The sequence below is a fragment of the Pholcus phalangioides genome, unplaced genomic scaffold (genome assembly GCF_987345545.1).
Source record: "Pholcus phalangioides strain wild (caught in Gottingen) unplaced genomic scaffold, Ppha-v1.0 ptg000024l_1, whole genome shotgun sequence".
Taxonomy (NCBI): Eukaryota; Metazoa; Arthropoda; class Arachnida; order Araneae; family Pholcidae; genus Pholcus; species Pholcus phalangioides.
The window spans coordinates 16,409,695-16,531,542 of record NW_028301616.1 but is presented as its reverse complement, the minus strand read 5'-3'; the positions used below and the strand labels follow the sequence as shown (position 1 = coordinate 16,531,542).

At 41.0% G+C, this 121,848-nt stretch overlaps 1 protein-coding gene across 1 annotated transcript; it reads left to right on the top strand.

The window, feature by feature from the left end:
* The first annotated feature begins 28,217 nt into the window (after positions 1 to 28,217).
* LOC149068854 (adenosine receptor A1-like) lies at positions 28,218 to 106,126 on the top strand. Its single transcript, XM_089251105.1, has 2 exons — positions 28,218 to 28,975; positions 104,502 to 106,126. Exons 1-2 carry the CDS (start codon positions 28,397 to 28,399, stop codon positions 105,027 to 105,029), a joined length of 1,107 nt encoding a protein of 368 aa, XP_089107231.1. The 5' UTR covers positions 28,218 to 28,396; the 3' UTR covers positions 105,030 to 106,126.
* The last annotated feature ends 15,722 nt before the right edge of the window (positions 106,127 to 121,848 follow it).

The following is a 121,848-nucleotide window of genomic DNA, read 5'->3' as shown; positions in this document are numbered from 1 at the left end:
GCAAAGTGATGTTCTGGGGCTCCTATCTAGCTACCACTACTAAATCATACATTGCACCTTGTAAAAATTCCTTCCAATTGAAACCAACCGATATGTATGTTTTGTGCGTAGGCTATAATGTGTGGCTCTAATGTATTTATAATCCAAGGCAGTGGTTTTCAAAATGTGCCTCGGGAAGAGTTCGACATATGCCTGTGTAGAGAAATGATTTACTTTTAGACCATTCTAGGAAGCTATGTATAAGCAATGGCAAAGCCATGGGTGTCGCATATTGTCCATAACCAATAAACGGGTGAAAGTAAAATTTTAGAAACAAAAGTATGCTTTTTAGAAAACATTGAAAATAACTATAGACACACACACACACACACACAGTACAGTCTTCCTAGTACGATAAATAAACATCATTAAGGGGTCACATACCCCTTAAAGCTGTGGTTCCCAAACTGTGGGTCAATGAACTAGGAAGACGGGGTCGCGAGAGATTTTCTGAAATAAAAACATCCCAATAAGAAATTATTTTAAAAATATGTCAAAACTAAAAAAAAATCCCTTTACTCAACTGGGCCAATTACCATGTATCATACAATGTTATTTTATCCAATTTTTCTTGTACAATAATCAATAGATCATGTTAATACTGGGTGATTCTGAGAGAATCAATTTTCAAAATTGTATATTTCTTATAAAAACTGAAAACACAGAATGATAAGTAATATATGTGAATATAAGAAGGGGTAATATTACCCCTCTGTGTGTGTACGTTTTATGAACGATTTCTTTGTAAATGATTGATTTTGACTGTAGAATCATTTTAAAATCGGATTATTCTTTCTTAATCACCACCTATGTACGAAAATCAAGGACCATACATGTCGCTACACTTCCGTCAAGCATGTGTAGGGTGACCATACGTCCCGTATTTTCCGAGATTTTATAAATTTTTATTAATTTGGAATTTATTTAATTTTTGCAATATTTAGCAACTTTGTTCGGTTTTGGCATCATTTTTGGCGATAATTGGCGATGTCCCGTAGTTGGAATCCAAATTTCCCGTACTTTTCGAAGAAATATGGTCAGCCTAAGCATAAGGAAAAACAAGTGCAGGGGTCATTCAATTATTACGTCAGCATCGATGGATGGGGGAGGGGGTTTGGATGATGATTACGTCATTAACCACCCTTTATAAAATATGAAATATTCTTAATGGCATCTTACTCTGTGCGCTGAAAACGGGAAAAACCTTTCGATAGTTTGTGGGCACCTGAGCTAACATTCTCCCTATTGAGTCCTCTACAGAGCCACTTAAGTGATCTCCAAATGTTCCGCGGATCCTTGCAAGTGATCTGGAAATGTGTCTCAGCCGCTCAAGTACTATACAAATGTCTCGCAGACCGCATGAATGGTTGCTCTGGAACTGTTCCGCGCGTCACTCAAATTATCGGTAATTATGCCACGGATCATTTAAGTAATCTGGGAATGGGCCGCAGGTAACTTGAGATGTAGAACCGCACTGGGTGCCACTTAAGTGCTCTAAAACTGTGCCATATGTCACTCAAGTGAAATAAATGTGCTACGGATCGCTTAAGTGTTCTGCAACTGGGTCACAAGTGACCCGTAAATGTGCCCCGGGCCTATTGGAGTGATCTGAAAATGTGTCACGGGCCACTTAAGTGATCTGTAAATGTGTTATCATTCTTTGAACTACATCAGAATTCGATTTGAGATGTATAGAAAACGCCAGGTTGTGGTCCAGTGTTTCAATTGTCAGGCCTGGCGACATACATCGAAGTCATGTCATAATGATCCACGCTGTGTCAAGTGTCCAGGGGAACATCACTCCTCTGAATGCAGTCTGAAGCGGGGTGAGCAAGACCCGATATGCACCAACTGTGGAGGAAAACACAATGCAAATTACAGAGGCTGTTTATCGTGCCCCACTAGCAAAGGCATAATGACCAGAAATGAAAACATGACAAGACGTCCAGATATACCAAGAAACAGACCAAATATTGGTATGCATAATCGTGAAAATGATAGACAATCCGACAAGTTGAGACCAAGTCACAAATCTCAATATAAATCTCAAGATGACCATGATGATGACTGCTCAAGCGTCAGTTCAGCTAGAGGCTGGCCCAAAGGAAGGAAGGGAAGGTTCAACGAACCTAAAAGGACTTCTACTGCACCAACGGCCGAGGCAGTGCCAACTCATGATGACGAGAGTGTCGTGGTTCAGCGGGCTACTGACGAGATGGTACCTTTTGCCAAAATACTGAGGTCCCCTCCTCGACGAAGTGAATCACCGGCAACAGCTGTTAGAGACGTACGGGGTCTCCAAAGCAGCTTCCAATAGCAGTAAAGTAAACTGCAATGTGGTGAAACCAACAGCTTCGAATCAACGATCTGACATGTGTGGTGGCAACCGTGTGGAAAAAGAACCCACGAAAATAGCAAATAACGATATCAATATAAACTCTAATAGCATAATTTTCCCGATTCAACAACTAATATCTATTACGAAGGACTGCTTTCTGAAAATCCTCAGAGCTACTTCAAACGAGGAGAAAATAGAAATCTTCTTCAACTGTTTTCTAACTGCAGCTGAACACTTATTTGCTTCAACACTCACAAATGTCTAGTACACCAAATGTTGTGTTGCATAACATGAAGATCATGGCTTGGAATGCCCAAAGCTTGGTCTCTAGCATGACTGAGTTCAGGGACATCCTTGACACTGAGGGTGTTCACTTGGCACTGGTGGGGGAAACTTGGCTTCGTCCTTATCACACTGTTAAAGTAGCAAATTATGACTGTATCAGACAGGATAAGGATAGAAGCTTTGGTCCAGGAGGAGGAGTAGCTATATATGTAAAGCGACACATTAATTATGATATTATTCAGCTACCTCCCTCGACACAATGTGAGGTAATAGCAATAGAGATCTACGTAAACAATCAAAAAATTAGGATAGGAGTGTGCTATAAACCTCCGAGAAATACCATAGACATTCCACTTTTTAACGAATTTTTCAATTGTCAGTACCCAGTGATAATGTGTGGCGACATGAATGCTAAATCCTTTCTGTGGAACTCGTACTCTACAAACACCCAAGGCAGGGTGCTCGAAAATTTTTGTATCAGAAAGAGCATTCAACCTTATGCGCCATACACTCCAACTCATTTTCCTGAACAGGCTGGCCAGTCACCAGATATTCTTGACATAGCGCTTGCTAAGAACCTTACATTTGCTATGTCGGTTCACGTTCAACCTGTCACGGATTCTGATCACAACCCTATATTTCTGGTAGCGGATTTCAATATTCCTTTTATATGTAAACCAAAGAAAATAGTGATATGGCCATTATTTAAGCGAAAGCTGGCCAGAATCACCTTGCCTTCCTTCACGGGTGGCAATATTGATCAAATTGAATCTGACTTATTGTTTCTCACAGAAACCATCACTAACACTGCTAAGGAATCCACCCGAGATGCTCCCACTAATAATCCACTGGGTATTCCCCGCTGGATTAAGGAACGCATCAAATTAAAAAACAAATTTAGGAGGAAATGGCAAAGAACGTTAAATCCGTACTACCAAGATAGATACAGATCTATAAAAAGAGAAGTATCTAGAGAAATCAAAGAATTTATGAGTGAGCGTTACTTCAGCTTTTTACGTGAGGCAAATTGTGTTGATGGCACGTTATACAAAGTGTATAAAACATGTAAGCCCATTTATTCGAGGATTCCTCCGATTGTCGGCACAAGCGGAACAGTATATAGTGACAGTGATAAAGCGGAAATATTTGCTGACACATATGAGAGACAGTTCTCTCCATGTGATAACACTCCTCCTCAGCTTATTGCCAGTGTTGACAGAGAAGTTCAAGTATTCTTTAGGGATATTCCCCCAGAACAACCCTCTGCTTTATTTCCTACGAACACTGAAGAAGTAACAAACATTATCAAAAACCTCAAAAAGAAAAAAGCACCTGGTCAGGACACCATCACCAACAGCACTATCAACAATCTCCCCGAAAATATGGTTCGCCAGCTGGTCAACATATTCAACGAATTACTTCATACAAACCACTTTCCAGCAGAATGGAAACTCGCTAAAGTTAAGGTCATCCCCAAAGCTGGACATGACCTACACTATCCACAGAATTGGCGCCCAATCTCACTTCTCAGTTCATTACGGAAACTTTTTGAGAGAGTGGTAGCCATCAGACTACACAAATTTGTAGAGGACAATAACATTATCGGTCCAGAGCAGCACGGTTTCCGCAGCAAGCACTCGACCACCACTCAATTATTGCGGTTCGTAGAACGAATTCAAGAAGCCAAAATTTATAAAGACACTGCAGCAGTAGCCTTTTTCGATTTAAAGAAATCTTTTGATAAAGTTTGGCACAATGGGCTGCTGTTTAAGATGATTCGCATGGGAATGCCGTATAACATCATATCAAATTTGTGAGCAATTATCTCGACTCGCGCTCTTTCCGAGTACAGATAAATGACTCAATATCTAATTCTAGACAGATTCGTTCATCAATAGCTCAGGGAAGTGTGTTAGGTCCTATCCTACACAATTTTCATATGAATGACTTCCCAGTTGCCCCTAAGGGTTTCACCGCTCTTTATGCCGACGATAGTGCCCTTTGTTGCACAGATAGGGACCCTGGCAAGGCCCTTTCAAACTTGCAAGAAATGGTAAGATTGGTCGAGCGCTGGTGTGTGCGAACCCGTGTTGAACTGAATGCAGATAAAACCAAATTCACGTGGTTCACTAACAAGTCCTCATTACCACAACAAGCACACATAGAGGTACAAGGAGTTATAATCAACCCAGTCATTCACAATAAATATTTGGGGGTGATAATGGACAAGAGATTCAGTTTCTCCCGGCAGTGTGTTGATGCCATCCGTAGGGCGACCGTGGCCTCGGTCATGCTCAACAGACTAAGCCACAGGCACTCAAGTCTTTCAATTCGAAATAAAATTATTCTGTATAAGATGGCAATTAGACCGATTCTTCTGTATGCTGCGCCTGTCTGGTTGTTCTCGAAGAAAATGAATATCATCGCTCTGGAGAGATTTCAGAACAAGACTCTGAGGAGATACACCGGACTACCTTGGTACGTTAGAAACGTTAATATCAGACGTGATTCCGGAGTAGCTGATGTAACGTCATATGCAAAGAAACTGGCAAAGAACTTATTTGATAAATTGAACGATTCTGAATTTCCACACCTTGCGGAGATTTCATCATACGACAGTAGACACAAAGCACGATTAAAAAGACCAAAAAATTTTCTACACATGCCTCGACCTGTGTTGCCAGGTCTATGAAGATTTGAAAACTTTTGAAAGAAAAAAAAACAAAAAAAAAACCCTTGGGTCTCAGGTGAACCTACGTCTTCACCCACCTTATTAGAATCTAACTATCATTGCAAAGCGCACTACTGCACAGGAATTGGCAGAGTCATGATGAAGGGGGTTTGATGGATTATAACTATCCATTGGAACCCCGTTTCACCAATTACGGTTTTCGGTTTCTGTTATCATTAGAGTTGAAGAGAATCAAGAGATCTTTGGCTCCATCCTACTCTGCGGGGCTCATAGGTGGAGACAGACATTAGATCTGCCAACTCCGCTTTTGACGCTGGGGCGGGGGCTTTACTTGTGTTAATTTATAACACAAAAGCAACAACCTTTCCGAGGCAAATTAAATAATTTAATTAATAGTATTGCATAATAAATATTGATATCATACTATATTGGTTTTTGTTTTCGATGCGACACATCAATAGAAAACTGGGCTTTAATTTCAATCGAAGAGTTATAATAGTTGTATTTTTGTTTGATAGGTGGCAGCAGAAGTTGTAGTTCGACGATGTATCTTGTAATAGAATACTGCGTGTATTTCCTGGTTCAGGAACTTTCAACATTTCAGACCTTGCGGGTCAAATTCAAACTTCCCACGGGCAATCATGAGGCCCATAAATAGGTTGACGCCACAAAAAATTTACAATTATGTTGTATATTTCTTGGAAATGCTGACAGTTTCTTGTTTCAAATAATCTACAAAATGCGAGGAGGGGGAACAACCCCCCCTCCTTTTTCTGAGCGTAATCCTTTCGGGGGAATCCTTAAGAAAGTTTTCCCGGGACCCCGAGAAGGCACGCCATGACCCCAGCCAATAAGTTCTTGCCCCCCATACATAGGCCAGATTTTTCACGGGCCTCCCTATAGAGAATTTATAGTGTGAAAAGAACAAAAAAGGATAAAAGAATCATCTTGGGACCCGGGATGGAGCCCCCAGCAACCCCACCCTTGTACGGCTATGACCAAGTTATACTACCGCACAGTATTTAAAATTGCAAGATAGCAGCATCCAGATTCACCAGGACTTCATATACAGTCCTGATGAATCTGGACGCCCTCTTACAATGTACAGTGGTGAATGTGCCAACAAGGAGGATAGATCTGTCCCTGGTCCAGACCAGAATACGATCTTCTTCCGGTTCCTGACTTTGTCATCAGGAGGCTTAAGAAGTGGCCGTTGAGGCCCTGTGCAGTTCATCCTTGGTTAATTGATGGCAACCTGACGTTTAGTACTTGAGAAAGCATTGAAGTAGAAATTACCAACAAAATTCCTAAACTTGGACATGAGGACGCATGTGCACAGATCCTCGGCTATGTACCTTACATATGTTTACAACAGATGATCATTTATTATTATCGGGATTTCGGATAATGTTGTCAACTTCAACTTTTTTTTTGCGCATTCTGAAGTTAAGGTTTGACCAAAGCTATTTTTTATCCTGTGAGTTATCATTATCAGGCTGCAAGACTGTAGGATTCGCTGTGATCCATATACGTGGGAAGCTGCTTTATCAATGGCCTTCCTATAGTGAAAGCAAATTGCATGACGCCAAAAAGCCCTCCCTTCAGTTCTTGATCAGATTATTTCAGTTGACCGGATTCAAATTTCTTCAAATATCTTTATATCTGACAAACTTTCTCAAGGGACTTATGACACGTATTGCTCATTAAAAAAAATATCGTAGTTCGTTGCTCACATTAGACAAGGGGTGCACAACTTCCGACCCGTGGGTCAAATGCGGCCCACCAATGGGGTTCCATCCGGTCCGCGAAAGATGCTCCTGTAGAAAAGTATCAATACACAGTACCCTACAAATACCTAGAATGAACATACCTCCTTCATGAAAATACGGGAAATTGGAATCCACATGGGACATTATAAATTTCTGCCAAAAGCAAGTAAAATTGCCGATTACAGCCAGTAGCATATTTACAAGGGGACTTGGTGTCTATAACTCGGGGCTGCAAATTTTAGGAATGAGTGTCTAAGAGAATTAGTACATAATGGAAGAATGGCGGCAAAATTTTATAACTACGGATCCGCCTCTGCCCATGGAATGAGAGACTAGGTCAGTGAGTGACCTAGAGCCTGTAAGCATGTGAGTAAGCAAAAGAGTGAGTGACCTAGAGCGTACAAACATGTGAAGACCAAAACAGTGTTCAAGTATGTAGGTGACTGAAACAGTGTGCAAGCGTGCAAATAGTCGAAAGAGTGACCTAGAGAGTGCATGAGCATGGGAATGACTTGGAGAGTGTGTGAGCATGGAAGTGACAAAAAGAGCACGCCAGCATAGGGGTCATTTAAGTATTACGTTAGCAAAGTTTTTGTCATTTTTGACACCCCTCCCCCCTTGTCAGCAAAAGTAAGCAAAACTCTGACCCCCCCCCCCTCCTTGTCAGCAAAATTTCGTCAGCACTGCCCCCTACCTCCTAACACATATGGTGGGGATCAGAAACCTACGCGGGAGGGGGGGGGGCGGCTCGTGTGCTTCCCCCCAGACGAAAAAATATATTTTTTAATGTAAAAAATATTTCTTATAAAAAAATTAAAATTTTGGAAGAAAAATGCCTTTATATGTTATTATAATCTATTTCTGTTAATATCAATGCTATTTGAAGGGCAAGAACTCAAAATTTCTCTTTAAGAAATTCAGTGCGACCCACCCTTTAAGCCATATAACTCTTGACTCGCGGACCAAATGTGGCCCTGAAGGTTATGTGATGTGGCTTGCCCCCTCAAACTCAATTTCGTAAAAATGAACTAAGCGGCTCATTTGCAGATTGAGTAAATGACCCGTGGCACAATTGCAGAGCATTTAAGTGGCCGGTGGCACATTTTCATACCAGTGAAGTAGGCCCGTGGCACATTCAAAGATCACTTCAGTAACCTGACACAGTTCCAGAACACTTAAACGATCCGTGGCACATGTAGAGATCCCTTGAGTGACATGTGACAAAATTTTAGAGCGCTTAAGCGCCCCCCAAGCCACCCGGTGTGGTTCTACATCACTCAAGTTACCCGAAACATTCCCAGATTGCTTAAGTGATCCCCGGCATAATTACGGGTCATTTGAGTGATGCGTGGCACATGTCCAGAGCACTTAAGCGGCCCGGAAACTTTTCCAGAGCACTTGAAGGATCCGTGAAACATTTAGAGATCACTAAAGTGGCTCTGTAGGGGACTTATCAATAGGGGGAATGCTAGTTCAGGTGCCCAATAACTATCGAAAGGTTTTTATTTTTCGTTTCTGGCGCACCGAATAAGATGCCATTAAGAATATTTCATATTTTCATAAAGGATGGTTGATGACGTAAGCATCATCCAAACCCCCCACCGCCCTGTCATAAAAAGTCTGCAAATCGGAAACCCCCTCCCCCTATCGATGCTGACGTAATACTTGAATGACCCCATATGAGTGACCAAAAGAAGGACTTAAACACACGGGGTGAGGGGGCTAAGTGGGTTATAGCACAGGGCGGCGAATTCGAGGAATGAGTGGTCAAAGAAATTAAGGGGTTGGTGGACGCAAATTTTCCAAAAAACACCAATTTTTCAATTTTTAAATACTATGAAATTTTCTGCGTCCAACTGTGTTGAAGTTTCTTTGTTCTACCTGTACTAAAAATATTTTAATCTAAACTGCTGGGCAGGCGTTACACATGATAATGTTTCCTACTAAAATGCTTTTTTTCCTCAAAACTAAGTTTTTTGTTAGATAAGGAACACTCATTCGAACACCACTCATTCAAAATGTCTTGAAACTTTGTGTGTGTCTCAATACTATGGTGTTACGTACTTTAACGTGAGGAATTTTCATTAAAATTATTTAAAAAATTTTTATGGCACAAAATATGGGTAAATTTTGGTGATTTTTGAAAAAGTTGCATGTTGTTGGAGTTGAAATTCGATTAAAAAAAAATAACCAAGACTTGAAATCCTGAAAGCTCGTGTTAAAGCATGTAACACCATAGTGTTGAGAGACATAAAAAGTTTCAAGACATTTTTGAATGAGTGGTGTTCGAATAAATGTTACTTATCCAACAAAAAACTTAGTGTTTGAGAAAAAAATCATTTTAGTGAAAAACATTAGCATGTGTAACGCCTGCCAGCAGCTTATGTTAAAATATTTTAAAAATATTTTTAGTTTACAGGTAAAACGAAAACTCACACAGTTAAAGACGCAAAAAATTTCATAGCATTTAAAAATAGGAAAATTTGTGTGTTTTTGCGAAATTTGCATGCACCAACCACTTTAAAATAGAATGAGGGAAGGACGGTGAAATTCAGGTAGCCCACAGGCAGCAAAACCGTAAATACGCCTCTGATTACAGCCCAAAAAATTTGTGAAAGGCAAATTAAGTCGGCAAAGGCAACTAAAGTTGCCAATACAGATCATATGCTCATCCTATGTATACAAGTTTCGGGAAATGTATACAAATACGGGAAATGAAGCATTACACTACGAATTGCAGTGGATTAAAATGACTTCCACGAAAAAAAAAAGTTCAAGACAATTGTGGGAGATTAATACTCTTATTTATAGTTGTACGTGTAATTATCATAATATAAATTATGAGTTGAAAAATAATTTCGATCTTTGATTTCAATAAAGAATAAAAATTCAAGTAGGCTTCGCGTAAAAAACGGGAAAGACCTTAGAGGAGAAATAGGGTTATATTTATTCTCAATGGGAAAAACCGGGACGGCCAGAAAAACAAGAATACCGGGAAATACGGGACTTATGGTCACCCTACCTTTTACCATACTTCATACTACCATACTTGGTCACCGTACTACCACTAAACCACACACCTCGTCCATATTCCTCTGCGGAATTTCTAACGAACTGGTACATGTTGGAATGTGCGGGTCCGTGTTGTGATGAACCTAACGTAACGATTGTTTCTATTCCACGCAACGCTTGTTATATGTCTAGCGCTGCCATCAATTATTCTAACTATGAGTGAATGGTAGTGATTGATGATTTTACAGTTGTAGGCCTGTTGCTCTCTGTGGTGAAACTTTTTAACGGGGAAGATCAGCTCACATTTGTGCCTCGAAGTTGGGAACCACAGAAGACCAACTTCAGCCGAGGGGTGCTCGTACTTTCGCGAACAGGACTTTTTTTCATTGATATAATTATCATTTGGCTATTGTTATTAGAAATCTGATGTGATCAAATTAAAAGCGACGCGGACTGTATTTAAAATTTTCGAATTCACTTCCGAAAGGGACGTTAAAAAGAGTGTGTGTGTGCGAATGCCCTTGTCGCGTGAGTTATATTTGTGTGTATATTTCGCATTCCCCGCTTCCAACCAAAAGGCATCCGTTGTGTTAAGGACGATACTGGAGATCAATTACGTTCTTTCGCCTCCCATCAGTCGTTAGAAGCGAATCTGGACGCGTGCCCTTGTTATTTTTACACTTTCTCATAGCCTAGGAGAGAAAAAAAAAGCGTCACTTTTTTGGCTTAAAAAATGTTTCTGCAACCTTAACACTTTCCACCCGAGGAAAGAAATAAGTGTCAAAAATCTCACACTCCTATAAATTGATATTCTGTTATGCTGAGAGAGAGAGAGAGAGAGAGTTACTGGTGTGCTAGTCAATGAATCGACTGTGTACTACAGTAGAACCTCTAGATAACGGACACCCAACGGACCAAAACATTTTGTCCGCTAATGGGAATGTATGGTGTACAGTGGAACTTCGCTTGTACGACTTTCACATTTATATGACGTTTGTCTTCGGTCGCAATTGAATTTATACACCCACCCTCCGGGAACGCTTCGATATCTCTATGAGATGGGAAGCGGGGTGTGTCCGGTCTTCAAAGGTCGCAATTGAAGTTATAAATTATATTACTTGTGAAAAGTGATGCGACCGGTGGATATACATAATCACACCAATCGTCTCGATAAAGAAAGCTTGATTTGTGAAATTTCACTGCATTTATCACTTTTACGTGCGATTACGCATAATTCCCAAATAAAAATGGGAAGTTTGATAAATATGAGAAAATTATAATCTTTCTTCCCTTCATTAAACCAGTTAATTATTTTTACTCGTATATGTGATACGTGTCCTAAACACATATTTTACAACAAAAGTTAAAGTGAAATAAACGGGTGAAGAGAAGATAAAACCATATAAAAACCATTATTAGTCTTGTAATGTTGGCTTTCTTCACACGCATCGACAAACAAGACCAACTTTCGGAATCACCGTTTTGAACAGTGGCGGATTAAAGTCGGCCCTGGGCGCAAAAGAAAATATTGGGTCCCTTAAATTAAAAAACAAAGTGTGAAGTTTTGATTTTTCGGGGCCACGGGCGCGCTCCCGTTGCGCCAGCCGTTAAATCCGCCTGATCTTGAACCGTAGTTATGTTCTGTTAATCAAGTACTAATTGAGGATTATCATATTTACCAATACGAGCTTGGAATTATACATAATCACCGTTGAATATCATGAATTCCCGATTTATGAACAAAAATTAATGAATTAGAGTTTGGAAAAAAAAATTAAATCTTGCCTGATTTCCCAGTTCGGTATCGAGAGTGTCCGCTAACGGGGAGTGAAATACAATAAAGCCCTACTCCACGGGACCGGGGATCAGAAAAGTGTTCATTAGCAGGAGATGCCCGTTAATATGGGGAGTGTCCGTTAGGGGAAGTTTCACTAACATAAATTAGTAAATTTTACTTAGTGTTGAATGTTGCAAATTTTCTTCATAAACATACGGGAAAAAATCATGATCATTGTGGGGCAGTACCAATTATTGCAAAAAAAAAAATGCTGTCAAAGGCAAGTAAAGTTATTAAATGTCGCTAAAATTGCTGAAAAATCGCCAATGGCGAGAAATAGACGGCAATTGCAATCTGCAATGGATTTAAATGTAATTCACAACAAAAAAAAACCAAAAAAAACGGACGTTTGACAAATATGTGAGATGAGCATATATGTGACTATATAGGGCTAGGCATCACAAGGAGAGATAGAAAACGAATCACTTGGATAAGGAACCACACAAAGGTATATGATATCACGGAAGGAATTAAACGTTTGAAATGGAAATGGACTGGACATAGCAGAGAACTTGTATTTTTTACAACCAATCACGGACCTTTTCCATATTACCTGCACCGCTTCAAAAAACGAGGAACAGATAGATCATTGCCTTTGTGGTGAAATCGGCCATTCATTACTTGACAACATGTAAATTAACTGCACATCTAAAGCACATGGCTATGTACTCAATGTACTCATGTACTCAATGTACGTATATATACATTTGTATATATATATATATATATACCATTTTTAGTGTATTTTCGAAAGCCGGGGGGGGGGCCCTCCCCTGCCCCCTTAAATGACGGGCCTGTCCACGACCACCTAGATAACTTAGGTTATATAGGAGGTCGTGGCCTGTCCCGTGGTGTTAAACGTCCCCAAGCAAGATGGATTGATGAGATCAGGAAAGTGGTTGGAGTCAACTGGATGGCTAAAGCATCAGACAGAGCAGAATGGAAGAACTTAGAGGAGACCTTCATCCAGCAATGGATTGAAAAGGGTTGATGATGATGATGATATAGGAGATCCCGTTTGTAACGTTTTTCGAAAAAAAACGACTTGAAAAAACGTTGCAAACGGGAAAACGCTTCAAACGGGAAATTTCGACGAATCTTAGTAGAAGTTGGAACCACGGAATTAAGTCGTACTAAGTGGAAAACTTTTTGCGTAAGGGAACATTATAAGCGGGATCAACTGCAATTAATTATAATTTGCCCGTAATTTATCATAATGTAACATATAAGATATCAAAGTAGTCTGAGTCCTTGATTTTAGTGAAAAATAAAAATTATTCACGTGAGCTACATGTGAAAGCTCGTTGAAAATACGGGACTTTTTATCCGGGGCGAATTTATACAACTTTGAAAAAATAACGGGACGACAAAAATTACTGGAAGCATACCGTAAAATACGGGTGATATGGTCACCTTAGATACTCTATATACTCCACTGTTTGGCTCGCAAGCTGCAAAAAATACCGCATATCTGACCCGCGGACTGAAAAGATTGTGCACTCCTGTTTGAAAAATTCATAAAAATTTAAGGAATTGGTATATTTTCAATGTGGTGTTTGTGCGGGAGAAAGTTATTCTCACAAAGGTTTTTTTTGATACAGGAAAAAATATAGTTCAAACTTTTTTCGATAGAGAGCGCTGCACGAAAGCAATCTCACAATGGTATGCGGCATGTGTTGAATAAAGGTGACGCTGAACCCCAGTCCAGTTATGTTCTGGGGGCCCTCCTATAGGATTGATAGTACCAGAATGCCTTCAATTTACATAAATTGGATATGAAGTTATCGGAAATTAGATAATTTCCCAATTTCATATTTCTACACTCAATTGTTTTCGCAATCATTGAAAAAATACTGAAAAAAAAAATAGCAGTTCTGTATTTGTTATAAAACCATTATAGTTACGCCACCTGTTGGTAACAGATGTGAGTACAACCGAGAAGGCGTGAGCGTGCGTCCTCACTTTAGATTTTCCGGATCTGGTAACCCAGTGAGTGTAATGAGACATGATGTTTTTCAACCCGTTTCTATTTTTTTACGTTTCCCACAAAACCGCTTTTTGGTGCTTACAAAATGTAGATTGTTTCCGGAGGTTTCATGTTATTTTGCTTCAAACATAAAAGCGTAGTAACCAGCATTGTATGGCACACGAGATTTACACTGGTATTTAACATATATATAATGATAAAAATGAACGATATACGGTATTAAACCCCTTCCCCCCCCCCACACATCGCTCATTTTTATGCCACACACCGGTTTAAGACCAACAGTCAATTTTACTGGAGAAATTATACCAAATATTTTTGTTTTTATTCGATAGGTGGCAGCAGGGTAAAAAATAAATACACAAAAAGTCAGAAGGTTGGTAAATTTTCCTCCAATTATTATTTTCTTTCCGAACATTCGCAAATTATTTCTCCAATTTATGCCGGCCGGTCTGCGGGGAATCACTCACTTAATAACCGCTCACCTTAAGGAGAAAAAGGTCGAAGAACACAGATCTGAATCACTACTCTCAGATGAATGCAAGTCGAGGACAGAATAAGGTTGTCTGAATCACGAAAGTTTCATAAAGTTCCCAAAATTGCTTCTCTTTATGCCAATGTACAATTAAGGTCGTTAAGTCCTAATCTGTGCACATTAGGGAGGAGAGAAGATAATCTCTCACAAAGTAAAGTGTACGTAGTAACTGATGCACACGCACACATTAGTCTCGTGCCTATCCAGTAACAGATTTCTGCCGACCCTTGATGATCATACATACTCATCCCCTTTTGAAAATGTGCCCTCCGAAAGCAATGGTAGTAGAGATTGCTTTCTTATTACTCCTTCCTCATTCTTAAAATTGCTGTATTTTAGCTGAACAGGATGTAACCTTGATGGTCAGATGAAAAAAAAAAATAGTCCTTCGAACTCCATTGAATTCTCAGAACTATTAGTTCAGCTTCGGTATTATGGGTATATTGGTAAACGAATCACGTTCCTCTAAAAGCCTCCTTTAAAATTGTTCGAGGGCCTCTATTGTATAAGTTGCTAAAAGCATGGGCCGAAAAGCGTCTGTTGAATAAGTTGAATCCCAACATAAGTTCAATCAATAATACGTTTTTTGCCAACAATGCACTGCTACATTTACTTCTAAAACCATTCATATACAGGGTGGGAAAAAAGTCCGTAGAAACTTTAAAAATGAATAGATATAAACCGAAATAAAAAACAGTTTGCAGGGTTAGCATCGCTAAAAAAGAGGTCACGGGAATTTTTTCACAAAAAAAAAACTAAAAAAAACAGCCGATAGGTAGCGCTGGTACGAGCTACTTCGGTGGAAATATGCAAATGAAACGGTTATAAGAACTTGCGCTCCTAATGCACAATCAGTTCACCGTTGTAAACCGTGTATGTAGACCTGCTGCACTCTGCCGTTGACTGCAATGTGTTATCCCTGTGGTGGTGGTCATGTGGAATACATACTGCTGTTATAAACGATTTGGAGGCATTGTGTTCGTTATTTGCGTATCTTATCTTTGACTTGTGCACGCCAGCGCCACTTATCGGCTGTTTTTTGAATTACCTTTTTTTCCTGTCAAAAAATTCCCGTGACCTAGCGATACTAACCCTGCAAACCGTTTCATATTTCGGTGATTTTTTTTTCCGGTTTTTATGAATTGTTAAACTTTTTGCCCACCCTGTATTATATTACATGTGAAACATAACTGCACTGGAAATACTGCTGTCACCTATCAAATAAAAAATAAAACTGTTGTGATTCTTTGATTGAATTGGATGAGCGATTTTGGATTTTAGTGTAATGCATTGAAAAAAATCAGTACTGAATAAAATTGACAAATATTTTTTGAGCAATAACATTCACTGAATTAGAAATTTGCTTCAAAGTTTTAACAGTTGCTGTTTGTGTACGGTAAATTAATATTAGTAACATGCTGAATGCACAGTTGCCACATCTTTTACACAAAGTAACCTACCCATAATGCCTAGCGAGCTCTTCCCTGATACAGACAACGTTCCCACAATGCCCTCTGATGCTCAAAGTCAACAACAACCATCAGCACCAACATCAGACCCAACCAGCCAATCAGAGCGCAGATCGACTGACGAGGCCTCCTCCCCCTCCAATAATGTAAACAATATCAGAAACGTAAACATTGACGAAACGCCCACTGCTGGAGACATCGAAGATGACGATTTAGAAGGTTTCTCTACGGTTTCCTACAAAAAGAAAAATAGAAACATTCCCCCGATAGTACTCTCAGAATGGGGACCCAGATGGCTTAAAGATTACGCCGAAATAAGGAAACTATGCGAATTCCCCCCAGACGCAAAAACAACACCAACAACGGTATCGATCAAACTTTACTCCGAAAGCGACTACAGAAAGGTGACTAGATTCTGCAATGAAAAGAATTTTAGGTTCTATACCTATCAACTGGAAAACGACAAAAATCTAAAGGTAGTTATCAGGGGTCTCCCCGTGAATGTTCCCCCAGACGACATTGCGGATGACATATTATCGCAAGGGCATGAAGTAATCAAGGTTTCCCGTATGAAGAACTACCGTACAGGTTTCGATTACCCGCTCTATCTCGTCGAGTTTGCCCTTAAAGATAAGGGCATATTTAATATCACAGAGATAGCAAGTATTCCTGTTGAAATAGAGCGGTACAAAGGCAACCGCAATACATTGCAATGTCGTAATTGTCTCCGCCTCGGACACAGCTCTATATCCTGCCGAGAACGCCCCCGCTGTGCCTTCTGCGCTCAGCTACACAGCGGTCGTGACTGCCCAAACAAAGGCAACATAAATCTCAAAAAATGTTTTTTGTGTAATGGGAGGCATTGCGCAACATATGGAGCCTGTCCAGTAAAACTGAAAAGACAGTCGCAAGAATCAGGAAGACTAATTATCCCTTCGCTGCCAGCGATAGTAAGAAATGATCCAGAAATACAAAGAAACACAAACTTACGAACATTCGCTGACATAATCAGACGCACACCCCCATGCCAGCAAACCCAAACAAATGAGGAAGAGGGAAACGCCCCCATGGAGGTCTCCCCTCCCCCTACACTAGCAAGACGCAACTCGTTCACGCCCCTTACTGGAAGGCCCAACTCTCTTGCTTTCACAAAAATCTCCAATTATTACACCAAGAAAGGACCACACCCTCTCTTCAAGGGATACTCCCTAAAACAGCATGAGTACGCAACTGAACTTGAAAAATCTATCGAAAAACAAAACAAAAAGGAAGTGGAAAAGGTACTACATGAAGTGATAGCCAAGGTAGAGAAAAATCTCGTGAGGGAAGAACCCAACCTACATAATGTAAACACTAACCTGGCTCCGCCCTCCTTTACCGAGCCAGAAGTCGCGGAACCAATCCCGTCTCTTGAATTTGTCCCACACGAAACAAATGTAAATTATGAAATCAAATCAATACTTCTCTCAACACAAAAAATCACTAATCTTGTCAAACCTCCCATAGAGGTAGAAAACAAACTTTCGGAAATCTTCCGAAGCCTAACTGAAGTGCTAGACTTCCTATCAAAAAACAACAACAATTAGTAATCAAAACCGAAACACGGATCTTACGCCTCCAAGACCTTTAACAATTTTTTCTTGGAACGCAACCAGCTTAAAACCAAGTATTGGAGAACTAACAGAAACCCTCTTTGAACATAATGTGGATGTTTTTCTCTGCCAAGAGACCTGGTTGATCCCAAGCACAAAGATAAAAATTCCTGGTTATCAATGCATAAGGCGTGACCGATTGCACAATCGTGGAGGGGGCGTGGCTGCGTTCATCCGCAATAATATACCATTTAATCCCCTGGATCTTATTGACTCTAATTCTACGGAAGCGGTAGGGATAACTATTCATGTTAATAACACTAATATTAACCTCGTTTCCATTTACAAGCCTCCGAATAACAATCTTGATCTTAATCTCCTCTCCCACATATTTAATACAAACACTCCCACAATAATTGCTGGTGACTGGAATCTGCATCATAAGGCATGGAACTGCAGATATAATCAAACTAAAGGCACTGCACTCTACCACTTCTGCCAAAATAATGTTGTTGATATCATTGCTACTAAAAAAGCCACCCACTTTCCTTCCTTTTCTTTGCATCTTTCCTCTGTCATCGATTTTGCTCTTGCAAAAAACATCGATTCTGCCATCTCTATTTCCTCCCCTGAGCTTGTCGACTCTTCTCATAACCCTATACTAATTAAGATAGATTTCCTTATCTCAAGAAAAATCCCTTTTATTTACAAAACTGATTGGGTTAATTTTTCTAATGAACTCACAGAGTTTCCTGAAATATCGATTAATGATCCGTCAGTAGCCATCATCGATGAGAGCATCTCGCTTATCACAGAAACAGTCAACAACGCCATCTACCGCTGTACGAACAAAATAAAGGTAAGCGAACACCAGTACGGCCTCTCCAGAGAGTTGCTCACTAAAATTAGGGAAAAAAACAAAGTCAGAAAAAAGTGGCAGCGATTCAGACAGAGAGACGATAAAATCAGATTGACCCAGATGGAGAGAGAAATCAGGGCAGAAATAAGAGCATACAACCACGAAAGGTTCAATTACTTCATGGAGGAAGTGAACATAGCAGACGGGTCCCTGTGGAAGGCCCTAAAAATTTGCAAACCAAGGGGAAATATTATCAACCGTATTCACGGGCAAAATGGGAGAATTGTTTTCACCCCCCCGGAAATTGCAGAATCTTTTGCGGACACATTCGAGCAACAGTTTGCTCCAAACGGACTACAAGACGACGAAACACAAGAAAACATTCGTGATACAATTAATGAATTCATGAGAAATAATCCCCCTCCCCTTTCCGAGACACATGATGTTCCGCTCACGTCAATCACCGAATTAAACGAGATCATAAAACTCCTGAAAACAAAAAAAGCCCCAGGGCACGATAAAATTTCTAATCTTGCAATAAAAGCTCTCCCCGTTTCAATCAGAAATTCATTGGTCAACATCTTCAATGCCATGATCAAAATTAACTACTTCCCAAGCTGCTGGAAAACAGCAATAATAAAAGCAATTCACAAACCTAACTCTGATCCCCTTTTCCCCCAAAATTTTCGCCCGATCAGCCTTCTTTCGAACCTGAGCAAATTATTTGAAAGAATTTACATTAAAAGATTAAATAATTTCTGCAACAATAATTCAGTGATTCGTGCGGAGCAGCATGGATTTCGAAAGGAACACTCTTGTATTACGCAGCTCCTACGTACGACAGAATTTCTAATGGATTCCGTAAACTACAAAGAATACGTCTGTTCATTGGCTCTCGATTTCTCGCGGGCGTTTGATCGGACCAATCACAGCACGCTCCTGTTCAAACTAATCAATATGAATTTCCCACCAAAATTTTTCTATTTCATCAAAAATTACCTTAATGAACGTCACTTCAGAGTCCAGATTGGGGATGCATTGTCTACTTTAAAACCAGTTCGAGCGTCTGTCCCGCAGGGAAGCGTTCTGGGCCCCCAACTCTTCTCTCTGTACGTGAATGATTTCCCCTCGCCTCAACGGGGCATCATCAGTCAGTACGCCGACGATGTGCTAATTTCAACTAACTGCAGAGACCCTCAAAAAGCTTTTGAAAATCTTCAAGAGACAGTGGACGAGATAGAGAAATATTGCATAGACTCCGATATTGCCCTCAACCATGAAAAATGCAACTTCATATGTTTTCACAAGAGACACAACCCACCAACGGGACCTAATCACCTTATTGTCCTAGGAAACGCCAGACTTGCACCGAAGCCCCAGATCAAATATCTTGGGGTATTCTTTGATAGAAAACTGAATTTTAAAGCACACACTGAGTATGTCCGTATGAAAGCAACGAAGAACCTAGGCATGCTCAATAAAATCTTTTTTCCCAAGAGCGGCCTCTCACTGAAAAACAAAATGTACTTGTACAACTCAGTAATTAGGCCTATTATCACCTATGCTGCCCCAGTTTGGGCATTCGCCACAAAGAAAAATGTTCACACACTTCAAATCTTCGAAAACAAAAGCTATCGAAAATTTACAAGAGCCCGTTGGTTCATGAGGAACGCAGATTTGAGAAGGGATCTATGCACGAATACGTATCTTGATCACGTAAGGAAACTCGCTGAGTCTCAATATGAAATCATCAGAAATTCAGAGTATCGACATCTATCTGAAATTGTGGATTATAATCCAGCGGTCATCCTCAGATATGGACGGCCGCAGAATGTTCTCTTTCGCCCGTGGTAAATGTACAAATTGTATATATTGTAAATAGTGTAAATACACGTTTCATTATTCATTTATTACTCCTTCCAATTTTTTCGTTTTAAACTGCATTTAATATAAAAACCATGGCGAAGAAACATACTACCCTTTCATGCTGAGGAAACTGGCCCCCAAACCGGCCATACTGACCCTGTCCACCGGATCTCGCTCCCGGCTCATTTGGTGAAGCGTCTACGGAAACCACAGAACATGTTCAAGTGCCAACTGCCAAAAACAACCGAGAAATTACTGTTGAAAAACAATACAAACAACTGGAAAATGAAATATAGGAAGACTTGCCATCGCCTGGTGGAGGCCTAAGCGTTGTGGAGTCAAAATTCCTACTGATACTGAGTACCGCAATCAAGTAGAGCCTTGCACTTGGTCAATGGAGATTGCATCATTGCCGGGCTCCTTATTGTGAGGAAAAGGAAGTGAAATAAAATCAGCGTCAATGAAATGACACTGATCTGAAATGCGAAAAAAGAACAAATATTCTCTGAGAACTCAAAGAGAACAAATATCTTTCGAGTACCGCTAGGGAGGCGGCATAGAAACCTCCCAGCGAAGAAACTAAATTGCACAAAGGCAGGCACAGGAACCGTTCCCCATGGGGGAAAATGGACAAACGTGCTAACGCTCAATATCTGTGGACACAGTGAACAACAAACACACATGAACTGTGCTGGCTGCGTTGAAAAACTGTGTCAACGCAAGAATAAAATGTGCCTGGACCGAGACCACCTCACGAAACTATATATACATACATATATATATATATATATATATATATATATATATATATATATATATATATATATATATATATATATATATATATATATATATATATGTATATATATAAACACCCTCTCCCCCCCAAATCAGCCCAACAAATGGCGCTGACACCTACCTTCTCTGAGGAAAAGCATGACCATTTATAGTGCATAATTATAGTGACTCATGGTAATTCTCTTTCAGTTGTGGATATGGCATTTTGCCTGAAGTAATCTGTTAAACGAGCTTAGAGTCCCGATTTTGACTTAAATTTCTACACATACAGCTACACACACTATTCATCACACACACTTTTACACAACAAAATAGGCCAAGTACTTCTTGTGCCCACTGCTAAGACCGGTAGAACGGCCATCAAAAATTGTGCCGCGGGACCGGCGAATCAAGTTCCATTCAGCTCAGCTCAGCTCAGCAAAAGAATTTCTGATTCTTTCATCTGCTTTCATGTGGTATAATCAGGGTGACCATACGTCTCGTATTTTCCCGTATTTTACACGACGCTTACTTGAATTTTTATTCTTTATTGAAGTCAAAGATTGAAATTATTTTTCAACTAATAAACTATATTATGATAATTACAACTATAAATGAGAATATTTATCTCCCACATTTGTCTTGGTGAACGTTTTTTTCGTGAAATTCATTTTAATCCACTGCAATTTGCAGTAACGTTTCATTTCCCGCCATTGTGATTTTACCGTAATTTTAACAATATTTCGCAACTTTGCTCGGTTTTGGCGTCATATTTGGCGATAATTGGCGATGTCCCGTATTTGGAATCTCAATGTCCCGTATTTCTCTCGAGGAAATATGGTCAGCCTAAGTGTAATCGCAAAAAAAACACATTCCTGGAGAGTGTGTTTTGTGGCTTTCGGCAACGTCTTGGTGATATAATATTATTTAGAAAAGATTTCTTTACAGAGAGTGGACCAATCATGATGTCCGCGGACCAATTAAGTTCTCGTATTTTTATTTTTCAAGTCTAACGCTGAATATCATACCATGTTGACTTTTTCTATGCGGCGCATTAATAAGAAATCGGTCATTAATTTCAATCGAAGAATCACAACAATTGTGTTTTTTTTTATTTGATAGGTGACAGCAATGGTTCCAGTTCAATGATGTTTCTAACATATAATGCATATACAGGGTGATTACTTAATTCCCCTTGCAGCATTTCACTGGCGAATCGTTGGTCCTAGAGAAGCATACTTCCAACTAGAAAAAGTATCCAAATAACGTGTACAACTAAGATACGGAAACGTAATTAATATGTTGCAAGGGATTGTTTAGTTATTAAAATTAAAAAAAATATATATATATTTCTTTTCTCATACGGACACCATGTCCTCGTGGTTATAGTGACGGACTCGCGATGCGAGGATCCGGGTTCGAACCCCACAGTGGTGGTCGGCTGAAGTTGGTTTTCTGTGGTTCCCAACTTCAAGGCGCAAATGCGAGCCGATCTCCCCGTTAAAAAGTCTCGCCACAGAGAGCAACAGTCCTACAACGAAAAATCATTCAATCATAACACTTCACTCATAGTTAGAAAAACTGGTGGCAGATGGCAGCACTACACATAATATTACAAAGAAAGAAAAAAAACTTCACATCAGGTTTCACTACACGTACATGCACATTCCCGAATGTACCGATTCGTTGGGGGTTCCACGGGGGGTTGTGGGCGGGGTGCATGTGTGGTGTAGCAGTAGTAGGTAGGGCTCGTAGGTAGGGTAAAAAAGGGATCGGGGATCCATGATGTTCTTAAGTCAGCCACCTCGTTGGGCAATTTGCCTGTTGTGGTGTTGTATTTGTATATTTGTATTTGTATTTGTAAAATGCAATTAGAAAGTTGTTTCCCTGTCTCTCCCGAGGCCAAAAAAAGGGGAAAAAATCCATGTTTCTAATTCCCACAAATTTCAAAAATCGGATAAAAAATGGGGGGGGGGGGAAACAACAAAAACTAACGGACAACGCTTTTCTTTTCTGATTTATGCTGTTCTTTCCCGACTATTCTCAGATTTTTGAATTCAAATATCTAAGCGAATATTGCACTTAGAAACGTGGAATTTTTTTTTTTGCCAACAGAAGAGACAGGGCACAGCGTGTCCGTACAAAAAAGTTAACTACTTTAAAAACTAATAACTACACAAATCCTTGCAACACGAATAATGCATCTGAGTTCTACACGTTATTCGGATACTTTTTCTAATTGGAAGTATGCCTAGCCCTTGAGGTTCGCCAGTGAAATGCGGTGCGTGCTGGTAGCTATGCACCTATGTCAGGGTGGCCGAGCGGTCTAAGGCGCCAGACTCAAGGTAGCTATGCACCCTCCCTGTATATTCGGATCGAGGCAAATCCGGCGATTAGAGTACGAATTTCTAATCGGATTGAGGGAAGTTCGATGAATAGCGTATCATCTTCGTCGGTTATTTGAAAATTAATTATATTGTTTTATAAGGATTAAATTCCTCAAATATTTCAAAAATTACTGAATTTTCTATACTATAATCAATACATATATTTTTAATATTTTAAGAAAGTAAAATATTTATCCATTACTAATAAATACTTATAAATAAATCGTTATGATAATCACCTAATTATAAATCAAGGTATTAGACCATAATTTTTGTTTATCGAATTTTTTTTCAACTTTTAAACACTTCATAAATAATTATTAAGAAATTATGTGTACCCCGAAAATCTCATTGACTTCATTGATTTTCTGCGAACTTGAGAAATTGATGAGAAAATATAACAAATCACTCTGAAAAAATTGTTTAATGGCAGATTATAATAATATTACGCAAATAACCATTATAATATTAGTAATAGTCATTATATTGAGGAGCTTTATTTTCAAAAGGGAACATTTTTCCCACCTTTTTCAAATACACTTTGGTATTTTTCATCTCTAGATAATGGACACCGATGGGACCGAAAATTTTGTCGTTAACGTGGAGTGTCCGTTGATGTATATTGAGATACATTGAGTCCCGTCGATGTAGTTTGAAATTGTGTCCGTCAGTGAAGGTATCCGCTAACGGGAGTGTGTCCGTTATGGGAGGTTTTACTGTAGAATGATCGTGTTTCTTATGTTGATGACGAAAGGACAGTAAGGGTACCTTCCTGGGCTGGAATCAACAGGTGACGTAGAGATTTCCAATTTATCAGACTTTGACCAGCTTACATTTTTACATCAAAAGGTAACATTTCCACTAATTTTCTTTTAAAACGGAACATTTCCAAATATGGATAACTCCCTTGAATGTTGATCAAGAAAAACAGCACGTATTTAAATATTCTTCTACCATTCCTACGTGCTACCTGTTGGGCTCTATTTTATATATATATATATACACTGCTGGCCACCCAAATTGCAACACCAAGAAAGACAAGAGATATCGCAACAATATTTATTTTGTAGATAACATGTTGACCAAGCATCAAATGATTAAATTTATAGACTTCTGTGAAGTGTGGTTCCTGCCAAAATCAGTAGCCCGAGTAGCCGCCATTGTTGGAGATCACCGCTGCCACACGCCTCGGCATTGATTCAAAGAGACTTTGGATGTGTTCTTGAGGTACAGCAGACCAAGCAGCTTCCACGCGTTGCCAAAGTTGATCTGGTGTGGCAGCTGGGGATGTAATCTGGGTAAATCGTTGAGCAACCATGGACCACATGTTTTCTATCAACGAAAGATCCGGAGAGCGAGCTGGCCAGGGAAGCAATTCAATCTGGCGATTGACGAAGAACCTTTGGACAATGCGTGCCACGTGTGGTCGCGCATTATCCTGTTGAAATATGGCTGTGGGCAAGCCCTGAAGGTAAGGAAAGACAACTGGCTCCAACACCTCGGAGATGTAGCGCTGGCTTTTTAAAGTACCGGCAATGCGTACTAGAGGAGTGCGAGAGTGATATCCAATACCGCCCCATACCATAATACCCGGTGCAAGACCAGTGTGGCGGTGCATAACGCAGCTGTTCAGCATCCTCTCTCCACGGTGTCTCCAGACTCGAATCCGACCATCGCGGTGTTGCAGACAGAAGCGTAACTCGTCAGTAAAGACAATTTCATTCCATTGTGCCGTCCACATCCTTCTTTCATCGCACCATTGGCGGCGGAGACGTCTGTGGTTCTGCGTCAAGGGTAGACGAAGCAATGGACGTCTTGCGGACAGACCACTCTGCTGTAAACGGCGTCGAATGGTACGCGCAGACACTGGATGATGCGGTTCTACTGTAAATTCAGCGATTTACAGTAGAAGTAAATCGGGAAGAGAAGTGGAAATGTTCCTTTTTGAAAATAACCTCCTCGTTAGAGTTCGTCTCAAAAGTTTGGACACTATAAAATTTTAACTGCGTCAAGGATATCATTTCAAATTTTGATTACATTTTTTTCTTTTTTTGCTTGTGATCAGAATGAAAAAAAAAAACATATACTTTAAACTTCTGTGATTGTCGAGAAAAATAGGTTTTGGAATTTTTGTAAACTCAAAATTTTGGAAAAATAGCTGTGTCTCAAAAAATCAGAAAAATTTCCGATTATATGCAAATTACGAAGATTGTGTCCATATGGCGTATTAGATAGTAGTTTAAAGTGGAAAGCTATCAGATTGGTTTTAATTTTTAAAAAAATTGCCGAAGTCGTAGCATATTTTGTACGATGAAATCTTTCGAAAGCAAAAAGGCTGTGAAAGGCATTGCTATTGCTTCGAGCAGGTCGAAATGAAGTGTCTGACGTGTATTGACCCAACGGTTGTCCCAAAAGAAAAAAACCTGGTTGCGGAAGGCAACGCGGTACAAGTTTACGCAAAAACAAAAACCGTTGAAGATTGGCTTCAGTGCAAGAAAATGGCCTCGCATGGAATTATGAAAGATCATGGAGTGAAAATTTCAACAGATACAGTTCATAGACAAATCAGAGAAGCTTGTATTTAGTTCATAAAAGAGAATTAGGAAATTGCTTGTCACGAGGAAGCACCAAAGAGAGGTGGAGAAGAGAGACCGAAATTGTCACGAAATCAAATGCTTTATGGAGACAAATAGCTTGGTATCATATTTAGTGGTGCAAAAAAATTGGAACTCGCATGTTCCAGCAGACAGTAAGGTGAAGCTTCGATGATGGTATGAGCAGCATTTGCTTCTGATGGTCAGGCTCCCTTAACTTTTGAAATTTGCTCGTCAAAACTCTGATGCTCAAAGGATATCCTCGAGAACAATTTGCTACTGACTGGGGCAGAGATTTAAGAGGACCAAACTTGATGTTTCAACTTTATAACGTGTCTATTCAAAGATGTGCTGCCAAAAGAGAGAGAGAGAGAGAGCTCTTTAATTGTGCGAAAATGTGTCGGTTTTAGACTGGCCATCGACGAGTCTTGAATTGAATCCTATTAGGGCGGTATTCACCAACATATAATTGTGACTATAGTCACAATTTTTTGATAAGAGATCCACATGGATTGGTTAAATTCAGGTTTTTAACCAATCTATGTTGATCTCTTATCCAAAAATTGTGACTATAGTTTAAACCAGTGTTTCTCAACCGCCGGGCCGCGCCCCAGTACCGGGCCCTGACCTTATTCATACCGGGCCGCGAATGATCAGCTGTTTAATTTTTTCCTCATTCATTTGCCGTTGGTCTTGTGTTTAACTGGCCCTTCTACTCACAAAAATGAATGAAACTGGGCCGTGAACTTGCCAAGGTTGAGAACCACTGGTTTAAACCATGTCGGTGGACACGGCCCTTAGGAATGTATGGGGCATACTTACGATAAATGTGTTTGCAAATGAAATACAGTATTCGACTATTGATGACTTGAGCTCTATCAGGAGAGCATTGGTACAATTTTGAGAATTTAATTAGATCCATAGAGGATTATGTGTTTGAAGTCGTTAGAAAAAAATGAAATGTCTATTAGCTATTAAAAAAGCCTGTAATTTTTGTAATTTCTGAATTTTCTCTAACCTTTTGAGACAGTCATTTTTTGTATTTTTCGATACTATAAATACTCTAAATGTTCTTTCGTAGAAAATTCTTTTTCCCCAAATGTAGAAATTCTTCAGGTATTTATTATCCATTAAAAGGTAGTAATTTTACACTCTGTATTTTTCTTGTTATAGTATTAAGAAAAGTGCATTATCTCAACTTTTAAGACGGACTGTATATAATAATATTTATAATTTTTTATGGTTAAATAATTTTTTTTTTATGTATAACTTTCTTTTAATTTCCTTTAAAGCCGACAAATATTATTTATTATTTGTTTAAACTGTATTTTTTAAACAATATTTTAATTGATATAAAATTACAAATAAATAAAAAAATTTATAAATACTTTTTTTCATAATAATAATTATACAAATTATTTTTTTTTTGAGCTCTCGATAATTTTTTCCCGTTTCAATGACAAACGGTTTGAACTCAAATCAGAGACAAGACTTATCACTAGAGTCCGGATTATATGCACTTAAAAAGTGGCAAAATATGCACTTGAAAAGGCTAAAATATGAATTTAAAAAGGCTAAAATATGCATTTAAAAAGGCTAAAATATGCATTTAAAAAGGCTAAAATATGCATTTAAAAAGGCTAAAATATGCATTTAAAAAGGCTAAAATATGCACTTAAAAATGACAAAATATGCATTTAAAAATGCCCAAATATATACTATATTTACACACATCATATCTTTTATGGGTATCTTTTTTCTGCCACCTCGTTAGGCAATTCGCCTGTTGTGTCCTTTGTGTTTGAAAAGTTAAAAATTCGAAAATATGTATCAAAAATGAAAAAATATGCGTTAACGTCACCATGCAAAAAAAAAACATGTTTTTAAAATGCATATTTTCTATTTGTTAGTTCATATGCATTTGCATATAATCCGAGCTCTACCTATCACATGAGCTAGCATTGCTTCGTTCAAGAGAGATGACAAACGCCATCATTGACTGATCCTCGATATCTTATTGACAGAAGCGAAGGGAATAACGAGAAGCGAAGAAGGGATCTTTCAGAAACTTTTCAGGGTCCTTAGGGATTTTTATCCCCGACGTAGGGATTTTCGCACGTGGCCGTGGCATTGAGCGGGACGATGAAAGGATCTGTCTGTAATAAGGGGAAGGACACGCACAGACAGTAAGGCAGTGCCAAAAGAGTTAGATCGTTGTTAGCATCTCTCTCTCTCTCTCTCTCTCTTCTCTACGAGTTTGTTTACAGTCTTGTCGTCCAAGAGTTGTCCAAATAATCCATCAGTATTGTTTTTGTTGTTATTTTTATCCGTGACTAGGTGCCCTCGAATATGTGAGGAATGGGCGAATTGCCCCTCGCTTATACAGTAAGCGAAATAGCCGTCGCAATCGTGGCCGTGGCCGGCAACTCTCTGGTCCTGGTGGCGTTTTTCCTGGAGAGGAGATTGCGTCGAGTCACCAACTTGTACATACTCAGCCTGGCCATGTCGGACTTGCTGGTCGGCTTGCTGGGCATACCGTCGGCGTTGCTGACCCGGGCCGGGATGCCCAGGCACGCGTTCAAGACCTGCGTGCTCATGCTGTCCGTGCTCGTCCTGCTGTGCACCGTGTCCATACTGAACCTCGTCGCCGTGACTCTGGACAGGTACTGGGCTATCCTGCACCCGTTCTCGTACAAGCGCGTGGTCAGCGGCCGGTCGGCCGGGGTGGCCATCCTCGGTTGCTGGCTGCTGGGCTCGCTGCTGGGACTCATGCCGTTGTTCGGGTGGAACAACGGGCCGGAGAAACAAGGGCAGTGCCTGTTCATCCCCGTCATGCACTATAATTTCTTGCTACTCATATTCTTCGCGACGATCGTCTATCCGGCCTTGCTCATGGCGTTCTGTTATTGTCGCATCTACTTAGTGGTCATCAAGCAAGTGAGTGTTTTTTCTTCCTTACTGTCATTTTTTCCATCTAACTGAAAGAATTTGTATTGTGGATATCGTCTTTTACAAGATTTAGGCAATATTTAGCCTGTAGAGAAGTGGTTCTTAACTTGGGGGTCTACACAACCCTTGGGGTATCCTCTTGTAAAAATGCTTATCTTCATTTTTAGATGACATGAAAAATATTTAGTCAAAAACAGCTTGTACAGCAGTGTATAGTACCCACTCTACACATATAACAAGCATTGCATAGAAACAATCTTCACGTTTATGTAACGAACAATCTTCACGTTGCAACCCGTACACGCGCATTCCAACATGTACTAATTCGTTAGAAGTTCCGCAGAAGTATGTAGGCAAGGTGCAATGTGGGGTTTAGTAGTAGTAGTTCTAGTAGTTCTTAACCACGGGTGCACGGAACCCTTGGGATATCATCCTGTAAAAGTCCTTACCTTTATTTTGAGATGATATGGGGAATATTTAGTCAAAATATGTCCTGTAGAGCAGAAGTTCCACATCATATCAAAACATTCTTGTTTTTCCGGAGATGCCCGGGTACCCCTTGGTGGGGGGGCGAAATGCTTAGGTTGTTTCTTGCGACAGAGGCAGGGTGTCTCGTGGTTTCTCTTGTATCTCCAAGGTTCTTAACCGGGGGGGGGGGGCACGGAACCCTTGTGACTTTTTGGCGAGTTCTCAAAGGTTTCTTGAACTTGGGTTTCCGACCTTCGTCTTATTGGTATAAAGGGTCCATGGAACACAAAAGGTGTAGAACTCCCTGCTGTAGAGCAAACATCACTGACCCGTTGCTCGCGAGCAGCGAGTAGGGCCTGATCAAACCCTCGCGAGGTCTTGATCAACGCATTCATGAATAACTCGTTGAATTCGCATTATGCTGATTTGAGTTTGAGCATATTAGTCGGAGTTGCTTAATGGGTGCTCTCCTTGTAGTGGTGGTAATGAGTACAGTGCTCTTGACTCGGGGGGGAAAAAAGGTTTAATATCCCTGCAAACGTTCTTTCAATAGCGAGAAATCGCAATGGCTTAATTTAGTGAGAGATAATTATAATAACGGCTCACTCAGGGGTTACAGAAGTTTGTTTTACATCCGTGGCACCCTTGGAAATTTTTGACATTTTGCTGTACCTTAGAGTAGTGTTTCTTAACTTCTGTCACCCACTGCTACTTTGTTATAGTCAGCGTTCATAACGGCTCTCCAGAACAGTCTAAAACCGAACCATTTCAAAGCACCGAACTGACACACAGGAATATCGCCAGTTCACCGCGACGCCCCTGACAATAGTTGGCGATGTACACTTTGTGAACCATTTCTCTGGAATGTTGGAAAACACTGATTGGCAATCACGGCTCTGCAACTACATTGTATGTGTGTAGTATAATAGGGCAATTTTATCTCAAAAATATTTCGTGACTACCGGCAGATTTCATGGCATCCTAGGGTGCTACGACACACCCCATAGGAATTCCTGCTCTACAAACTATAGTAGAATTGCCACAACTCCTTTGCCCTAACGCCATCTCTTAGGAAAAAAATTTTCCCTCAGTGCTTCTCTCTTGAGTGAATTCAGATAATCCTTTGTACCCGTGACTTGTTCCCATAGCTCCACCGGACTGCACCAGTATCCCACTTCAGAGGGTGATATCACCCAGAAATAATTTGAGGACCAACAAACACCTAATATAACTAGTCACTGGGGAGGACAGATGGCTCTGGTAACCCTGGCACTGGATCAAGAAAGGTACCGAGTTCATTCATTGCTTTTCCGTTAGAAATTACGAGAACGGGAGCGCCATTATGAACCCTGGGCCTATGGTGTCACAGTAAATTTTAGTTTCTAATTGCGGGCACTGGTTAAGAGCCTGTAACTAGAAACAAAAATGGGATCAGTCGGCCCGGACAAGTGTGCATTTCAACGTTCCCTCTTCGCGATTTTGCATAAACAAAGAGTAAACTTAGTTCCCTTCCTGGTCCAGCGCAAGGGGCATCAGATCCCCCCCCCGCCCTCCCTCTCCTAGTTGCGGCCCTGATTAAGAGCAAAGAGAGTGACTATGGCCTATTTCAAGGTAGTCCTTGGATCTTTCGATATTCGACCAATGAACCCGCCCATAAATATCAATTGGAAAACGTTACCTGCTATACGTTTCCAACAAGTGGTCCGTGGAAAAACGGAACCACGCGAGATTTTATAGGTTTCCATGGGTATCCGAAGCTGTGAAATTCTTCATCGATGTCGCATCGATATCATCTGAATTAAAGAAGCATTCGTGTTCGTTCGTAGTCCCCGTAACAGTCTTGTAACTATTACCACCTAAAAGGCAGCGGTCTTCAACCCTTTTCTAGTCGCGAGCACTGCCTGTACCCACCATCAAAAGAAGAGCACCCTTTCCGCCAAGTTCGAAATGCCAATGCAGAATTCCCAGAACGCAATTTGTACAAGGTATTTAATTGGGACGTTGATCAAGAGTGCTCGCGAGTAACGGGTTGAAGATGCCTGACCTAAGGTCTCCGCGCAAACTAGAACATATTACACTAGATATACTAATATATACTAGAAAATATTATTTCACGGGTTCCCTAGTATGTGGATATTATTCCGTGCGAATCGAAAGCCTTCGCTTGTAGATGAATAATTCCCCCCGGCACACACCATCCGATGGAGATAATTATCATTAAAACTGGTTTTCGGGTCTTCGGCAGCTCTTCGAGAAAAAAAATGCAGCGCCCAGCTGCTGCGTACAAACACCATAAATCTCAACCGTCAGACAATCTGTTGATAATTGATAATCGATCTTTTATTCATTTATTTCGCCCAAAGTCAGCTTTCGAGATTGTTTTTCCTCACACACAGTCTCTGCGTTATCGCTCTATAGTTAATGTTGAATTTTTAAAAAAATACATGATATAATAATTTCAAAAACTGAATTATGCATTTATTAATTCGGTAATAAAAAAAAATAATTTCTCATAATTTGAATAATAGGATTACGCAATGCCGTCTGCGGCCTTATTTTCCAGCACTGGTTACGCCTACGGGAGGGAATTTAGTTCATTCCCTCAGAAGTGATGAATAAGATTGTTAGGCTATATTCCTGTTTTATATATTTTTTTAACGATGAAGTTTTGCAATTTTTGGCGATATATCTACAAGTTGAATGTGTTTATCGTCGAGGACCATAAAAATCGTTGCCAAATTGACAAATGAATGAATATTCTAAAGTGTGTGCGATTAACTTTTCTCAAAGTATGAGGTGGATAGTATTTGTCGTCAGCAGGCCTATGAAATGCTATTTCTGCCGCCCTCGAGGGCGGAAACTTGTATATAAAGGCTGGACTAATGATTCATATTTTAAAGGATATTCCTGTAATTTTGTCCTGCCGTCCCAACTTTTTTACAAAATTCCCCGTTTCCACCCCTATTTTCAACGAAGCTTAGTTGAAAATAGCCAGTTGAAATCAATAATAATCAATTTCAAAGCAAATCAATAATTACGATTATTTTCATGGCTTATGAATTATATTATGATAATTATGACTCTAATCATAATTAGTCATAGAATTGTATTTATTTCACTTATTTTTGCCAAACGTTTAACGTTTTTTTTGGTGAATTACGTTTTGACTTGTACCCACATCATTTTCCGCGATTGGCGATGTCTCCATGATTTTAGTGATATTTGCAGACTTTACTTGCCTTCGACAATTTTTCCGGTGTTGCTGGCAACTTCACTTGGCTTGGCAACTTTTTCGGCGATATTCCTTATTTTTATGAAAGAAGTATGGTCAGCGCCTGTGTAAGCATTTATCGTGTTGTGTGGATTGATATTTTTCTACTGGTACAACTTTCGGGGCAGTATGAAACCCAATGACGGGCCACATTTGGCCCGCGTGGAGGAGGGGGGGGAGATTCGCTCTAAATGCGGAAAAACTGTTTTTCCGCATTTAGAGATTTTTTTTCCCCAACTTTTCTCCATTTTTCGAGAATTCGAATATCTCAGTGGATATACATATTGCATTTAGAAACATGGAAATTTTTGTTAGCGGCCTCAGAAGTGACAGAGCGACAACTTTCTGATTGGGTTTTTGAGCACACGTGGACTGTATAAAAAAATTAGTTCCTTTATTTTTTCATGTATACGACCCCTCAAACAAATTTTGAAATTTCAAGCAACAGCACGTCATTCGAAAACTTTTTGTAATTGAACGTATTTTTCGAAATTCAGCGGCTACAGAGATATCCGCTGTGCAAACAATTTGGGACAGTCCGTATATGTATGCACCCCCTCCCCCCTCCCCTATCGGACCAGCATAATGCGCTCCCTATCGGGCAATTTACTAATTTTTTAATTGCCAAATCGCTTGGCGCATTTTTTTTTGATTAGTATTCTTATTTTGGTATCAGTCCTATCAAAGCTGCAGAATGTTCCGAATTGGCCAAGTTGTTTTATCCATACCTTATACATTAAAAGAAAATTATGTGCGGAATCTAAAATTTGCGTTCTTAGTGCAATACAATACTGTCGTCATTACAAATGTCAGTACTGAAATAATAATCCAAAGAGCGATATTTTCCGAATTTTGTTTTGCACTTTCTTTGCCGTTTTTTCGATTAATACAACAACTTGTCACAGAAACTGATGGAGTCCATCCGTTTCCCGTTATGTGACGCCCTAAAAATGAAATAAAAAAGTTTCCCATATAGAAAGAATGTTTACACACAGCAACAGATTTGTAAGAGAATCTCTCTCTCTCTTTTCCCGAGATTCGCAGAAAATAGAATTAGTCATATTCGGTTGTTTTTACCCCCTTCTGTAATGACTCCCGGATCTAATTACAGTGTAGAATGTTGTGTTATATGTAGAATCGATCCTTTTTACGAGAGAAGCCTCTTTGTACAGGTTGCATAGGTAACAGCACGCACGCATGGCCTTTTACTGGCGAAACGTTGATCCCAGACGCATACTTCCAATTAGAAAAAAGTATCCGAATAACGTGTAGCACTCAGATACGTCATTTATGTCGCGAGGGGTTGTGTAGTTATCAAAATAAGAAAAACAAATACGCTTTTTATGTAAACACCCCTTGTTCAAAGTCCCAATTAAAAAGTTGTTTCCCTGTCTCTCCTGATGCCAAAAAAACAAAAAATGTACGTTGCTAACTGGGAAAGAGTCCGTAGGTGACGTCTTCAAAAAGTTCCGAAAAAATACCACTGATCCTACGCATTTTTAAATACGCACAAATATACGAAAAAAAATCTGGTGGAATTATGGGTCGCTCAAAAAAAATGTTAATACTAATATTTTGAGACCCCAATAAAAGTCAAGAGTGAATTTAAAAACCCGCAACACCCTAGTGTTAGAGTGACGTCATTCAATCAAGTCAGCAAAGAAAAAGAGAGAAAAAACTATGTAGTTTCAAAATAGAGAAGATGGAGGAAAGAAAGAAAAAGAAAGTGAAAATAAGTTTTTTTATACATAGCTATCGCCAAGAAGAGCGAGGGGCGATGAGTAGCCAACTGTTGTCATTTTTAATCATTTTTCCCGGCTTTAATAATCGCATCCCGCCGCTAATTTTTTGAGTTTTTGTTGAGATGATTGTACTTAATTTATTTTTAAATTTTTTTTGAGGATTACGGTTTGGGACCCTTTCCTTTTAAGTGCAATATTCGCTGAGATATTCAAATTCGAAAATCGAGAGGAAAAAAACAGCATTTGCTTGTAAAACGGTTTAAGTATTTCTCTTTTACTCTTTTACTCTTTTTAACTATTAAAATTTAATCTTAATTTCTCTTTTTACTCTTAACAACATTATCAGTATTGCAATGTTGTCTTTCTTCACATGTAGCAACATGTGCAAGTAAAACCAATGTTAATATTCATAATAAGCGTCCTGGACAATAATTACGTTCAGTTAATCAATTAATTAATTGACGGATTATCATATTTACCAATACGAGCTTGGGATTATACATAATCATCATTGTATATCATAAATTCTCGATTTATGAACAGAAATTAATGAATTAGTTTGGGAAAAAAATTAGTTTGCCTGATTTTGGCAGTACAGTCCATTATCGAGAGTGTTCGTAAAACGGGGAGTAAAATATATTAAAGCCCTATTCCGCGGGACCCGGGATCAGAAAAGTGTCCGTTAAGGGAGATTCCACTGTAGCAGTTTGAGTAATTTTCGTCTCGTGACCACATTCTTTTTGAATTTTCTTGTGGCCAGGCCAGGTCCTGGACCACGCGTCGGCTTGTTGGCTCGGGTGAGCCCTCCGCCGTCAAAGCTATATTTACAGTAAAACCTCCCGTATAACGGGCACCCATGGGACCGAAGATTTTGTCCGCTAACGAAGAGTGTCCGTTGATGGGAAATGCATTGAGGACCGTTTGACGCAATTCAAAAAAAGTGCCAGTTAACGAGGAGTATTTGCAGGGCTTCGAAACTAGGGAGGACCAGGTGGACAGGGGGGGGGGGCGCAAATTTCACCCCGAAACCATAGGCGGAAATAGACTTGGAAGTCTGGGGGGGGGCACGATGATGATGATGCCAATTCATATATGCATATATACATTAGATCAGTCAACTTCACCTTTTGACGCTGAGGGGTGGGGCAATGCCCCCCACGCCCCCCTCGTATCTCCGCCCATGCCCTAAACCCAACGATGCTCAACCTTTTGAAGAATGCGGGCCACTTCATTGTTTTAGAAACATGTCGCGGGGACACTTGAGTTATCTGGAAATGTGCCTCGAGCCACTCAGGTGATCTAGAAATGTGCCGCGGGCCACTTGAATCATATGGCAATGTGCCGGGAGTCACCTAGGTGATCCGAAAATCTGCAGCGTGCCTCTTGAGTGATCTGGAAACAGGTCGTGGGCAATTTCAATGCTCTGGAAATGGGTCGCGAGCACTTTAAGTGATTTGGAAATATGCCGCGAGTCACTCTGGTGGTTGCGATTGCGAGTCACTCTGCAGCCACTCTGGTGGTTGCGATTGCGTGTCACTGAGGTTGTTTCATCGAGAGTGTGCTGCGGGCCATTTCAGTCATCTGGGATTGTTCCATGATTCACTCAGATGATTTGATAGTGTGGCGCTTGAGTGATCTGAAAAGGTGTCGCGAGCCACTTGAGTCATCTGGAAATGTGCCGGGAGTTACCCAGGTGATCTAAAAGGCTGCAGCTGGCCCAGACCCGTCATTTCAACTTTTTCCGAGGGGAGGGGGGAAAGAACACACTCAATGTATGTATATACAGTAAAACCCCTCTTAACGGACACCCCTCAGATGCGGTCACCCTTCTTTTACGGCCAAATAACAATTTTCCCCTTGTATAATAAAAGTATGCCTTTCCAAACCCTGATTAACGGTCACCCCGTTTTATAGACGAATTTTTTTGTTCCGCAACAGAGGGTTTTACTGTGTGTATACTCATTTGTATATATACATATCTAGTGCACATTTTTAAAGCCGGAGGGGGGGGGGGGCGATTGCCCTCTCTGACGCTCAAATGACGGGCCTGAGCGGGCCTCTCTAGTAATTTGGAAATAGGCCGCGAGCAATTCAGGTGATCTGGAAATGATGGCGGCAAATTTAAATGATCCGCAAATGTACCACCAGCCACTTAAGTGAACTGGAGGCGTGACGCGGGTCACTCACATAATTTGAAAATGTGTTTGGGGTCTCTCAAGTTATCTGGATGTGTGCCGTTAGCAGCTTTAATGATCTAGAAATGTGCCGCGAGCTACCGAAGTAATCTGTAAATGCGCCACGGGAGCCTTAAGTGATCGTATAATCTTTCGTGGGCCACACTTCACTGGTTTGGTTATTTATCGCGTGTCACATCAGATCACTTCGAGGGCCTCGGGTCTTGAGCATGTATGATTCAACCTCTCATTCGACGTTGCAAAGGGGCACTAAAATGTACACTTGCCCCGGCTAACCAAGCATCTAGTTGCGGCCCTGAATGTCCGTTATGGGAGGGTTCGCTGTACCCCCCTTTTACGAACATTCGATTTGTATCGAACAGCACGGGCATTGGATTTTGCCCGATTATTTGTTTGTGGTGGAGCCTTGGCAGATGGTTTGGATCCGGATTTATCAAATAACGCAATGAGGGGAACAACATCGCGATGCTCTTCTCCGTAGATAAGAAAAAACTCGGCCCGCGCGGAAATAGCAGTTTCCTATCTTATCTTCTCCATTATCGAAGGAATAAATGCGTCTTCTATCGGGTATTTCGGAGACAGCATGGGTTTTTCTTGTAGGACTGACTCACTATATGTACAGTGTGAGACATAATTCTAAGGCCCAAACCAGTTATCAGTTAAACGTGTATGAAAACCACGTCGGCGAAAACATTTTAGCGAAATTTTTCAACTTTTACGTCCGGAGGTCTTTTTAGAAATTTGGAGGACGTACGACAACGTTCCTTCTGAGCTGCGCGGTCGAGTACAAAGAATTTATGCAGAAGAAATTCATTACATCGTACGCAGAGAAGCGTAGTATCGTTTTTTTTCATTCAGCTCGGATCTCGGAATTTTCCCACGCAGAGGAACAAAAGGTCCGCGCAGGTAAAGAGAAATTAGAAAGCACGTTGATGTACATCCGTTGGTAAGAAAATTGGTGGAAAAAATATGAAATACAGTGGAATTTCGGTTAACGAGCTTAATTCGTTCCACCAACGTGCTCGTTATTCGAATCAAACTTCCCCATAGGAAATAATAGAAATTCAGGTAATTCGTTCCACAGTTATTCCTTCACATAAAAATGACTAATAAAAACGGCATTTAATCAATGACTAAACACAATAACAATAATTTTAATACAATAAAATATACATGATATAAATAACGCCATAAATAAACATACAGTACGGTAATGTTTACTAACATTAACTTACTCTAAACGACGAGAGGAGGACAATCGTTTAGGACAATTTACAGACTCCTTGTTTGCAAACTTATTTGTTTTGCATGACTTTCAAAAAGTCTTGCCCAATCACACTTGCTTTTGCCTCCCTTTTGCAATTTCTAGGAAATGGGAAATCGCAGTGTTCGTTGGACAGATTCATTACTCGCACACTGCTACAGCTTTATTTGGGTGGTTCTTTTCTACAAAGTTTTGCTCAGATTTCCACATCTCTCTAATCTCACTTTATGTGAGGGACATTTCTTTACTTCCCTCTTCCTCAGATGAGATACCGTCCATAAACTCTTGCTGGCGCGTGCAAAAGAGATCCATCACTTCATCTATCGTCAACTCTCCTAGACATTTTCACCACTAGTTCTTGAATTCCATCCTCACGCACCCCTAGTCCATGGTCTTCCCCAATCACGCAATCTCTTCGACAAGTAGTGGTTCCTGTTCGTGAGCTATCCCTTCAAAGTCACTCTCAATAATTAAAATCAGCCTACACTTTTCTCCAAGCAGAATTTGGGAAAAAATAATAATTCCAGCGCACGTACGCATGGCTACAACGCGACATCTACATAGTTTCGTATCGTAACTATTCACACTCGCACGTGTGTTAATTTTCAGAATAAGGCACGATTACCGGAGACTTTAGGGGAGAATGTTATCCGCAATTCCATAACACGTTTGTGGGTGGAAGCAAAAAAATCACCAGCTCAGTTGTGAAGTGAAAATAAATGAACAAACCGCAAAATTTTTGCTCGTAATGCGAATGAATCATCGCTCGTTAACTGAGTCAAAATTTGTTCAATATTTTTGCTCGCTATGCAAATTGCTCGTTAACTGAACCGCTCGAAAAATTCCTATAGAGAGCCTCGATTTTAAATTTTTCTTTGAACTGATGGGAGCGGCGGCGTACAATTTTGTCACACATACCCGAGTCTTCACAAATCGTTGCGCGTCGTTTCACAGAGATGTGCCAATAAAATGTCCAATACTGTAGCCGTTATTTATCGAGTGGATGAAAACTATCATAACACTGACACACGAATACATTATCGTATATCAATTTTGGTGCAGCCCAAACGTGATAGACACGAGACACCTCCGCGTCATTGTAGCCAATTTATAAGCATCGAAAGCAATACTTCCCATGAATTATCTTCTCATTGGAACTGCGGATGCAAACATGGAAATCGATACCGTATGATGTTATTAGGGCGGTATATACGCGTGTCGGATAATGCGATTCACGAGAAAAGAATCTATAATAATCGTTGTTTTTTATGTTCCTAACGCAGAAAAACACAGAACTGGCTTTGTTGTTGGCTTCTTCTCGGGTGAAATCGATGGCAAATGAAACGACAAGGAACCTTTTTCTCATTGACGGAAGTCTTTTGCCGGCTTGAAATGCACTTGCGTTGAGATCGTGAAATAATCTCGAACCTGGACGGATGGATCATTGTCCGTTATAGTGGGTGACGTAATTATGGAGGGGGTTTCGTGTTAGACGGAAATAAGGTACTTCTGGGAAATCCAGTTGAAAAAGGGTATGTGGTAAGAATACAAGGGTGAGACTACTTGATGGCTAATGAAGCGATATTGGAGTCAATGACACAATGACGGTCATTCAAATCATGGACATTCTTCAGCCACGTAGCCGTCCGCTCGATAGCGCCTACGTGATCCCGATCGGTAGATTATGTCCGTCTTATTCTGGGGAAGAGCAGTCTTTTTATAGATCATATGTGCGCAATCCAAGAGCCGCGGGCTAAATGTGGCTCTCGGTGTCATCTGATGTGGCCCGAGACCTCAAACTTAATTTTGTAAAAATGAACTAAGCAAAACAACCCGATTCCTTAAGAGTGGCTCATTTCTAGACTACTTAAGTGACTCACGGCATATTTACAGATCACTTAAATCATAACTTCTCAAACTTTTTTGTCCCATCACCCTCTTCAGAAATTTTTCTCTCTCATCACCCCCCAACGCAATCTAGCCCATAGGATCCTACGTCATACCCGTAGCTTCTACCGCCCCCGTGGAACATTCCACCGCCCTCCAAGGGGCGTTAACGCCCATGTTGGAAATCACTGAATGATAAGCGGCAGATTTAAAAACGAATTAAGTGACCTGGGACATTATTCTAGATAACTTAAGTTGCTCGTGGCACATTCTTACCTCGTTTAAGTGTACTCACAGCACCCAGTCCACCTTACTTAACACGTTCACTGCTAATGACGCCATAGTGGCGTCATGAAGGACTTGTACTACGGGATTCATGACGCCATGTACAACACTAGTTTTAATCTTAGCTACAAAAGCTAGCAGTAGGGATAGAGAGCTGTCTATTAGGCCTGCAGTGAACGTGTTAAATGACCCGCGGCAAATTTACAGATTGCTTAAGTGACCCGCGACACATTTACAGATACCTAGGTCCTAGGCCACTGCTCTAGATCCGTTAAGTGGCTCGCAGCACATTCATACCTCACTTAAAGAACCCACGGTACGACACATTTCCAGATCCGCTAATTGATCCTGTGGCTCATTCCCGGAACACTGAAGTGATTCACAACATATTCCCAAACCCCTAAGGAAGTGTTCACCAATTACGCATCAAAATTTAAATTTACTCCTCAAATTTCGTTTCAGGAGTGAAAACACTCCTTCAAATTTTAGGTAATTTTAATAGAGTTATTTCTCTGCATTTCGAAAAAAATACCCCCTCTTTTTACACCCCCCCCCCTCCTTAAAATTTCGGTGAGGAGTGAAATTACTCTTCTAAATGATGTTTTCGGATAACACTATCCTTAAGTGACCCGCAACGCAATGCGTTGACCCGCGGCACATTTATAGATTACTGATATAGCAATACGCAATGCGTTTTCAAACCAATGAAATGGCCCGCACTCTTCAAAAGGTTGAACACCGTTGTTATAGAAATAGATGATGTGGTTGCGGTGGCAAAAAAGTACCAATGTTCGAAACGGGAATGTGGAAAATCATGTCACCACTTATTTTTATCAGTTCTTATGTTGTCCATGAATATATATCTGAACCAGGGCCCTGGACGAATCGCAAAAAAATTTACGGGCCCGACCGGGCACGGGACTCAAAATGATAGATGCCCGGATCGATATTTTACATGCCCGAAAAATGTTACTAAATATTATCACTGGATTTACTACAAAAATTCAAAAGTAATGCAATTTAAAAAATCTGAAACCAGTCGAAACGGCCTAATTTTAATTTCAGCCCTGTTGGTGTTGGGAAAGATGTCTCCAAGTTGCTGTTCACCCGGGGCCGTCAGGAGAGCATCGTAGGTACCCGGACAAAGTGATTTTTTCCCAGAACCCTCCCTCTTACCCACCTGAACAGAAATATAGTATCTACCAACCAGTTCACATACTTAAAATTTTAACTAGAGCTAATTATCATGGAGGCCCTATGCTTCAAAAAAGGGCACATAGTAATGATATGGTAAAACATAACCAATTTACGTTACAGGACTGGACTTGAGCAGGTGCGCAGCCGCATGCACGACTCCCACATGGGAAGGGAGGGAACTGGCAGTGCTCTAGCCCGGGGGCCCGGGATGAACCCATTATTATTTTTTACTCATGCATTTACTATAGAGAAAGGTCTGTGGAAAATCTCTATGTTTGGGGGGCTTGCCCATTCGCAGCATTTGAAATCCATGGCTAGACAGGGCCTCAAAATATTAGGGCAGTAAAAACAGATTACTATACACCAGTGTTTCTCAAAGTGTGCGTCGCGGCTCTTTACATCATCGCGGCGAGCTGGAGACATTTATTTGTGCGCCTATTTTTGTTTTGAAATGGCTCTTTTATATGAGAAAATATCTACCAAACTGTGTTGTGGGGAGCCGCAGATGAACCATGAATTTGGCATGGGTGCCGCGGGTGACAAAAGTTTAAGAGCCACTGGCATACACGGACTGTATGTTTCATTATGATTGCCTATTTTGAGCGTCCCCACCCCCTCTGCACTTGAGACCCCGGGCTGTACCAATGCCTTCTAAAGCAGAGAAGATGTCTGCTTTAGAAGGTGTTGGCCGTACCTAGGCGGGCCCATGCGTTAAGACGGAAGCAACTGATCACTGGGCCGTATGAAAGCTGAATAATTTCTCCAATAGCCGTATAGAAAGAAGGCCCACCACTTATGGTTCATGAAGGGCCGTATAGAAGCTGAATTTCTTCTCAGAGGTTCGTAATATAAAAACCGAATTTCTTCTTCCAAGTCTGTTCAAAAGCTAAATTACTACTACGAGGTCAAAGGGCAATAAAAGCTGATTCACTTCTCGGTAAGGGGGGGGGGGTCTAAGAGCTTAATTACTTTCCAAAAAACTGAATGGAAGTTAAGAACTTCGATAAATCAATTTTACATTTCTGTGGAAGCTGGATAAAAATCTCGGATCGACTAGATTGTTTCGGGGCGAGGAGATTTGTGCACCCACTTCGTTAGAAGTAGCCAATTCTCATACTCTGAACCGGAGAATATATGTATGCAAATAATACGGAATGGTCATTTGTGCCCCTCTCAATGATCATCAAAGTCCATTTCCGTAAAAATATAAAATTCAAATACACCAATGTATATATTCATTTCCGAATCGATCCAGATTTCCTGTCTGCAGTGGCGGAAGCAATCCGAGCGCGTCCATGTAACGCCACATTACCATCGATGCGGAAATGCAATTTATATCCGGTTTCTAAGGTAACATGCATTTTTTTTTTTTGAAAATTTTACTTTTAAAAACTATTTTTTTACAATAATTTTTTTTTTATTGACGTCTTCTACGAATTATGCATTTTTTTCCCCTTCCCCTAAAATTCACTGAGAAAAAAGGGGGAAAGCCATTTAATATTTTTGAGTGAAAAATGACTGTTTCCGTATATACAGACTTTCTAAAATAGATTTATGGTATAGGAAATGTTCCCTCAGAATATTTCAAGTATGAGAGAGAAGAATGAACTTTTCCCTTCGGTAATGGAAATCTACACACTTTCAGAGGATTGATAGATTCTCGGAATGGTCTTTGCCGACAACGTTGATTCATTGCCGATTCAACAGGTTGAGGTTTAAATCCTGTATATGTAATACCTCCTTAGAGGCCATTGTCCGAAATTGGCACAGGTTCGTAAGGCAAAAAGTGAAACGTCTTTTCCGTTCTTTTCTAAGGACTAGGAGGATGACTCTCAAGGATTATCGGTAAACTGCACATGCACCAAGATGAATTGGTTAATGCCGGAAAGTTGTGTGTGTGTGTGTATATAGTGTGTGGCCTCAACGTCATTGACCCTAGAAAGCCGTAATTTTGGTTTCCTCTTTAAATTCCTAGAAGGCATGCGTGGCAAGAGCTTCTCTTATCCCCTCCAAAAAAAGCTTTGCTTACCCATCCCCTAGCAACTCTATGGAAGGTTAGCGTACACCTTGTAATGCGTAGAAGCCTTCCTTGCCCCTAGAAATGCGCAGTCTTGTTTACTCCTAAAAAGTTGCTGAAGGCGGTCGTCATCTCTTTGAAATGCTTGGAAGACTTCCTTGCCGTACAAATGCGTAGTCTTGCTTGCCATAGAAATTCGTTGAAGGCGTGCATGAACCGTGAAATGCGTAGAAGCCTTCCTTGCCCCTAGAAATGTGCAGTCTTGTTTACTCCTAAAAAGTCGCTGAAGGCGTGCGTCATCTCCTTGAAATGCTTGGAAGACTTCCTTGCCGTACAAATGCGTAGTCTTGCTTGCCATAGAAATTCGTTGAAGGCGTGCATGAACCGTGAAATGCGTAGAAGCCTTCATTGCCCCTAGAAATGCGCAGTCTTGTTTACTCCTAAAAAGTCGCTGAAGACGTGCGTCATCTCCTTGAAATGCTTGGAAGGCTTCCTTGCCATACAAATGCGTAGTCTTGCTTGCCATAGAAATTCGTTGAAGGCGTGCATGAACCGTGAAATGCGTAGAAGCCTTCCTTGCCCCTAGAAATGCGCAGTCTTGTTTACTCCTAAAAAGTCGCTGAAGACGTGCGTCATCTCCTTGAAATGCTTGGAAGGCTTCCTTGCCGTACAAATGCGTAGTCTTGCTTGCCATAGAAATTCGTTGAAGGCGTGCATGAACCGTGAAATGCGTAGAAGCCTTCATTGCCCCTAGAAATGCGCAGTCTTGTTTACTCCTAAAAAGTCGCTGAAGACGTGCGTCATCTCCTTGAAATGCTTGGAAGGCTTCCTTGCCGTACAAATGCGTAGTCTTGCTTGCCATAGAAATTCGTTGAAGGCGTGCATGAACCGTGAAATGCGTAGAAGCCTTCCTTGCCCCTAGAAATGCGCAGTCTTGTTTACTCCTAAAAAGTCGTTGAAGACGTGCGTCATCTCCTTGAAATGCTTGGAAGGCTTCCTTGCCGTACAAATGCGTAGTCTTGCTTGCCATAGAAATTCGTTGAAGGCGTGCATGAACCGTGAAATGCGTAGAAGCCTTCCTTGCCCCTAGAAATGCGCAGTCTTGTTTACTCCTAAAAAGTCGTTGAAGACGTGCGTCATCTCCTTGAAATGCTTGGAAGACTTCCTTGCCGTACAAATGCGTAGTCTTGCTTGCCATAGAAATTCGTTGAAGGCGTGCATGAACCGTGAAATGCGTAGAAGCCTTCATTGCCCCTAGAAATGCGCAGTCTTGTTTACTCCTAAAAAGTCGCTGAAGACGTGCGTCATCTCCTTGAAATGCTTGGAAGGCTTCCTTGCCGTACAAATGCGTAGTCTTGCTTGCCATAGAAATTCGTTGAAGGCGTGCATGAACCGTGAAATGCGTAGAAGCCTTCCTTGCCCCTAGAAATGTGCAGTCTTGTTTACTACTAAAAAGTCGCTGAAGGCGTGCGTCATCTCCTTGAAATGCTTGGAAGACTTCCTTGCCGTACAAATGCGTAGTCTTGCTTGCCATAGAAATTCGTTGAATGCGTGCATGAACCGTGAAATGCGTAGAAGCCTTCCTTGCCCCTAGAAATGTGCAGTCTTGTTTACTCCTAAAAAGTCGCTGAAGGCGTGCGTCATCTCCTTGAAATGCTTGGAAGACTTCCTTGCCGTACAAATGCGTAGTCTTGCTTGCCATAGAAATTCGTTGAAGGCGTGCATGAACCGTGAAATGCGTAGAAGCCTTCATTGCCCCTAGAAATGCGCAGTCTTGTTTACTCCTAAAAAGTCGCTGAAGACGTGCGTCATCTCCTTGAAATGCTTGGAAGGCTTCCTTGCCGTACAAATGCGTAGTCTTGCTTGCCATAGAAATTCGTTGAAGGCGTGCATGAACCGTGAAATGCGTAGAAGCCTTCCTTGCCCCTAGAAATGCGCAGTCTTGTTTACTCCTAAAAAGTCGTTGAAGACGTGCGTCATCTCCTTGAAATGCTTGGAAGGCTTCCTTGCCGTACAAATGCGTAGTCTTGCTTGCCATAGAAATTCGTTGAAGGCGTGCATGAACCGTGAAATGCGTAGAAGCCTTCCTTGCCCCTAGAAATGCGCAGTCTTGTTTACTCCTAAAAAGTCGTTGAAGACGTGCGTCATCTCCTTGAAATGCTTGGAAGACTTCCTTGCCGTACAAATGCGTAGTCTTGCTTGCCATAGAAATTCGTTGAAGGCGTGCATGAACCGTGAAATGCGTAGAAGCCTTCATTGCCCCTAGAAATGCGCAGTCTTGTTTACTCCTAAAAAGTCGCTGAAGACGTGCGTCATCTCCTTGAAATGCTTGGAAGGCTTCCTTGCCGTACAAATGCGTAGTCTTGCTTGCCATAGAAATTCGTTGAAGGCGTGCATGAACCGTGAAATGCGTAGAAGCCTTCCTTGCCCCTAGAAATGTGCAGTCTTGTTTACTACTAAAAAGTCGCTGAAGGCGTGCGTCATCTCCTTGAAATGCTTGGAAGACTTCCTTGCCGTACAAATGCGTAGTCTTGCTTGCCATAGAAATTCGTTGAATGCGTGCATGAACCGTGAAATGCGTAGAAGCCTTCCTTGCCCCTAGAAATGTGCAGTCTTGTTTACTCCTAAAAAGTCGCTGAAGGCGTGCGTCATCTCCTTGAAATGCTTGGAAGACTTCCTTGCCGTACAAATGCGTAGTCTTGCTTGCCATAGAAATTCGTTGAAGGCGTGCATGAACCGTGAAATGCGTAGAAGCCTTCATTGCCCCTAGAAATGCGCAGTCTTGTTTACTCCTAAAAAGTCGCTGAAGACGTGCGTCATCTCCTTGAAATGCTTGGAAGGCTTCCTTGCCGTACAAATGCGTAGTCTTGCTTGCCATAGAAATTCGTTGAAGGCGTGCATGAACCGTGAAATGCGTAGAAGCCTTCCTTGCCCCTAGAAATGCGCAGTCTTGTTTACTCCTAAAAAGTCGTTGAAGACGTGCGTCATCTCCTTGAAATGCTTGGAAGGCTTCCTTGCCGTACAAATGCGTAGTCTTGCTTGCCATAGAAATTCGTTGAAGGCGTGCATGAACCGTGAAATGCGTAGAAGCCTTCATTGCCCCTAGAAATGCGCAGTCTTGTTTACTCCTAAAAAGTCGCTGAAGACGTGCGTCATCTCCTTGAAATGCTTGGAAGGCTTCCTTGCCGTACAAATGCGTAGTCTTGCTTGCCATAGAAATTCGTTGAAGGCGTGCATGAACCGTGAAATGCGTAGAAGCCTTCCTTGCCCCTAGAAATGCGCAGTCTTGTTTACTCCTAAAAAGTCGCTGAAGACGTGCGTCATCTCCTTGAAATGCTTGGAAGGCTTCCTTGCCGTGCAAATGCGTAGTCTTGCTTGCCATAGAAATTCGTTGAAGGCGTGCATGAACCGTGAAATGCGTAGAAGCCTTCCTTGCCCCTAGAAATGCGCAGTCTTGTTTACTCCTAAAAAGTCGCTGAAGACGTGCGTCATCTCCTTGAAATGCTTGGAAGGCTTCCTTGCCGTACAAATGCGTAGTCTTGCTTGCCATAGAAATTCGTTGAAGGCGTGCATGAACCGTGAAATGCGTAGAAGCCTTCCGTGCCCCTAGAAATGCGTGCTTTTGTTTACCTGAAGAAATTTTTGAAATGCATGTGCACACCTTGAAGTGTACAAAAGCCTCTCTTGTCCTTGGAAATTCGTAGTCTTGCTTACCATTAGAAATTCGTAGAAGGTTAGCGTGTACACGAACTTCGCAGGAGCCTTCCTTGTCTGTAAAAGTGTGTTGTAGTCTTACTATCCCTTGGAAATTCCTAGAAGGCTAGCGTACACTTTCAAATGCATAAAAGCCTTTCTTGCCCCAAGGAATGCGTATTCATGCTTTAGGAATTTGTGATAGGTTAGTGTACACCTTAAAATGGGCAGGAACCTTCATTGTGCCCTCAGAATCCATAGTCCTTCATACCCTTAGAAATTCGTAAAAAGTATTGACATCTATATATCTATATATATCAAATATTACACCATGAAAAAATTTACAGGTGCTTTTCTTGTGCCCTTGAAATGCACAGGTGCTTTTCTTACCCCCTAGAAATGCGCAAGCCTGCTTACTTCTAGAAATTCGTGAAAGGTATGCGTGTGACCTTTCTAGAAGCTTTCTATTTCTCATCCACACTCACAGACCTCCCTTAAACCTTTTTTAAGACCACCAAGGAAGGTCCTTCATCCGCCCCCCCCCCTCCTCCCCGCTGCAAGATGTTATGAACTAATCAACGTATTTCATGCTCACCTTGTACTAGAAAAATGATCATTCGACAGAAATCTTAGGGTGGCTATCAAGCCTTTTCCGGGACTGAAATTGATAGCTAACGATGCCATCTAATTGATAACAAATTGATGTACTAGCGGTTATTCGTTATTTTTTCCATATTACCTTAATAATGCTATATGATGTTACAATAATAACAACGTGAGTCGTTTATCACAGCTCGATGCAAGAGCTGATTGTCTTCAGTCATTCAGCTCGAAGTTGGCTGATACGTACTCGTATAGAACGTCATCGATTCGTGATTCGACTGACGTTTTTTTTTTTATTGGATTTGCCTTCCGTTTTATTGAGGAATTGCGGCAGCTCCTGATAATGAATGTCCTTATCCAATGGTAGAGCGTACGTTCTTTCTTGAAATAAGACGTCCATTGTGTTTCACGCCTATCAACGCCGCTCCTGATTTCTGCAATGTCACGCTGCACGCTGAGCGACCCTATTGTATCGAATGTTGTCATTATTATTAACCTTTTTTTTTTTTTGCTTTATTATCACATTGTCTGGAGGAAAATTTGTAGTAGGAAACATTTTTACTGTTTTCGTGATCCTCCGATTTTTGTCTCCAATTATGCCAGTATTTCTAGCCTTCACGCTTAGATCTAAAGGATTCAGTTACAATAAGAATGTCACTGAAAGTGACTAGAAATCGTGTTCCCGTCAGCGATGTGAGATCTTACTCAAACAATTCCACCTATTGCTATTATTTGTAGCATCAAAAAGTGTCATCCGCAGACCTAATGATGAACCTCTCCTGTCGTCGTATTTCTTACGATCGGGATCAGAATTCACTACTGTTCAGAAATCGGATAACAGACGTTATTTGACAGGCGACTGCTTGATCTCATTAAGCATTTCCATCCAGACTCGAAACGACACAACGACGTGATTCTAGATGTCATCTGTTCGTGAGAGGGATGTATGAAAAGGATGTCGACAGACACAGCGCAGACACAAAATTACGAATTAAGTTTGTAAATGACATGTGTTTACGTGAAAGAGTGTCAACAACAACAGTGTCACAAACAGTGCTGATACAAAGTTACGAATGAAGATTCTAAATGACATCTGTTTGTGTGAAAGGGATGTTGACAGACACAGCACGGGGAGCACAGAGATGTTGACAGTCACAGCGGGGATACAAAAATTACGAATCAAGATCCTAAACGACATCTGTTTGCAAGGGATGTCGACAGACACAGCGCAGATACGGAATTGCGAAGATTCTAAATTCCGTGCAAAAGATGTCGACAGACACAGAGGGATGTCTATTGAGAGATGTAATTTTGACAGCCAGAGTGAGCATGCCCCCCCCCCCCCCACAAGGATGAAGTTGACAGGGCTCCAGTCCTGGGGCCCGGGACGATTCTCATACTTTTTGTGTTTTTGCAAGCTATAAATTCATAATAGAGGGGGCCAGTGAAAAATCTGATCTGGGTGCCGATAAAGGTCCCAGCTTAGGAGCCCTGCCCCAGGATATGGGGGACATGATAGCGGGGATACTAAAATTACGAATTAAGATTCTAAACGACATCTGTTTGTGTGTAAGGGATGTCGACAGTCACAGCGCAAATACGGAATTGCGAATTAAGATTCTAAATTCCGTGCAAAGATGTCGACAGACACTACACGGGGCAAAATTGGGAATCTACACCTTCAGGTGAAATCTGTTTGAAGGATGTCTGTTCAGAGCTGTTGACAGTCAACATAGCGGGGATACAAAAACGATACAAGATTCTAAACGGCATCTGTTTGTGTGTAAGGGATGTGAACAGGCAAAGGCAAAGTTACGAACACGTGCGCTAAAAATAAATTTCTAAAAGTTCTTTCAATCGAAAAGTAGGTTTAATATTTAGAACAAGTTCTCGTGTGAAATTAAAGTTCGATCGTTGGACACTTTATTTTCGGAAACTAAGAGCTCCCCTGAGAGAACAATTCTATTCACAAGAAAATGTGTATTTGCATTTTCTTCAGTTGACAAGTCAGTTCATTGAAATCGATTTCCATTTGAATACCAATTTCGCTACCCGAGAGAAGTCGAAGCGGAATCAAAGTTGATAAATCGCTCATTGACATTCAAAGTGAGTAAAGTTGGCTTCACAGACACGCAAATGGATGAGTGAGTGAGTGAATGCACTTCCCTAAAGTGAAATTCGTCGCTTTTCGTCACCAAAACCAAATCGATAGAACTCTTCTCAAGCTAGTAAAAGCCGATGACGAAAATTATTTCACGGAAATCCGGAATTGAATCGTTGTATACAGAGTCAATTAACCACTGGGCGTGCTCAACCCTCAATCATCCCGCGATGATTACAAATGGTTTTTTTTTTAAAGACGAAAATTTTAAATGATGCATCCATATACCTAGTTATATATATATATATATGTACTTTCATTATTTCTCTATTTTCTGGCAGATTTGCTAAAATTGTATGGGAGGGCGTACATGGGATTGAGTAGAGGTAGAGTGTTTGGCTCCAATCACTAGCATGTATATAGGGGATTTTGTGTTCGGACCAAGATTATGCTTTTGTGTCACCCATTTTTTTTCGATTGTACAGGGTGGGCAAAAAGTCCGTAGAAAGTTTAAAACTTCATAAAAACCGGGAAATTAACCGAAATAAAAAACGGTTTGCAGGGTTAGCATCGCTAGGTTACGGGAATTTTTTTGACAAGAAAAAAAAAATTAACGAAAACAACGGCTGTTAGATGGCGCTGTACAAACTTATTTTTACAGTCTCGTTGCCATAATCAGTGGTTCATACAGTTAGGTCAGGGGTTCTCGACTGGAGGGTCATGGAACATTTTGTGGGGGGGGGGATCTCACGGGTTAAAATAAAGTGAAAAAGTAGCCATGACAGATAAATAACGGGGCCACAGAGACCTGTGAAAAATATACGGGTATGCAGCATTAAGTGAAATATGGAAAAAATACATAATTACTTTTAGAATCCATTAGGAAACAGGAATGTATTGACAGCTTGGGCTCACCTGGGCGCGACCGGGGAGGGGGCTTGTGGTAATTAAATTTAGTACAATATAATTTCCGAATGAATATTTCATAAATATTTGTATCATTTTCTCTTAGGGATGGATCACTTTTACTGGTCACGATCTGGGTTTATATTCGGTTCTGTGTGCAGGCTGGTACTTCCAGCAGAGTAAGGGCCTCAGAACACAACTTTACCCGGTAGTCTCATGGCGCTTCCTTGAGTAGAACTACCCCCCCTACCCCAAAACCGGGTAACCACCTTGTTTATAAACATTTTTGTGCTCTATAAATTCACTTAGCAATCAATTTAAGTAGAAAAGATCTCAGCCGTGTGTGTGTGTGGATGTTGGGCCCTGTTCAAAACAGAGGGACCACAAAAAAATATCCCGAAGGGGAATTGAGAAACGCTGAACAACGGTATGGATTTGATTGATTCGAATTCGGTATCTTTGGATCAGATCGAGAAATCACGAGATCGATTTCAGTTTTTGCGTTTTTCCGAGATTTCTATCATTTCGTATAAAAATATCATAGGTACGGTATATTGGCCTCCATCATGTAGGTCCCTGGAGGCTATCATTACAGCCGGGTGTGACCTTAAGCCCTGATGTTGGAACTCTACTCTGCCTTACGTGTACACACGTCATGGAAAGGATGATGAATGATTCCCGCTGTCATTGAAAAAAACAAGTCAGGTGATTGGATTGCCTTGATGTCTTCCCTCTGCTGGTCTAGCCCGTTAACTGCACAAAAAAAATGACTGGTTAGCAAGACTATTATTATGGTTATACCTGCGAGACCGACTATTATGTATTCGTTCCTTCGAGTACTCTGGCGTTTTAAATTACCAAACGATTTCACAGGGTGGCCTGAAATTTACCGTGTGTGGAAAATTCGTTGCCGCTCATTCACCGCCCGAAAAGAAAATTCACTGCCACGACAATCCACCGACAAACAATTAAATGCATCGACAGTGATATAGTGAGCGAGTGAGTAAGCGACAAAGTGAGCGAATAAGAGCAAATGAGTGATCATATGAACATGTGAGTGAGCGAGTCCAGGTCTGTCTTAAGAGCATCATGGGACCCCCCGGGCGAAGTGCTTTTTCTGAGGCCCTACCTTGTAAATTATAAAAATTTCAACCGGATTTCATTTTTGTGTGGCCCCTCTTCTCTTGAGGCCCCCGGGCCGTGCCCGGGTAGGCCCACGCGTTAAGACGGCGTTGAGCGAGTCACTCATATGGTCCTTCACCGGTTCACTTAGGGTGGTATTCACCGACATGGTTTAAACTATAGTCACAATTTTTTGATAACAGATCGACACGGATTGGTTAAATTCAGGTTTTTAACCAATCTATATTGATCTCTTATCGAAAAAATTGTGACTACAGTTTGCACCATGTTGGTGAATACGGTCCTTAATCGCTCACTCAGTGGTTAACTCACCACTCGCTCGATCACTAATACGGTTACTCGGTTACTCATTCAATCAACCATATAGTCACTCATTCAATTACTCACTCGGTCATTCATACGTTCACTCACTCACTTCCCTAGCTAAATCACTCTCTCACACACCCACTCACCGGCTTAATCACTCGGTCACTAACTGCTAACGAACTGTTGTCGGTAGTTTTTCGTCTGTGGCGATGAATTTTGCGTAAATCAAAATTGACTGGAGCCCATTAGTAAAAATGAATTTAATAAAAGAACTGAAAGCGCGCGCGGATAGAAATTCCTCGTTTCTTGCAGAATTTAACAATTAGTTACAAATTTTTCCAATGGATGTCGCTACAAACGGAGAGAAACCTAAAGTCAAGGCCGTGCCGTCTTAAGAGCATCATGGGCCCCCGGGCCAAATGACTTTTCCAAGGCCCTACCTAGCAAATTCTCGAATAATTCAACTACTTCTCATTTTTCTGAGGCCCCTCTTCTCTTGAGGCCCCCTGGGCCGTTCCCCGGTGGGCCTATGCGTTAAGACGGTGCTGCCTAAAGTGCTGGTGTCGTCTCAGAACAAAATTCAAATGCTCACGTGAACGTTTCAGCAGGGATTTTGAAAATACCGATTCTAGTCTCCTAGACTGCAGCGTCAGTGAGCTTTGTAACTAATTTCCAAAATTCCCGCCCGTCTTAGCCGGGATGGCTGATATTGTGATCTCTCTGAGACCACTTTTTTCTTTTGAGTGACCCAAGACAATTATTCCACTGGTTTTCGTTCTATTTTTGTGCATGTTTAAACGAGTGTAAAATGAGCGGTAATTTTTTTCAAAACTTTTCGGACCCTTTCCTTGTGAGATGAGGAAAAAAATTATAAAAGATGAAACAAATGGGCGTACACGTTTAATTGGCAGCCCTGGAATTTTAAAGACGTCGGTTTGCAAAATTTGTTACAAATTTGGCAACAAGATGGCACTACGGTGTAATGCTATTAAAGCAGTGGATGCGAAATTGTGTTTCCCAAACACGGGACAAATCGAATTGCGGTGGATTGCGAATGGTCGCCTTGATTGACAACGACATGGCACAAAGCAAAGAGTGGACTTGAACCTTTTCAGCATGGCCCCCCACGTCCTGAAGCAGGCCCCGGGCTGCGGTCTTTTGTGGGGCCCCCGACAAGACTTCCACGGGCCCCTTTTATTATAGCGTGATAACCCCCCCGCTAAAAACAGATAAAATCCTCAGGCATCAGAATTTCTCCCGCAGAGACAATGTTAAAGTTCCTCGCTTGATATGGTAATTTCAACGCCTTTTCTCCGCTTAATCGAATGTTAGGCTTTACACGTCAATTTTTAACGCACATCAACCACAATACACATAATGTTTTCATTGAATGCAACATTTGGAATTAATGAGAAGCTTTTAAAAAGAAAAAAAAAGTTGTATTTGAAAGTAGGTATCGGCCTCCAAGTATTCAAGTTGTCTTCAATACATACATTTAGTTATTTTATTTTTGTTCTATGTTGAGCTAATAGAAGGCGCTAACTTCACTAGTGAAAAGTAAAAAAAAATCTTGGGTATTGTGTGATCATTGTAATTCAATATAATTCCAATTTCATTCGAGAAGCTTTATTGATATTGATTAGTCACCAGTTTCCAATATGCGAACTATACCAACGTTGTAAGATGGCAATCGAATTGTTCCCCAAATCACTGGATGCTCCGATTGATCTGGTATTGTGTGTTGGAATCTTTGATATCCGATTAAGCGGAGCTGACTGTATCTCGCCTTCTTAAAAACCCTCTTATTTCGGCAATGACGAGCCAAAGAGCTTTGTGAATTCCGCTTCTCTGTTTTATCCGCCATCTGTTAGTTAAATTTGCGACTAATTTCGCAAACCGGTGAAATTCCAGGCCTTCGCATCAAACGTATCACTTGTTTCATCTTTCTATCTGCCACAAAGTTGTGCCTTCTCAAAGTTAGGGAGTCCTTTCCGAAACATTCCGTAACTGGAAACAAATCTTCCAATTCAGTAAGTATTTCCGAAACTTAACTTGAACGCTTCCTGATGGAGGCAACCAATCAGGGCCGGACCATGAATACTGCGCACTACGCGGTCGCAGAAGACGCCAACTGAAGAAGGGCGATTTGTTAGGGCACCAACTGGAGAAGGGCGATTTTTTTAACACCAGAATACTGTATTATTCGCTTACACTTGAAAAATGTCAGAACCGGCCCTGCAACGAGTAGCGTCGGTAAAACCAAGGTTTCTAGAATATATAAAAAACGGGTAAAACGTTGAAAAAACATAATAATGTAATAAACTCGCACCGTCGATGACCACTTGGCCCCCAAGGAAGTCACGGTGGCAAAGACTTCAATCAGTTAAACGCGTATTTTGATGAATGAGTTTTTTTTATGACAATTGTGGCCCGTTCTTCGAAGAAAGTACGAGCCATACGGTCTGCTTTTTTTTCATTTGAACGCCCAATACCATTTCGTATATGATATGACATATATTGCAATATATTGCAACTCAGCATGTAAAAAGCGAGTCAAGATATGGGAGGCTAATCCTCTCGGTTTGTCTTTTTCCCAGGAAATCGCCTGACATGAAGGACGACGACGACGATGATGAAAGAGAAAACAAAGTATCAGTGGCGTAATAACAAAAAAAAAGTACGACCGCTATTGATTTTGTTTTGGTGTCTCGGACAAACTGTTGAACAGTGCGGGGCTGTTATTTTCCGCCCACGGAATGTTCATTTACTATTCAGTTATACCGAGAGAGTCACTCTCTCTACTTCCTTTTAACTAATCTCACGTTAATTAAAATTTACCGCAATCGCGTTCACGAGAAAACCCGCGTAAATTTTAATGTAGCTGTAATTTTTTTAAGAGGAAAAAAAACTTTTACGGCTTCTTCACTGACTTTACAGGTTTGGAGTATCTTTGTACCTATTGGCCCTTGGACAATCTATTATCTGCGGCAAGGCTCCTAAAGGTCGTGGTCGTGAATGCGGATGAGGCTTCCGCCGACTATAAATTAAATTTAAAGGGAACAAGGAAAAATAGTGCGTTTTTATACGAGAATTTGTGTCTGAATGACGGGGGGGGGGGGGGTTCCTCAATCTTTTGTGGTCCACGGATCTCTTGTGCCAATGGAATGAAAGACACGGACAATTTGCGCCGATGAAATGAAGGCCTCAGACCCTTGTATGAATAAAATGAAGGTCACGAACTCCTTTTATCTACGAAATGAAGGTCTCGGTCCCCCCTTATCGATAAGAAGAAATCCACGGATCCCTTGTGCCGATAAAATTGAGGCCACGGTGCCTATTGTATCGTTAAAATGAACGCCGCGGAGCTCTTACATCGATAAAATGAAGGCCTACTGATCTCGTATATCGATAAAAATAAGATCACGGACCCTTTCGCCGATAAAATACAGGCTGTAGACCCCCCTTTCATCAATAAAGTGAAAATTGCCCTCCCCTTCATCATCAGTGATACATCAGTCTTAAGACTGGTTCGCTCCTCATGTTGAACAGCCTCCACTCATTTCTGTCTTGGGCTTTGTTCTTTAGTCGGTTAGAGCGGTTCCCAACTACGAGCAGGGCCGTCTTAAGAGCATCATAGGCCCCCGGGTTAAGTGATTTTTCTGAGCCCCTACCAGGCAAATTCTCGGAAAATTTAACCACTTCTAATTTTTCTGAGGCCTCTCTTCCTTTGAGGCCCTCGGACCGTGCCCGGGTGAGCCCACGCGTTAAGACGGCACTGACTACGAGAGGCGCGAATACGAGCCAATCTCCCCTTCAAAAAGTCTCACCACGGAGAGCAACAAGCCTACACGCAACGTTACAATTACTCAATCATTGCACTTCATTCACAGTTAGAAAAAGTTGACGGCAGATGGCAGCACTGCACATAACAATAATTACACGGTAACAAATTTCACGTTCGGTTCATAACACGTACACGCACATTCCGACATGTACCAATTCGTTAGAAATTCCGCAGAGGAATGTGGATGAGGGTCATGTAGGGTTTAGTATTAGTAGTCGGCTATAGCTGGTACATTTTGCGTCATTTAGTAGCGTTGAGATCCAGGTATAGCTGTGGGCCTTTTCCTGAGTATTTTCCCTTCAATCCTGCTTCCCATCACGTCTCGCAGCCATCCGCTGTGCCGGAGAACATGTGCCAACCGGTGTAGGACGTCGTCTTTTGATATGGACCACCCTAGGGGAACCGAGCGGGGTCACGGTTGGTCTGGTGGTGGTGGTGGTGTAGGCGTCTGTATTTCATCTTCTCAAGGATTTCGTGATTTTTTTTCCAACCTGTGTTAATACTTGCGAATTTGACCTTTTCAATGTCCAGCACCACATCTCCAGTGCTTCTAATTGTTTCGCATCTCTCTTGTTTATGGTCCAGGTCTCTGATCCGTATAGTGCAGTAGACCACCCCTCCCCCCCCCCATATATTCCTTAATCAGAAATCAACCCCAATCAAACGGGAAGGGGGGGGGGTGTTGCCCCAAATTGTTGAAAGCTGTCACGAATTCGGAATTTAGTTCTTTCGTATAGTGAGATTCTCAACTTTTTTGTCTCACTAAATATTTTCGATTATTTTTCATTCATTTTAGAATTATTTTTCGTTCCGGAATAATTTTTTCGTTGATTCTGGAATTATTCTGTTCTTACGTATCTCAAATTCTCATCACGCCTGAATTTCGGATAATAGCTGTTTAAGGCCAAATTTCACGTAGACAATTTTCTTGTGTATTCTGTAATAATGTCACATGTCGTGTTGGATGTGCCTGACTCTACCCAAAAATACTGTACCTAAAATCATGGCTCAAGCGGGCCCTGTCTGGGTCCGAGCCCAGGCTACCGAAATCTTTGAGACGCCTCCGTAACAAGTGGTGCGATTCATGCCCTCCCTACCCCCTGCAAGGGTAGGGGATCACAGGGCTCCAACCTCGAACAAATCTCGTTATTTTTTGTTTTTTACGCTATATATTCACTATATAATGCCGCTGTGGTGGGCGAGTGGTTATAGTGACGGACTCGCGATGCGAGGATCCGTGTTCGAACCCCACAGTGGTGGTCGGCTGAAGTTGGTTTTCTGTGGTTCCCAACTTCAAGGCGCAAATGCGAGCCGATCTCCCCGTTAAAAAGTCTCGCCACAGAGAGCAACAGTCCTACAACGATAAATCATTCAATCATAACACTTCACTCATAGTTAGAAAAACTGGTGGCAGATGGCAGCAGTACACATAATATTACAGAGAAACAAAAAAACTTCACGTCAGGTTTCACTACACGTACACGCACATTCCCGCATGTACCGATTCGTTGGGGGTTCCGCGGGGTAGGGGGGGGGGGTGTAGCAGTAGTAGGTAGGGCCTCCAAAAAATGGCTCGGGGATCCATGATGTTCTTAAGTCAGCCACCTCGTTGGGCAATTTGCCTGTTGTGGCGTTGTATTTGTATATAAAGAGGCTCTTTAAATATTTCATCCTAGGGCCCAGATCTAAGATGCGGGCGGGCAACATATGGGTAAAAAATTTGATTGCATGCCGAGTAATACAACCCATTTAAGGATCCCCTGTGACCAGGGTTGTTTGGTTTAAACCACGTTGGTTTAAACCATGGTTTAAACCTTGGTTTTAACCAACTGGTTTTTTTAAAAAAACCAAAGTGGTTTTTTTCAAAAAATCAGATAAAAGTGGCCTAAATATCATTTTTTTCCCTGAAAAATATCATATTTGTTCATTATTAGCCAAAATGTTTCATTTTTACCTCATTTTATATCCTTGGGGTACATTCTGATGATATATCTTTAAATGACAAGATTTTATAAGTGGTTTTTTTCAAAAAGTCTCATAAAAGTGGCCAGAATATATATATATTTTTCATATTGACTATCTTAGTTATTTAAAGTTATATATAAAAGCCAAAATTTCTCATTCTTACAACATTTTCTAACCTTTGGCTACATTCTGATGCTCTATCTTTAGCAAATTCATGAATAAGGATTGCATCACACATCTAAATGTAGTGGTGTATTTTATCTCACAGTGTTTCTTTTTCTCTTCACAAAGAAGCAGCTACAGTAGTGACACCATCATGCTAGGGGCAGGTGGTCCTATAATCCAATAAAGACACCAGCTGTCCTTAAAGGACAAAGACTAGTGTACTAGTTGTTACATTACCTCACATACATTTTCATTCCCATAAGAAGTAGCACATCTCCTACTGTATATCTCCCAGTCTTAATATATTCAATAGTTGTTTTTTTTTATAATTTCACACACACACTGTTAAGCCCAGTTAATCAAGGTTCTACTGTATAGTAGTAAAAGATTTATAAAAAATAATCAGCTATATACAGGGTGATTATAATTTAAGTTTTGATTCCAAAACTATACAATAAGTACTGATCGGAATTACCTGAAAATTTGCATGGATACTCCTGAAGCAATGGACGTTTCTTTCGCAAAAGAAAAAAGTGCAAAATGTGCAAGTAGACGATGCTGTACTTGGCCAGCAGTATAATCTATTTTGTGCAACCACATCATTTCGGTACTTCCACAGCATCAGTGTGTGGATAGAACTTCTATCAAGATGCACATTGCAATACCAGCAAAGCAGCTGCTGAAGACCCATTTTGACAGGATGCACCTTAACCCTAGCAACTTCTGGCTGTGGGGTACCTCAAAATGTTATAAACAGTGGTCAGATTGCAAACTTTGGTGAATTGTAATCTCCAGCACATTCCCTATATGTTAGAAGTTCCTCATTCCTCAGGAATATGAACGGGGGAAAGGGGACGCGTTTGGTTTAATAAAGCTGAATTGCAAGCACATCCACATTATGACCATGGCATACTCCGATTCTGCTGTTGAACAAGAATATTTGTGCTTTCAGCCTCATAGCCAGAACACGCGGTGGACAACATATTTAACATTTTTTGAGTAAGTTGTAGTTATTTGTTCAATTACTTCATTTTTTTTGTGATGTTTCCGTGAATTATGAAATCGTGCAATGCTATAATTAAGGTATTTTGCCATGACTGGCTATCGTTTCAATTCTGCGAGCAAATTTCCCACATGTTGGATGATGTCATTAATTTTACATTTTTAAGTATTTTTTCCCCTTTACCAAATAAAATTACATTTTTTCAGGAATATTCATGTCAATTTTAAAGTCATTCTGACAATCGTTCTTTTTTTACAGTATTTTGAAATCAGAACCTTAGTTATAATCACCCTGTATATCGTAAATCATCGTTAATTAATCTGCATTATTTATGCTTCATTAAATGCATTATATTCACCTAATTTATATTACTTTTTGCAAAATAGCTTCGTAATTAAGTATACTGAAAGTAACTGGAGAAAAACCTTTATATATTATATGATTAATAATAACATTAAAAGAATTTTCAAACACACAGTAATCCATTGAGTTAAGCAAAAAATAATTAAATGGCAAAATGGTTTTTGTTAAAATGTAATAAATATTTATTGATTAATTAGCATGGGAATAGTGTTAATTGCATTAATAAACATTTTATTTTAGTTAATTATTACAAGTTTGAATGATTTTTCAGAAATTTCATTGTTTTTAATGTCAATACTATTTAAAACAAAAAAACCGGTTTAAACCAAAAAAACCTGGTTTAAACCAAAAAAACCCGGTTTTTTGGTTTTTTTCAAAAAAACCGGTTTTTTTACCAACCCTGCCTGTGACCCATAGGTTAAGAATTCCTAAAATAAATAATAATAAATAATTTCAGAATGAACAGGAGTGTCAATTATTTTTGCTCCGATACAACTCGCGGTCTATCGGCCCCTTCTATTGAGACAGGGGTTCTTAACAGGGTTGGAATAAAGAGCTTTTATTATAACCATTATTAGAAATCCCGTGCAAGAACTCTGACATATGCTTTAAATCATCATGAAAACGATTGAGATAATCATGATGTCAATCATTAAAAAACGCCCATATTTAACTTATTATCCATGAAGAAATGATGTCATTCTTAGTTACTTTTGTCCATAACCTACAAGCGGGTGAAAATTAAAGACCATCAGCCACAAAATATGTCTTTCAGAAAACAACGAATACAGTACCCTAGGCTGACCATATTTCCTCGAGAGAAATACGGGACATTGGGATTCCAAATACGGGACATCGTCAATTAACGCCAAAACCAAACAAAGTTGCCAAATATTGTTGAAATTACGGAAAAATCACAATGGCGGGAAATGATGCATCGCTGCAAATTGCAGTGGATTAAAATATATTATTCCACGAAAAACAAACGTTCAAGACAAATGTGGGAGATTAATATTCTCATATATAGTTGCAATTATCGTAAAATAATTGATGAGTTGAAAAATAATGTCAATCTTTGACTTCAATAAAGAATAAAAATTCAAGTAGGCTTCGTGTAAAATACGGGAAAAACCGGGACACTTTTGCCAAAAAGTCGGGACGGCCAAAAAAACAGAAAATACCGGGACTGTCCCGGGAAATACGGGACGTATGGTCACCCTACACATTCCCGATTGTTGTTGTTGTTATTATTATTACTTTTTTTCTGGATGGACAAATAATGCATCAAATTCACGTGATATTTCAATTGATGTGATTACAATACAGAGATGTTGTGTGTCATGTATTCATTACAACTTTTTCTTTAACGTTTCTTGATCATGGTTATATGACTGATGCAGATTCTACAGTATCTGTACTGCCGAGTAAACTTGTTTTCAAAACAAATTTGGCATGTACTAATCTTTTATTGATTTAAACATCTCTGATTGGTGTCGCTCGATTATGTAAAATTTTATAATTTTTGTGGTAATTTTGGGTAGCATACCATCAACTACTTCTCTTATGAAATTTTTTTCTTTGACTGTGTTGTGTTCCATCTCGATGAGCATTCATTTCGCAAAGATTTGTAAACAATACTCTCCTTGGCTCTTTCATTCTCTACACATACATACGCTATACACCTTACACACTTGCACAAACTTGTCTTTTTCCTTCACATACCACCCCTCGTGATCTGTAAGTCGCCAGACAGTGTGCAAAGGCTAGGCGGCGACGGAAAAAGTCAGTTCTGGTTCTGTGGTCGGATGGCAAAATGTCACCAGTCACTTTCCCAAAAAAATAGAGCTGTTCGCATTCTTGAGTCTCGTTCGTCGGAATTATGGAAGGTGACAAAATTTCGTCCATCTCTCGGTTTACCAACGGAGGTAAATTGGAATAAGTCAAAAAAAAAAGGGCCACAGTATTACATTTTTGAAAAATATTGTTTACAAATTGGCCCTCTTGAAATTTTGAAAATGTGACTTGTCACATTTGGCCATCCGAGTACTCAAACATCAACTGTTAAATTTTTGCAAGAAATGTTATACAGTCAAACCTTGTTGATGAGTCACTCTTGGGAGAGCAAAAATGTGACTTAGTAAGCGGAGTGACTCGTTAAACGGAGTAAGCCATAATTGTGCCAATTCCTGCCTGAGGACAATTGGGACTTCCAAAAAATGACCCGGTAAGCGGAGTGACGTGTTAAACGGGTCACGCACTAACGAGGTTTGACTGTATTATGTTGATGTTAGTTGGTATGTAACTAAGAAAGACATAATTTTATCATGTAAAAGTAATAAGTTTACAAAATATAGGCATTTAGAGCTCGAGAATGAATGAGAGTGCTTCCGTGTACACAGAGTTTCTGCTGCGCAGAAAAAAATTCTCTATATCGTATGAAGTAGTATGGAATTTTTTTTTTCCTTCCACACAGATAATCGAAATTCTTTGCGCAGAGAAACAACAGGTGTGTGTGCAGGTGAAATTAAAGAGAATGTGCCAATAATTCCTCATTTCAGCCTCATTTTTCCGAGCAATTTACTAGGACCACATAATTTTAAGCCCTCCAGTGAGGGCCCTCCCCCGAGGATGCTGATTTACCGTTTGGTGGTCAGTAGGCTATAAAAATTTTGACGCATTCATTCATTCTAGTCTAGTTTTCTTGACTACTCATTCCCAAAATTAGCTACCGTCGCGTGCTTAGCAACCCCCCCCCCCTTATACCGTAAACATGCCTGTGTGTGTGTTACTATCTTTAGGTCGTTCACATGTTTTCACACCCTCTAGGTCATTGTTTTCACCCCTCGCTCACCAGGTATTCCATTCTTTTGGTCACTCACATACTTGCACGCTGTTTTGATCAATCATATGCTTCCACATTCTCTAGGTTAGTCATTCAAGTGGTCTGGGTTTTTTTTTAAACGCCACACTATCTCGTTAAAATTCAAAACAAAGATCAGCTTTGCGAATATATCAGCAACAAGAAAGTTTTCTTCTCCAGAATATTTGAGGGTTCCGTGGCATTTGATTATCTGGAGGCCCCCGAAAAACTATCACCCTGGAGTTCCGCGGAACACCAGTTGGAATCCCATGGTCTAGACCAGTGATTCCCAAAGTGGGCGTTAACGTAACTGTAAAGTTCCAGGGGGACGATAGAAACTACGGGTATAACATAGGATCCTATGGGTTAGATTTCGTTGGGGGCGATGAGAGAAAAAATTCCTGAAGAAGGAGGCGATGGGACAAAAAAGGTTGTAAAACTATGGTCTAGACCATAGTCTCCCAAACTTTTTGTTCCATCGCCCCCTTCATCAGAAATTTTTTCCTCTCGTCGGCCCCCCCAACTCAAGTAAACCCATAGGATCCTATATTAAATCAGTAGGTTCTATCGCCCCCTTGGACCATTCCATCGCCCACCAGGGGGCGATATTGCCCACTTCGGGAAACATTGGTCTAGACTCACATGCTATTGAAGATTTTAGCCGCATGACCTGACCAATGCGTTTCGGCTTGACATTTTGCGAACTGGCCAAACTTCGGGCACTGTCGATGGCAGATTGTAACTGTGTAAACGCTTTTATACATGATTTTTTTACATTGTGAAAGCGCTAGAAATGGGTCTAAAAAAGAAACGGTCGTTCGTGATGCACTTGATGCCGGATGTCAGCAAACAAACTCCTTGTGTAGGCATCATCTTGGCAAGGAACCAAACACTTAAGTGATTCCTCCGTATTAACAAAAAACTTCCCGAAGCGCCATCATTTTATGAGATTATAAAGAAAAAAGAAATAGCTTTTCCCGTTGGTGCGTTTTGTTTTGGTTCTGTAACTACTAAAAAATAGCATGTTATTTTTTTTACATGGAAGCAACATTTTTTGACATGACATTTACATGGCTTAATGTTCATGTTGGCTAAATAGACGTCACAAGATGAGGTCCTGATTTAGCACCGGGCTCCGAAGGCGAAAGTGTCCCCTGTCGGCCTCCCCCCCCCCACACCATATAACCCCTCCCCCGTGGGTTACATGAATTTGGCTGCCCTTCTCCAGTGATGGTCTAATTTTCTTGGCGACTCGTTCCTCAGATTTGCCACCATGGGCCATAGCCCGCTTACACGCCCCTGTAAATACTCCCCTGTGTCTGAGTCGCTCACATGCGCACACTCTCTTTAGGCCACTCGTTCAGTTTAATCATTGAGATATTTGTATAATGTTTTGGGCACGCGTATTCTTGCACACTCTTTTGGTCACCTCACTCCAATGCTCGCGCACTGTCTATGTCCCTCGTTTGGTCAATCACTGACCTGTCATCGATGTCTGGGCAGAGGCGGATTGATGGTTTTACCACCTTGTGGGCTATACCGATTTCGCGATCACTCAGTCCTCAAATTTACCACCCTCTCTAAACTTGTCGCACTGGGCTATAGCCCGCTAAGCGCCCGCCCCCCCACATATGCCACTGTGTATAAACCGGTTAATAGTGTAATCACTATAAAAAAATGTCAATGTGACCAATGGTCATTGAGTATGCAATTACTTTTGTCCCTGTTGAATTCGGGGCCCCATTGACCCTTTCTATCAAGATGCTACCAAATTACATGAGTTGGAACCAGCGGGCTTCATGGGGCGTTTCAATTTCTCCCGCCGTGTCTGAAAGGTTGAGGAGACTCCCAGCTTTATGCAATACTTATTATAATTTGGTCGTAAATCAGCGATATTTTCGAAAATTGGCGATGCTTTAAGCGAGAATTGGCTAGACCAGTTGTAATTTCTTGCCAGGGTATGTGAAACATTTCGATCACCGGTCCGCGGTGGTGAAAACATTGGAGAAGCTTGGCTAGAGCTGTCCCCTGAATCGTCTCGTTGAAATCTAGTCAATCTACCGAATAGCCAATGGACAAAATCCAATCCGTTAGGGAGACTTTACATGAGATTTTTGGGATTTTTATTGAAGTGCTCTAAAAAGAGTAAAATGTAATTGGATATAATCATGTTATGATTGTAGAAAGACAGTAGCAACGCCCTTGAAAATGTTTTGGACGGAAGAAACAACGTCTCGATTTCAAAAGTCTCTTTTTCTCGAAGTATCATCATCATCTTTGGAACAGCTGCGTGCTGTCTGAAGTTTTCAATGTCAAGCATGCATCTTCTTCTTTCTTTTTCATGAACAGTATGGAACGAAATTGAAATGCATCCTCTGGCGACGTATTATAGTTATATAACACAAACAAACACACACACACAGAGTATTATCATCGGTCGCAAGTTCGACGTGAGATAATCGTTGAGGCGAAAAATTATCCATCGTGAAAAACTGGGTGAGAAAATTATCATCTGGTACCGTCGAGGCCATAGATTTCGAGAAATGTAACATCCGTGGGAATATATACGTGCGTAAAGTCCACGAAGTTCCAATGATTGGACCGCGATTTCGGAATTTTCGACGACTAATCAGTTATGTGTTTTCCACTGGATAGATACCGTGTTTGAAATTATAAATGGTATCTTTGTACAGCTGAAGAGAAAAGCTTTCATTTGATATGCAACGTAACATATATTTGAAAAAGTGATATTTAAGTAATTTTCTTTTTAACCCTTTGAAATACGCTACTCTAGTTGTTCTCGAACTTTTGTATAACCAACGGAATTTCCCGCAGTTCCCCAGAATGGTATCGGAAAGAGGCACTTCATAGCACTAAATAGGTACACTATCGATATCAATAGCTCATCACAATGTCCGTGAAAAAGGTTAGCGACGCAACACTTGAGAAACCCTGCACTTCCCGTAAATCAAATGCGCTCAACTCTTTTGTTGGCCACATTAACATTCAACAATAACGAAACAGATTTTGACGTTGAGACATATGCAGGGCCTTATACAGTCAAACCTCGTTAATGAGTCACCTTATGAGTCACTCTTGGGAGAGCAAAAATATGACTTAGTAAGCGGAGTGACTCGCTAAACGGATAAGCCATAGCTGTGCCAATTCCTACCTGAGGACAATTGGGACTTCCAAAAAGTGAGCCGGTAAGCGGAGTGACGTGTTAACCGGGTGACGCACTAACGGGGTTTGACTGTATTCAGGTGGCCTTACTTTTGGCAGAAAATCATATCGCCAAATTCGTTATCATGAGACCTCTCTATGCACTTGAGAGAGGGTCCCCCTTTCCCATAAGCCGTCGGTTTTCAAAAAGTTCACGGACCTCTCTGGGAGGTTAATAATAGTTTTCTCAGAGGTTAGCAATATGTGTCAGAAAATAGAACAAAATGTAAAAATATACAGGGTGATTCTAAATTATGGGAATCACTATTAAATGAGCATTTTTGGTCATAGAATGTGCGAAATGAATCAATCTTTTATTGGTCGAATGGCAAATAGCAAAAGGCGGTAGAGGGTACTTTTAGAGAGCTCTCAACAGCCCACTTCACCAAAAACAAATATCATATTTTTCCGACAAATTTGCTGCCATATGTGCAATCAACTACTCGAGGGTGCATGTGCAAATTCGGATTGGATTGGCGTTTATGTTTTATTGGTGCAAGGGCCATCAAGGTCATGCTGCGCCAGATAATGATTAAGCGGTACAGTGACTTGTAGTAGAATTTTCGTTACTCAGGTTGCACCATGTGAAGACCTACCACATTACAATACCCTGTACCTTCGAATGGTTGATATCACATATTGCAGAAATTCCGTCAGAAAAATATGGTATTTTCTTTTCGTGAAGTGCTGTTGTGCACTCTTTAAAAACGCCCTCTACCTCCTTTGCCATTCGTCCGCACATTCTATGATCAAAAATGCTTGTTTAGGTGTTTCATATCACCTCTTAAAGTTTGTCCCATGATTTTACAATCACCCTGCACTTAAGTGAGGCAATGGCATAGGCCAGGGCGTCTTCGGATATTCGTAATTGCTCTGAACATTGCTTTTATGCACCAAAATAATCTTTGAAGCCAAATTTAGTTCGGCATATTCATTTAGAAGACTTTAGAATTCATAAACTGGAGGCTTTGGTGGATTTCAAATGATGAATTATGAAGCCTAATGACACACATGCCTACCCCCCACCCCCACACTACAAAAAAAAAAGCTTCACCGTGGTTATTAAGCCAAAAAAAACATGAATCTTTTCACGGAACAGATATTCACAGCAAAGAAAGCCTTATGAATGATGAGATTGTATTTTAAGATTTCACTCTTACGCACCAGAGTTTCGAGGCTAAAAAACATGGATATAAAATAGCATTTCATCTAATGCCAAAAAGGCTATGAAAGAACCTAAATCATCTTGACGCTTAGTGTCAACCGAAATTAACTGCTCTCAAAGGATTCAAATTAGGAGCCAAGATCCTTCTTCGTTTGAGGCGTTTTGTGGGAGGTCTAGGATAATATTTTTATAAGAAAAGCCTTGAAGTAACATCGTAATGACGCTACCGATTGCCATTATGTGTCAAAATTGATGATGAATTTTCTTAATGAATTTTTCATTGTTTCTCATAAAATTCAGTCTGGAAATTTATAAAAATTGGTATATTTGAATGCGGTTTGCGAAAAAGTTGATTTTTTTTTTGATGCAGAAGCAAAAATGGTTTCAATTTTTGTCGACAGAGGGCGCTGCACGAAATGAAATCACGCTTTTGGGCCTGAGTCTTTCTTCAATCCCTTCTGTATCCGAAACGTCCGTAAAGCTTCCGCCGGCGATTCATGGCCGAGGTATACAACTTCACTAATAATCCGTCTATGTCAACATAACAATGAAAACGTTATGTAAGCGCCAGTAACGGGAAAATTCAGAAATGGGCTATTAATCGTACATCCTTGCGTTTATAGGACTCTGATTTGCATATTTCCAGTGATTTGCTTTCGAGCAGCGTCCTCTGTCGACGAAAATTTGACCTAATTTTTTTTCTCTGTAGCAAAAAAAAAAAGTTCCTCGTTTCGTGAGAATAACTTTTGAGCAAACCGCATTCACGTATATGAATATTCTCCCACTTGAAAAAAAATTGAGCTACTTATGGATTTATGGGACACCCTGTACATGTAACCCATTCATGCCATTGCTTCTCCGAACCCCGATGTAACGCCATCATTTGTCTCGCTGGTTTCTGACGCTATAACGAGTTTAGCGTTATATCGAATCACAAATTAACGTGTGCAATCGCTATGTATGGAAGATTTGTTCACTGACAAATTCTGGCTCTGAGCGGGGTTGGCGCTGAATCGGGGGCGTTCGTTACAACGGGGGTTTGACAGCATAGCAGTATTTTCCCAATTTTTTTTCTACTTGCGCGCTGGTGAAATCAAGTGAACACTTTCGCGAACCAGCAAAAATGGGAGAAGTAATTTTCGATCAGAATACACGTGCGTGAAACACCGTTGAACTGTGATCCCTGCTGCCACCTACCAAACAAACACAAAACTATCTGCAATAATTCTGAAGTCCGTGTTCAGTTCGGATACGTAGGAAGTAAAAGGAAGTCCCGTACTTTTTTTACGGGACAGAACGATTATTTTTCAGCTTCTGTCTCTACGTCACGTGACTCAGATCTTTGCTTCAGAGATCGTGACCCTCTTCGCTTTGATTCTTGTTATTTTCCGACGGTGGGTGGCTCGAATAAACAGCAAAAAAAAAAAAGTATGTACCGTATTTTACGGGACAGAAATGCTATTTTCAGCTTCTAGCCCGACGTTACTCATATCTTTGCTTCAAATTGTGACCCTCCTTGCGTTACTATCTTCAGCCTGTGATCTGATCGAATAAAAAGGAAGCAAAGTACATCCCGTAATTTAACGGGGACAGAACGATCATTTCCCCTATTATTTTTGCTTCTTGGAGCTCGACGGAGAACGATCTCCCCCTAAACACACACACACATCCCTACTTTTACCGCTCACCAACTTCGTTCATATATTGCCATACGGGAATTTCCAACCAGTGGAGTTTGGGGAGGAAATAAAGGCGTCATCTATCGGTGGTCATCCTGGGTTCAGTAGATAAAGAACTGTTTCCGATGTTCTTCCCTAGACCATGGGTTTGTAACCTAGGAGTTGCTACCAAATTTGGTTCGCCGGGGTTCGAGATGGGTCGTTATCTAAATCTACTAACAACCAAGGAATCTGAGCTATGGGGGCTTCCAAGAAGGGTCGTACAAATCCACTTACACACACAGCCACGGATTCTTGAGCAACGGATCACGACCCAACTTTCATTCGAGTTGGGTCGTAAAAATCAACTAGGCCAGGGAGTCGAGCTACGGGTCACAACCCAAACTTGATTGGCAGGGGCTTCCGAAATGGGGCATAAAAATCCACTAACAGCTAGGGGACCCTGAGCCATGGGCCACTAACCGGACTTGCTTGGCAGGGGCTTCCGAGATGGGTCGTACAAATTCACTTACAGTCCTGTTATAAATGCACTTATTGCGTCACTGTTTTCACTAATTTTTCAAAAAGAAAGTCACATAAGTTGCCAAGCTGATCTTCTAAATATTCTTGGGCAAAGTGGATCAACTCTTCCAAGCTGATCTTGCTGCTGATTTTGGCGGTCGCGGCTGAAGAAGGTTAAGAACCTCTAGACCTTTGACGGTAACCTTCGTGGTGGGAGACGAGCATCTTACCACTAGCACCACGCGTTCGTTTTCTTCCTACATCACTGGATCCACACCTGATATAGCGTCTAGAAACTTCCAAGGCTGCTGTTGATGTCCATAACAGGTAAAGAATCTGGTATGGCTGAAATGAAAATAATAAATTCTGACACTGGCACTTTTCCTAAGCGTGGTAATGGAGTCTTCTCTTCGGTGCCACCGACACACCGTGGGTATCCAGAGAAATATGGGGCCATTCAAGTATTACGTAAGCAGATTTTCAGCCATTTTTTGACCCCTTCCCCCCCCTTGTCAGCAAAACACTGACCCCCCCCCCCCTGTCAGCAAAATTTCGTCAGCAGCTTAGAATATTTCATATTTTCAAAAAGGGGTGGTCGGATGACGTCTTGTGAGCGCCGCACTATTTATAACCCCGACTGAAACTTCGAGAAATAGAACATTCCACAAAATTCTATCTTACAGTTTCCTAGTCGGCGGCGCTGCTGTACGGAGAGGTTAGACCACTGTCTGGAGGGGCGGGGCTTTCTAGAATGTTCCCGCCAATTCTCCGCCAATCGCATGCTTATGCGCTGGACCGAAACCGGTATCAACTGATTTCGACATTTTGAGAGCCATCAGAAGAAATCGCGCCATCTATTGTCGATAGTTCGTAACATTGCCCCTCTCTTAGAATTGTTCGTCCCGACAATTCAGTCCTCAAATCGGCGGGTTGTCCCTGCGGTAAGAGGCCTGTCTGTTGAAGTGGACCACCTTGCACTTCGAGGATGGCGTCTTCTGGATCCGAGCTATGACGTCGTTCAGCCTCTTCACGACTCTGTAGGGTGAAAGAAGTGCTGAAATAATTGCACGAAAGCCCGACCGGTGGACATTTCGGCCTGATTAAGACTCTACAGAAGGTGCGTGAACGATTCTGTTAGGACAAATCCAGGACCGATGTGCACAAGTGGTGCAAGAATTCCGACGCCTACACCGTCCGCAAAGGAATCGCCCCGAATATCCTGCGACCGTTGCCGAGGACCGTCCACGAGAGCACCGGATACTCGTCATCGCTGATGAGAGGGGACCTTCGCCAGCCAGGTGATCTGATGTTCCGGTCATGACTTCAAGGAAGGGGACCTCGTCTGGCTGTGGAACCCTAAGCGCCGGAAAGGACTGTGCCCGAAACTTCAGACGTCATGGGAAGGACCCTACAGAGTCGTGAAGAGACTGAACGACGTCGTAGCTCGGCTCCAGAAAACGCCATCCTCGAAGTGCAAGGTGGTCCACTTCAACAGACTGACCTCTTACCACAGTGACAACCCACCGAATTAAATTGTCGGGACGAACAATTCTAAGACAGGGGCAATGTTACGATCTGTAGGCGATAGATGGCGCGATTTGTTCGATGGCTCTCAGAAATATCGAAATCAGTTGATGCCGGTTTCGGTTCATCGGATTAAGATGCTATTGGTGAGAAAATTCCAGAAAGTCCCGCCCCTCCAGACATTGGTTCACCCCCTCCGTATGGTGGCGCCGTCGACTAGGAAACTGTAAAATAGAATTTTGTAGAATGTTCTTTTTCTCGAAGTTTCTCCGGGGTTATAAATAGTGCGGCGCTCACAAGATGGCAGGCTAGACAGGCTCAGAGAGGCACAAGGAGATTCAGTCAGTTGTGTTTAAACTTTACGAGAAAGTTGTTAGCTCTCTGATTAGCCTGTAAATACGTGTAAATTGCTGTTCTGTAAATAAATCTGTGTTTGTCCGTCGAACCGCTTCTTGTTTTGCAATCTCGAAGTCTTGTGGAAAATTATCCGGAACAATATTTTCAAAAAGGGGTAGTTGATGACGTAACCAACCTTCAAACCCCCCCCCCCCCTCTCGATGCTGACGTAATACTTGAATGCCCCCATGACACACAGTATTTAATTTGAAAATGCTCTCAAATCGATCCCGGTTTTAATTGAAATTCTCTTCATCCGGGAAATGCTGAGCGGAATTAAAGCGGCCATTTCGGAATCCCTGACGCGAATTTCAGGAAGCTACTCGGACTCACCACAAACACACGTACGAGATTGAGAGCCTGGCTTATCTCGGGCACACAGCTCAATAATAATAATTATTATTATTATCCATCCCCAAGGTTCTCGACAGAAATTAATTTCACTCGGCCATGTTTGCTCAGTGCATTTATTTTAACGCGGAGATTCTCTTTTTTTTGCTCCCCATTTTCGACTTCCAACCAAATGGCTCGCGGTGTATTTATCTGTCTTTCCTCTCCCTCCTCTCTCTTTGCCTGTACACGTTTTATCGCCATTTCTGACGACAAGGCTGTCAACAGAAACGACAGACACGATCAATTTTTTTTTTCCGTCACGATCTTAAAAAAAAAGCCGTCAAGTGATCGTGGGAAGCCATTAAAATATACGGTTTTTGTGGATGTTTTTTGTCAGTAAATGCTCGTGCTGTTGCTCACACTTTGATACGAATTTGCTTTTTTAGGGTTTTGGGGAGAGGTAAAATGTACATTTTAGTATTGTGAAATGTCGATTTTAATGGCAGTTTTGGTCCCGTAATCTGCGGTTCTAGTCACGCCACTACGAAACGAAGTTGTCGCGTGGATTGGCTAAAACTACCGAAATGACCGGTAGAGAAGCCGATCTTCATTCATTCAGCTCTTCTTATCGTGACGTATGATTAACAGCTTCACGAACAAGCTTTTGCCAAGAAATTTGGCTGATTTGGCTCCATTAATTTGGCGAATCAGCAATAAATCTGGTAACCTCGTCCTAACTTAACCGCACGTTAGGAAAATAAAAAAGGGAGGGGAGGGGGGGGGGGGAAGAAAAAATATATAATCACAGGGAAAAAAGTCTAATAGATGCGGTAGATATAAAGAGTTTTTTTTTTCTAAGAGTCGTCTTTACACTCTCGTCCTACGTGTTCCCTTTCGCTCTTACATGTGTAGTAGAAAGATACCTTACGGATTATTCAAGTATTATTACGTCAGCATCGATGGGGGGAAGGGGGGTTTCGGATTAGCTGACTTTTGATGACGGGGGGTTGAGGGGTTTTAAAGGTTGCTTACGTCATCAACCACCCTTTTTTGATGATATGAAATATTCTAAGCTGCTGACAAAGATGGGGGGGGGAGGGGTTAGTGTTTTACTGACTTTTGCTGACAAGAGGGGGGGGTCGAAATGGTTAAAAATCTGCCGACGTAATACTTGAATGGCCTCTTACATGTGCGGGGGAAAAACATTAACAGAAGTATAGTAATAACAGAGGGACTAAGAAAGCAATTTCAGTTGATACGCTGTTACTGTAAAGCTTCACGATGGTGTGAAGAGAGAGGAAAGAAAACAGAGAATTTTTCATGCACGATATATTACGTCCGTGATCGTAAAGGGGTTAATGTCAGTTTTAGTCTTCAAATTTGCAGTTCTAGTCACACTAGCACGAAACAAAGTAATGTCTTGAATCGGCTGAAACTGCTTAAAGGACGGATAGGAGCTTATCTTCATTCAACTCTTCTTGTCGTAACGTGTGATTAAAAGCCATAAAAATCCGAAAAGCTTTCACTCTTGCAGAAATTTGGTTCCACAAATGCATGGGTTGCTGTTTCTCATTGTAGAATTTTTTCTTTTGACTTCAGGGAGTTAAGCTTTTACTTGAAGGATTGTGTGAGTTTTGAGTTAGAAACCCGGTGAATATGAACTTTGGGGGCTTTCATTAGAGAGCAGCACTTAAAGTTCACACTCCAAGCGCTTCTTAAGATGGCTTCCAGAAGAAAGTGCGTCCGAGAAAAGTATGATTGATCATAAAATGTATCAATAAAATTCTGGGAAAAATTGTATGTGTGAAGATGAATGTACCCTGGCTGATAAAAAGGTTGAAAACGAAGTGAATTATATTTCTTCCCAAAAGAAAATTGAAAATTTGGAAAATAAATATTTTGCTGCCATTTGAGTTTTTTATGCATTTTTTGAGTACCAGAAATGCAAAAAAAAAAAAATTGAAAATTCCAAAAATGGGTATTAAACTGTTAAATTGAGGTGTGAAAAACAAAAAGCAGAAACTCTGCAAATTAGTGTTGTGTAAAGTCTGCTCTGTTCGAAAACGAAATGAAGAAATCGAATGGAAGTTGCTGCAATCTCAGAAACAACGTCATGGACACGTACAGGGTGTCCCACAAATACGTAAATAGGTTAAAAATTCATAAAAATTGAAGGAATTGGTATATTTGAATGCGGTTTGCGGAAAAGAAGTTATTCACAAGAAAAAGGTTTCCCCCACTCCCGGTACAAAAAAAAATTCAATTTTGTCGGTAGAAGGCTCTGCACGAAATCAAATTAATGGTGATTGGACTGAACCTTTCTCCAATTTGTTCTGTGACCGGAACTTTCGTAAAGCTTTAGCCGGCGATTGGTGGCTGAGATGAAACCTCTTCCAATAGTTATTTATCCACCAATTACAACCTTACAGCCTTAAAACCACCATAAATGAAAACCTTGTGTAAGTTCCAGTAACAGGAAAATTGAGTTTTGACAAAACAGCAAAAATTGAGTACTTTATAACACTTATTTTGTAACAGCAAAACACCGAGATGTGACAGAAATGAGCTGCTAACCCTTTGAGGTCCAGAATTTTTTCGGTACTTCGTTAGTACAGTTCGTACTTTATAGCACCTCCCTTGCAATGAGGAAGGCCGTCCTAGATATTTGTCCCTTTGCAGTTCTGTATAGCTTATGAGTTTCGCTAAGAGCCGAGTTCATAGGGAGAGGAGGCCCTCCCTAATATCGTAAGGGACCGTTGTAACAATGAAGTACCGTTGTTTCCTGATGCGGACCTATGTCGAGTCCCCTTCAGCATAGGACCGCAAAAGGTTAATCGTGTACCTTGCATTTTATGGGACTCTGATACGCATATTTCTAATAGTTTGCTTCCGTGCAGCGCTTTCTGTCGACTAAAATTTGAACAAATTCGAAATAAATCAATGGTTAAATATTATTTTCAATGATATTTTCTATCGTAGTATAGTTTTATCGCTTTATTAAAAAATGGGAGACCACTTAAACCATTCGATCACGTCTCGTCGATGCCACAGATTCCATAGAAAATGCCCGTTTCCCGTAGGCATAAAATACAAGCCGGAAAGTCGTTGTTTCTTAAAGATTCAGCTCCCACAAATATCCTTTTACGTCGCGATTCAGGTGCATACATTGAACAAGGTACGGAGGGGGATATTATCGTAAAAACGTCGACGATATCCCTAATCACCGACTGCCAACATCTCGGCTCGGAAAAATGGACACATCAAACGTTTTTACGATCATTTTTGTAGATCGTTTAAGGCTGTTCTCAGCCTCAAACTTTTCCCATAACGCAGCAACATGGGTGGAAATTTGTATAATGAGGGGTCGGAACATGATCTTGAGTCGTCCATAAATCCGCTTTCAACATTAACGGATGTGTTTTTGTATAGATGTGGTTTAATTTGACACTAATCTCTCCCTTAATTACCGACGCGTTAATTTACCGAAGCGTTATTTCTAGTGGTATCATCAATATACGGGCATTTAATTATTCGATGGCGTAAATCCTCCAGGATCCTTAATCGCCGCTTCGAAAAGATAACGTCGGTCCGAACAAAAATCACGCGATCGTTTCATCGAAAGAGAAGCCATCGTTAATTTCCTTTTTCCATCTTGAACTCCCGAAATTACACTTCACGATAACTATCCATCAGTGTTTACTGACGTGTCCGCAGACACTTTTATTGCCTTTCGTCTATCTAACTAAGCGGACGGGGACCAGAAGGGACACTCCGCCAGTGAATGTCGCCGCGCTGTTAAAATAAATGCACTGTAATTTGTCCGAAGTTGTGTTCGTCGTGGCTGTGATGCAACGCAAACTTCGAGACAATGATTGTGTATAATCAGCATTAAAATTACTGTCACGGCCGGATAATCGGAAAATTTGTAATTCCGTTTTTCGATAATCATTAATTTCCAAACTGATTAATTACCAATCTGGATCTTTGAAGTATAAGGCCGTTCGTCCACTGGAAGTGGTAAACAAGTCGCGCGCAGTTGACTCTGTATTCAATTATTTAATCATTACACTCCACTCATAGTTAGAGAAACTGATGGTAGATGCCGACACCACACATTACAAGCATTACATAGAAACAAACTGCACGCCAGGTTCAATACACGTACATGCGCATTCCAACATGTACCATATCGTTAGAAGTTCCGCAGAGGAATTGGGACGAGGTGCATGTATGGTTTAGTAGTAGTAGTTGTCTGTATACACAACACTGATGTCCCATTGTACATAAAGGAGGAGATTGACATCCACTAAAAACTATCTTTTCCGGTTTCAGCAGCAGATGACCGACCAAATCCGAATCGAATGGGATCATACGAGTTTTGTCTTGTCTGCGCAGGCGCTTTTTTTCGCGCCTCTCTCACCCCGCGTCTCTCTCTCTCTCGACTCCTTTCCCGCGTGAACATGGAAGCTAAAAACGTGGTAATTGCCGTTCATGGGTTGTGATGGTAAGTGGCAATGGATTATAAATAATATTATTTGCTTATTCACAACACGAATTCAGCACGGACTTGATAAATACAGGTCCTCTGGATCCATTTCTAAAAAAAAAACACTTTTTCAAGATTATTAACGAACACACACGTCTGCACGAATTGCAGTCGCGAATTCAGTAGCGTGTAAAAGTCGCTTTCTCATTCTCTGTTATTGACGACCGGCCCAATCGTGGTACATGCGTATTTTAGCTGCCATATTCTCCAAAGAACTCGAAGAAGAAAAAAAACGAAGAACAAAGAACTTCTCGGTTCGTGAGCATCGTCTTATGCTCGCAGGCGCATACAGATTGGGGGGGGGTGTTCAGAGGGGAAAAATGGAATTATTGGCAAAGGGGGAAGGGTGGCATTGAACATTAACAACAACAACTCCCCGTTCCAGAAGCCTGTATCCGTTATGCTTTTGCCTGTAATCAGAATAGTTGAACCAAAATACTGAAATATGATGTAATGGAATGAAACCCTGCAGTGCTAACATTTTGATCACTTCGGTGCGATTGATTGCCGGGTTTTGTAACATTAGCTGTTGAGGTTTGTTGCGGACATCACACCATGCCGTTGGAGATACGTTGCCTAAAGTTAGGGCCACACTTATGTTCAATCCTGGTCCAACAATCATTTCCGAATATTTGCTTCCAATGTTTGCCTCCCCCTGATGCCTGATGCAAGGAAGCACCAGTGGCATAGGCTGCCCATACACTGACCAGCTTAGTCCAATGTTCCTTGGCGAGTATTTGCTCCCAGAATACTCTCTATGTAAACGGTCTTTTACCCATTGCCCTCACCTAGTTCCTTGATTTTTAGGTCGCTCTTCTAATCACTCACTGACCTGGTCCCCTTTGATCGTTAGGTCACTTTTTTGGTCACTCAAATGCTTTCAAACTTCTTTGACCTGGTTCCTTGCTCTCTCTCTCTCTCTGGATTTTTCTGTCACTAACATGCTTCCAAACTCTCTAGGTCATTCTTTTCGTCGCTCACTGATCTGGTCATTTGCTCTCTAGCTCATTTATTTTTATCACTCCTATTGGGATAGTATCTTCTTTTCTAGGTAACTCTTTTGGTTACGCAAATGCTTACAAACTTTTTAGGCCCTATTTTTTTCACTGACTGTGGCCTAGTCCCTCAATCTCTAGGCAGAGGCGGATTTATGGTTTTACCGCCTGTGGGCAAAACGAATTTCGTTGCCCTTCTTCCATTACACCCTGATTTTCTCGACCACTTATTCCTCAAATTTGCCTCCTTCTAGCCCGCTAAGCCCCACCTGTAAATACGCCTCTGTTCCCAGGGTTCCATAGTTTTCTGATGAATATTCAACTGCTCAAAACAGAACTTCGATAATATTCACTAGCATCCACACAATCATAACTTGGATAGAAATTTTGATACGGCCGTGTTCCAGGCGTGACGCTATCAATTTATACGTGGGAAAATACTCAAAAACGCTTGCATGCGTGATTCTTCAAAACACTCGAACTTACAAAAGACACCGAAGGCTTGCATTCGATAGTGACATGTTGCAATAGAGCAACGCCGCATGTGTTACGATGTTTCCAAGATTTTTACGACACCGTAAAAGGGGGGGGGGGCGGGGGCATTTCTTTTCATTCGCGAGGAATAAAATGGCTTCTTTGTGACAAGATCCCAACATCTTTCTTCTTGTTTCGATGAAGCGGCTTTTTTTTGGAGCGCATTTTTCAACCCTTTTATGACTCCGAAATGCTCTCAAGATGTATGTATAGTGTATATTGTTAGAACGTTCTCGAAAGAGACTGAGAAGAATCCAAATCTGCTCTTTTAGGTATTAATTTATTCGAAATTTTTCTAAGTTAGTATCGATTCGAGTCGGATCTGTGTATCACGTGCGCGTAAACTTCGGCTCATTCGGGATTTTTATGTGGCCCGATGAGCAATTTCAAACATGTGCCCGCGTATCAATTGATTTTTTTATCCCGTTTTTCACTTCGAAGAAATATTTCAGCTCTATACAGGGTGTCCCAAATTGTTTGCACCGCGGAGAGGGGCGTCGGAAGTGTTTGGAACTTGAGGGTGCTCTTCTTGATCTTTATATAAAACATTTTGACTTCTGAATCAATTCAGGGTGCTCATACCCATGCCATAAATTACCGTGGGTGCGCAGCATACCCGGTCTCGGAGCCACTGTCCCCAGGTTGCTTCTCTTTTGGTCATTCATATGCAAGAGCATCGGTCGGAATATATCCGTACGTTGAGACTTTACGTGCATTTTTTTTTTCTGAATATTTTCTGGGGGATGCCAACACCCATGTCACAAATTACCGAGGGTGCTTGAGCGCCCACAGCACACCCGGCTCCGACGCCACTGACAGCGGATATCTCTGCAACCGTACTTTCGAATCATACTTTCAGTTAGAAAACGTTTTTAAATGACGTGAAGTTACTTAAAACCTCAAAATTTGTTTGAAGAGTCGTATACATGACAAAAATAAAGAAACTAACTTGTTTTAGATAGGCCCCCGTGTGCTCAAAAACCCAATTAGAAAGTTGTTGCCCTGTATCTTCTGATGTCAATGAAAAAAATTCCATGTTTCACTGAGATATTCCAATTCGAATTTGACAGTTTTCACACAGTCCTCGAAAAAAAAAGTAATCTAGCTCTTACACGACCTTCCAAGAAGTAATTTATTCAGCGTAGCTCTATAACAAGTGTTTTATTAAGCTTTTATACAGCATTTTAAGAAATTATTCAGCATTTATACGGCACTTTAACAAACTATTCAGCTTTTTCACGGCGTTTTAAGAAATTATTCAGCTTTTATACAGGCCTTTAAGAAATCATTCAGCTTTTATACAGCATTTTAAGAAATTATTCAGCATTTATACGGCACTTTAACAAACTATTCAGCTTTTTTACGGTGGTTTAAGAAATTATTCAGCTTTTATACAGGCCTTTAAGAAATCATTCAGCTTTTATACAGCATTTTAAGAAATTATTCAGCATTTATACGGCACTTTAACAAACTATTCAGCTTTTTTACGGCGTTTTAAGAAATTATTCAGTTTTTATACAGGCCTTTAAGAAATCATTCAGCTTTTATACAGCATTTTAAGAAATTATTCAGCATTTATACGGCACTTTAACAAACTATTCAGCTTTTTTACGGCGTTTTAAGAAATTATTCAGCTTTTATACAGGCCTTTAAGAAATCATTCAGCTTTTATACAGCATTTTAAGAAATTATTCAGCATTTATACGGCACTTTAACAAACTATTCAGCTTTTTTACGGCGGTTTAAGAAATTATTCAGCTTTTATACAGGCCTTTAAGAAATCATTCAGCTTTTATACAGCATTTTAAGAAATTATTCAGCATTTATACGGCACTTTAACAAACTATTCAGCTTTTTTACGGCGGTTTAAGAAATTATTCAGCTTTTATACAGGCCTTTAAGAAATCATTCAGCTTTTATACAGCATTTATACGGCACTTTAACAAATTATTCAGCTTTTTTTACGACAGTTTAAGAGATTATTTAGCTTTCATGCGACACTTTAAGAGATTATTCAGTTTTTATACGGCAGTTTAAGAAATTACTCAGCTTCTATAAGGCAGTTTAAGAAATTATTCAGCTTTTATACAGGCCTTTAAGAAATCATTCAGCTTTTATACGGCACTTTAACAAATCATTCAGCTTTTATACGGCACTTTAACAAATTATTCAGCTTTTATACGGCAGTTTAAGAAATTACTCAGCTTCTATACGACAGTTTGAGAAATTATTCAGCTTTCATGCGACACTTTAAGAGATTATTCAGTTTTTATACGGCCCGAAAAGTCCAAGATGACCCAGAAATCAGTGGCGAAACCGAATGATTTATAACCGGACTGTAAGTGGATTTGTACGACCCATGTGAGAAGCCACTTGTGATTGTTGACCCATAGAATAAGAGAACCCCCGTTATTCCATATATTCCCAGCATATATTCAGTCACTTTTTCTATTCATGGGATATTACCCACGCTATCTACTTCCAAAAAAATGCATGTGTAAGGACTTTGCTTACGTTAATTTCTGAACCTAACATTTCTCACTCGCGACGAGTCAACAACAGGCTCGTTAAGAATGTAGTTATCATGTCTGAACATCGCATGACATGTCGCCAACGACACATTAAATCTCGCGCCATACATAATACACAGAAGCGTTTTCTTCGAGAAAAAAATTTTTCTCATCTCCGTTCCGGTAATTTTCTCGGTAATTTGGTGATCCGGTAGGAGCGCTTATCTCGATCCTCATGACAAGTAAATTGCTATCAATTTACCTAACCCGGAGAGGCGACCGTAATGACCCACCCTCCCCCCCGTCCCGGGTCCCGTTCTGTCCCGTGGGAGTCAGTTTTCGCTCCGGGGATGATTTTGCAACACAAAACCGTAGTAAACAACACACGTCTCAAGAAAATCGTTTCTACCCGGGGGGAAACTGGATATTTTCAAGTATCCCGGAGTATTTTCTGTATTTTGATACAGGGTGTTTCATTAAAGGAATCACAATTTTGCATCAAAGCTCGTGTAAATTCATTCGTAAAACTCACAGAGAGGGCGTCCCATAAATTTGTAAATGGTTAGGAAATTAATAAAAATTTAAGAAACTGAAAAATTTGAGTGCGGTTTGCAAAAAAGTTATTCACATTTAAGGGGATTTTTATTTCAGTACAGAGAAAAAAAATTGTCGATAGAGGGCGCTGAACACAAAAATCAAATCACTGGAAATGTGCAAATCAGAGTTCTGTTCCCCCCCCCCCCCGATGGGAATAACATTTTCGCAAACTGCATTCAAAAATACCAATTCCTTCGATTCTTATGAATTTTTTAAACTATTTACGAATTAACGGAACACCCTGTACGGTAACGACAATCCGAATTCAATTAGGACTGGCATCTGATCAACGGGAAATCGGTATAAGAATTAATTTAGTGAAAAAAAAAAATTGTATTACAAATAAAATTACGTTAAAAAATTAGCGTTAATAAATTAATTTATTGAAAAATTAGGATTATTAAATTAATTGAATGGAAAATTTTGCATCGCCAATTATCGCGAAGAATGACGCCACAAGTGAACAAAGTTGCCAAATATTGCCGAAATTACGGAAAAACGCTACGGCGGGAAATGAAGCATTACTGCAAATTGCAGTGGATTAAAATGAATTGCACGAAACAAAACGTTCACCAAGACCAATGCGGGAGATTAATGTTGTTATTTGTAGTTGTAATTATCATAATATAATTTATGGGTTGAAAAATAATTTCAACTTGCAGCTTCAATAAAGAATAAAAATGCAAGTAGGGGGTCATGTAAAAAAACGGGAAAAACCGGGGATCTAGTAATCCTATCATTGACAGAAAAAGCTATAATTTTTCTTCAATTTCACCGCCATCTGTTGGCGATAGCTATAACTATTTCGACAATAAAATTTTTGTTATTTAACTACTTGCTTGATGGGTTTCAAATTTTTTTCTGCACGGAAAAATGTCAGGATTGATTTTTATTTTTTCATTATACTCATACATCCATGACTTAATTTTTTAATTTATAAGAATTTTTATACATGTAATAAAAATAATCTAACTCTCTCTATAATTTCATCTTCTTTAAATACATTATGTAACTGAACTAGATTATGTATCTTTATCTGAAACCGACTATAGCTCAGGCCTACCACAATGAAGTGATTTTCTGCCCTTTACCCAATTGGGTGAGCTACTATAGCGGAAAAATGAGCCTCAACACCACAGCCTTTCCGAGAGCCGGACGTCCCTCCCAATCTCCCACAACGCTGCGGCCGCCATAGCGCAACCCGATCCCCATATCCAAAAAAAAAAAATACATATACATATATATATTAACTTATCCATGCTTTAGATCAATGTCTTGCTTCTCGTGGCCTCCCGTCTTATACAGGGCCCCCTCCCCCTACCATAGGTGGAGATAGACTTGTAAATCTGGGGAAGCATGATCATTATTGCTGGGGGGGGGGGGCAGGATTATGATGATGTCAATTCATATATGCATTAGATCAATCGACTTCACCTTTGACGCCGGCCCCCACGCCCCCCTCCCCGTATGTCCGCCCATGCCCCCTACCTTATCCAAGAGGGAGATCCTTTCTACTATTTAATCGAAACTAAATTTGATAATAAACAAATATTGCATAAATAAGATATCGATCTTTGAAATCCTGGGCAAGGTATTGATATAGAAAATTAATCTTCTACCCGTTGCTCGCAATCGCCACGGTGCTCCCTGAAGCATCCAGAATGCTCGATGCACGTATCCGATTTGGTGCTCGCGAGCACTTGATCAACTTTCCACCTAAACGCCTTGTACAAATTGTATTCAAGAAATTGAAATCATCCTGACTCCATGCATTCGTATGTCAAACTTGTCGTAAAGGTGCTCTTCCTTTGGTGATGGATAAAGACAGCGCTCGCGACTACATAAAGGTTGAAGACCTCTGATACAGAAGGTGGGTGATCATCCCTCCCAAGAGCCGAAAAATACGGCAAAAATAGGTCTGTGTAAAATATGAGGCAGTCCAACGAACTTGCGCAATAAATCGAACCTCCCGACACATCAACCTAGGCTAGAGTTCAGTGAGCTTCCTTCCTTGTGAGGGTTTAAATGCATGGCCCTCTCAACATCATGGGTTCCTGCAGTGGCGTCGGAGCCGGGAGGTGCTGTGGGTACTCGAGCACCCACGATAATCCGTGACACGGGTTTTATCACCCCCAAAAAAAGATTCGGAAATAAAAATTTCGTATTTAAAGACTCGACCCACGGATATATTCCGATACCCTTGCATATGAACGACCAAAAGAGAAGTAACCTGGAGACATTGACTTCGAGACCGGGGGTGCTGGAGCACCCATGATAATTTATGGCATGGGTCTGAACACCCTGAATTGATTCAGAAGTCAAAATTTCCTATACAAAGATGAAGATGACCACCCACAAGTTCCAAACACTTCCGACGACCCTGGGCAAAGTGATGGTCCCATACTTTAGCTGGAAGTAAGCACCTATACATTTACATACTTACATTTGAAAAACACAGTACCAGTCGATATGAGGCCCCGGGTCATGCTCACATGGGCCATGATTCCATGGAGGACAGCTCTGCTAGATTCTGAAAGTAGTCACATTTCTTCCCACCAAATTTTACTCGAAATCTTTATTTATTCAGAGTTCTCTGTGGCCTCCTTCACCACTTGTCGTAGCTTCCCTTCCATCCGACTTTTAGGGTACGTCCATAGTGAACCGCTTCTCGCTACTCGCTTTATCCAATACCTTCTAGAGTAGAAGGTATGCTCTAGAAGGTATTGCTTTATCGCGGCTGAAAAAAGATCGTGAAAACTCATTGGGGTGGCCATACTGCGCCCGCCTACCTGCATTTACCGGCTCAAACTGCTTTTACTCGCTTTAACCGGAATTAATCATTATTTCTTTTTCTCGCTTCACCGGCTCACCGCTTGCACTTTAAAACGGATATGTTCCTCGTATTCGTTTCGTTATTCGTATTATAGTGGAATAGTAAATCGACGGAGTTTTTGTAACGATTAATTATAGTTATTACTAATCGTTGATTAATTATGACATAATAAAAGCGAAATTGTTAATCTTTAAGTAATTAAGGAAAATTAACAATTATAGTGAATCCAATTGGAGTTTTTATGACGAATAATTATTGTTAATACTTATCGTTAACTAGATATGACATAATAAAAGCGATATCATTAAGTAATCATTAATTAGGTTAATTAACGATTATATTGAATCCAACGAAGTTTTTATGACGACTAATTATTGTTAATATTAATCGTTAATTAGTTGACATAATAAAAATGATATCGTTAATTAATCAAAATTTCGTTTGATTTAGTTTTGTCGTTAATTAGTTTATTAACTAATTATGGATCATGATTTAATTTATCGTTAATAAACTAATTAACGATAAAACTAAATTAAACGGAATTTTGTAACGATTAATTCTCGTTTTTCTAATCGAAAATTTGTTGTAGCATTAAAAGCGAAAAATCGCTGATTTATCATCAATTAATTAACTATAATTGGTGATTACACTAACCCATTGCAACTTCAAGGCGAGTTCTATTCATTTCATGTACATTCGTCATTCTTTCATGTTTAATTTTATGATAAATATTTTTTGTTGTCAACAAAAACACACAATAGATCCCCACGTGATAGCTCCATGATGCGAACTGCTCATGCAGGCAGACGCTCCCGCGAGTCGTGCACTATAACCACCGCCAGCTAGAATCGCGCGGGATCATCTCGCCTTCTACAACTGCCGCGATTTAAGCAGTAAAGCGAGAAACGGGAAGCGGTGCACTATGGACGTACCCTTACCCGTGGCCCCCCTTAGAATATCCCAGGACCGCAAGGGGGCATATGGTCCCAGGTCGAGAACCACTGGGTTGAACCACTTCTCGAATCAACAGGAAAGTATGTTATAACCAAACTCGACCGTATTCCCGAGTTTTCACCGTTTCGTATTTGCAGCTAATGGCCATAGCGTCAAGGAAAATTACAATTTCCATCATCTCTCATTTGTTTTTCCCGGACTCACGGTCAATATCATACGAGCCTGAATAATACATACATGTACAGCACACAAAAACAAAATGGCGACCAACTATATTACGCGGACAGCGAAGGAAAAAAAACAACAAAATGGAGGTCATAAACATGGGCGTGTGCCTGGATTTATAACCTGTGGATTCCGGGAAAATTAAGTCATCTTAACATGCGAACATTGAACCAAAAAAGACCATAAAACTGGGCTGTTTTGAATAGGCCATCAAGGACAACCACAGAAAAAGACACACGTTGCAAAACTTAATTTCAGAAAAAAAATAATTATGCGGATAGAATATGTATGCACTGAAAACCCACTATTACAAATAAATTATAATTGACAGAGAATACGTTACAAATCTAAATTCAGAATAAAATTATGGTATTAGTAATATGCGTTGCAAACCTTATATTTCAGAAGGGAAAAAAATCATAATATAAGCTGTATAAACTGCAAGCCTAAAATTTCAAGAAAATAAAACAAGTATGAAGAATATACACTACCAAATTCCGAGAATTTCAGATGAAAATAATTATTATATAAGAAATGTGTAATAATTATATATTATAAACTGAAGAGCCAAAAAAACTGGTAAAGGCATGCGTATGCAAATAAAGAGATATGGAACCAGTCAGAGTACGGCGCTGCGGTCGGCAACGCCTATATAACACAACAAGTGTCTGGCATAGTTGTTAGATCGGTTACTGCTGCTACAATGGCAGGTTATCGAGATTTAAGTGAGTTTGAACGTGGTGTTATAGTCGGCGCACGAGAGATGGGACATAGCATCTCCGAGGTAGCGATGAAATTTGGATTTTCACGTACGACCATTTCACGAGTGTACCGTGAATATCGGGAATCCGGTAAAAAATTAAATCTACGACATCGCTGCGGCCGGAAAAACATCATGCAAGAACAGGACTGACGAGAATCATTAAACGTGACAGACGTGCAACCCTTCCGCAAATTGCTGCAGATTTCAATGCTGGGCCATCAACAAGTGTCAGCGTGCGAACCAGTCAACGAAACATCATCGATATGGGCTTTCGGAGCCGAAGGCCCACTCGTGTACCCTTGATGACTTTTGACCTTTCATGACTGCACGACACAAAGTTTTACGCCTCGCCTGGGCCCGACAACACCGACATTGGACTGTTGAGGACTGGAAACACGTTGCCTGGTCTGACGAGTCTCGGTTCCAATTGCTTCGAGCTGATGGACGTGTACGGGTATGGAGACAACCTCATGAATCCATGGACCCTACATGTCAACGGGGGACTGTTCAAGCTGGTGGAGGCTCTGTGATGGTATGGGGAGTGTGCAGTTGGCGTGATATGTGACTCCAGATACGACTCTGACAGGTGACAGGTACGTAAGCATCTTGTCTGATCACCTGCACCCATTCATGTCCATTGTGCATTCCGACGGACTTGGACAATTTCAGCAGGACAATGCGACACCCCACACGTCCAGAATTGCTACAAAGTGGCTCCAGGAAGGAACACTCTTCTGACTTTAGACACTTCCGCTGGCCACCAAAATCCTCAGACATGAACATTATTGAACATATCTCGGATGCCTTGCAACGTGCTGTTCAGAAGAGATCTCCACCCCTCTTACTCCTACGGATTTATGGACGGCCCTGCAGGATTCATGGTGTCAATTACCTCCAGCACTACTTCAGACATTAGTCGAGTCCATGCCACGTCGTGTTGCGGCACTTCTGCGGGCTCTCGGGGGCCCTACACGATATTAGGCAGGTGTACCAGTTTTTTTTTTTTGCTCTTCAGTGTAATTTATTAATTACAATATAATTATTAATGTGTAATAATTATATATTCTCCTCACTTCTTTTGAAATCCCAAGCTGCGGTCTACAGCCCTTATGTGCCACTGGACAACGTCTCTCTCTTGACGTTCCATTCGTACAGGTTTCATTGTATTGTCACGAAAATTACGCAAATAGTCCTAATTTATTCTTTATTATGCCATTCATTGCCTGTAAATATTCATTATCTTATGTAAAAGTGAACCTCGCGCGTATTTCTCGGTAAATCTTGCCAAATTGGCAATAAACTTGGGGAAGTTTGGTGAAAGCTCTATCGAGCTTATATATTACTAGAGGGAGTATGACGTCAACGGTCCCCGCCTTGGCAGTGCTGAAAACGGTGTCCCCCAACATCATTCGTCGTTAGGTCACGTGACTCGGTGAAAACAAACACAATCCCCCGTTATTTTCTTATGGCATCCACAAGAATTTAGAACAATAAATGAAAGAAATAATTTCAGCATCGATGAGATAATTCCAGAATTAATGAGAGAGCTAATTTCAGAATTAATGCAAGAGATAATTTCAGTATCGATAAAAGTGATAATTTGAGTATCGATAAAAGTGATAATTCCAAAATTAATGAAAGAACATTAATTTCAGCATTAATGTAAGGGATAATTTCAGCATTAATGTAAGAAATAATTTCAACATTAATGTAAGAGATAATTTCAGCATTAATGATAGAGATAATAATAAAATTAATGAAAGATAATTCCAGAATGAAGAAAAGACATAATTCCAAAATTAATGAAAGATAATTCCAGAATGAAGAAAAGACATAATTCCAAAATTAATGAAATCAAGCATTCTAAAATTAAGGAAAGAAAAATTATAAAAATAGGAAGAGATATAATTCCAAAATCAATGAAAGAGGTAATTTCAGCATTAATGAAGTGATAATTCCAAAATAATTGAAAGCGATAATTCCAGCATTAATGAAAGATAATTTCAGATTGATGAAAGTGATAATTCCAAAATTAATGAAAGAGATAAAATTAATGAGTGCATAAATAATTTCAGCATCAATGAAAGAAATAATTTCAGCATTAATGAGATATAATTCCAGAATTAATGAGATATGATCTCTCCTCCATGGCCAGGCCAGGTTCTGGACCACGCGTCTTTCTTTGTTGGCTTGGGTGAACCCTCAGCTGTGGCCAGGCCAAGTTCTGGACCACGCGTCTTCCCTCGTTGGCTCGGGTGAGCCCTCCGCAGTGTCTAGGCCAGGTCCTAGACCACGCGTCTTTCCTTGTTGGCTCGGGTGAGCCCTCAGCTGTGGCCAGGCCAAGTTCTGGACCACGCGTCTACCCTCGATGGCTTGTTGGCTCAGGTGAGCCTCCGCCGGGGCCAAGCCAGGTTCTGGACCACGCGTCTTTCTTTGTTGGCTTGGGTGAACCCTCAGCTGTGGCCAGGCCAAGTTCTGGACCATGCGTCTACCCTCGATGGCTTGTTGGCTCAGGTGAGCCTCCGCCGGGGCCAGGCCAGGTCCTGGACCACGCGTCTTCCCTCGTTGGCTTGTTGGCTCGGGTGAGCCCCCCGCCGTGGCCAGGCCAGGTCCTGGACCATGCGTCTTTCCTTGTTGGCTCGGGTGAGCACTCAGCTGTGGCCAGGCCAAGTTCTGGACCACGCGTCTACTCTCGATGGCTTGTTGGCTCAGGTGAGCCTCCGCCAGGCCGTAGGAGTAAGAGGGGATGGAGATCTCTTCTGAACAGCACGTTGCAAGGCATCCCAGATATGTTCAATAATGTTCATGTCTGGGGATTTTGGTGGCCAGCGGAAATCAGAAGAGTGTTCCTGGAGCCACTTTGTAGCAATTCTGGACGTGTGGGGTGTCGCATTGTCCTGCTGAAATTGTTCAAGTCCGTCGGAATGCACAATGGACGTGAATGGGTGCAGGTGATCAGACAGGATGCTTACGTACCTGTCAGAGTCGTATCTAGACGTATCAGGGGTCCCATATCCCGCCAACTGCACACGCCCCATACCATCACAGAGCCTCCACCAGCTTGAACAGTCCCCCATTCACATGTAGGGTCCATGGATTCATGAAGTTGTCTCCATACCCGTACACGTCCATCAGCTCGAAGCAATTGGAACCGAGACTCGTCAGACCAGGCAACGTGTTTCCAGTCCTCAACAGTCCAATGTCGGTGTTGTCGGGCCCAGGCGAGGCGTAAAGCTTTGTGTCGTGCAGTCATCAAGGGTACACTTCGGCTCCGAAAGCCCATATCGATGATGTTTCGTTGAATGGTTCGCACGCTGACACTTGTTGATGGCCCAGCATTGAAATCTGCAGCAATTTGCGGAAGGGTTGCACGTCTGTCACGTTTAATGATTCTCGTCAGTCCCGTTCTTGCATGATCTTTTTCCGGCCACAGCGATGTCGTAGATTTAATTTTTTACCGGATTCCCGATATTCACGGTGTACACTCGTGAAATGGTCGTACGTGAAAATCCAAATTTCATCGCTACCTCGGAGATGCTATGTCCCATCTCTCGTGCGCCGACTATAACACCACGTTCAAACTCACTTAAATCTCGATAACCTGCCATTGTAGCAGCAGTAACCGATCTAACAACTATGCCAGACACTTGTTGTGTTATATAGGCGTTGCCGACCGCAGCGCCGTACTCTGATTGGTTCCATACCTCTTTATTTGCATACGCATGCCTGTACCAGTTTTTTTGGCTCTTCAGTTTAGCAACATAATTTAGCAGAGACACATTTGTCTTCTTACACAAAGCGAATGACTTTCTCACGAAAGAAGGACAAAAAAAAAAGAGAAACAGTCAAAAAATAACTACAAGAGGAAAATAATCTCGTCTACACTTTATTTATAATTCGTTTCATTTATACGAGTATCGTGTATGTGTGGTTTAGTAGCAGTATAGTAGTAGCACTCAGGGTCTATGTATGAGGCCCCTTGGAAAATTCAAGAGATTGAGAGTAATCGCACGTCATTTGAAAACTTTTTTTAATTGAAAGTCTTGGTCTAAAGCCAAAAGTTGTAGAGCTATCCACTGGGCAAACAATTTGGAAAAATGACCCCAGATGGAGTCTTACGTTATTCAGCATACGTTATTCATAAACATCGATGAGGTTTATACGTAAGCTAATTTCAACACCTCGCTTATAACGTACACGCCGATTATAACAGTGTTTCTGAACCTGTTTTTAGCAAAGCCTTCCCCCCTTCTGACCATATTTGCTTCTCGTGGCCTCCCGTCTTATACAGGGCCCCCTCCCCCTACCATAGGTGGAGATAGACTTGTAAATCTGGGGAAGCATGATCATTATTGCTGGGGGGGGGGCAGGATTATGATGATGTCAATTCATATATGCATTAGATCAATCGACTTCACCTTTGACGCCGGCCCCCACGCCCCCCTCCCCGTATGTCCGCCCATGCCCCCTACCTTATCCAAGAGGGAGATCCTTTCTACTATTTAATCGAAACTAAATTTGATAATAAACAAATATTGCATAAATAAGATATCGATCTTTGAAATCCTGGGCAAGGTATTGATATAGAAAATTAATCTTCTACCCGTTGCTCGCAATCGCCACGGTGCTCCCTGAAGCATCCAGAATGCTCGATGCACGTATCCGATTTGGTGCTCGCGAGCACTTGATCAACTTTCCACCTAAACGCCTTGTACAAATTGTATTCAAGAAATTGAAATCATCCTGACTCCATGCATTCGTATGTCAAACTTGTCGTAAAGGTGCTCTTCCTTTGGTGATGGATAAAGACAGCGCTCGCGACTACATAAAGGTTGAAGACCTCTGATACAGAAGGTGGGTGATCATCCCTCCCAAGAGCCGAAAAATACGGCAAAAATAGGTCTGTGTAAAATATGAGGCAGTCCAACGAACTTGCGCAATAAATCGAACCTCCCGACACATCAACCTAGGCTAGAGTTCAGTGAGCTTCCTTCCTTGTGAGGGTTTAAATGCATGGCCCTCTCAACATCATGGGTTCCTGCAGTGGCGTCGGAGCCGGGAGGTGCTGTGGGTACTCGAGCACCCACGATAATCCGTGACACGGGTTTTATCACCCCCAAAAAAAGATTCGGAAATAAAAATTTTGTATTTAAAGACTCGACCCACGGATATATTCCGATACCCTTGCATATGAACGACCAAAAGAGAAGTAACCGACTATAACACCACGTTCAAACTCACTTAAATCTCGATAACCTGCCATTGTAGCAGCAGTAACCGATCTAACAACTATGCCAGACACTTGTTGTGTTATATAGGCGTTGCCGACCGCAGCGCCGTACTCTGACTGGTTCCATATCTCTTTATTTGCATACGCATGCCTGTACCAATTTTATTGGCTCTTCAATTTATAAGCGCCGCCAAAGCGGATCTAAGCGTTTAGTTGAGTGGTTGAATGCGATCTCTTAAATGCGATTCTCTTCGATTATACTGTTCTGGATAATGTCTCTCACAAGCACTCGAGATTGGAAAAGTACGAAAAATCCCCCAGTTTGCAGGACAACACAGATATATTTTACAGAACGGCTATGTACACATATTAACAAGCAGCGTTTTGACAATACACGCTGAATAGAGAACCATGAGGACCCCATGTGAAGGGATCCTCATGGGGCTCCGGCCCTTATGCCCGCTTATGGCTCGAAATAGAGCCAGGCTCGTTCTTTAAACTTCTGATTCTGGTTCTGGAAATGCGATCTGTTAGAGAAGCCGTATGTCAGGGGCTCTCTATTTAGCGTGTATTGTCAAATCGCTGCTTGTTAATAGTATGTGTACATAGCCGTTCTGTAAAATAAATCTGTGTTGTCCTGCAAACTGGGGGATTTTTCGTACTTTTCCAATCTCGAGTGCTTGTGAGAGACATTATCCAGAACAGTATAATCGAAGAAGAAGAAAAAAAGGTGCGATACGAACAGAGAATCAAGGTTCGAACCCACAATCACCGACAAAATAATGATTGGGGGCATTCTACTCAACTACCACACAACGCGTACGATCAACCGGCATCGTACAATCAACCCTGCTAGAAAATGGGCAAATTTAAAAACTAGAATAATATGCCTGCGCTATCTATACGTTATTTTAAAAACTTCATTTCTTTAAATAAATAAAAAATCCAGATCACCCTGAGATTATGAAGCATGCTGAAAACTAAAAAATGATTAAAAATTATTCTACTCGTTATTCTTTCTTAATTTAATAATTATTGGTAATTTAAATGACATGTTAATTTATTGTGTAATTAATTTAATATATAATAGTTTGTAACTTATTATAACTATTTTGATTCCTCACTAAGATTGAGTCGTTGTAGTCAAGGCGTCATCCCATGTGAGATGGCGTTTGGTAGTTTCAGTCATAATTGCTGAACTGACTTCCACCAGTAATATTAGATTGTTGCTCTCGAGGGGCTTTATCCGAGTCAGAAATCGATATCAGAGTTGGCCACTTCCACTCTGCGGGTACCTTCATCTTGGGCAATCGGTGATGAGGATCATAGAATAGGACTACAATTTTTAGTGACAGTTATGGCATAGAGACAGAATGAATTCGCTGTGTTGTGTTATTATTGTGCACACCGTAAGTGCTGTGACAGAAACACTCGGTGTGAACAGAAGTCTTTTTGTCCTAGGAGCTGAAATTGGAATACTATACTGGCCGTGGGGGTAAGTGAAATTACTATAACCGATTTATATTATTGCGACGCCGATTATTTCAAGTACGCGTTTACCTAGAGATTGCCATGGGGGAAAAATTCAGTCCCCAAGTGCCATGGGCACAAAAATTCGACAAAGACGTATTTCGCCGAATGGTCGAAACTAGAGTCAGTCCTTGAGAATAGTAACTTCGCTGAGCTCACCGACGAGCAAGTGGAGAGATTCTCACTGAAATGCGCTTTACTGATCGAACCGGACCTCGCCATATCGGCAGAAATGCTAAAAGAGGACCGGGTTCCTTGCACGATAGATCTATATTATCGGACCACTCTCAGTCTCTATAAGAGAATTGTCGATTCAGATGATGCTACGCACAAATTTCTCCTGAAAAAGGAGCTTGTGACAACGTTTATCGCCATATTCAAATTGGATTTCGATGAGTGCCGCCTTTTTAAGAAGGACCCAAAATCCAAGATGGAGGTAAAAAAATTGGCTGCCAAGAAGAAAGGAAAGAAAAGAACTGAGCGGCAAGAAAGTAAATTTTCCTCCAGCGCGTAAGGTAACTTACGCTATAAGTGCGGGAGTTCTTTGGGTAGCACAACTTATCAGTTACTTTTTTCCCCTTTCAATGCCAAATGTTCCTTCAGACTATGGCAAATATGTCTCCTGATGAGACTGAATTCAAAGATTTGTACATTACCCCACTGGGATTGACAAAAAATTACTTTTTCTACACGTACACACACTTCAGCACAATCTTGTCTTTCTTTTCATATGCCCATCACAGGCGACCTGTAACTCGACATGTGAAATTGATTTGCTGTCTGTGTGTGTGTGTTTTCTCTATACAAATATTCAAATTTTAGATCTATCGTCGCCAGATTTATCATATATACTAAGCAGGGCCCGACTTGAACGATAGGCTACTTTAAAGAATCGTCGAAGCTGGGCAAATGTCCGAAATGGGCAAAAACTGTCGGGTAGCAATGGTTTCTGAACAATGGCTTTTGGAATGTTTAGTCATATTACCTTGGTTCCTTAACAATGCGTTTCAGACATGTATATGCTTTTCCAATGGTTTGTTACTTCTTTAATGCTGCCAGTATATGGGAGAAGCGCCGGCTATTATAGCTAGTTAATTATAAAATTATTCAATCGTTCAAATCGAAATTATTAAATCGTAATTTGGATTACTTTCGAGAAAACTGAAATATGCACTGTGTTTATATTATGTAATTAATTAATATTGTATAATTAGTTGTCTTTATTAGGATGCATAATTTGTCGCTTGCATGGCCGTCTTAACGGCACCGTGGACCTCCCGGACAAAGCGATATTTTGTGTGGAACCCCACTTTGCCGAAAAAGTGACTGTTTACTTATTCACGTTTTTACTCCTGAAAATAGTACTACCAAATCCCATTACCACTCCTATGCTCTTGTGGGCCACTCGGGCCCATGAGTTAATACGGCTTTGGTCAAGTGTACCCGTTGCGTGACAGATTAACACTGGCACGAAGCAAAAGCCTTGGGGAAATCCCAAACAAACAGTGATTCACGCTTGGACACTGAATGGTGTGTCTTTTCTGGCGGTGAAGAAAGCAAAATGGGGGGAAACATGATCTCGTCGAAAAATTCGGCAACTCGTATTATATAAAATAAATGATATACGTATGTCACCGAAAGTCACATGCCGAAAAAGAAAGTGTGGCACGTAGTGTTCGAGGCCTACGCATTTTGCATCACGTAGGCCGTCTTTTAGTGTCCAATTATTTTGATTATTTTTTGAGACATCTCTACTGAAGAATAAACGTTTCCTTTTATTTGTGGAGAAATTCGACACTTTCCGTTCGCGTTGCTTTTGCGATCCCCGTAGCGTGATTGTTAACGGAGTTCGTAACGGGCTGTAGCGTTTTTGTGTGTGTGTGTGTGGGGGGGGGGGGGAATAGTGACGGACTGTCCTCGCTATTTGGAGCTTGACCTTAGCCTTACCTACGGATTCTGGGGCAAAATGTACAGTCAGTTCGTGATAAAATTTTTCCCTTAACTCGGAGTTTTCTTCCTTTAAGGCGAAGTTTTCTGGAATGGAAGAAATTTAAAGAATAACAGTTTTTAGTATTTAATTACAGGTTAAATTAACAATAGAATTTAGTAATACAATTAAACGTTTAGAAATAGAGTTCAGCATTTAGCGATTTATCATTTAGCAGTAGAATTTACGAATGGAATTTATCATTTAGCATTTATCAATAGAATTTGGCATTTAGCAAGAGAATTCAGCGTTTAGCAGCAGAATTATTCATCATTTAATAATAGAATTCATCATTTAGCTACAGAATTATTTAGGATCAGAATTATTTAGCAACAGAGAATTCAGCATTTGGCAATTGAATCAACATTTGAGATCGTTGAATTAACATTAGCATATACACTGAAGAGCCAAAAAAACTGGTGCACCTGCCTAATATCGTGTACGGCCCCCGCGAGCACGCAGAAGTGCCGCAACACGACGTGGCATGGATTCGACTAATGTCTGAAGTAGTGCTGGAGGTAATTGATACCATGAATCCTGCAGGGCTGTCCATAAATCCGTAGGAGTAAGAGGGGGTGGAGATCTCTTCTGAACAGCACGTTGCAAGGCATCCCAGATATGTTCAATAATGTTCATGTCTGGGGATTTAGGTGGCCAGCGGAAGTGTCTGAAGTCAGAAGAGTGTTTCTGGAGCTACTTTGTAGCAATTCTGGACGTGTGGGGTGTCGCATTGTCCTGCTGAAATTGTTCAAGTCCGTCGGAATGCACAATGGACATGAATGGGTGCAGGTGATCAGACAGGATGCTTACGTACCTGTCAGAGTCGTATCTAGACGTATCAGGGGTCCCATATCACGCCAACTGCACACGCCCCATACCATCACAGAGCCTCCACCAGCTTGAACAGTCCCCCGTTGACATGTAGGGCCCATGGATTCATGAGGTTGTCTTCATACCCGTACACGTCCATCAGCTCGAAGCAATTGGAACCGAGACTCGTCAGACCAGGCAACGTGTTTCCAGTCCTCAACAGTCCAATGTCGGTGTTGTCGGGCCCAGGCGAGGCGTAAAGCTTTGTGTCGTGCAGTCATCAAGGGTACACTTCGGCTCCGAAAGCCCATATCGATGATATTTCGTTGAATGGTTCGCACGCTGACACTTGTTGATGGCCCAGCATTGAAATCTGCAGCAATTTGCGGAAGGGTTGCTCGTCTGTCACGTTTAATGATTCTCGTCAGTCCCGTTCTTGCATGATCGTTTTCCGGCCGCAGCGATGTCGTAGATTTAATTTTTTACCGGATTCCCGATATTCACTCGTGAAATGGTCGTACGTGAAAATCCAAACTTCATCGCTACCTCGGAGATGCTATGTCCCATCTCTCGTGCTCCGACTATAACACCACGTTCAAACTCACTTAAATCTCGATAACCTGCCATTGTAGCAGCAGTAACCGATCTAACAACTACGCCAGACACTTGTTGTGTTATATAGGCGTTGCCGACCGCAGCGCCGTACTCTGATTGGTTCCATATCTCTTTATTTGCGTACGCATGCCTGTACCTGTTTTTTTTGGCTCTTCAGTTTAGCAACATAATTTAGCAGAGACACATTTGTCTTCTTACACAAAGCGAATGACTTTCTCACGGAAGAAGGACAAAATAAAAGAGAAACAGTCAAAAATAACTACAAGAGGAAAATAATCTCGTCTACACTTTATTTATAATTCGTTTCATTTATACGAGTATCGTGTATGCGTCCGTTCCCATAACATAAAATATGCGCGTTTAGTTTATTTCTAAATATTCTTATCAATAACTGAAATATGATCAAATTAGAATAACTTACTATTTCGAATCTCTTTATCTCCAGTAGTTTTACTAATACGACATTCGTTGTAAAAAGCGTCGTTATCTTAATACATCTTTCTTTTCCGCATTCTGAAATTGGAATTTTCGATAAGTCGAACTAACGATAACTCGAAGTTCTTCGTCGGCCGAAGCACGTTCGACTTATAGAGATTTGACTGTATAAGGTCTCGAACACATTCGTCAGTGAATTATATTTAATAGTGATACGAATCGCTCAATCCTCGTGTTGTTTTGCGGGTAAACTGAATAACTCTAATTATACAGGCCGTCTCAAATTATTTACACAGCGGTTATTTTTGCAACCACGACTTCAAGAAACCTATTTTAAGTTGTAAAAAGTTTTCAAACGGCGTGCGATTGCTTAAAATCTCAAAATTTAGTTACATTGGGGGGGTCGAAAACATGGAAAAATAACGAGTGCTAAAATTTCCAATTGAAATGCAGATGTCGGTTTAGAAAGTCAGTTGCAAAAAAAATCATACTTTTTGAATGTCATATTTATATCGAGATATTAAATATATAAAACCACTATGTTTTAATAAATTATCACTGCGTTGGTGAGTTTTCAATGGCTAGCAATTTGCCATTTTTAGGGACTGCACACAAATAGAGTTGAATTGTACCTATTCATTCACAATGAATAGCATTTGCATTTTTTGACTATCATTTTGATCATTACAGAATTTTTCAAAACTTTGAATTTAATTTGCGTTTCGCGATTTGTGAACCGTGACCTCAATCATTGGCGATAAATTTGCTTCAATGTTCTCCGGATAATTATCTTCCTTAATATTGCAGTTCAGAATATGAAATTTTTTGTAAATGACTTCTCAGAGCCCTATTTATATTTCACTAGCTGGAAGTTTCGGCAAACCGTGTCTCTAACTTCCAATTGGTTTCCAACTTCGAAGCGCGAATGCGAGCCGATCTCCCTCTTTAAAACATCTCGCCACAGAGAGCAACAGGCCAACAATAGCTCGTCTTCAATTATTACACTCCACTTAAAGTTCGAAAAATAGAGATGGCAGCACTATAGCAAACATTATACAGAAACAACCTTAACGTTAGGTACACAACGTGTACCAATTCGTTAGAAATTCCGCTGAGGAATATGGACGAGGTGCATGTGTGGTTTAGTAGCAGTATAGTAGTAGCACTCAGGGTCTATGTATGAGGCCCCTTGGAAAATTCAAGAGATTGAGAGTAATCGCACGTCATTTGAAAACTTTTTGTAATTGAAAGTCTTGGTCTAAAGCCAAAGGTTGTAGAGCTATCCACTGGGCAAACAATTTGGAAAAATGGCCCCAGATGGAGTCTTACGTTATTCAGCTCTATGTTATTCACCATACGGCTGTAGAAGTGGTTCAGTATTCAGAACTATTTCTTTGAAATCTGTATAAAAGCTGATCCCATAGCTTCCTAAGAAGCTATTCAGTCATCATACGGTCCTCGGAAAAGTAATTTATTACCCAACTTTTATACGGCCCTCGAAGTAGTTCAATATTCAGCTTTTATACAGCCCTTAACAAAGAAGTTCTGATCTTATATACGGCTTCGTAAGAAGTATTTGAGTCTCCATAGGACCCTCTGGGAGAAGTAATTAATTCTTCAGCTTTTCCTGAATTATATCCAAGAAATAATTCAGTTACGGCCCTCGAGAAGAATTAATTCATTATTTAACTTTTATTCACAGCCCTGTAGGAATCCTTTCATTATTGAGCTAGCTTTACATTATCCACCATACATACGGCCGCGTAGAAGTAGTTCAATATTCATCTTTTATACAGACCTAAAAAAAATAATTTCGATTTTACGGTTTCCTAAAAATCTATTGTCTTCATACGGTGCTTGTGAAAAAGTAATTCATTATCCAGGTTGCATTCGGCTTTCGAAATATTAAACTTTTATACGGCCCTCAAAAAGGAGTAATTCTGATCTTATAAGACTTTCCTAAAAAGTATTTGAGTCTCCATACGGCCGTCGAAGAAGTAATTCATTATTCGGCTTTCGTTCCTGAAAGTCATTCATTATACAGCCTTTACGCGGCCCTCGAAGAAGTAAATCATTATTCAGTTTTCATACGGCCCTCGAAGAATCGGCTCGTACATGTTTAACTTGGCCCTCGAAGAATTTACTCATTATCCGTCAAGAAGTGATTCATTATTCAGGTTTTATTCGTCCATGGAATTTGTATGTGTATTTACAGGGTGGGGGGGGGGCTTAGCGGGTTATGGTCCAAGGCGGAAAGTTCGGAGGGGTGGCAGATTTGAGGAATGAGCGGTCGAGAAAATTATTAGATTGGGAGAATAGTGGTAAAGTGTTTTATAGCCCGGAAGCGTAAAAATCATGTCTCCCTCTCTGCCTAGAGGATGAGGACCAAGGTTAGTGAGTGTCCAAACGAGTGGCCTACAGGAATTGCAAGCATGTGAGTGAACTGAATAGTACATGAGGGTTGAAAAGAGAGACTAAGAGAGCAAAGTACCAGTCAATGAGTGATCAAAAGAGTGACCTGCAGGGTGAGGGATTAAATCAGTGACTCAGAGTTTGTCTGAGCGTGAGAGTAACCTAGAGATCGAAGGATCAGGTCAGTGAGCAACCCAACGAATGACCTAGACAGTGAGGGACTAGGCCAAAAGAGTAAGCTGAGGAGTTTCTGAGAGTGGGAGTGGGAGAGATCTAGAGATCAAGAAGGACTAGGTCAGTGAGCGACCAAAACAGTGGCCTAGGGAGTGTCTGAGCATGGGGAGAGACCTAGAAAGCGAAGGATCAGATCAATGAGCGACCAAAAGAGTGAGCTAGAGCATGTGCATGCATTTAAGTGACCAGAAGAGCGCGTGAGTATGTGTGTGACCTAGAGAAAGTGTATTTATCGGGAAGGGGGGGGGGGCTCGGATTATAGCACAGAGCTGTAAATTTGAGTAAATAAAATTAGACTTGAATGGAAGAAGCGGGCGGGGCGATTTATGCAGCCCACAGGCGGCAAACCCCTAAATACGCTTCTACGTATAGTACAGTATTTCGAGTCATTCATCACCGTCAAAGGAAATCCACCACATCAGTTAAGTTCCAGAAAAGCCCATGTGACATCCGGGACATGAAGCTCCCTCTATTGCGACGGGGGCCCCGGATTTTTATCATCTCGTAAAAGAAAACGTGGGCTTCTGAAGGAAACAGAATGGTCTTCATTGGTGCCTCCCAGCTTTTTATTATGCATATTTGCGCGACATTACGAGATTTCTCGAGAAAACAGTCGATCGTTGTTGTAACCGGTTTCCTGTTTCCGGTCGGCGCACGCGGCCCTGTGTGTTTGTGTGTGTGTGTATATACACAATAACGTAAATAAAGGGTTTCTTTCTCTCGAAATCATTCTAAAGCGTGTGAATGTTATTCCAAGATGGCGTCGCCCATCGCTATCTCGGAATGTCATCAGGAAACCATTACGCCCGTGACGAAAGTCAGTTCATTTATGTTTGTTTTTGGGGGGCCGCCTCCAGATACAATGGCCATGATTGTTTTTTTTTCTCTCTGTTTTTTGTCTTGGCAATTAGAATTGATTAGCGACATGTGGTCAGTGTTATTTATACGCAGTATATATATCCGAACCCATGCATACTCCCCTCACGTGGGAGGCTGACAGGGCCGCAGTCTTGGAGCCTGAATTGAACGGCCTAAGATTTGTCATAAAGCAAGGGTCTTCAAAGCATGGCCCACGGGCCACATTTGACATTCGAAGGTTTTTATTGTGGCCCGCAGATCATTTTGAAATGGTTGAAAACATTAATAATATTATATATAATATAATATTATTAATTTATTAATTATTAATTTCATTTAATGAATAAATTTATTCATGAAATGAAATAATTTTCTAGAATAAATGAAATAATTTTCTAGAATAAATGAAAGAAATGATTTTCTAGAATAAATGAAAGAAATGATTTTCTAGAATAAATGAAATAATTTTCTAGAATAAATGAAAGAAATGATTTTCTAGAATAAATGAAAGAAATGATTTTCTAGAATAAATGAAATAATTTTCTAGAATAAATGAAAGAAATGATTTTCTAGAACAAATGAGGAGCCATGCCTGGTTCATAAGATTTCTCCGCGGGGGCAGCGGAAAGTTCCCGAAGGGTCCAAATTGGCCACGAGGCTAGAGAATTTTATCACCGATTTTTCACTCTCTCTCTCTTGATCACTTTTAATTTATTCTTTTTCCGCAGTTTGAGAAGCAGTGTAAATGTATCGGAAATCAATCGATGATCGGTTATCGCTGCATGATTCTCTCTGGTGGTCAACGATTATCCCTGCTGGCCATCGCGTCACATAATACGTCTGGAAGTGTCACTGAAGAATTCCAATCGATAGCAGGACCCCCCCCCCCCTTTCAGCTGTTTTCGCAAGTCTCAAGCATCCTATATTATGCTATTCCCTAATACAGAAAAAAGAATCACTTCCCCGTGGCTTTTGTTTCCCGTGTTTACGCCACTGAATTGATCTGCCATCAGGTCCTGTAAGTAGAGTCGACCGCGTTAATCCGTGTGACGTTCCACTGCTTCTTTTTTTTTTTTTAACGTCCATCTCTTGCGGTTGCCATCAACATCGTGTAATGAATCGACATAAATGGGGTGTCTCGAGTAATGACAACATCTGCTGCAGTGACTCACCAGAAAACGATAATGAAAAGACAATGGCGTCATGGAATTCCATCTTCATCGCCGCCATCACTCGTCTACGTTATGCGACTTCCGAATTCGATTCGAAATTCATGCCATTTAATGCCGTTGAATGTACAGGGTGTCCCATAAATTCGTAAATACCTCAAAAATTCGTAAAAAGTTGAAGGAATTGGTGTATTTGAATACGGTTTGCGGAAAAGTTATTCTCACGAACGGGGATTTTGTTTTGGTACTGGGGAAAAAAATTGCTCAAATTTTGCCGACAGAGGGTTCTGCACGAAAGCAAATCAGCATGGATTGGACCCGAACCTTTCTTCGGCCTCTTCTGTGGCTGAAACGTTCGTAAGCTTCAGCCGGCTATTCGTGGCTGAGGTGAAACAACTTCACCAACGGTGTTTTGTCCGCGGATGTCAATAAAATGAAAAAAAAATCTCATGTAAGTACCAGTCAGATTCAGAAATGACCAGTTAAATCGAAAGCAAATCACCGGAAACATGTAAATCATGTCCTACAAAATGCATGCAGGGTTTACGATTAGCATTCATTTCTGGATTTTCCTGTTCTGGCACTTACGTAAGGTTTCCCATTGCGATGGATAAAGAGCCCTTCATGGATAAAGAGCTATTGGTGAAGTTGTTTTACTTCAGCTACGAATCGCCGGCTGAACGTTTAAACAACGTTTCGGCCACAGAAGAGATTGAAGATAGGTTTTTTCACGGGTCTAATTACGAGGGGCTCGGATTTCCATGTCCTTGCATATTTCGCTATTTTTACGTGATAGAGCATATTTTCACAATTTTAAGGCATATTTTGGGTATTTCATTTCAGATAAAAAAGTAAATTTTTCCCCCGCTATTAAGATCGCGCTTAAAATTGGTTTTTACGGTTCCTGCCTCTGACGAGAGCTCCTAGGATTTTCAGGAAATAAAATTTGAACGTCTTTGCTCATTGGTAAAAAATCCTGAAATTCAATTTCTTCAACAGATCAGCAATGACATTGAATTTTCGGAGCATAAAAATACTAGCCCTTCACGGACACTGGTGGCGCCAACCCCCCCCCCCCCGACGAGTATAAAAAACAAGCCTGCCGTTCGGAATCGGCAATAAATTGTAGGTCTCGGTCTAATTAGCCCTCGTGTGCAGATGACCGTGTTGTTGCGACAAAAATGATCAAATTCTGTTCATAGAATAAGTAATGGTTTTACTACATCATTATCATATTATTTTGCTAAAACTAATGTTATTTTAAATAGGAATGAAACATTTTTTAGGACATGTTTGCAGTTTTTTTAAGAGCATAAATGCATATTTTATGGAGTATTTTTCATGTTTTTAGAGCATAAAAATCTTAGCCCCACTAATTACCATTTATTTGATTTTGTTGAGCGCCCTCTATCGAATTAAAATTTGAGCTTTTTTTTTCTTTACCAAAATAATAATCTTGTTTTTCTCATGAAAATAACTTTTTCTTCCAAATTGGATTCAAATTTAAAACAAAAATTTTTCAATTGATATGAATTTTAAACATTTAATCAATTTATCGGATACTTTATATTTTGTATTAAAATATCCAACAAATTGACATGTAATTCAGGATGAGATTAGTATTTTTTGGCTTATGTCAATGAGCCATTCACGTTATAAGATAATTAGAAAGTTTGCGATTGTCCGCTCCAAACAGACTAATAAACCGCACATGCACCTCCTGTCCGTATTCCTCTGCGGAATTTCTAACGAAATGGTTCGTGTTGGAATGCGTGAGCGCGCGTGTAGTGAACCTTCCGTGAAGTTTGTTTCTGTGCAATTATTGTTATGTGTAAAAAAGTGCTGCCATTAATTTTTTCTAACTATGAGTGAAGTGTAAGGATTGAATAATTGTGCCGTTGATGTCGGTGACGAGACTTTCTAACGGGGAGATCAGTTCGCACTTACGCCTCGAAGTTGGAAACCACAGAAACCAACTTGCTCAAACATACTTTCTTTCTTTCAAACCGAGCACAACTCCGGTCTATCGCCCCATGAGCAATTTACTACCTAGTGAGTTGTGCCGTAAGTGTGTGTACTTAACGGTCTGAGTGCGTATCTAGTGTTGTGACGTATTTTTTCAGTGCTGCCGCATCTATACTTCAGCAGTCACGTGTAATCACTGAATATTTGTACCGTTTGTAGGCTCGACGCTCTCTGCAGCGAGACTTTTCACTCAAATCGTGAACCAGTTTCAGCCGACCACCACTGTGCCAACGGTGGGGCGCGAAGCCGGGTCCTCGAGATGCGAGTCCGTCACAATGATCACTCGACCACCACAGCGGCACAACTTTTCACCGATTTTTTTAAATTCAAAAAAACTATCTCAATTAATATTACACTTAGAAATGTGGAATTATTTTTTGCTGGCTTCAGAAGAGACAGGGCGACAACTTTCCAATTGGGTTTTTGAGGGCAGGGTATCCGTAATAAAAAGTTTTCTTTTTTTTTTTTAAATAACTATACGATTCTTTGCGACGTGGATATGACGTATGTATGTATGCCATTCCCACACGTCATTTGGACACTTTTGTAATTGGAAGAATCGAACATTCTTGCATACATTCTACACCACCACCAAACCAGAACATCCCCAGTCATGCTGGGAAAGCCTTTCAGCATCCAACCTGGGAGAGCCACCACGCAGAGGTCACAACAGCAGTAACCAACTCCCCAGAGCAATCAGAAAAGCCAGCACAAAGTGACGTCCTACATCACTTTTCCGGGGAAAAAAACGTATTATATGACATATTGCTGCAAAAATTACGGCAACAGAAAACACTACGAACATCAATGTTCGTCAATAGGATACGGAGCAAAAGGTAGGATAACCGATAATACATTGATACAGATAACAGATTTACATTGATACAGATAACAGATTTACATTGATACAGATAACAGATTTACATTGATACAGATAACAGATTTACATTGATACAGATAACAGATTTACATTGATACAGATAACAGATTTACATTGATACAGATAACAGATTTACATCGATTACGGATACCACGCAGCAATAACATGCCTCCATGAGATAAAATGCAGATGGCAGAAGAAATCATTACGAACATCAGTGTAAATCAATACGATGCGATGTGTCAGTGTTAAACAATAATATTCACACGTGTAGGATAAAACATGTTGCAAAGGAAAAAACATGCGCAAAATAAACATGTTGCTATTGAAATATGAAAAGGATGACACATCGGAAATCATTATCAACATGAATGTCCATCTGTACAATTCAGAGCAATGTTATAGAAAACAGATGGAGGTAGATATCCCATGTTTTTCCGAGAGAAAGAAAATATATATATATATTCTACAATCACTAGCATCACTGTACAAGAATCACACATAGAATCACTACACAACTAGAATCTTGCATACATTCATACAAGGGCCACAGAAGGCGAATTGCCCAACGAGGTGGCTGAAAACATTTGCCCATAAGAAATATGCATGTCAAATCCGTATGAGAAAGTGAGTGTTAGTGACTGTTTTGTTGATTAAAATAGCCATATGACAGATCAAGTGAGCGAGTTACTACATGAGTAAGTGACCGTATACGTAACCGAGGGAGTTACAGTTACTCACATGGTCACTCACTCACTTATGCAGTCACTCACATAGTCAATCATTCAGCAGGGGTGGAATGTAGCAGCTGTGGTGGTTGATTGGTCATACAGATGGACTCACACACTGGTTAACCCCCCCCCCCCCCATCTCCATCGTCGCCACAATGGTGGTTGGCTGAAGTTTATTTTCTGTGGTTCCCGACTTCGAAGTGTGACTGTGAGCCGATCTCCCCGTTAAAAAGTCTCGCCACAGGGAGCAACAGGCCCACAACGGTAAAATCTTCAATCATTTACAATTCACTCATAGTTATAAAAATTGATGGCAGGTGGCAGCACTACACATAAAAAGAGCATTACACAGAAACAAACTTTACGTTAGGGGTTCACACACGAACATGCACATTCCAACATACACCAATTCGTTAGAAGTTCCGCAGGTACATGTGAGGTTTAGTAGTAGTAGTAGGGGGTGGAATGTCGGGGGCAAAGTTTCCATAAACCACAAAATGTAAATTGATTGATCATTTTCTGTTGTTTTTTTCTCATTCGCAGCTTCGTCAAATCAGGGCCCTGGAACAACAAGTCCCTCGCTCCTCCACAAGGTCTCAGGCAACCATCGCAGGTTCGATGTCGGGTTCGGAGAGGAGCCTCCAACACGCCAACTCGGTCAACCGGGACGCCAGGCAACAAGCCACGCCGAGACTCCAGCACGCCAGCAAGAGGGAGGTCCGGACAGCCAAGAACCTGGCCATCATAGTGATCTTCTTCATGATCTGCTGGTTGCCGCTGTACACCGTCAACAGCGTCCAGGCGTTCTGCTCCCAGTGCGTGGTCCCGAACTACCTGCTGGACGCCTTCATCGTCCTGACGCACGTCAACTCGGCCGTTAACCCTTTCTTGTACGCCTACCACATGAGCGACTTCAGGATGGCGCTGAAGAAGCTGTTCTTGTGCATGGGCTGCTTCGTGAGGACTAGACCCAGGGCGCCTGTCGAACTGGAATCTTTGTCGGCTCCGGCGCTGAGCAAAATGGCTGCCAAGATGGCTACTAAAACCTATGAGCGTAATGGCACGCGGTGAAGGCCTCCTGGTTGAGATGAAACGACAGTGTCGTGCCCAAAGATGACTCAATGCTATACTCTTCGTCACTGGATAACGCGTATTGCAGCGAGACAATTGGAATTGGCGAACCTATGTGCGTATTCACGTGCGCGGTGCACCGCTGTGCTTTGAGAAACGGGAATTAGAACACCTTGGGCCAGGGTTGTGCAACCTTTCCAGGCCGAGCGCTAGATATGCGATATGGCTATCGTCGTGTTCCGTGGACTTTTTTTTACGGACCACCTTTCGTGGGCCGCATTTGTCCCGCGGGCAGAAAGATGTGCATCCCCCTGCTATGGGTCGTCAGCTGAAGTAGATGCAGATATTGCCGACATCATCAGATTTCTCAGGCAAAGCTTCTGATGAGGCAAAAGATTGTGGAATGTTTTGCAATTTTGCATATTTTTGACTATTGGTATTGCTCGTGAGGGTGATATATATATATATGACAGCCGTACACAATACAAACCATACTAATTATTACTTCGCCGCGAACCAACTCCGATCAAATTCGCCATACAGCAATCTACTGCCGATCGGGTTGAGTCGAAAATGAAGGCGCCATCTATCGGTGGCCGCGTCAGGTTCGATAGCGAAAGCGCTTGTCATCCACGTTCTTTTTCCAGGATCGAATCCGCGGGCCTGACGGTATCTTTCGTGGTGGAACATCTTACCACGTCACTTTAGCTCGGACCACCGCCCCCTCCCCCCGATCATTTTCGCCAGCTTTTTTGGTGACAAATAACTCGTATTTCCTTGCATAATCATAATTTCTCATTCTCTCACGGCCGCGCACGCGCTAACCGACAGGGTTGCCAATTTAAAAGCTTGCTACAATATCGTAACATACAGGGTGTCCCATAAATTCGTGAATCGTTCAAAAATGAATGAAAATTGAAGGAACACCGGTACATTTGAATGCGATATATGCGGAAAAGTCATTATTATTCTCCTCGCAACCAGATCGTGGCCAGCCGTCTCTGTCTCAACGGAGAGATGAAGCAGGTGGTCGGAGAGGACCTTTTTGCTATGCTGAAGCTGTGCGTGTATTTCACTAACGTGAAGTTTTGTTTTTTGTGTAACGCTTTTAAAGTGCCGCCATCTATAGTTCGAACTATGGGGGAAATGCGATGAATAGGGATCGGATTTCCATGACCTAAAGATGGTACGTCGTTGCTGATCAGTAACGACATTTCAGTCGACGGCCTAGTGATGTGTGTGGCCAAGTGAGTGTGCGATTGACTGTATGAGTAAATCAGTCAACGTATGAGAAAGTGAGTATGAGTGACCGAATGAGCAAGTGGAAGGTCGTAGCGAGGGGGAGGGATTTGGGTGTCTGGTCCCCCCCCCCCTCGAAATGTGAGAAAATGACCAAAAAAAAGGGGAAAGAAATGGCAAAATTTATTGTTCTATCACTTTGGTCCCCCACCGAACGAAATTTCTGGCTACGGGCCTGAGAAAGTGAGTGTTAATGACTGTTTGGTTGATTAGTGATCACATGAATGATCAAGTGAGTGACTGTAGGGTTTAGTAAATGATCATATGAATGATCAAGTGAGTGTGGCTGAATATGACACTCCAGAATCAATCTCTATGTGGCTGAATATGCAAATCAGAGTCCTATAAAAGAGCAAGGGTATACGACTGAAACCTTTACGAACGTTTCGTACACCGAAGGTGTTGAAGAAAGGTTCTGGTCCAATCACTCCTGCCGGACAGGATTCCCGCTCCCTCTATCGACGGAAATTCGAACTTTTTTCCTCAAACCGCATTCAAATACAACAATTCCTTCGATTTTTTAGCAATTTTCGAAACTACTATTTGCGAATTTGTGGGACAACCTGTATGTAATAATACATATATAGTATTATCGTTGTTCTCGTTGCTGTCAAGTGTCTCGTTGCTGTCAAGTGTGTACAAAAGAACAAAAAAACAGTGTTGGATTTTGTTTCGAAATTGTTCGTAAACCCCCGAAGGCCAGGAAGACTTAATTTTCTTCGTCATTTATACCGAAAATTCTTGAATGTCAAGTTATTTTTTTTTCATGAATTTCATTGCCAAAAATTTACTGAAATATCCATTCCTTTTCCTCTCGTTGGCATTTTTTTATGTCGTGCGTGTCAACGTCTATGTATTTTACTGATGTTTAATATATTAAAAAAAAACGAAAAATCTTTTCTGTCATTGCGGCGGTGTGTCATTCTTTTGTTCGTGATCTTGATGTCAATTGAAAATAAAATTCTAGCATCACGATTGTCATCAATATAGAGCCCGGATCATATGCCTTTATAAACTGGCCCAAAAGTGCATATAAATGCATAAAACCACCAAAATTTTGGAATAAGTGCGTATTTTTTGCATTTTTTCCCCCTATTAATCGTGTCGTAATATATTTGCGGGATCATTTTTATTCTTCGAATTTCATCGAATTTTTTTACAATTTTTTCAATATTCCCTAATGAATATTTGTTATTTTTCAGCAATTTTGGAAATGCGTATTTTTGCATTTTTAAATGCTTTTTCATTTTCTTTTTTTTTAGCGCATATTTTTTTTTTAGTTTTACTGCGTATGTTTTTCCTTTTCTCTTAAGTTAAAACCATACTTCAATGCTTTTGATAAGGACATTTTTGTCATGTTTGTGCACATTTTTAGGCCAACTTCAGCATTTGATAGGCGTACAGGGTGATTCAGAAAAGATGGGGGAGGGGGGAAACTTTAAGAGGTGATAGCCCCCCCCTTCGAAATAAAAGTGGTTCCCCCCCCCCGAACGAAATATCTGGCTACGCCCCTGGGGGGGGGGACTATAAGAGCTGATAGTACACACCAATACGAATAATTTTGATCAAAGAATGCATGGGCTAACATGAAACGCAAATGCGCTAGCGCGTTTCGAAACGGCCGCTCCGCAAACGTTTAAACGGCATTCCTGTTGAAATTGATCGGGAGAAAAAGAACACCATGCATGCAAATGTAACCTGAAGAAGAAACCGCATGCATCCGTTCTGGCAATCCTTTGTATGACCTGTATCAGACCGAGAAGCAAGAAAGGATCCCGTTTCGCACAACTGGCGATGCAATGCAAGCGCGCAAATGCTTTCGGATTGGGCAACCGCTCGTGGGGAAAACGATCACCGTACATTCGCGCTGCCTCTGTGGTACTTCCGTTTGCAGCTCCGCAAATGAAATGCATGTCTGCTTTTTTCGGTATTACTAAAGTGCGCCATTATCCCGTGCACGGTTATTAAACACGGTTGCACACTGGAATAACTTCACGGGGCTGGCGTCCGCGGCTTTTATTCACTGGTGACGCAGATTTGCATACGGTTTCTTCTTCTTCAGGTTACATTTGTATGCATGGTGTCCTTTTTCTCCCGATAAATTTCAACAGGAATGCCGTTTTAATGTTTGCGAAGCGGCCGTTTCATGTTAGACCCATGCATTATCTAATGACAATTGTTTGTATTGGTTCGTACGTACGTACTATCACCTCTTAAAGTTTTTCTCCCATCTTTTCTGAATCACCCTGTACACAGGATATAATGCTGAATAGCATTTATGTGAATTTTTTTCATATCACGTATATTTTTTTCAAAACACTTATACATGCCCTTAAGGGCATATACTGTAAAATTTCTTTTATCTTTTTTTTTTATTTTATGTATATTTTTATACTTTTAAATGCACAGCATATTTCCGCAGAGGGATATGGGCAATATGCATGTATGGCTTAGTAGTATATGTACAAGGTTGTAAGTTTTACAGGCCTTCGATTTGCCGCTGTGGGGATCGAGTGGTCACAATAACGGACACGCATCGTGAGGTGCCGCTGTGGTGGTCGAGTGGTTATAGTGACGGACTCGCGATGCGAGGATCCGGGTTCGAACCCCACAGTGGTGGTCGGCTGAAGTACGTTTTCTGTGGTTCCCAACTTCAAGGCGCAAATGCGGGCCGATCTCCCTGTTAAAAAGTCTCGCCACAGAGAGCAACAGTCCTACAACGATAAATCATTCAATCATAACACTTCACTCATAGTTAGAAAAACTGGTGGCAGATGGCAGCACTACACATAACAAGCATTAGAGAAACAAAAAAAAACACTTCACGTCAGGTTTCACTACACGTACACGCACATTCCCGCATGTACCGATTCGTTGATGGGGGGGGGGGGGGGGTTGCGAGTGTGGTGTAGCAGTAGTAGGTAGGGCCTCCAAAAAATGGCTCGGGTATCCATGATGTTCTTAAGTCAGCCACCTCGTTGGGCAATTTGCCTGTTGTGGCGTTGTATTTGTATTTGTCCCGGGTACAACCCCCCCCCCCCCCAGTGGTGGTCAGCTGAAGTTGTTTTTCTGTGTTTCCCAACTTCAATGCGCGAATGCTAGCCGATCTCCCCGTTAAAACGTCTCGCCATAGAGAGCAACAAGCCTACAAACGATACAAATATATTCAATCGCCACACTTCACTTCGGAAATATAGATGGCATCACTGAAAAATCAGACACAACACTAGATACGTACTCAGACTGTTAGGTGCACTTCCGGCACAACTCACTGGGCAGTAAATTTCCCCATGGCGATAGACCAAAGTTGCCGCTCGGTTTGAAAGAAAGAAAGGTCTTTTTGATTCAGAGCGGTATATTCACCGACATGGCTTAAACTATAGTCACACAATTTTTTGATAAGAGATCGACACGGATTGGTTAAATTCAGGTTTTTAACCGATCTATATTGATCTCTTATCCAAAAATTGTGACTACAGTTTAAACCACGTCGGTGAATACGGCCCTTAATCGCCAGTGTTGCGTGCAATGAATTCTCAGCGATGCAGAAGACTTTGGATACCATTGGCACTGCCTGATCTCCGGATGGTACGAAGATAGAGCGATCTATTGACTGACCCACTTTGCTACTGTTCGGTAGGGCAATGAAGATGCACCCGAAGCCTCTTTTAGTCCTTGGTGACAAATTGTCTGCTTCCGAATTCAGAAGCCAGATGGGCAGCACCAATTTACCATACTATTGGTACAGCTCTCTGGTTGGTTATTAGCGTTGGTTTGTTACAAGCTTAGTAGTGTTGACATCCAGGTAACTCTGAGCCTCACCCTCGGCTTTGCCCTTCAATCCTGCCCTCAATCACGTCTCGCAGTAATCCGTCGAGTCGGAGAACGTGTCTAGACCAGTGTAGGTGTCTTTATTTAATCTTTTCCAGGATTTGGTGATTTCCCCCAACCTGTGCTAATTAACACTTAAATGGCCGCATATTATTTCCTGTAGGCTTAACTCTAAGACCGGCGATTTTCTCGTTTGGAAATGAAAAACAAATACATATAGGAAATTAAAAACCAAGAAATCTCGTTGCCGATCTTTTTTACGTCTCATCATTGAAACACGAGAAATACATGCGATTAATACACGTGAATTTGACCTTTTCAATGTCCAGCGTATGCGCCACATCTCCAATACTTCCAATCGTTTCCCGTCTCTCTTGTTTGTGGTCCAAGTCTTCGATCCGTACATAGTGCGGCAGACTATGGTATACAGTTGAATCCCGTTATAACGAACTCCAGGAAACCGGAAAAATCACTTCGCAATAACGAAATTTCGTTGTAAAGGAATTCCATATGTTCACATTTTTCCTACGTAAACTTATCTGAGGAATTTGAAAAATTTTCGTATAAACGAGATTTTCGCTATAACGGTATTCGTTAAAACGGGAATCGACTGTATATACCTTAAGCAGGTATTTCCGTAGTTTAATCGGTAAGTTTTGGTTTGTTAACAATCCTTGTGTTTAGTACGGAATCCTTGGTTAGCAGGGGCGCGCGAATTTAGATCTCATATCATTGCTGCAGTATTTGCAACTGTCTGTGATGAGGCTCCCCGAATTACTTAAACGGTGTTGCTTGTTGTAGTCGTTGACGTTTAATTGATGAGCTTCCTTGCCTATTGACATCGTTTTCGCTTATATTTATTTTCATCCTTTACTTCTGGACCTTGTGGTTAATATGCTCGACAGTGGTCTCATCAACGTTGCCGGGCATCCTGCCAATAGCGCAAGGTCATCTGAAAACTTTATCGTTTCTACCCATTCGGATACCAGCATTGTATTCGTCAAAATCCCAGTTTAAAATTAGTTCTGGAAAATAATTAATTAGTTAAATAGTTATAATTAGTTCTCACATTCCAATTACGTGCTGCCTAAGCTTATTTTCTGAACGACATTCTCAATTATTAATTTTATACATATTTACAATCGCTGCTTGAGCTAATTTCGAGACCTCGCTTTATTACGTACAAGTCGGTTATGACATACACTTCCTAAATCACCACCAGACCAACCGTGACCCCCGCTCTGTCATAAGCTGGTCCGCTTCAGGAGACGTGGGCCACGGTGGAGAAATCCAGTGACATCCCAGACCAGCAAACCACCCACACCAAAAGTCACAAGCCAACCAGCAGCAGGACCCCTCATACAACTTCACCCCCCCCCACGCTTCCCCACTTGTTGTACTTGAAATGATATATCAACAGAAAGATATGGGGGGAACATGGGCAGGTGCAGAGACGCACATCGCCTGCAGACCACGAGTAGGGCCCACGAAAACTAGTTATACAACTTATATATATATATATGTACACACACATTTGAGCATATAGACAATAATGCAATTATGAAAAGATACAAAGGAATTGATGAGACACAAAATCACCGATGTGGTATGTTACGGGTCATTCAAGTATTACGTCAGCATCGGGGGGGGGGGGGGGTTCGGATTTGCTGACTTCTGATAATAAGGGGGGAGGGGGGGGTTTGAAGGTTGCTTACGTCATTAACCACCCCTTTTTGAAGATATGAAATATTCTAAACTGCTGACGAAATTTTGCTGACGGGGGGGCTGTCTGCTTACGTAATACTTGAATGGCCCCTTATAACCGAACTCGACTGTATATACAAGAGTTTGGCTCTCAAGTGGCAGAAATCATCCACATCTCGCCCGCGGACTGAGAAGGTCCCTGCTCTAAAGAATTCAAAAAACCATTTAAAACTAATATCATAATTGCGTAGGTAACACGTTCGGTCCATTAGCGCATCCAATCGTTAACGCGAGGAATTTCCCGACTCCGTAGTGCGTGATCACGTGTCAGAAATACACGGTGTTGATGGTACGGCACCAGGTAAAATGCAACGACACACATAAACAACATTTTCCCCTCTGACTTTAGCGCAGTTTGGCAAAAACCGCGCCCGAACCCTTGAGGATATAATTGTATTCCCCCTCTACGTTTTGCAAGCAAATGTGTGTATGTTTCTCTTTTCATGCTTTTATGTCTTCACGCGACGGAACATTTACCCTTTTAATATAGATACAGGCAAGGTATTTATCATTGCTGTTTGCCCGATTAACGAGAGTTTGACGTGTTTGACCTGAGTCAACATGATGGCATGACTGGAGTCTGTTGTGTCCAAAAAAAAACCCTTTAAATACCGTATAGTTATTGTGTTTTTTGACGTTGATGTATCTCTAGGAAGTGTCTTCACGCATTTTATGATTCAATTATCAATTTATCAATTAATTAATCGTTTTTATGAAGTTCTATTCGAGAAAAATGCGGGCATTTAATCAGGTTCAGACGGGATTCGGAAATTTCGACTCCGACATTTCATCTCAACATTCGTCTCCGATACATTTCTACCTTGGAAATTTTTCCCCTGACATTTCACCTGCCCTGACCGTATGAGTTACCGAGTGCATGGCCGTATGGCTGACCAAGTGCGTCGCCGTATGAGTGACCAAGTGTATGGACGTATGAGTGACGAAGAGAGTGACAGTATGATAGGTTAGGTTACATCCCAGAAGGGACAGAGCCCGGGTCGTGTCTGGTTTGACGGAGTATGATAGGCTAGTGTCCATATGAGTGGCCACACTCACTTGGTCTCTCATACAGTCACTCATCCACTCCCTTGGTCACTCATACAATCACTCGCCCACTCCACTCGCCTCCTTCCCTTGGTCACTCACACAGTCACTTACCCGCTCCCTTGATCCACTCATATGGTCAAACACTTAAGTCACTCATACGGTTTGTTTACGGTCATTCATTCATACCGTCACTCACACTCTCACTTGGTCCACTCACTTCATTCACACGTTCGGGGCAGGCAAAATGACCGATGCAAAATATCCGGGGGCGAAATGTACCAGGAATGAAACGTGTCAGGGTCGAAATTTTCGTAAACCGGTTCAGATTTGCCGGAAAGAAACTGACAGTGGTTTTCAGAAATCAAAGGCATTCTGGCTGTAGATTAGTGGCGCAAACCACAAAAATTATTTAGTTTGCTGTCGTATTGTTAGTATAAAGTCTTACCAGGGAATGACGCTTTTGTTTATCCCACCTTGCCAGATCAATGCTGTACGCAAAACAGCTACCTAAGTACTTGTGGGCAGAAGCAGTGAATACTGCAGTATATATTCTGAACAGAACACCAACAAGTCAAGCTCCAAATTCTACCCCATATGAACTTTGGACTGGAAAGAAAAATTGCCTGAATCATCTCAAAATTTTTGGAAGCGAAGCGTTCATGCACGTTCCGGACTCTCAAAGAAAAAAACTGGAACCCAAAAGTAAGAAGATGATTTTCGTGGGATATGATAGAGACTCGAACAACTATCGATTATTCGATCCGAATAAAAGAACTGTGACAGTGTCGAGAAATGTCAAGTTCAATGAAGTCCATGATGTGAAGATGCTTCCCTCAACATCCAAGGTACATGTCATTCCGGATGAAAACAATGATATAAGCCCGAACTGTGATGAAGATATGCAAGATGATATGTCTGATCGCGAATCTAAGAATCCTGATCCCGGAAGAGAAACCCATAGGTACAATCTTCGAGATCGATCTGCAATAAAGTCTCCTTCTTACTTCGAAGCGAATGTGACGGAAATCGAAACACCTGTTTCATATGAAGAGGCGATGTGTTCTCCTCAGTCACAGGAATGGAAGAAATCGATTAAAGAAGAAATCGATGCTCTTGAGAAGAATGAAGTTTTTGACCTTGTCAATTTACCAGATGGCAAAAGGACTGTAGGTTCAAAATGGGTATTCAAAATTAAATATTTCCCAGATGGAAAAATTAAGAAGTTTAAAGCAAGGCTGTGTGCAAAAGACTTTTCGCAGATTGAAGGAATTGATTACTCAGAAACCTATTCACCAACTTCAAGATACGACACGATAAGGGTTCTGTTTGCTATTGCTGTCCAACGCAATCTCAAGATAATGCAATTTGACATAAAGACCGCTTTTCTCCATGGTGAAATAGAGGAATAAATATATCTTGAGTCACCTCCGGGATTAACAAGCGATGACAACAAGGTGTGCAAACTAAAGAAATCTTTGTACGGTCTGAAACAAGCTTCAAGATGTTGGAACAAGAAATTCTCAGACTTTCTAAAAAGTTATGGTTTCGTACAATCAGTTGCAGATTCTTCAGTTTATTTTGGGACATTCAAAGTGAAGACTGTGTTACTAGCCCTTTACGTAGATGACGGTTTACTATTTTGTGAAAATGAAGACATCCTCATCGAAATCGTCAATAATCTAAAGAACACTTTTGAAGCTGTGGTGTGTGAAAAGGGACTTTTCGTTGGTATAGAGTTCATTGAGAAGAAAAATTCCATCTTCATCCATTCGAAAAGTTATATTCATAGAATGCTGAAACGATTCTCTCTTGAGAATGCAAATCCTGTCAGTGTTCCTGCGGATCCCAATGCTATAATATCTGCAGACTCAACACCACTTGAAAAAGGTTCAGTACCTTACCGTGAAGCAATCGGAACATTAATGTTTCTAGCTATCACTACTCGTCCCGACATAATGTTTGCCGTTAATATCGTGAGCAGATACCAAGAAAATCCTGGATTGTGTCATTGGAATGCCGTCAAAAGAATCTTTAGATACCTGAAAGGTACATCATCGTACGGAATCGAGTATACACAACAGAGCTGTGATGAATCAACCTTGGTTGGTTATTCTGACGCTGACTTTGCGAATGATGTGGACACTCGAAAATCGACATCAGGATATGTGTTCAAGATTAGCGATGGAGCTGTGACATGGGCTACCCAAAAACAGTCAGTTGTGTCTACATCAACTACAGAAGCGGAATACATCTCTGCTTCGACAGCTGTGAAAGAAACTCTGTGGTTAACTCAACTTCTCAAGGATTTTGGTGAAATTATTAATGCCGATGGAGTACCCTTGTGCATTGATAACCAAAGTGCCATAAAACTCATCAAAAACCCGGTATTCCATAAGCGAACCAAACACATAGATGTTAGGCACCATTTCATAAGAGAAAAATATGAGGATAAATCCATCTGTGTGAAATATGTTAAATCAGTTGACCAAATAGCCGATATTTTCACCAAACGCCTTCCAAAAGAGAGGTTTGAAAAATTGCGAAATATGCTCAATGTGAAAATTTCATGATTATATATATATATTTTTGACAATGTTTGTTTTATATATATTACCTGTAAACCATAGAATTGGTGGGAGTGTTGAAGTTTTATATTCTGCTGGTTCACAGAATGGCAACTCTTCTGTTTTGTGTTTATCTTGTACAATTTACTTTTGATATGAGTGGCAACTATCAGTCTTGTTTACGCAGCCATACTGTACGGTTGTATCTGTCTATCTCTCTATACAATTAAACTTATATAACGGGATTCCCTGCGCCCAGTCAATGTGTTTGACTATGAATTAGTTTCATAATTTTCACAGAATAGATACGAGTAATGTTGGATAGATACAAATAATATCGATCAGGTGCGAATGTGACGAATAAATGAAAAATCGTCAAAAGTACAAGGTGCAAATATAGAGTAGGGAAAATGTGCACTTCAAAAATATTTACAAGTGAGAAAATACCTTTACAAATTTTCCCATGTAAGGTGCCCAATTTGCTTGGGTCTCCTATATTTTCTCAGAGAGTCAGTGTCATAATCAACAATCTCCCTGAGATGTTCAAATTGGGAGTTAAGCATACGATCGAATTGATCATTGTTTAGTTTCTTAATGTATGTGAAGATATGCGGTATGCCCAAAGTCTTGTCTTATGTTTATTCCACGAACGAACCAAGGGGCTCCTACAAATCTCCTAAGAATTTTATTCTGTATGGTCTGGAGTTTTTTGATATTCGTTTTGCAAGCGCGTGCCCAAGCTGGCGAAGCATAGAGTAGAGTAGGTCTTATTATGAATTTGAACAGGATGATTTTGTTCTTTAAAGAAACTTTCGCCTGTGGAAAGGTAACGCGGTTGAGCATACCCAAGATTCCGTTGGATTTGTTTATTACATGATCTATGTGTGAAGAGAAGGAAGGATTTTTGTTAAGAATACAGCCCAAATATTTTATTTGCCTGGCAGGGCTTAATGATTCTGTACCAATTCTCAGGCGCCTACTTGGCAGCATGCGACGCCTGGTAAACTATAAGAATTTGCATTTATCGCTGTTCAGTCGAATGGCAGATTGCTCGCACCGGTACTCTATCTCATCCATTGTTTCCTGTAAGTTGTCAAAGGCCTGATTTGCGTCCCTACTGCTGCACAAGACTGCACAGTCATCTGCAAATAGGGAAATTATTCCATTTTGCGGGCTAGGTATATCATTGATATATAGAAGGAATAATTGTGGCCCCAACACACTGCCCTGAGGCACAGAGGCATGAATGAATTTTGTCGAAGAAAGTGTACTTTGTATTTTGACTTGAAAAGTTCGGCCCAAAAGATAGTGATAGAAAAATGTTATCATATGCGAAGGCATATTTAAGTCAATGAGTAAGGAAAGCAATGCAGCATAGTCACAGCGATCAAACGCTTTTGCTATATCTAAGAATGATGCGGCCACAAAATCGTAGTTGTTAAATGAACTCTGAGACTCTAACTAGCTGTGTTACACAGGAGTGCTCAGGTCGAAACCCATGTTGTTCGGGTCTGATCAATTCGTTTTCATAAATGAATTGGTAAAGTCTATTTGCAACAATTTTCTCAAAGATTTTGCTCCAGTTGCTCAGTAAGCTGATTGGCCTGAAGTTATGTGCTAAAAGTGGGTCAGTTCCAGTTTTGTGAATTGTTTTTATGACTTTGACCTTTGAAGACCGGACACACCCCGCTTCCCATCTCATAGAGATATCGAAGCGTTCCCGAAGGGTGCGTGTATCCGGAAAGTTTTATTATAAAAACAAAACATTGTCGCCTCATACGAAGGCAACCAAAAAAAAAATATATATATATATATATATATATATATGAAGACGATCGTCAATCTAAAATCATATAACAGGTGATTAAACTCGAAACATAAAACGCCAATCGACAATCGAAATTATAAAGAAGATTATGCGATGATAATCTTCCCATAAGAATCTTGCCATCGTCAGTTAATCGAATGATTGTCAATAATAAATATAAAATTTCGAATCGCAGAGTAAATCAGCTAATCACAGCCATCCATTGTCCAGCTCCCACATATCAGTTCGATTGTCGGTATCAGTCTTCAGTAGTGAATCGGTCTAGTATCGGTCCGCCGTCGTCTAGGCCGCAAGTTGTAAATCATCGCCTGGCTGCCGCTCTCTCGCGAGGGAAGTCTTGGCCGCAAATCGTACTGTTTCACCTGACTGCTGCACTCCCTTGATGGCACATACGTCGGGTCGGTGCCTCCTCTCGGTTCACGTGCTCCTCTGGTTTTGTCGTGCATATGGTGAACGTTCTGCTCCAGAAACCTGACAAGACCTATGAGGCGGTGAAAGTTCGTAGGACTACGAAGGGTCCTTATCTTCCAGGCTAAGGTATAAGACTCTGGCATCTCACCAAAGTGGAACTGAGCCGTCATTGGACACTGCGTCGCGTAGTGCCAGAGAGATCCAGAAGCTCCACAATTACAAGCAGAGTGAGTTGAGCGCTTAAACCGTTCGAAATAAACCGGAAATGGACCGTGCTCTGTTACCACTATTATCTTTTCTCTGGGCCAAACATGATGGTGCCAACGGACCCGTCGTTGGACTTTATAGGCGTCTTTGGCCGCATTAGAATTCCAACTACATTGCCACGTCTTCAACAGATCCTCACGCAATAAGCGTTGACCGAAGCTCCTTGGCCATGGGTGTTCACCTGGAGTTTGAAGATTAGCGGCTTCCTTAGCAAGTTGGTCAGCTTGCTCGTTGCCAGCTACTCCAGAGTGCGCTTTCACCCAGGCCAACCGTATTCTTGGATTTCCACACAGGATGCGACGAATCTCTCTGACGTTGTAATACGGTGAACGTGGATTTTTTATGGCCCACAGACTAGATGCACTGTCTGAAAATATGAGCACTGAATGCTGTTCGGATTGCGCCCATTGAACTGCATGCAAAATTGCATATACCTCAGCCTGGAAGACGCTGGTCTCAGTAGCAAGCCTTCTCATCCAAGATACTTCACGAGAGTCATCCTGCCGCAAAACCACGAATGCACTACCGGTTCCTTCTGGAGTCTTTGAACCATCCGTAAAAACTAATCTTGTATCGGGCGCTATCACAAGATTACTATTGGACAGTATTGTCTGGTTTACTGCTATGTCCATACTTGGGTGCTGTGGCCAGGTCTTGAGCGTCTTTTCGAAGTCTGCAACTCGCAGTCGTCTAGCTGCCACCACAATATCCTCGTCGAGGTGAAGCAGTCGTGTAATGTTTGTGATAATATTTCCAGGCAGATGTTTTAAGGCTGATTTCATCAGCACCTGATGCTTTTTTGATATCCAGGGAGCTAATGATAGAACTAATTTCTTCATTGGTTGTTAGGTCCATGTGACTGGTTGAATTATTTTCTACGAAGCCGTAGTTTTGTATTAATTGGCTGGTTCCTATTTGGTGTAAATTGACTTTCATAAGTTGTTGCGAATGCTTCAGCAATTTCTTGACCTGTGTAAACAATTGTGTTGTCTGGCTTTTCAATTTTGTTAATTCTTGTGGTTTTGTGCTTACAAATTCGCCACGCTTTCCATAAATTGCCATTTTCTGCATTTCCTACAAAGTCAGAAAAACGGTCGTAAATATGTGTTGCAACTTCTTTTTTAATCTCCTTTTGGAGTCTGTTTAGAATGATTTTGTCTAAGGCACCTCTGCCACTTTTTCCTGACTCTATTCTTATACCTAATTTTATCTAAAATTTCTTTAGGCAAGCCAAATTGATTTTCAGATTTAATTTTTTGGGTTGAAGATGCTTTAATTGTGTCCCTAATGAGATGTGTCAATTTATCAACCGCTTGATCTATGTCGTCACTGTTTGGGTACAGTGTCTGGCGTTGTTGAAGAGAGTCTGTCATTGAAAGCGTTCCAATCAATGTGGTTCACCAGAAGTCTTTTTCTAGGAATTAGAAAGTCAATGTTGAAAAATATGGGATTGTGTGGAGAATATAACAATGCCTTAGTAAACATCTGTATGTCACACAGAAAGTTTTTTGCCAGTCCAAAATCAATAACATCAGGCGAACCTCTGTTCTGGGCTGGGAAATGCGTTGGCTGGGGGGGAAGAGATCACTTGAAGAAAATTGTCAGTACAAAATTTCCTTAAAATCCTACCATTTCTATTCGTTGACTTGGAGAAAAACAAGGAGGACTTGCAGTTCCAGTCACCTGCTACTAATACAGGTGATCTGGTGTTGAAAATTTCTTATACAAATTTAAGTCCAAATTGTTTTTGGGCGGTTTGTAGATTGCACAAAAATTCATTGAAGCTCTATTTATATGAATGGAGACCGCCACAGCTTCAATGTCAGTTGAATCAGAGAGAATGATTTGCTGATAAGGAATTCAGTTTTTAATAAAAATACAGACCCTTCCGCCACGATTATGCAGCCGATCCCGTCGGACACATTGATAGCCACTTACATTAAAAACCGTACTGGGAAGGAACCAAGTTTCATTGATGAGAGCAATATCAATTTGATAATCGAGTAAATGTTTGGAGCCTCTAAGACTTTTAGCATTCCAGGTCATTACGATGAGTGGCCTGGGAGGAGCATCAATTGTTTGAGCTATTGTTAGGCGTTATTATTAAAATAGTAATCAGAGCAGAGCTGAAAGTATTTGTTGAATTTTGCTATTGTCAATGTTGGCCTCTTCCATCAATAATCCAAATTGATTAATTAAATTTTCAGTGACCGTACAATTTTTTGCTGTGATGTTAGCGTTGGGGTAATCACATGGTGCTTTTTTTGTCAAGGAGATAGCATTTTGATCAGAAAAGTCCATATCCTCATTTGAGGTAATATAGCTATCTTCATTGACTTTGTCAATATCACTCATATCCATTTCTTCTGTGTGGATAATGAGTTGGTTCATCACACTTTTAAAAAACTTCTGGTGCAATTCACGATACAAGTCGTCAATTGATTTACACACCTTACCCCGACCAAGAGGATGCAGCCCTTTCCTGACTGTACTGTGTAAGAATTCTTGTTTTTCTCTCAACTCTAAAATTTCAGATTCATTGTTCCTGTTCTGAGTTTTGACAGTGTTCAGTGTGATGTTAGAGTGGTTAGTAGATCTAATGAATAGAGAGCTATGGCCTATATTGAAGTTTTCCTCATCTTGACTAGGAAGAGTTGGAAAATCTTCCATCAAGGGGCCCCCTAAGCGATACAGGCAATTTGGGTTCAAAAATTCTGCCTTTTTTTTCTGGTGAATCAGATCTCGCAGAACATCCAGAATATGTGGCCGTATGAGGGCCTCCACACAAAAACTCTTCAACTTCGACTTGTCACCTTTATGAATACAATTCCAGGTCTCATGGGACCCTGCACAAAATGCACAAGCATGGAGGTCCCTGAAAAAATAGCTACTGTGTCCGTACATTTGACAGTTCCTGCATTGCAAGGGGGACTGTATGCCTCTGTACCTTTCAATGCTAATGCTTATGTCACCTATGCATGTTAGGTTAGCAAAGTGCTTATGATCAATCAAGACCTCAACCAAAAATAGCGGATAAAGTCTCCCATTTGAATAATTTCTCATAAGTGAAATTAGGTTACACAGTGGTTAAGGTTACACACCTTAACCACTGGATACCTTGTTTCTCAATGTCTGATTTAATGTCAAATTATTGTCAACACTATTAGAAACTTGCGGATTCACTGAATGTTCCTGGTCCGAATTATTTCCGAGTTGATGAGTCTCATTACTGTGCAGGGATTCATCTTCTTCAGCTGAAGAAGAAGTTGATGATGTTTGTGATGAACAATTGTCACAATCTGAGGATGTGCCAGTTGTGGAATTATCCTCAGAGTCACTCTTACTACCGTTATTGTCTGATTTCCCAACGGGGGAGGGGGGGGGGGTAGCATCTATTTCGTTGGGTACAAGATGGAAACTATTATTGTTATCCGCGCCCAATTGTTTACCATCTGTTGGTCCACTGCTGTCATACTCTTCTAGTTGTTTACTAAGAACTTTTATTTTTTTTAGCCTTTTTTGAAACCTTCTTACGTGGTGTTTCGGCTATATCTAGTTCACCCTTAACTTGTTTAACATCCTTATTGGGGGGGGGGGTGATATTATCCAATTCTGAAGCAGAACTGCTGACACTTGATTCTTTTTTTTTAATTTCTTAACCCTACTGTTGTGGGAGTGATCAGGTGAAGGGCCTGAAGAGGGGTATCATTCTGTTTTTTGTTACTTCTGAATTTAAGATTCGAGCTGTGTCTACAAGAAGAAGTATTAAGACCATCAAAAAGTGTTTGAGCTGTAGACAACAGAAGGT

Bases quoted from the DNA above. Each gene is read 5' to 3' on its own strand.
- LOC149068854 (XM_089251105.1), top strand. From the start codon at position 28,397: ATGGGCGAATTGCCCCTCGCTTATACAGTAAGCGAAATAGCCGTCGCA. The intron at 28,976-104,501 runs GTGAGTGTTTTT...TCTCATTCGCAG, and splicing joins ACTTAGTGGTCATCAAGCAA to CTTCGTCAAATCAGGGCCCT.